The 141,989-nt window shown below is 48.1% G+C and overlaps 3 protein-coding genes across 5 annotated transcripts; 2 read left to right on the top strand and 1 right to left on the bottom strand.

Moving 5' to 3' along the window:
* Window positions 1-65,116: 65,116 nt before the first annotated feature.
* ADAMTS15 (ADAM metallopeptidase with thrombospondin type 1 motif 15) lies at window positions 65,117-77,381 on the bottom strand. 2 transcript variants are annotated; one of them, XM_027747428.2, is made up of 8 exons: window positions 76,269-77,381; window positions 71,959-72,091; window positions 71,249-71,416; window positions 70,540-70,823; window positions 69,579-69,756; window positions 69,300-69,481; window positions 68,547-68,722; window positions 65,117-68,116 (listed from the first exon to the last, which is right to left on the bottom strand). In XM_027747428.2, exons 1-8 carry the CDS (start codon window positions 77,181-77,183, stop codon window positions 67,336-67,338), a joined length of 2,817 nt encoding a protein of 938 aa, XP_027603229.1. In that variant the 5' UTR covers window positions 77,184-77,381; the 3' UTR covers window positions 65,117-67,335. The 2 variants fall into 2 exon arrangements, with proteins under 2 accessions (XP_027603229.1, XP_027603228.1); XM_027747427.2 differs by lacking the exon at window positions 71,249-71,416.
* Window positions 77,382-86,020: 8,639 nt separating this feature from the next.
* Window positions 86,021-102,723, top strand: ADAMTS8 (ADAM metallopeptidase with thrombospondin type 1 motif 8). The gene is given in 10 exon segments (XM_027747426.2): window positions 86,021-86,079; window positions 86,081-86,720; window positions 93,788-94,027; window positions 94,271-94,403; window positions 95,283-95,450; window positions 95,646-95,944; window positions 96,429-96,612; window positions 96,932-97,104; window positions 97,793-97,968; window positions 99,320-102,723. Coding segments are annotated over 10 exon segments (2,805 nt in total). The 3' UTR covers window positions 100,053-102,723.
* Window positions 102,724-108,302: 5,579 nt separating this feature from the next.
* ZBTB44 (zinc finger and BTB domain containing 44) lies at window positions 108,303-140,471 on the top strand. 2 transcript variants are annotated; one of them, XM_027747424.2, is made up of 6 exons: window positions 108,303-108,467; window positions 125,721-126,790; window positions 130,608-130,692; window positions 135,189-135,352; window positions 137,650-137,950; window positions 140,004-140,471. In XM_027747424.2, exons 2-6 carry the CDS (start codon window positions 125,740-125,742, stop codon window positions 140,284-140,286), a joined length of 1,884 nt encoding a protein of 627 aa, XP_027603225.1. In that variant the 5' UTR covers window positions 108,303-108,467; window positions 125,721-125,739; the 3' UTR covers window positions 140,287-140,471. The 2 variants fall into 2 exon arrangements, with proteins under 2 accessions (XP_027603225.1, XP_027603226.1); XM_027747425.2 differs by having other exon boundaries at window positions 137,650-137,733; window positions 140,004-140,096.
* Window positions 140,472-141,989: the final 1,518 nt, after the last annotated feature.

The following is a 141,989-nucleotide window of genomic DNA, read 5'->3' as shown; positions in this document are numbered from 1 at the left end:
TCCAGGGCTCCAGCAACTTTATTTAGATTAGGAGAGTGTCTGCAAGGGATTTGGAGAGCCCATAACCCGCCGTCTCTAGGCTGATGTTCTCCAGCCAGGATTGCAGCAGTTTGCCTTGTACCTTGTTGGATCTCCTGGGATGGAGGATTGGGTGAGGTTGATGCCCTGCAGGAGGTGGGGTGCTCCTGTTGGAACCCCAAGCCTTTGGAGAGGAGAACTGAGGCTGGGTGGGCAGAGGGCCACTGTGGGTGCCAGGGCCTCCTGAATCCTAATCCTGGCTTTGGTATAAACTTACTCCATGACTCTGTGTCCTGCTTTTTTCATCTGCAAACACCCATCTCACAGGGATGCTGGATGGATTAAGGAGCTGCTGGATTCCTTACTGGTGGAAGGATGGTCCTGCACCTGCAGGTCCCTCCTCCAGCCCTCCAGCCCTGCTTTGCTCATGCCAAAATGAGACGCTCCCCCACCAATCCTACCCAGATTTCCCTTGTGCTGTTTTTCCTGTGAAATAGGGGAAGGAAAGGGAGAAGAAAGATGTTTTTATTGCCTTTTTCCTCAATACCCCCAAACCAGTGATCAGGATTTTCCAGTTGACTCTCAACTAAAAAATGTCCTCAAATTGAAGCTGTTTCTGCTCAAAGACATTGACTGAAAATGTCGACCTCATCCCACAGATTTTTCTGCTGCAGCAGACACCCCAGAAAAGGGGGAAAGGGAACGAGCAACAAGGAGGAGAAGGGAAAACAATAAGAATGAAAGAGAAAAATGGGATTTAAACATTTCTGATTCAGCTTGTTGAGGGGGGAACACAACCAACCTCTTTGATCTCTTCTGGTGCTGATGTTCTTATCTCCAGAAAAGATATTCCTGTTTCCTGCCTTGTTACGTACTTGGAAAGTCCATCCCTGTCTGAAGTGGTCTCCAGCTTGGGCTGCTGTGTTTTGCCTTGTTGCTAAGCTTGTCTCATGCTTGGTTAATGCCTGATGAGATCATGGTGCCATTTAGCATTTCATGGCTAATTCAGGATTATTCATTAGAAAAATCAAAAACAAGCAGGTGTATTCAGAGCCTGCCTCCATGGAAAGAAGAAAAACAACAACTCTGAGAAACGCCATGAATTATTCAGGGGAGACCAGAGGGCTGCTTGAGCTGGGAGAGGTGGAAATTTCTTTTCAGAACAGCTGAATCTAAAGCTTTTCATGCCATTAACCCTGCAAATGTGGGTGGTTGAGTCAGTCTTAGTGAAGATAGACTTCTGTTCTTGAACAGAGCACCGGGAAGGGGGATTTGGAGGAAGGATGTGTGTGTTTATATTATATGGTGGGTTAGTGGAGGCAAGAGCAGAAGAGTTGGAGAGCAGTGTGGGGTCTGTGCCCACCTCTGTAGGCACAGAGGCCTTGTCCTTCTTCCTTTGCGAGGAACTGAGCTGTTTTCTGTCTGATCTGAGGCAGAAAATGTGGGATAAACCCAACGAAACTTTAAAGAGCTACCTGTTTCGGGGTAGATGTTGATGTCACCCCACATGGTTGTGGGAGTCCCTCTTGTTGCTGCCTTCAACAACACAACTGCTGGAATGTTCTGGAGCGGATCTGTGGAGTCTAACTGTCCTTGTGACACATTCTGGTGGTCTCATGAACATGACCATACTCAAGAATTGCATTTGAATCCTTGTCCAAGCAGATTAAAACCATAATCTTATATGTCTCTGCTCTTACGGAGATGCCTGAATGCAAAGTTAAGGTGCTGCCTGTCCCGGGAAGATGTTCTTTTCTTATGTGAATGTCCATACTTAAAAGGGAAATGTTGACTCTTGACAGGAAAAAAAAAATAGGTATTTGAGACCAAAACTTGATCAAAATGATATTTTTCAATTTTCAGGGTTTGATCTTTTCGTTTTCCTATGAAACAAATCCAACACTTTCAAGGAAATCAAATGCTCTTGGGGAAATTTCTTCAGTTAAATAAAAAGCACAATCTTCCCTTGGAAAAATGGTTTAATCGACATTTTTTAAGACGTCCTAGCAGGGATTTTTGCAGTTCAGCCTAAAGGGAGGAAGTTCTGTAGAAGAAACGTGGAGCAAAGGAGATCTTGGGAACTCCAGGACAGTGGAACATTATCAGACTGTACTTACAGCTCTTGCATTTAGTGTTGAATTCTCCCGGTCATTTTCTTTCTGGAGGGTTCAGACTGGTGCCTGTAAATCCCAGGGGGTAAATCCCAGCCTGGGGAACTGGAAACTTTGCCACATTCATCCCATGAGACTTAGGGCTGGTTTAAAGGGGTGGATTATTCCTGGGGGGTGAATGGGAGCAGAGTCTCCCCAGAAATGCTGTGCAGTGGGATGGGAGTACAGGGAATAGGAATGGAGCAGGATTTTACACACTGGAGTGTGGATCTGCAGCTCTCCTGTGCACAGGAGCATGGGCCGATCTCATCCCCTGCAGCTGCTCAGAGTCATTCAAGGATGACAAGCGTGAAAATTTGTGGTTTATTAACTCTACAGGCTGGAGATGGCTTAAATTTTCCACACTGTTCGTTGGACCCTTGTTGTTGTTTTCACTATAAACCGCTTTCACCCCAGTGGAGGGACTGAGGTGTGGCACTTTGCAGCTAACCTGGAAGGACTTGCTGTGTGTCTTCTTTTAATTTAGATTTAATCACAGAATCCCAGAATGGTTTGGGTTGGAAGGAACCTTAAAGTTCATCCAGCCCCACCCCTTGCCATGGGCAGGGACACCTTCTGCTAGACCAGGTTGCTCCAACCTGGCCTTGGACACTTCCAGGGATGGAGCAGCCCCAGCTTCTCTGGGCAACCTGTGCTGGTTTTATTGAAGTCTTGAAAATCATTTAAAGGGAGGAGAAAGATTCCCCAAAATAGAAGGACCTCAGAGCAATGTGAAGGAAAGGAGAGAAAAAAATACAGATTAAGATCCTGCTCATGGGTGGAAGAGAGACACCAGCACTACTAGTGCCTTTTCTTCCTGAACAATCTCATCCACTGTGCCTCACTCTAAAGTTCAGATGGACCTAAAAGCATATTTCTTGGCTTATATAACTTAAATCACTTTGCTCCATGGGATTGCTTTGTGGTTCTCCGGGTCTTGATGCAGAAATATGTGTAGGAAGGGAAAAGGGGGGGGTGAGTATGTCTGGATTTTATCTCTGCACCTCTATTTTACACCCAATTTGTGCAGGGACAGATGCAGAAATAAATGCACAGTAAGTGGAAGGTCTTTCCAATCCCTTTTCTTCTTCCTAAATATATTTATATGAACCCAACATATACATGCTCTTATTAGGGGAAGGTTTAACCTTGCTTTTTTCTTTCTGACAAATAGTAAATTCACTAAAAAATGTGGTGGAGAAATGACTCACAAATTCCAGTCTCATTTGGCAAGTACATTTTGGCCAGAAAGGGGTCTTTTTTTTTTTTTTTTTAAATGTAGAAATATTTTGCTTTGACATTTTCAAAATAAACCCTTTTGACCTTTCTCTTTGTACAGGGGATTTTCAAGAATTGAGCAAATTAAGAGAATAAAATGTTCTACTAAATTAAAAGAATAAACTACCAAATTAAGAGAATGAATCAAAGTGAAACAAAATGCTGGTTTAAATCAGTGAAAATATTAAGTTGACCCAGTTTTATTTATATTTGGCTTTTTCTCCTGAAAACTCTCCCAAGAGTCAGTTATTTTTGACCCAAACTGCAAGTTTCTCCTGCTTTATTTGTTTTCCTTCCCCATCTTTAACCACCGAGGTCACAAACCTCTTATGTTCAGCAGAAAAGCTGCTCTCAAATTATAGTCATGAACTCTTCCCTTTCTTACTTCTGCAAGAAAATCCAGCTTGGTCACAATTCCATGTTTTAACTTCTTTTCTGACTGGGCAAACCCCCTTTAGGGGCAATAATGGTTAAAAAAATTAATAGTAGTTAAAAATTACTCCTGGTTATAGATGCTACCTTTAAATTAGTGGATATTTCTGGATATTTCCCAAATATTTTGGATGAGACTTGGAGCAACGTGGGCTGATGGTAGGTGTTCCAAGGGGTTTGACTAGATGAGCTTTAAGGTCACTTCCAACCATTTTGGGATTCTAGGATTTACCTCCTGGGTCTCTGCTTGTTCCAGGGCTGGTTTGGAGGCTGTTGGAACATTTCATCCCCAATCCATGGGGTGTAATTCCAGTCAGGTTTCCTCTGGGCAGCATCCCCTGACTTAGCCCCTAGGCCAACCCATCCCCACGCCTGCTTTAAATCAGCCCAGCCCAGGGAAGTGGGGTGATGTCAATCCTGTTGAGCTGCCAATCCACCTTTGGAGTCCACCCAAATTCTCCCGCTCCACCTCCTTCCCTGCCAATTCCCACACCCCAGGTTTGGATGCAAAGGGCAAGTGACACCCATGTCCAAGTCATGCGTCGCAGGGATGAGCAAAGCTCAGTCTCCAGCCCATCTGTGCTTCCCACATTCCCAAACTTTACGTGAAGAGAGATTAAAAATTGTATTATAAACTGGAGCTGATGCTGCCATCTCATTAAAGCTCAGCCTCTGCTCAGAGTGAGCTCCAGACCAATCCCCCCTGTGGCATCTGCACCTCTTTAAGGGAGGCTAAAGCTCTCTTCCCAAGTGCCTGCTGACTCCAAGGACCCACTGGAAAACCTTGGCTTGACAGAATTTTCAGGAAGTCTTAAATTCTGCCTTCTGCGAGGTTTCCCAGGTCAGGTACACAAGTCTGACCTGTGTGAATAATGGTTTCTGTGGTTTGCAGGCAGCTCCTAAAAGCTTAATAATTAAGAAAGTGCTTGTGGCTCAGTCCAAATAATTCTGTTGATTTTTCTCAGCTAGTAAAAAATCTGAAGGGTTTCTTATCGAATCAAGACTTGCTTTGGTCCATAGGGGATTTTTTGTTTCTATTCCCATTCTTTCAACTAAATTTAAAAGGTGAAGATCTCAAAGTGGCAATCTCCTTGGAACTGGAAAACCATGGAGGAACCAACTCTGTGCCTGACTTGGCTGAAAAAATTCAAGGGGACTATTTTTACTTCCTCCAAATTGTTTCCTTTTGGAACGGTTTGCAAAACCAGTCTGAAGTTGTGCTATTTATGGATCTTTGAGAATTCAGGGGAAAATGGCATACAGGTGTACCCAGGATAGGTGCAGCCTGACTTTATTTCTCATTGTCAGTCTCCTGATATCAGCGATATTCTGGAGGTGCAGCAAACCCTGTGTGTGCTGCTGGAGGGGTGGCCGTAAGTGCTGTGCCACCCATATTTTGGGTGATTTTCCTGGCCTTTCCTGTTTTTCTGTCTATGCTGGCAGGAGAAGAGCATTCTGCTGTGGCTGGGAGCTGCTAGGAAGATGAAAACAAGGGAAACTTTTACTGGTGACTCGAGGCATCCAAAAAAAATATCATTTGCGTAGTGATTTGGAGACAGAGGTGTGTTCGGTACCAGGCAGCTCAATGGTGCCATTCATGTGGAAGCCCTTTTCAGGGAAGGGCTCTGTGCTTCCAGATGGGAAAGAAGAGGTGGCACAGCTGAGGAACAGCCCTGGTCTCACCCCTGCTTTATCCTTGTCCTCTCTGCTCAGATGCTGGAGCAGCCTGGAAGGAGGTAAATGGAGCCAGACCCTGCCAGGTGTCCAGGGAAGGGAGCACATGAATCCCTGGGCTATGGAAGCAAAGCAAGAACCAGAGAAGGTGTTTCACCTCTCCAGCCCTGCCTGTGTGGATTAAACCCTTGCAGGCACTATGATACCTTTTACAAGGTTATATAGTGACAGGACAAGGGGGAAAGACTTCCCAATGCCAGAGGGCAGGGTTAGATGGAATACTGGGGATAAATTCTTCCCTGTGAGGGAGGTAAGGCCCTGGCACAGACTGCCCAGAGAAGCTGTGGCTGCCCCATCCCTGGAAGTGTCCACGGCCAGGTTGGACGGGGTTTGGAGCAAGCTGGTCTAGTGGAAGGTGTCTCTGCCTGTGGCAGGGGGTGGAATGAGATGGGCTTTCAGTTCCTTCCCAACCCAAACCATTCTGGGTTAATAAAGCCAAGATCTGAATTTGGGTTCCACAGGACAATAGAGATGAAACAATGCTTAGTTGTTAGAAGTCAAACAGGCAGCTGGAGAGAGGTCCTGCACAGAGCAGCCTCCAGGTGAGATTATCTGCAAGGCAAAATCCTTCGAATATTCGGATCCTTGGCTGGAGTCAGGTGGAAAGGGAGCTGGACAGACTATTTTGCACCCAACCTCCTGAGTGGAGCAGCAGATTCATTTTAGCTGAACTTAAACTGTGAATTACCACCTCCCTGCCAGCTGGCATCCAACAACGTATGCCAGCCAGCGCCACGTTAACCCTCGCTCAGAACCACGTTCTATCAGTCCTGACCCTATCCCAGAATGTGCCACCCTCAGTGTATAATTATCTGTGTATTTTATCAGCCTACAAAAAAGAGGGAGGTGACTTTGGAAAGCAACAGGTACCTTTGGCAGTGATTAGAATCATGAAACATTTTTCAGTGGGATCTTCCTTTAGATCCAGAAGCTTCTGCAACAGAGCTAAAGCTGCACCTGGCAGGAATGAAGGAATTAATCTGGACTGGAATTAATCTGGAGATGGAAACAATTTGCCTTTCAAGCAGAGGGAGGAGGAGGACAAGATGAGAGGGATCCTAAGGGGGTGGAGGGGTGGGGGAGGAGGAGGAAATACTATTTTCAAATGGAAGTTTTCTGTTAAAAATGCCCAAACTGGATATTTCTCCTGTTGCAAGGTTCTGGCAGATTCTTTTCAAAGGAAGTCTGAAATCTTTTAAAAAGAAATATCAAAGGAAACATTTTTTTTCTTTCTCTGACGTTTTTCACAAAACCAAAATATATTTCTCGACAGACTGCAAAGTGACCCAGCTCCTCAATCCAAATGTAAATGGACGTTTAGGAGCACTTACCAACACATCAAAGAACTCTAGGCCAGGCTTTTCTTTTCCACCTCTGCAGCCACTGCTGTTCCCGATAAGACATGTGAAAATAGAGGAGGGAAAATTACTCCTTGTGTGGGGTTTTTTTGGTACTATTGCTGTTCTACATCCCTTTTTCTGAGTATTTTTGCTGGCTGAAATGGCAGGGTTTATGATGGTGAAGATTTTGGCTGTGATTTGGGTGGGTTTGCTTTTAGGAGCCTTTGAAAAATTCTCTTTGAGAGTGTTGAGGAAGATGGAGTGGGAAGCCCTGTCACATTTGCATTGCACCATTGGCAACCTTTCCCATATCCCAGGAAAAGCAAGACCGGAGCAGGATGCAAAAGGACAAGCACGAAGTGTCTCCAAAATGTCCTAGTGCTGCCAAATTGCTGGGAGAGGGGATGTCTGCATTAATTTTGCACTGGAGGGGGAGATGGAGAAGACCCATCATGTATTGCTGGAGATTGGAAACACTTGCCGGGCAGGCAGGAAAAATGGGCAGCAACATGAACATTTGATCATGTTTCATGAAAATTCATGGGAATACTATGCTCTGGGACAATTTTTTTTCCTCTCAACCCCCACCTTTTGTCAGAGGGATGCTATGACTTGGAAATAACTGGAGCAGTTTTAAATCACAGTGTGGGGAGTTTATTTTGAGTCGCTCCAAGTGCACTGGGAGGGTTTGTGCTCCTTGGTACTGGAATGGGAGCAGCCTGTAAACCCACATTCCACAACTCCTGTAGAGGAACCATCATCATTAAAACATCCCTCTCTCCTTCGCAGGGATAGTCTTCTGCAACTCCTTATCAGCCATTCCAGTTAAGCTGAACTCCAAGCTCATGCCAAAGGACCTTTGCTGTGTCTGGCAGGGATTAGGCAGAGGCTGTCCCTAAAAATCATGGAGATTTCAAAGTACCCATTTTTTGTTATTTTTTTTCCTCTTCACACCAATGATATTAGAAAGACCAGAAAATAGGTCTCTTTTAAGGGGGAAAAAAGCCAGTCAGGAGTTTGTGTGAAGTCCTATTTGCTCTAATTTGCCTGACCTTGTGCCTGATGTTTTTACCAAGTGCTGAAAGGAGAGTTGGACTTACTGAGCACTTTTTCCAGAGTATGGAATCTCCTTTGTTTCGTGTGTGTGTGTGTGTGTGTGTGTGTGTGTGTGTGTGTGTGTGTTTGTGTGTGTGTTTGTGTGTGTGTGTGTGTGTGTGTGTATGCATATGTATGGATATATATATAGTTTTTATAGCATTACATGCAGCACAGGACATCAAACCCCACGTCATTTGTTTCCCTTCCTAATGCCTTATCTCTTGAACTATTCAAAAAATGCAGTTGCTGTCTGTGCTGTGGATGGATGGAAAGCTTCTCCTGTCCAGCTCCTCTGTGGTAGCTGTAACATTTTCATATCCATTAGCTACTAATATCAAAGAGGGGCCAGGAGCTCTGGGACCATCTAAGGAAGATCCAGCTCATACCTGTGAGCAACCATGTGAAATAATTCTTGCAGGAGGGAGGGTGATGGTCCCTAAATCCACACTAGTCCACACAAAAAGCCTTGCAGTGATATCTGAAAATCATTCCTGGGACAAGTTTCCAAATTGCTAAGCCCTAAATCCCACTAGGATTAAAGGCTCTGAGGCATTTGGGAAAATCTTACCCTTCAGGAGCCAGAGAGCCACGATTTTAGATTGCATCCTCAAGCCTTAGCAAAGGATTCCCTTCATCATCATTCTGGCCAAACCCCATCTACTCCAGGCACTGCAGTGCTTGGCCTGGTCCATTTGTCTCTGTCTAAAGCAACAATCCATTACACGGGAATTTGCTTCCCAAGATGAGTTCTGTTGCCAGAACAAAATATTTTTGGTTTTTCTCTGTTCATTTTTTCAACAAAGGGCTGAAAAACTTGAAGGAAAGGGGAAAAAATGTTAATCGAACTTTGCCGTGAGAAGAAGATGTAATTTCCTGAGCAGGCTAGAGATGTTGGATGGATCCAGGCAGTTTTCCAAGTTGTTGAGGACTAGACTAGGACATAGTCATGTCACTAACTATATATAGGACATATATATGAATAACCAGGTCTAGTGGAAGGTTCCCTGCTCATGGCAGAGGGTTGGAACTGGATGATCTTTAAGGTCCCTTCCAACCCAAATCATCGTATGATTCCATGATTATATGGCATTGTTTTGGTATAAAAATTAGGTTTTCACAGCTGCCTGGTCTTCAGGCTTTGGTTTGGGACAGAGAGTGCAGCTCATACTCCTCAAGGATCCCCCCTAGACATCATTCCTGATATCCCCTCATGGAAGGGCCAGGAGATGTGCCTGCCCCAGAAACCTACCCAGGGATACACAGAAATGTGACCAGCAGACTGGGAAGTCCTTTTTCCCAGCCCCGTCAAGCTCTGATGGTACCAAGGATCTGCTTTTATCTCTGTGGGTATTAACGCCACTATAAACTCGGTAATGCCGCAGTTCCCATAAAATCTGAGAGGTGGGACTCCCAGGGAACAGACACTTCCCAGCCTGGTGCCGCATATGGAAATAGTACAGAGAGGGTTTTTTTGTAGCGGCCACAACTGCAATTTAAAGAGAGAAAGAGAGGTATTCCAACTATTTTGTCTTTAAAAGGAAATACTGAATAACTTATGGGTAAGACATTAACCTGGGCCTCAACCACTGTGGTTGTTAAAGAGCCCTTGGCACTACTTGCAAGAGGGGAGGTGGAGGGTGTTAGTCTTGGATTCCTGCCTAGATTCCAGTTTAAGGAAATGCATCCCAAGTACCTGAAGTTCCACCTGCATTTTAACTGGGTCTGTGTTGCCAACCGTGGATCCATAGGGATGAATTTCTCTGCCCTTCCCCAGTGCTACCAGTGAGAAAATAGGAACCACTTTATCATGATCAGCTGGGAATCAGACATTCCTCCTGTTGGGAGAAGCAAACTGCTTGCTTTTGGGGTAGAGTTTATGGTTTGGATCTCAAGCCTTTATCTTTAGGCTGATTGAGAGGTGGAACAGGTCTTGTGGTGGAAACCTGGGATGCTTAGTTATCACAAATAGAGGGAGAAAGGGACTAGCAGGGCTGGGAGGACCCAGCATCCCCACTGCAGTCACATCCCTATTTTCTAATGTAGGAGATGCTCTTGGACCTTCATATCTACTCCAGGCTGCCAAAACAGTGTTTAATTACCCTTCCAGAGGTTGTTATCACTAACAACTGATCATTTAAATGGGATAAATACCCATTCCCTCCTACAGCAGGATCCTGCTGCTGCTGCATTCCAGCCCTAAGGAGGCCATGTTGAATCCATAGAAAAGAATGATCCCTGTAAAACAAGTTAAAAACAATCCTCCTGGGTGGAAAATGAGGATATTTTAAGTTATTTTATTTTTGGGGGTTTTAAAGATAACATGCTACCAGCGTGTGAAAGAGCATCATTTTTCCTCTCTGGGAGTTAGTTATGATCCTAATCCTGCTCCACCCAGCATGTTACAGATTGTGAGGCTTTTCAGTGAAGCTATTATTGCTTTAAAAAGCAGATCAAATCCCATTTCCCCACCCTTTTTTTTCACTTCATCTACTCTGCAGCCCAGCACTGGTATATTTTAATGGCAGGAATTGCTTTACCTTCATTCCATTCCCACAAATCCAGCTCAGGTTCTGGAGCATGCAGGGAACTGTAAATTTGAGAGACACTTTATATTTGGATATAAATATTTTTCACACTTTGGCAAAGCGTATTACACCTTGTCTTCATAAGCAATGATCTGCTGTCCTCTGTTATCCCAGTTTTGCATTTCAAAGCCACCCCCAAAGGAAGTTTCCAGATGCTCAGGGGAGTGGTGATGCTGCTGTCCTAGTTTGGCAAATGACAATTTCAACATTAAATGAGGCTATTGAATATCAGGGGGTGCAGAGATGGATATGGCTATGTCCCCGGAACAGGGAATGGTGGGTTTTAACAGGCACATCCTTTGTTTGATGGGGCAAATTTACTGTGAGGGTGTTGAGGCCCTGGCACAGGTTGCCCAGAGACGCTTTGGATGCCCCATCCCTGGAAGTGTTCAAGGCCAGGCTGGATGGGGTTTGGAGCAACCTGGTCTAGTGGAAGGTGTCCCTGCCCATGGCAGGGGGGTGGAATGAGATGAGCTTTGAGGTCCCTTCCAACCCAAACCATTCTGGGATTCTGTGATATGACAGACGAAGAATTTTATTGAAAGAGATGCTTGTGAGACTGGAAGCAAGGGGGTATTTCTTGTCTCTGCTGAGACCTGTGGCAAAACCTGTGCCGCTTTTGAGGAAGCCAAAATTTAAAGGTTTTTTATGGCATTTCAGACAAAAGACTTAGTGGCTGAGTTGAAGGAATGGCTCCCCAAGAGCCTCCAGCCTTCACTGAAGCTCAGCTGTAGCAGAGTAGTGAATGGTAGTGAATGGAATTTAGTTCTTATTGCTCCACCATGATGGCAGCCCCTGAATCCCTGTCCCTGACCAGTCCATCCTCCTCCTCACTTACGGTAGGAAAGTGTCTCCCATCCTCCTGACACCCCTGCAGAAGGATATCTCCAACTCATGAACTATTTAGCAGCTGGACATCACAAGGTTGTGGCAGTGCCTGCCCAGGCTTTCCCATTCCCATGTCACAGAATTCCTGCTGAATTAGAGCTGTATGGCTGCGCAGAAAAGAAATAGGGCTTCGTGGACCCAGCCCTGGCTGGTAGACTGTGAAAGTCTGGAGGGAAGCCAGTTTCACCCATGACATGCACAAGTGTCCCTCTTCATCCATCTGTTTTCCTTGTTTTGGGGCCCTCTTGTTATTTGTAATAAGTTGTATATGTTTTAATCCATCAGGCACATGCTGCAGGATTCCTGTCCATTGAGGGGACTCATGGATTGACTACAGATGGAAAACGTCAGAGTTAAGGAGCAATAACCACAGCTTACAACAGAGTTTGTAGGGAAGTGGAGACTGGTGCCAGGATGGAGGAGAGGGAATTGGGCTTGTCATTGTGTTCTTTTGCAGCCAAGACAAGTGGGGAGTTTGTGAGACCCAGTGTTTTTGTTGCTTGTGAGTCAAGCAGGTCCTTGGGGTGTAGGGTTGGAGAGGGAAAAACACTAATAATGCAGATGGAACTCCCAGTATGGGGATTAATTCAGCACAAGGAGAAGGGAGAAAAACCTCTGGCAGTAGAGATGCTGCTCCAAAGAGGAGTTGTGCAGGTGAAGGGGATGGTGGGGATGGCTGTGGGAGATCTCTATGCATATCCCTGTGTTGTTGCAGGGCAGCCTGATCCCAGCTGGATGCAAAGGGCACCATGGGCTACAAAGAGTGATGCTGTGCAGAGGAATGGGAACTCAGAGAAGGATTTAAAGCTGGTATGAGATACCATACGGCTCAGGTACTCTGCTTTGAGCTCCTGCTGATCTTCCATGCACACACAAGCCCTGAGATGTAGGATCTTTCCAAAGACCGAGCATAGCGTGGATGGGGCATGGCACCCATGGATGGTGTCCCTGCCGATCTGAATAAAGTCCTGGTCCAGATGAGACTGGAAGCATGTTTACGTCTTAAACAGGAGCTCATAAATGAACCTGGGCTCCTGGAAGACAGAGGAATAACCAGTCTGTGTGTGCAAGAGAGAAAACACCTTTGGGCAAAGCACATCTTTTGGTGAATCTGCCTGTCCTGAGCCATCCCATGGGATAAGGGAGCAGGGATGTCTGGGGATGGATCCCCATAAGAGGAGATTAATTTATGCTCATGTAGGAGGTGGCACATTTAGGAGCAGGTTGGGCTGTGTCTGGTCCAAGCTGACATTGCTTTAAGACTAGAATAGGTTTACATTTTCCACCTTCCAGGCAATCACAGAGGAAAGAGATTGTCTCATTTTTTCATGAACATATATCTCGTCTCCGAGTTGCCGAGGCAACACTGTATATGTTTGCAGGCTGGAAGGATCTGGGAATGGAAAATGAAGCCAGGGAGTGGACTGAGGAGAGAAGTCCAGCAGGAATTTTCCCCCGGTCTTTTGCGGCTGATTGGTTCACACTAATTTACACTGCTCTCCTGGGATTAGTCATCAAACCTGAGATTTTAATTTTTATTATTTTAAATCAACTGCAGTTGCTCCTAGGAGGCCGTTTTTCATGTTGAAATTAACCTCATGGAGATGTAGCTCCAGGATGGGAGCCAGCAGGGAGGGTAATTCTATAGAAACACAAACAAGGTACAACATCTTGCTCTGCCAGCTGGTGGAAAGCTGAGCCTCCAGGGAGCTCTGTGGAAGTGCAGCCTGACCCTTCCAGCCTGATAGGAGGCACCAGCATACCTGGATTTTCCCCATGGCCACTCAGTGCATGATAGTGGCTTGTGTGTTGCTCCTGATTGCAGCCCTGAGAATCCTGTGGCACCAGGGAAGGTTCTTTCCTCCCAGATCTGGGGTCGTAATTTCCCAAGGGATCTTGCTGACTCTGTGAGTTTGCAAGCACATGCAGAGAGATGGATACTGCCCCAGACGTGCAGCGTCCTTTTGGCAGAAGAGGGGAGTGAGCTCTGGAGGACATGGAAGCGGTTTCGTGGATGCCTTAAAGAGCTGAAGAAGGACATTAATGAGAATAATTAGTATCTCCATGTTCAGACACACTGCATCACTCAGAAAGTCCATGGCAGCTTTCCGTCTGCTCTAGAGAGGTGGTTTTTTTGATTGCAGCTTTTAAATTCTTAATGATTTTAAGATTTATTCTTTATTACTGTGAGGGTGGCGAGGCTCTGGCACAGGTTCCCAGAGAGGCTGTGGCTGCCCCATCCCTGGATGTGTTCAAGGCCAGGTTGGAGCAAGCTGGTCTAGTGGAAGGTGTCCCTGCCCATGGCAGGGGGTGGAATGAGATGAGCTTTTAAGGGTCCTTTCCAACCCAATCCGTTCTGGCATTGTATCTTGCAGACTCTATTGTTCTGGCAGGGACAGAGCTAGAGCCATAACCACACAAACACCTCCTATCCATCCTTCCCATCACTTTTTCCCTAAATCCACCCAGCACTTTGCCCCTCCATGGACTGTGTGTACAATGAAAAGCCCCTTCATCTCTTCAAAGCATTTTTGGGGTTTCCTCCAGCAGAACTGACCTTTTCTCTACCTCTTCCCCTAGGCACCTCTGCATGTAAAAGGCAATTTGTACTGGAACTTCAAAACACTTGGCAGGGGGTTGGGATTTCTAGCTTCCCCCAGCTTTTTTCATTTTGAGCAAATAAATAAAGCAAGAACTTCACAAGGAAAAGGAAAGCAGCAGAGGTGGCGGTGCCATTCCTGTTGGAAAGCTGACATTGCCCACTTCTGCCAAACAAGGTTCAGAGGGACCATGTGGGACATATATTTCTAATCTCATCATTTTATTTCACTGCACTGAGGTTGTTTTTTTCATCCTTTTTTGTTAGCCACTTGAGAACAGGCTTATAAATAGATAAACTGTCCAACATGCCAGGAATTGGTGTTCAAAAATCCTTCCTGTGTGTAATATAGAATTTGATAAGTGCGGGGAAGGAGTTGCTGGTGCTGAAGCCACTCTGGGATATTTCTCCAGCCTCTCCCTGTCCTGTCTCTGGTCTCTAAGTCCCTGCAGGTGGCACTTGGCTTTGCATGGGGACATGGAGGGATCCATCCATTCATCCATAGGGAGAGCAGGCATAGCTGGGTGCGGATGTCTTGGAGCAGCATCTGGAGCATGGTTACAGCCAGAGTGTTTTCAGCTGTTGGGAAAAAGGCTGTAAAATCTGATTCCCACCATAAGGAGCCCTCTGGGTTCGGAGTACATCAAATTGGGTATTTTGTCTCTGGCACAAACCAAAACCTGATGTGCCAGAGGGTGGTCAAGCCCTCACCTAATCCCTTTAATTGCTGAATACCATAGCCAGCAAGGAAATGTCCCAGAGCCCAAAAACACAGCTTTCCCTTGCCATTGCCCCAGGCACGGCCTGTAACAGCACCTTCAGCAGGTTAACGGGAGAGGGGGGAAAATGCTGATTTCAGCCTTTAAACCCCCCAAAAATACAAAAGAGGTGAAGCACGAGGCCAGCTGAGGTCCAGCACAGCTGGAAGTGGGAGCAGGATGATGATGGGCAAAGGGAAGGGGCTGCACCCCAATCCAGGGGATGCTCCAGGGAGCTGCTTGGCTCCCTGCCAAGGTTTTTAGGCTGAGCACCAAACTTCATCCAAAGAGGACAAGAGGAAAAGATGGGAGGGAAGGGAGAGAGGGTGTTTCTGGTATTGAGCAGCAGTGCAGGGCTGTTTCTCTCGGCAGCTGACAATGTAAATGCATTTCCTGGCAGGCAGCTCACCCTGTATTAAAAGTCTTGATGAAGATTATGAAACTGTGTTTATGAAAAGCCTGTGAGTGCTTCTTGGAATCCAACCTGCTTTTTCAAAATGAGATGTTTGGGTGCAGGCTGAGCAAAATGAGACTTTGGGGGTTATTAAAACCGGCCTGGCCAATCCCACCCACTCCAGTGGCATCTGTAGGAACCTGAACTGTCCCAGCTTTGTTAAACAGAGAACAAGTGTGGGCTTTCTGCGGCCTGTGCAACCCCTTACCCTTCCCCAAAACCTTGCTCGAAATATATTTTAGTGATTATATATGTATTTGAGTGATATATATATATATATATATATTTGAATGAGATATATATACATATATTTGAGTGATATATATATATATGCATGAGTTAAGGATGTGCCTGTGTCCCCCTCAGGCTAGGTTGGGTGCTTGGGAGAGGTGCAGAGGGGTGATGAGGGGCACAGTGCTGTGTTAAAATCCAATTTTCACCCCTGATGGTGTTTGCGGGGGACAGCTGAAGTCACCACTCCTCCATTTGTACTATTAAACCTTTTAGGAGACATTCTGTGCTGGAGACAGACCCCTCAAATGCTACACACACCTCCTCTGCTGGCACCTGGAGGTTCCTGTCACCTTGTCACCCTTGGCCCCAATTCCTTTTTCTCTGTGTTTTTCCCTTTCCAGCCTGAGGTAGTCTCTTTTTAACGTGGGAGACCAGGTTTTATATCTAAATATATGTTTCCAAGAACAATGATGGAAACAGCCCAAAAATGTGCTAAGAAGGACGAATGCATTAGGATTGAAATCCAAGGAAAATATCAGAAGGGTGAATCAGAAGGAAGGAAAGGAAGGGGAAAGAAATAGAAACGTATGAAGTTCTTAAAAAGCCATTTTTTTCCTTTTAATGTTAATGGAAGCTTTTCAATTTGAGCTTTGAGTGCTGGAGAAATGTGTCAACTACTCCTGCCCCGGATCTGTGCTCTGGGGGGATGCAAAGACATTGTTGCAGTGACACGTTCAAGCTGCTTTTAATGCAGCCCCATTCAGAAATATAGAATAGGTTGGGTTGGAAAGGACCTTTTAAGGGTTGCATTCTTTGAGGAACACCCTTAATTCCTATGAGGTGTTTCACTGGGGTTTCCCTATTGGCTCCTGCTACTTCAGGAGCCTCTGGCCTCATCTCTGCAAGACTTTAAGTGTGTTGTGGTGTACCCAGAATGTTCTTCTAACCTTGTCATGCTGTCCCACAGCTTGCCATGGGTAAGCCTGATATCCCTTTCCTCCTTCAAGTCTAATTTAAAGCTCTTCCCTCTGGAGAAAGGTGAATCCCAAGTGATGCCAGGTGCTGTGTCAACCATCCCATTAGTGCCAGGACAAAGGGGAATGGCTTCCCACTGCCAGAGGGCAGGGTTAGATGGGATATTAGAAAAAAATTCTGTGAGGGTGGAGAGACCCTGGCACAGGTTGCCCAGAGAAGTTGTGGCTTCCTCATCCCTGAAAGTGTTCAAGGCCAGGTTGGACAGGGCTTGGAGCAACATGGGACAGTGGAAGGTGTCCCTGCCCATGGCAGGGGGTGGCACGGGATGATCTTTCAGTTCCTTCCAACCCAAACCACTCTGTGATTCTGTGTCTTGGTTGAGCAGGTCAGTGGCTCAGCAGGAAAAAAATATGTTGGGGATACTGAAGGTGTAAAGTAGCCTTTTCTGGGGCAGGGACAGCCCTGTGACCTCTGGAAGTGCCATCTGAGCATCACACCGGTTTTAGGCTGGGTTTTTATATCTGGTTATAGTGCCTGGTGGTTGCTGCATTTCTTGAGCATCACCATGTGTGTCCTGTCAGATCTCTGTCCCCTAATTCAGTAGCATGTTTTGGGCAGGCCAAACCCAAACTGTCACCTCGCTTATCTCTCTTTATTTGTTGTTTGATCTGTCCCTTCACTTCTCCTGAAGCTCAGACCCCCTTCCCATGTTATCAGAGATTTCAACCTCAGGAGGGCTGATTGTTGAGGGCAGATGAAGAGGACAGAAAACAAATATTGTAGTAAAATCTTGGGTTTGATTGCACAAAACAGGAAGAAAAAACTGTTCTCCAGGTCAATGAGGGTGGAGTGGTGGCTGCAGACAGAGCTGGGAGGAGAAAGTGGAACATCCAGCCCAAATTCATACCCCTGGTGACTGCAACGTCCAGCAGGGTTAAAGACAATCTGTGTCTCATTAATCATCTGATATAAACAGAGGGAGACTCACTTGAAGAGAGCAGTGTCATTGGATGAATGGCCTGGAGTTGGAAAATAAACATTTCAACCTCTTGTCTCAGCGTTTATTTTTGCTAAATGCCTTCTCTGTGTCGGAGTGTTCTGCTCACAGCAGGTACCACTGCCACAGATCCATCCCTGGGAGCATGACTGGGGTGGGAACTTGTGGTGTTGGGTGAGGAACACACCACATAAACGTGCAGGAAGAATTCTGGAGTAGCCACAGTAGACTGTCCTGGGTACTTTTATGCTTTAACTCCAAACTAAAGGGCTTCTGTCTTGGCATCACCTGGATTTTAGCAGGTGGAAAATGCAGAATTGGGCAGGATTCTCTCCTTGGAACCACAACCTGTGGTCATCTGTGATCCAGGGAAATGGTACTTCCTGACATAATCCCTGTGTCTCCATCAGATGCTCTCCATGTTCCCACACCCTTGGATTTCCACAAACAGCAGTTGTTTTTCCTTCAGATCTCTTACTCCTTCTGCATTTTTTCCCTCTCCACTCTGCACAAACCCACCAGGTGCAGTCTGGAATCCACGCTCACCCCAATATGCCTTTAATTCTGCTTTATTAACATGGTTATTGTGTAGATGATTAGAAACATATTTGGGGAGGTTTAAGCACCTCAGAGCAGACTAGCTGTTACAGAGCTGTTAATGCTTTATAAATATGTTTTTAATCATGTCAGTATTTAACACAAGATAACTGTCCTGTTAAATATAATGTATAACTGGCAACCATGTTATCAAGAATTTCAAGCTGTTTTTTTTCCCACAGGCTCATTAACTTCTGCTGCTCAGGAGATATCAGCAAACCCACCGGTGGATCGCTCAGCTTGGATATCCGATCTTTCCCCATGCCATGAGGATCCCAACTGGTGCATTTGCTGTAAAGGACCTTCCACAGGAGAGGGGTTTGCTGGGCCCTGAGCAGGTGAGTGGCTTTTGTTAAGTCCAGGGACCTGTTACCTGATTATCTTTAGCATTTCTCACCTTGTTCTACCTTTGCCATGCTACCTGTTGGGGTTCTAGGAAGCTGGAAATACATGTCCCCCCTCTTGTGTATCTTCTCTGACATCCAGAATAATAAATTCCATTAGCAATGACATTTTGGGCTTCTGTTTCTGGTGGAGAGAAGAAAACACACAGCCCCCCCAGCTATGCTTGTTAGGAAAATAAATGACATAAAGGCTGTTTTTTCACATGCCTCTTGACCTGCCATCCAGCTTAGTTCCCATCCAGTTGATCATTCCCAAGGATGGGCTGGTTACAGGAGAAGACAGTTTGAGAAAAGAAAAAAATTTCCACTGAATTAAATTATTTGAACTGGAAAAATAAACTCTTGACACAGCTTGAAGCCAGGGCCTGCCTGGTGCCTGCCCAGCTTAGCAGAAGATGTTGCCCTGCAGTGGGAGGACTGATCCCATCCAAGCTGCTCCATGAGGAACCGAGGAAAGGCAGATGTGGCAGACCCCCTGGCACACCCTTGGCACTGTCCCCAATGTGCCTCTTGTGCCATGTGTTCCTCAGTGCTGACCAACAGGGAAGGGGAGCAGCCCTTTGCCTTTTGGAGTTTCCTGGCATGGAGCCATCGCTCTGGTCCCTCTCTGACCCCCCTTTTGTGGCTCTTTTGTGTCTGGATCCCCAAACTGATGGGTTTTGTCCCTGACACCACCCTGCCCTGCTCCCCCCAGGCCAAGGGGGCTGGCAGGGCAGGACAAGGGGATATTCTTCGTGGAGAACAGTGGGGGATCTCATAACAAGGCAGCTGGCCCTCAGCCATCGCCCACCAGTGCCCTCCACACCTGGGTCATGGCTGGGCCCTGGCATTTGTCAGGACTGTCTGGGGCACCAAGAGTGAGTTGTGCACAGAGGGAGGATGGGGAGAGGGGTCAGTGCTCAGGGATCATGGGAAGCAGCCAGGGAGACAGGACATCCTGCTGGACTCTTCTCCAGCAGCACTGAGATCAGAGGAGCAGCCAGGGCAGGGAGAGTTAAGGGCCTGAGTTATCATGGCAGGTTTATGTTGGATCTTAGAAAAAGGTTCTTCTCCCAGAGGGTGGTTGGGCACTGAACAGGCTCCCCAGGGCAGTGGGCACAGCACCAAGGCTGACAGAGCTCAAGAAGTTTGGATGATCCTCTGGGACACAAGATGTGACTCTTGGGGATGGGTCTGTGCAGGGCTGAGGGTTGGACTGGATGATCCTTGTGGGTCCCTTCCAACCCAGCATATTCTGTGGTTCTGTGATTTTGTGATTCACAGCTCCTGTATTTCCCTGGCACCCCTAGGTGTCTGGGAGCCCCCCAGCCCCATGTGTTGGGGATTGGAGTGGGTGCTGGTTTTTTTGGAAGGAGGAAGGCTTTGTCTGCAGAGCCAGTTTCCCAAAGCCCACCTTATAAAATTCCCCAGTCCCAGCCTTCATTGCACCCAGCAGTTCCCTGGGCTGAGGCACAGCCAAATATCCTCCTAGCCATGTGCTGTTTCCATGCCTGACCTCCCTGCAGTGGCTGATGTTGGTGTGGGACTGGGATATTTGGAGGGATCTTCTCCCTGTAATCCCATCCAACCTGGCTGTTTCCACTTCCTTGGTTCTCCTTTTCCATTTTATTTTCCCCTGCATTGCTTCATGGATCTTCTGCAAGGTGATGAGCTCTGAAATGCTCTGTAATCATCATGGCATAGAATGTGATGGGTACCAGGAGCCTGGGGAGGATGCAAGTGGTTTCAGGAGTGATTGAGGATGCCCAAGAGTGGCAACATGGAAAGAAAAGGGGGGGGGAAGTCATTAAACACAGCCAAGGATTTAGTTCTTTCCATCCATGCAGACCTTTTCCTCTGTGAGATGATTTCTTTACTATTAAAAAAATGAAAATGTGCATTTTGTGTGGCTCAAATCCCAGAAGGAACAAGATTTGGGTGAAAGGGGGAGCTGAGTGAAGCAGGGCCGGCGGGGGTGGCAGGGAGGGATTAATGGCCCTCTAGTTGCCTGGGGCTGCCTTTGGGCTTGTGCTGGTCTCTGCTGCAGGACAGAGGGTGTGTGGGAGGACCTGGGTCAGGCCTAGGAGGACCAAGAGCAGCTGATATACAGCCTTAACAAATCTCTGGGGGGGGTTTCTTTTTTTCCTCTTAGAAAACCTCATCTTGAGAGTTTCCCCTGCCAGGTTCCTCTGCACCGCAAGGAAGAACCTTCCCCGAGGGTGGCCGACTTTCCATCGCTGCTTTCCAGGGGATTTCTCCCCCATGTTTCCAAAGCTTTTTTCCCTGCCTGAGCATCTGTGGAGCAGGGATGGTGCAGGGCCAGGTCTCCCCACAGCCCTCTCCAGCAGCAATGAAGCTGTCGGCAGCAGGCCCAGGCGGCCAAAGGTGCAATCTGGGAGGCAGAGCTGACGGCTCACCCCAGCTTCCCTTGGATCCCTCCATCCCCGCTGCCGGCAAGTGCCAGGAGACGAGGCTGGAGCAAGAGCCATCAGCCAAGATGTCTGGTGAGGAGGAAGAGGCTGTCTGTGAACACCAAGGGAAGTCCTCCGCTGACCCTCTCTGCTTCATCCAGCTTTCCGACAGTATTCCCAAAGCCAGGAGCAAGCAGCCGGAGGCTCCGTTTGGATCTCTGTGGCCATCTGGAAGGGAACGCTAAGGATCATCATCTCTGCTGCAATGCACATGCCAGAGACAAATTTGCCTCTTCCCTCGTGAGGGGCAGAGGAGAGGCAGGCACTGAGCTCTGCTGTGTGTGACCAGGGACAGGACCCCAGGGAATGGCCTGGAGCTTTGTCAGGGCAGGCTTAGGTTGGATCTTAGAAAAAGGTTCTTCTCCCAGAGGGTGGTTGGGCACTGAATGGGCTCCCCAGGGCAGTGGGCACAGCACCAAGGCTGCCAGAGCTCCAGGAGGGTTTGGATGATCCTCTGGGGCACAGGGTGGGACTCTTGGGGATGGGTCTGTGCAGGGCTGAGGGCTGGACTTGATGATCCTTGTGGGTCCCTTCCAACCCAGCATATTCTGTGATTTTGTGATCCTCATCCTTGTGTTGTGCATGGGGAAAATGAGGCAGGAGATTCCCACACAAGATGCTTCACAATCCTTCAGTCCCCACCAAGGGCCTCCCAGCAGCAGAATACAAAGGGTGTTAAAGAAATAAGGAATTTCCATTCTGTCAGAAATTCAAACATTTCTGACCATCAGGATCATCTTTAAATATAGAAATTTGGAATTTCACCTGAAAAAAAATATTTCCTTTTGTCTTTACAACTAAGACTGAATAGGAGACAGGATTTAGGCACAGCTCAAGGCATTAACCCTCCTGACACGCAACCTTTCAGAACTCTGAATAAGTGTGTTCATTCAGTTGAAACGCGCCTGCAAAATGCTGTCTGGCAAAACTCTATTCAGCTGGAAAAACCCTGTCTGGCTTTTTCCCTTCAAGTTATCTCTCTAGACCTCATACGGAGTCTTATTTATTCACTCCCTTTTCAGATGGGCTCCACTTCTCCATCTCTAGGCACCCACAAATCATGATTTGCCTCTTCAGCATCAGGTTCTTAAAACCTGGAGGACTCTCTTTTTAATTTCACTTTTGTTGTTTCTGTCACTGCTGTGGTTTGATTCACTCTTGGGTGTCTCTGAGCTTCTCACTGAGTTTCAGAGCTAGAAATGTGTTTACTTCTTTAGCACTGAAGATGCTGCTGAAATGGTTCAGTGCCAGCACATGAAATCAAGCAACCATTAGGTATCTTTGAAAATTCAAAGAGACAGAAAACTGTGATAGGGATGTGATGGTCAGGGAAATGTGTGAAGGGATGAAGACAGCTCCTACTTCGTGTCCTGGTACACAAGGGTGTCACTTGGTACCTTTCTGCATCAGTCCCCATCTCTCAGGTGGGATTCTTGGAGTTGTCCTGTGCAGGGCCAGGAGTCGGACTGGATGATCCTCGAGGGTCCCTTCCAACTCAGGATATTCTGTGATTCTGTTCTGTGTCTCCTGTGTTATTTCGGTTCATCCTGGTACCCAGGGATCATACCCAGGGATCAGAAGGAGTTCTGTCCCTTTCCAGTGTTATCAGGGGGTTGCAGAAGGGATTTCTGGATCCACTGGACTCACTGGAAACTCCAGTCTGATTTTCTCATGGGAAGGACAGACTTGGAGGCTCCAAATCATCCCCTGCCTATGTGTATTTGCGCATCCACAATCTTTTGACATCTCTGCCCCCTTGGCAAACACACGCCCTGGCCAAGCCCCCGCTATCCATCCCCATGGCCTTGGGTGTGAGCCCTCCAAGGTGGGTTATGAGGAAGAGGGGTCCAGTGGTGCACTGAAGGCTGTGTGATTTCACATTTCCCTTTGCAGGCTGAGAATGCTGAAGGATGGTGAACCCACCAGCCCCCAGGCCAGCTGACAGCTCTGCTGGAAAGAGATCTGCTCCCATCCCACCCTCATGTTGTTGTTGGCAGGAGGGCCCAGAGGCCTCCAGGTTGGGCCTGTTGAGAGCACAAGTGAAGGAAAATTGTTCTCATCTGAATAAACACAATCTGCCAGCAGCTCCAGTGCCCCAGCAGAGGATTCACACGGCCTTTTTCCCCAATCTGGTTACTGGTTTGACTGGCAGGTCAGAAGGACTTGTTCCTCTTTAGTGGATTTTTTCAGGGGGTGTTGCATTGCTTGTCCTCCCTCCAGCTCCCATCCAGGTGATGGAATGGGGTCAGTGAGGGCACCCTGAGCACTGCCCTTCTCCACTGCTCCCCTGTGACAGAGGGAAGGTTTCTGTGGTGGGGTTGTGGTTTCCCAAAGGATGAGAAAACAGGAGCTCAGAGGAGGGGGAGGTGACATGTCAGAGTGAAAACAGTGCAATCAGCACCAGCTTTGCCTTTTAGACCCATTTGCAGTAATTTTCAGTGTTGGCTTCACATCTGATTACCCAGTGTCTGTCTCTTCAGGCTCATGAGTGGCTGCTGACTCTATCAGAGGGGTGTTGACTCTAGCACAGGAGGGTTGCTGATGGTCAGAGCCAACCCCCCCCCCCCCCCCCCCCAAGCTCACACCAGGTAATACCCTCTGATATCTGCCACTCCCCAAACACGGTCATTTTTGTCCCTTCTCTATGTTTCTCACCAAAACCCAGCTCACCTCCTGCCTTTGGGACCTGTCCTGTAGAGCCTGAAGTGGGAGTTGCAATACAGCAAGTGTCATCTTTACAAGTTGCCTGAAACCATCAGCTAAAATAACTCACACAAATAAGTCCACGGCTTCCCTGCTCCCTTAGAGCTCTCTCTGCAGAGAGGATGTGGATTTCCCAGGGCTGCAGAGCGTGACCATGCTGTGAACTTGGCCGTGCTGGAAGATGTGCTGTCCCCGTGTCCCTCAGTCAACCCAAACAGTACCGAGTGACCCAGTACCATATTTTATATTGTATTATAATATAACGTTCTGTTCATAAGTGCTGCTGCCTGCTGAGTGTCTGCTGCAGAGGAATTTCTGTGCCCTGAGAAGAGGGTGGCTCCGGAGCCTGGAGGATCTGCCTGGTTGTCTGGGGAGGAAAATATCCTCTGTCTTGGCCAGAGTTGTGCTCTGATAACAGACTTGTGCTTCTCCATGTGCAATGGGAACATCAGCAGTGTGGGGTGGGATTGTCTCCATCCTGTGCTCAGCCCTGCTGTGGTTTTTATGGGAAGCCTTCCCTAGAAAACACTGCCTGGCTGTGGCTCAAACCAGGCCTGGTCTCACATAGCTTCGATCTGTTCCTAATTGCCATAAAAAAGACAAACCCCACCTGCTTCCTACCACTCACAGGCCTGCTTCTCCATTTTTCCAGGTTTAAACTCAGTCTCTTATTGCCACGCTCTCCTGGAGAACAATTCCAAAGGGTCTGACAAAAATCCACTCAAAAACCTCCCTGAAGTGGGAGGTTTGAATGCTCAGGGCATGAAGGATATGTGTTGTTTTAGAGCATCTCCACCTTTTTGGGTACTTCCTGGCACCAAGGGATGGAGGGGGCAAGAAAGGCCACAAAGCTACTTAAATTGTGAGTAATTTTTCCTTTTTTAAACCCCAATGTGGGTGCCCCATCAGTACAAAGAAAGGCATATAGGTTCCTCTTATACTGTTTGGTGATTAAGAAAACAGGGGAGCTAGGGGCACTCAATTCTGACCTTGAGGAAAGCAGCAGACTTACAAAACTCTTTGGTGCCACAGGAATTATGAGGTAATTAGAGAAAATCAGGCCAGAGCTGGGACCGTGTCAATAAAACTGGAAGGAACTGATGTCAGCTCTGCACAGGACATGGGGACTCATCCTCTGCCCTCTGCTCCTGGAGCTGAGCCCCTGGGGTTGGTGGTGCTGAGGCCTCATGCTTCCCACTGCCATGGACTTGGGAATTCAGGAGGCAGAAGAGGTTTTTGGGCTGGGAGGGCTCTTATTTCCTTGGTGCATTCAACTGACTTGAATCCCTCCCTCACAAATGGCAAGTCCTATGCGAGCCTCAGCTGTGGGTGTTCTATCAATGCAAGATGAATAGACACCAAGAAAGCAAAAATTAATAATAAAAGGATTGAAGAAGGGCCCCAAATCACCACTTTGGGGTGTAAGAGGCCTGGCTTTAAGTAGGGGAGCATATTTCACTTGCCACAGGGTCATAAGGATTAAACTAGGGTAGTTGATTTTTATTTATCTAGAATTTATCAAGACTTAGCTTGGATTTCCTGGCCTGGTAAGAGCAAGGAGAGAGAAATCAGCTGGGGCCAGCAGGAATTGATATGCAGTGGCTTTCCATTTCTCATTGCAATGAGCCAGGTCTTTCAAAAGTGGGGACTAACATCCTCAGGTAGGGTTGTGGCTCAGGACTGCCAGGCTGGGGTTTGAATGTTCCTCTTAGGTGTAAGTGATTTCTCATGCAAACCACTTGAGTTAAAGTGTGTGGTGACAGGGAGTGAAGCCTATTCTCTACTTCCTCTTAGGAAAGTCCCAGAGAACCATTGTTGGGCTCTTAGACCATGGTGAGAGCATTTGCCAACACCCAGCAATCAGTTTTAATACAGGAGAAGGCAAAAAAAAGTCTAGTTTTGTGTCTGTGTTAACTAAGATCTGTTCAGCAGCTTTACTTAGCATTGGTCATTTATTTACCTGTCTGCACTGGAGTGCTGGCTGAAGTGGAGTGATCCAAGCTGCTTCTTTAGGTCTTGGAATAAAACCTGGAGCTGTCCCAAATGTCCAAAGTGTCCTGGGGTGCTGTGTGAGCTCCTGTGGATTTGGGCTCAGTTTGGCCTCCTGACTTTTTGTCTCTTCCTCCAGAGAGAAGGAAGTGGAGGTACTTCACAGAAAGTGAAGTTACATAAACCATGGGGGATAATTTGGAAATAAATTGGTCAGTTGGGTTGGCAGCTGGGTGGGGTTCAACTCATACTTTGGAACTGGGATGTCTTGGAAGCCAGACGTCATCAGTGCCTACTAATGGGATAAAACCACATCCGCTGGTAGTGAGAGCAGAGCTTTGGTGTTTGAAAGCAAGGTGACCAAAATAGATCGTGAAGCTGAGAACAATCACAGCTTGGTGCCACCCAGTGCTCCCAGTTTCCAGGCATCCAGAAGGAGAGGGTTTGACATGTGCAGTGTGTGTATGTCACTGTGGGGCCAGGCTGGTCTCCATGCAGCTGGGTCAAAATTTTGTAAAACTGCATATTTTGTGTGGTTTTGGCATTTTAGCCAAAAGCATTTGACTGGCTTGGGCTAACTCCATCCCTGGAAGTGTCCAAGGCTGGGTTGGATGGGGCTTGGAGCAACTTGGGATAGTGGAAGGTGTCCCTGCACGTGGCAGGAGGTTGGAACTGGATGAGCTTTAAGGTCCCTCCCAACTCAAACCATTCTGGGATTCTGATAAGTATTTGGAGCTGGAGGTGGAAATTCAGGTGACAGCTGACAGGGGGAAGATGTTGGGAAGTGCCTCAACCTCCCAGCTCAGTCCTTACTGTTTTTAGGGTCAAGTCCTGTGAAACAGCACCCTGATGCTCAGGGCTTAAAGAGATGAATGTGCAACACCCTGCCAGTGTTATAGAAATGCTGAAGATTTGTGTAGAAATAGCTGTAGTTACCCAGAAGAAAGTGAGTGATGAGGACACTGTCACCTCCCTGGCTCTGCCAGCCTGGCTGCAATTTAAAGGTCTTGTTGCAGGTTGATGGTTGGGATGGAGGTTGGGCACAGCACAGCCTCTGAGCCTGAAAGCACACAACCAGCCCAAGATGGGACCAATTAGACTCTTTTTAGGTATAAAAGTGCCCTGCGTGCGGGATCTGGCATGTCCTGAGCTCAGCACGGTAGCCCTGGCTGGCAGCCCCTCGCTCTGCAGGGGCCATACGTGCACTGGTCCCTTGCCCCAGGCCAGCTCTGCCTTTTGCAGCTCCATTTGTACAGGAGAGCAGCTCGTTCCCTTCCCTGCTTGTTCTGGTTATATTTGCAGGCTTTTCCCTCCCTATAAAACAGGAATGCACAAACACAGGCTGGTGCTAAGGGGTCAAATTTGGGAGCTGGAGGAGAGTGACCCTCATAGGGAGACTTTGCTGCCCCTGATGCAGAGAGAAAACCTTTCCCTGCCCTCGTCAGCTCTTCATGAGACCCCCACCATAGGAAAAAGGGAGCTTGCACAGGGTCCCAGCAAGTAGGGGGACAGGTCAGAGAGCAGAAGGCTCTTTCCCTGGGTTTTCCCTCGTTGCACACCAAGTGTCTGGTTTAACCACATATCCAGACAGACTGTTGTTTTTGAGAAAAACCTCCAAAGTCCTTTCGCAGCAGGATTTGCTCCATCCATTTTCAGAGATGGGGCAATTAAAGCACAAGGCACAAATAGGGAAATTGAGATGGGCATTGTCTAAGGCACGGGGAGGAGGAGAGAAGAGTGTATCCTATGCCCTTTATATCCCAGAGCCTTTCCCGTTTGTCTGTGATGCTCTCCCTTCCTGGCTGGAGATGACGGCCCCGGAACACAGCACTCAACTCTTATCTGCCCTCCCTGTCTGGTTCCCCCCGTGCCAGCTCCAGATCAGACACTAGCAAGCCAAAGATCTGGGCTCTCACCACTCCCATGGGAAGCAGAGAGCAAATATCTGCCAATGGATAGGCAGCAGATGTGGTGGGGAGAAAGGATGTGGCTTCCTGGGGACAGCCCTCCCTTCTCTCCCTCTCTTCCAGATGGGCAGGTGCTCCCCATCCCTGTTGGGTTCAGATTTGGGATAGCCCACAGGTAGGATGTCCCCTCAAAGCTGAGTCGTTTCTGCTTTCTCAGTTTTGGGAAGAAGCACTGCTAAAAGCTCCCAGGTAACTACCCCAGACTGGGACTTGGCTGCCAAAAACTGGTGCAGCAAGTCCCAGGAGCCCTCCCAAAGAGCAGCTGCCTCCTCCAAGAGAAGGTTTTCTGGAGGGATCTGCTGCAACCCTCATCCATCCCCATCCCACAGCAGTGTTCCTTCAGTATGGACAGAGATGTTGGGTATTAAATGCCAGGAGCTGTGCCCAGCTGTTCTCCCAGGCTTTGGCCCCGGTAGGAATTAAAGCCCTGCCTTTAACAGCCCTACCAGACACATTCCCATCCCCATATAACTCATGTATCCCCGTAAGCCACTTCCCAGCACAACACTATTTGGGCAGCCAGCAGGGAAAGGAAGGTTTCTCCTGTCAGTGCTCCCATAATAATTTCTGGCTTCATTACCACATTTTACCTGTTTGGAATCCATCTGAAAACCAAGCTGTGACTTTGCCCTTGAGGAAATCTCACATTTTTGCCTGTTTCCAGGGACTTATTCAAATATAAGGCCCTGATGAGAATGATACAGTGAAGAAATCCAACCTCACTGCTTTGTTTCCTGAATATTTTCATCCCAGCTGATGGGATCAGGTTGGAGGGTGGGTTTTTTCACCCCTTTTATGAATTAATATAATCCTTTGGCAGACGGGGAGGTGTGAGCTTAGATGCTTTCATCCTCAGATTTTAGTGCTCATTAATAAGTCCTGCAGTGCTTTCTGTAAGTATGAGTCAAAGGTTGGGATGTAACAACCTCCTAGTGGAAAAAGGGAGGTTTTTCCAAATCAAAAGGCTTTGCAAAAATAGCACCTTGTTTCTTTTCACTTTATATCTAGCATTTTGTCTTGATCTTGTAAAAAACTTGCCAGGTAAAGGATTGTTGCAGGTCATTTGCCTTGGTTTAGGTGAGACTTTATATTTAGATATTTCTTTATAATAGAGATGCCTGCTTTTAATAAATTATTAGTTAATGAAAGGAAGTATTTCTGCCTGGTTAAGAGGGAACAACTACGGAAAGGGAGGATGCTGTGAGCTTGTCTTAGAGCCAGGTGTGACCAACCCAGGAGAGCATCCCTGAGATTTGCCACACCCTTCTGGTCACCCCAAGCCTGGGAAGTGCAGGAGATGGGGGTACCCAGGGATGGGGCAGGAGCTGGCTTTTGCCTCCTGTCAATGGGAGTAACACTTCTGTCCCTGAACCTGGTGCAGCTGCTCATCTCTACCTTGTGATGAATCCCAGATGATTCCTCAGCCACTCATGTTGGATTATAAACTGGAACTTTTACAGGCTGTATGTGGGGTCTGTGGCTTCCTTTCTCTCTCTCTGTCTCCAAAGTCCATGGTTCTTAATAAATCATCCTCTAGCCCAAGCTGAGTCTTGCTGTTTTAAGTTTAACTAGCTTTATTTTTTTGCTGATAACCCAGACTTTGAATTCTTCCCAAGATCGCGGATTGAGGCCAGTAATATCACGGAGAAGAGACTGTTCAGCGTGATCCATCACATGCAATGGGAACAGCATCAAGCACTCGTGGTTCCCTTAGATCAGCCAGGCAGAGCACAGGAGCTGGTGGGAGGGAAGAGTCAGGGCTCCCACTAGATAAATGGAAAATGGACAGGGAGGGCAGGAAAACATATTATGCACCTATTTCTTGCACTGTTTCAGTGCTAACAGCTTCTAAGGCTTTGATCCTGACTTCAGTCCCAGTTCTACTCTTGCACCATCCTCCATCCAAAGAGATCCAGATCTACCCAAGGGTGGGACTGGAGTGGAGCAAAGCATAGAGAGAACCTGCTACACACTCTTGTTCCTCTTCTTCTTTGCCATCACCCTGACACCACATAAATCTCTTTTCCTTGGCAGCTCCAGGCAAATGCCGCACATTTTCAGATCCGTCATGATCTGATCTTTGTTCTCCCAGCTAGTGCCTGAGCTCCTCTCCCAGTATCTCTGTTGACTTTGGCCAAGTGCTGAGCCCTCCTCCTCCTCAGAGCCTAACTCAGCTCCCATCACATCCCAAGCTCTGTTCCTGTAGAATTAACCCTGCAAAGACCAATGTAGCACAAGGCATAGGTCACCCTTAGCAGGAGAGGGACCTTCTCAGCTCTGGGTAGAGCAGCTCCCTGAGGGGCTTCAGTGGTATGAAGTAGGAGGTGGAGGAGTCCTCCCTGAGGCATGTCACATGCTAACAGCCTGTGGAAAGAATGGATTAATCAAGATTGAAGGTAATGAGAGCAGCTGGGAGGAACCGTCAGGATCCATGAGACTCGTGTGTGGTTGTGGTTTCCAGCCCCATTCTCTCTCTGCTAATGCCTGGTACTGGGTAGCCCAGCCCCTTCCACCCCTTGGGCTGAATGTGACCCTCCAGCCTGACTCAACTTCCTAGTTTAGACAAAAAAATCCCCCCATTCCTTCAGTCCCAGCATACACCTGGTGCCAGATGGGCACAGCACATCTTTTATCTCACTTGGCCCAGCAGGCCACAAATTCCAGTGGGATGGGTGAGTGAAGGAGGGTCTTGCCCTGTGTCCCTCTGCCCAGGAGGCAGTGCCCAGTGTCACACAAGTCAGTTTGCTGTGTTGGAAAGTCTTTACTGCTGCCCAGCTGGGGGCTGGAGATCAGCCAGGGGCCATCCATGCCTCCGTGGGAAGGCAGGATGGGAAGTCACATTGAAGCTGTGTCTTCATGGGAATTTGTCTTGCTTTCCCTCTTATTTTTTTTCCTTTTGGGGGGATATTTTAAACCACAAAGATGCCATTTTTGTTTTTCTACAGCTCAGGAAGGCCAATGAGCTGGTGGCATCTGTGCTGTCCTTGCTGCCTTCCTTCCAAATCCACCAGCACAGGCGGCAGCAACATCTTTCCCCTGGAGACTTTTGCAGGATATCGGTTTGGCTGGAAAAGGCTGGGACCACGTCAGAGGTGGGCTGTGCTCCTCCCCAGTGAACTATGTTGGCAGGGACAACGGCAGAATCCTCTGTGGGATTTGCAGGGCTTGGTGAGTGCTGCCTTCCCTCCCACCTTGCCTGGCTGCAGGCACCACTTCATGATGGAGCTCCCAGCAGTGAGTCCGGGGTGAATCCCTGGGAGAGGGGGAGAGCTTCATCATGCCTCTGCTGATGGATGGATGTGTGTTTTCATTGGCCTTCCCCACCTCGTGGCTGCTGGATAGTTATCTGAGTGATGAATTCATCTGTGCAGAGACTCCCGAATCATGCGGGCAGAAGGGGAAGCATCTATTTACAGCAGCTTGGCATGAAGGAGAAGGAATAACAGAGAGGATAGGGGTGCTGGTTGCACATCAAAACCATATCTCTGCTTTCCAAGACTATTTTTTCCTTGCCTATCTCCCAGATTTCATCTGGCTGTGGTGAAAACAGACAAAAGCCAGAGGTCTGGTGTGTTAGAGGCTCATGGCTCTGTGGGGAGAGAAGGCAATTTCTGAATTCCAGTTATGCTGGACACGTTACTTTTCTCATGCCTACTCTGCCAGGGATGATGTTTTCATAGGGTGAAGAGTACTGCTACTCCATGGAAATGCTTCAGCTCCAGGCCGCTGTGCTGCCACAGGGAAATGTGACAGGGAATGTCACTGTCACAGCTCGGATCAAACATTGTGCCAGGATGGGGCTCCTCCACATCCCATGTGGAGCCAGCAGCTTCCACCTTGCTGAGTTTGCAGATTCCAGCAGTGGGAAGAAGGGGAGAGCTGAGCCCTCACCCGTGGCACCTTCTTGTTCCTGTGCCTCTGTTGGTGTGGGATGCCCTTGGGGGCTTGCACGGATTAGGGTCCTTCTTCCCCTAAACCACCTGGGACATGGCCACCCACTGGATCTGGGAGCCCTTCCACAGGATCAAGTGGCCCATCAGGAACCTGGATGTTCACAGAGTGGGACCACTTTATAGGCTTTACATCCCCTGTAAGGAGGCACAGGCACTGATTTCTCTGGTACCCGAAACCCAAATCCCCCTTAGAAACAGCAGGACAGGTTAGAGATGGATTTGTTTCAGGAAACATGTCTCTGATGGAAAACTGGGTGGAGTGAGACCAGGACAGGGATGCAGGGCCAAGCACTCTTGGTGGGTTAGGAAGATGCAGGTAGTTATGTAGAGCCCTTTGCAAAGAAATCTGGCCCCTATTTCTGTGCTATATTGCTCTGTAAACAAGCCCTTTTTTTGTCTCTAAATCCAGGATCCCAAAATGAAAACAGTATCCCAAGTGGTCTGACAGAGGAGTTGTGGGGAACAGCCTCTTGCCTTGGATTCTCCTGAGCTGTGTCCCCAAGGCAGCTTGTGTGACAGCCAGGCCTGGCAGAGAAAGCAAACCCCTCCACCACCTCATCCCTTTGGACTTCCAAATCACAGGGCTGCCATTGGAAAGCTCAGCAGATCCACCTGGACTTTTTGGAGATCATCCGGGTGACATGGCAGTAGGGAAAAAAAGCAGGAAAAGGGGTTACATGTCTTCTTCCCCACATCCTAAAAGTGTTCTCTGTTACAGGGGACCTTTTTCCAGCATTGTGCAATCCTGGCTCACATTTTCCTTGAACTTTATTCCTCCTTTAATCCGTGCCACAGTAACCGCCAGGGGAAAGAATGTTGTTGGTTCCTGATATAAGCTGAGATCAAAATCTTTCAGCCATTGTTCTGTATCCTGTGACCAGCGTTGTCCCCAGGGCAAGGGCTGTGTACCTGGATCAGGAGTGTTCCTCCATCTATCCAACACTTGCATCTCCATTGCTGCAAAGCGATCATGCAGATGGGTTGGATAATCATTGTCCCTGTGACTTCTAGTCCTCCCAAAACTGTGCTGAACTCTCAGATGTTTGTTTGTTTGCTTGTTTTGGCAAGAGGAAAAAGGGCCAAATTTAAGTTGAGGGAAATGTATCATGCATCCTTCATTTGGGATTGTGGCTCCGGCTGGAAAAGCTGTTCTCCACTTCCCTCCCTTATCGGTTAATGAGGTGGTTAATGCGGGAAAGGCACTTGGACAGCAAAAGGCACCAGACACGTGTTAAACATTATTGTTGCAGTTATTAATAGCCTGACTCGTGGGCAATGTTTCTGGGCAATGCTGGCTCCAGGAATCATGGATTTTAGGAGGATGAATGTGCTCACCCGGATGATCCAGGCGGGGGGTGCGAGGTCTGTTTTTGGGGGGCTCTTCCAGGTATTTTGTCTATGACTGTTCCCACAGGATGATGAGCTGTAGGACAGTGTAAACCCACAGGCACCGAAGCAGGCAGGGGTGGAAACTTTCCACTTTGGAAGGTTTAGAGCAGGAGAGGAGAAAGCCAAGGGGTTCACACAGGCAAGGATGTTGTCCAGATTACAGCCATCCAAATTACAGATTGGATTTATAGCCATCCACATTACACCCCTCTTTCCCTAGAAGCCTGTCTCTCATCCCAGCCTCCCAAGACCACTTTTTGTTGGAAACGATGACAAGCTGAGTGTAACAATCTCAGCTGGCTCTTTCCTGGAAGGAGCCTTTGCTTTCCCACCCTCCTGCCACCCTTCTCCACCCCAGAGCGCTTCTTACAGGGATATTTCCAGCCCTGCCAGTTCTTCCAGAACCTCTCAAGATCATCTGTTTCACATGGATCCAGTTCCCTGCAGCCCAGTGTCCATCCCAACTTGAGCTGACGGTTTTTAGCAGCAGGAGATGCAATTCCAGGCATTGGGATCGGACTCTGGTTGGGAGTTTTTCCCCTTAATTGTTTTTTTGTTGTTCAAATCCAATGTATTAACACTGCAGGGTCAAGTCATCTTTATGCGTTCATGGGAGGCAGTAAAGCTGGGTTTGCATTCAAGCCAAAGGGCTTGAAAGGGGAAAAAGGGGACAAATGCTGTATTAGGGACCTTAATTTAACTGCCTGGATAGTTCCGGATGTGGATGCCGAATCCCTGCTCCAAGATAATTCTTGAGGGGTTAAAGCATTTACTGCTCTGTCTCCAAACCCACAATTTTTAAGGTTCTTTAAGGCATCTGCAGATAAGGAAAAGTCATTTAAGTGATGCAAAATTATGTAAAGACACTTCCCAAACTTGCCTTCAGTTGGAGAAATCCGGATTTATATGGTCTTGAATCCTGTAGGTGTCCTTCAATAAAATGGAAGAGGAATTTGATCTAATAAATCTCCAAAGACTAAGTTTTGGTGGATTTATTTATCTGATTCTGTGCGTGTGTGTTGTAGGTTAAACTAGGGTGTCCATGTTCTGCAGACCTGACTGGAAAAGTGGGAATTCAGCCCGGAGGAAAGAATCAACACAAATAAAAGCAGAAAATACCACATTCCTACAAACCACTCTCTGTATTTAAGGCGTGTATCCCCTTCCTCCCCGACAAGGAGTGACCACAGTGCATCCCTTGTGCCTCTCCCACTCCCTCTCACACCAGAGCAGTGGTACCACTGTCCTGCCCAAGGCTGGAAGTGGCCATTGTGGTCCAGACAATGGTGACTGGGGCATGAATGGAAAATGACCTCCTGTGTTGGGCTGACAACCAGTTCTCTGTTCCCCAGGCTTCTGGGTGAAGGGAGCATTCCCACCCCAGGCAATCCCCGCTTTGATCTTCCTGCTGGTTGTGCTGCTGCTCCTTACTGCTCATGGATAATTCAGGGCATTAAAAAAAAACCAGAGAGGGGAAATATTCTTTTACAGACTTATTTACTGGTGGGTCTTGAGGAGTCTCCCAAAAAGCCTGCTTATAGGAGCATGGCAAGGGAATAGAGAGGAGGGAAAGCCCTGTGGAATACCCAGACTCTTGGAAGATGCTCACACAAGGCTCATGTTTCCCTTAAACCATCTCAGCCAGCTCTGACAGTGGTGATGGCACAAATTCACCCTGAATGTGTAGAGGACACTGGGGTTTAGCGTTTTCCGTGTCAGCTTTTGCATGTTCACAGAAACAGAGAATCCCAGTATGGTTGGGGTTGTAAGAGGACCTCAAGGCCCATTTCATTCCACCCCTTGCCATGGGCAGGGACACCTTCTCCTAGACCAGGTTGCTCTAAGCCTCCAACTGGTCTTGAACACTTCAAGAAGCAGGATATTAGTTGGGGAATGTGTTTTGGGGTCTATATATGACCATGGGAGTTCAGGATGAGGTTTTTCCTAGCTGATGCCATCCCAGCATTGTTGTAGACTCCATCTTCTCCTCACCCAGCCTGCCTAGTATCCCATAGTGGCATGGAGCAAGGAACAACTGTAAGAAAGGAGCTGTAAAGAAAATAATCTTGCCTATTTCTCTGCAAAAGTGCAGGAGGAAGGGGCTGGGATTTACTGGGATGAAGGAGATCCGAGTACTCCTCCACCCAGCCCTTCTGAGGGTCTCATGGCCTCACCAACCATATTCCAGTTTCCATACTGTGCAGTCTGGCTGAGCAGTGGGGGGGGACTGGTTTGGGGAAAGCGAAGGCAGGACAGGATTTTTGTATGACAAAATATGGCAATTACTAAACCCCTTCTCTCAAGTTTTCTTTTTTTTTTTTCTAAATGTACTTTTGAGGAATGTTCAAACACAGAAACTTCAACCCAAAAGGAATTTTATCCAAAGAATTTATGAGCAACTTAAAAAGAGATGACAGTGAGGAGAAACTGAAAGCCAGATGTAACTGCAGCTTTAAATAGCTTTTAGTTTAGTTTCAGATTTTTTAGGGCTCTGACAGGCAACCATCGGATTTTTGCAACGTCTGTAATCGGGTATTGAGGCAACTGTGAACTTTTGATCACTTATATCTTGGTCTTCTGCCCACATCCAAAAGGGATTATCTGACCATCTCCTTAACCTCTTGCTTTTAGATGCTGACATGGGGAAAGAGCAGCAGGAATCAGCAGAAATGCTGTGAAAACATGGATTCAGAGCTCTGAAACACTCTAAGCAGCACAGAGACCTGCTCCTCTTGAAGGTGCAACCTGGGCAAGGGGCTTCAGGCAAGAAACTGCTCAAAATCAAAAGGTAAGCAAGGCCTCATGTGTTTCACTTAATTACACACTCTGGCATGAAGGGTCTGGAAACACCAGTAAACCTCGGCTTTGCTAAGGAGGGGAAGATCAGGATAGTGATGGGTTGGAGAGGGAATGTGCAAAGCTCACGGTGGGGACAAGTGGCTTTGAGGAGGACAAAGCAAAAAACAACCTATTAGAAACTGGAGTGAGCTCCTGCAACACCAACAAGCTGTCTCTGCTCCTTCAGGGAGGCCATCCTTGGGTAAACCTCTGTCAACCAGGACAGGGTAAGGGATGAGGTTGAGAGATGCTCTAGACACAGGATTTTCCCTTTGCAAATAAGGGCTCAGATTTTCTTTACCTGGTGGAGAGAAAGCAGCAACAGCACTACAATGGGGTGCATGGATTAAATAGAAAACCTTGGCTAAATCAGGGTAGAGGAGACTTGCACAGCTTCCCTGTGAAATGATAAGAGATAATTAAGACAGGGCAAGGACATCACCATCCTCTGCTGCTCCTTCTCCTTTGCTTTGAAAAATAGTAGGATCACAGAATCCCAGACTGGTTTGGGTTGGAAGGAACAAAAAGCTCATCTCATTCCACCCCCTGCCACGGCAGGCACACCTTCCACTATCCCAGGTTGTTCCAAGCCCCGTCCAACCTGGCCTTGGACACTTCCAGGGATGGGTCAGCCACAGCTTGTCTGGGCAACCTGTGCCAGGGCGTCACCACCCTCACAGGAAAGAATTACTTCCCAATATCCCATCTAACCCTACTCTCTTTCAGTTTAAAGCCATTCCCCCTTGTCCTGTCACTTCATGACCTTGGAGACTGACACCTTGGCAGCACCCTTGGCTAATGTGGGGGTGTTGGTGACCAAGTTGGGGAGAGCAGCCCGCTCCTCCTCCCTCCCCTGCCCTGTCCCGCAACAGCACCCTGGCCTCGTGCTCTCCAGTGCGTTTAATTCCGCTCTGTGTTTTGCCAGAGCCTGTTATTAAGAAATAAGGCTCTGCCTTTTCATCATTACTCCGAGTGTCTGTCTGATGTCATTCTGTCTGGCAACCCAGCGATCAAAAAGGGGCTCCCTGGGGAGACATTTCTCAAACAAACAGCCAGCAAGAAAAAAATAATAACCCATTAAACGTAATAAAATGTAAAACCCCACAGCGTCTCCCTGATAAATGAGAAGGCAGAGAAACTCTCCTCCATGGCCCAGAGCAGGGGTGGGGGTGCCTGTGCTTACCTGGGTGGTTATCCTTAATTGAGACACTTTCAGAGGCTGAGATCACGAGGCTCCAGTCCAGCGTCACCCTTTGCCATCACTCCCTCCTGCACAGAGCCTTCGTGTGTCTCACCGGCACACAGCAGATCAAGCAGGTTTAGCTCTTCATGTTTTTAAGCAGTTGGGTTTTTTTCCCTTTGTTTTTCCTCTGAAAAACAAATACTGGCTCAGATCCTCCATATCCATTATTTCGTGCAGGTTGCAGGGGTGACAAAACCCCCGTTGCCAGCTGGGAGCCCCTGGAATGTGTGTAGGCTTCTAATCTTTGGCAGCTCTGGTTTTGATGCTGGTTTTGGGACCTGCTCACCAAAATGGCTAAGACCAAAGGAAGTTCATGCAACCTGACGCAGAACGTCACCTCCCCCCGCAAACTGGGGAGAAGACCCCTAAATGCCACATTTTCAAAATGAAATAGCCAAACAGTCACTTGACTGTGGACTTGGATGACAGAAGTAGAAGGAATGAGGTTTAATCAGGTTTGGGTTGGACCTTAAGGCTCATCTAGTCCAACTCCCTGCCATGGGCAGGGACACTTTAATGTGTGGGAACAGAGTGTTTGAAGAGGGGCTGCCATGGAAGGGAGCGTGTTGCACATCACGTGTTGCGTGATGAAAAGCCGTCCACTTGAGCTGGATCCCAGCTGAATTATCTTGGACCATCCCTCACACATCTGTAGCTGGGATCCTCCTTTCCAAGCTGCTTCTCTTCTGAGCACTTTGCAGAGGTCATTCGCCTCTGCAAGCCTCGCTCCCTCTTGCCTTACAAATCTCTCTTCCATTTTCTTCTCTCCTGCTGTGAGGTTTTCAGGCCTTCAGAAGAGCCCCTTTTCCTTTTTTCCTGATCAAACCACCTGCTCTTCACTCAGCTTTCCTGGGAAACTTCCCACCAGCAGCAGCTCTGCTGTATAAAACAGGTCCATTTTCATCATCAGGACCTGGAGCAGGGAGCAGAGCTCGCTCTTGCTGACAGCCTGAGGCTAGGGTGAGCATCCCACAGCCCCAGAATGAGGTGTCCGTGGTTTCTTTGTAGTTTCATGGGGTCACTGCTGCAAGACTGAGGTGAAATCCAGCGCAGGATCTTCCCAAGGAGCAGCTCCAGCAAATCTGTGAGAGGGTGTCAAGAAGTACATCTAACTCAATGAAATCCAGCAGGATTGTTCCCGAAGCATTCCTGCTCCTGCAGGATCTCAGCCCTGGTCTGGGCTGTCACAATGGGGTCTCACGGGTTAGGCCAGTGCAGCAATCACAGGGATCACATCCACTGTTTCTGTGTTTTCCCAGGGTGGGAAAATGTTTGCAAATTCATGGGAAATGTCCCTTTTTTTCCTGCTGCTTAAGACCAGTTTCCTTCCTTGCAGATTGCAGGATCCCAGGCAATAAAAATAGCAACGTGCCAGTTAGAACAAAACAGCCCCTCCAGCTCTTCCAGACATTCCACAGGGAAGGGTCACTGGATTCCCAGCTCCCGAGGCAGTGCTGTGTGTTCCTGGCCACCACCTCTTTCCTTTGCATCAAGAGGGGAAACTGAGGCAAATACTCCCATGTACCAGACAGGTTTTTGGCTTCACTTACATGCCTCAGTTGTCCCTTGAATAGAAATTTTCTCCACACTTGGATCCTACACAAATCTCCCTTTCCAGCCCTTTTGAGCATGAACCTCACCCCCAAGCTTTCCAAACCCCCAAAACCCAACTTTTTGGGTCTCAGAGGGGCTGGTACCTCTCCCACTTGGCCGGGGGAGCTGCAAGGTTTTTCAGTCATCTGTTAATGATAGGAAAGCAGCTTTTATTCCCTCTCTCTCCTGGTCTTGGCAGAGAAGATGGAATGTGGATCGTGGAGACGTGCAGCCACCTTTCAGGCCAACAGCTGCTTTGGGGAATGGGTTGGATAAATGTGCAGGATTTCTAATCAGCCCTGCACATCCCAGCCAGGAGACTCACGGGAGCAGGGCTGCGGGGGAAGCACTGACTGGGATAAAGTCACGTCCATCCGGGGCGATCCTGCTCTGCAGCTGAGGAGATGTCAGCTTGCTTTGGGAAGAGCTGAAGCACAGAGGGATCTCCTCCAAGACATCTTTTGGATGCTCAGACTGTCCCAGCGGGAGGAACCAACCTTGCTTTAAAGCACTCTAAAGATCAAGGTGTGGTTTTCCCCCCTGCCCTGTGAAAGGGGAAGAGGGATGTGGCAGGGCTGTGGCCCCAGCATATGTGGGGAATGCTGTCCTGAGGAATGTCCCCAGCAGGCTCAGTAATGAAACTTTCCAGGTGTTTTCCCATCAACCTGTTCCCCACTTGGCCGGCCACCCACTTTCTGTGGTGGCAATGGGATGCCTGGACAATGGACAGGGGATGGCACCCAGGGAAGGAGGATTCAGAGCCATGGGTGGGATGGAGAAGAGCCACATCTTTGGACAGATGGATGGACTCTGGACAGATGGACTCTGCTTCCCACCAGAACCATCTCCAAATGACTTTCCAGCCACAAACCGTGTCACCAGAGCACCTCAAGGTGTCATCACTTCGTGGGTCGATAACAACACACATCAAAAGATCTCGTGGGAAGTTTGGATTTCTTCTTCTTCTCCCTCTCTCCTCTCCCCTCCAGGCACCCCCTTCCTGCTTCCCACCCTCCCACCCTGTGCAGTGGGAAAGAGCCCCAGGGAAACACACTGCTCTGAATTTCCATCCGGGCACAGTGTAAGGCAGCCCTGGGAATGGCCAGGCATGCTGTGATCTCCCACTCTCCAAAATTAAAGCAAACAAAGGATGTCTCTCCTTTTTCCCCTTTGCCAAAGACTAGAAATCCCGTCAAGATCCAAAGCTTATCATTCCAGTGGGACATTTATACTGGGAGAAGGGACAGGATTGATTATTTGATGATTGTGTTGGTGGGGTTTTTTTTAAAGTCCCTAATATTGCCCATCCCTCTTTCACTGTGCTGTACAAATCCCCTTTCCAACACATGCACGAGAGCAGAGCTGAACCATCCACACAGAAAACAGGTGATAAATCACAGGGCCCTTGATTCAAACCATTCCAGGGAATGGGAAACACATGGACGGGCTTTCTAATTAACTGTTTGATATGGCTGCAGTGAGTTTGGGTGTAGTTTCCAATGTTTTGCATTTGGCTTGGCTCAGCCTCTCCATGGAAACTTCAGTTTACCAGGAAGTGAGAGAATCCTGTGTTCAAGGGAGCTGAAGTGACTCGTTGCAGTTCAGCTCAATCACAAGGAAAAAAGCACCCCCTCAAAAAAAAAAAAAAAAAAAAAAGGTGTTTGCTGCATGGGAATGTTCCCTTTCTCTTTCTCCTTCCAGCTGGAAAAACCAAACAAACTACAGCATCCTTTTTTTATCTGTAAATCTGCACTTTCTGGTGGGTTATGGACCCGTTGCCCTCTCCCACAGGCTGGTGGAGCAGGACAAGGAGCCTGGTCCTCCCTCCCTGTCCCTCTGCCACCCAAACAACCCTTTTATCACCTCTTCCCACTCAAACCACTCACGACAAACCCCTAGAAGTGTCAGGTAATGGATGTGCCAGGACCACTTCCACCCATAGAGCTCAGCGTGTCTGTTTGTCCATCCTCATGCAGGACACATCCATGGGTTGCTTTTTACTCCCAGTGTGGCACCTCTCACTGGGTGTCACCTTGTGGGTCTGGGCTGGCAGATTCCTGTCCCATCAGGGTGGAGGGGCTCAGGGAACGCATTGCACCCTTTTAGCCCTGATTTTATGCTGTTGAAGTAACCAAATCTTATAATTCATGGATAATTCACAACAATTCTTCAACTCAAGAAGCTCTGCTGAGGACACTGAATGAAAGAGGAGCAAGCCCAGCCTTCCAGGATGTGGTTCTCCCATAGAAAATAGGTACCCATGGGATAAACCCCGGGAGACATCCAACCACCTGGAAGGGCACCTGCTTTGGTGACCACCCCAGCACCGAAATCAGGATGGAGCTGACCTGGAGGAGTCAGAGGTGACACAGGGCACAAGGATGGGGGACGGGGAAGGGTGGGTTTGAGGGACAGAGATCTGCCAGGGCCACCTGAGTCACTAAGGACTGGGTTTAACAGATTCCCTGGTGATACTCACCCCAAACCTACTCAAGCTCAGCAAGTCCCGCCAACACCTCCAGAGTAGCCAGTGTGTTAAAATGTAATTTAAAAAGGAATAAAGGCTTAATCCATCTGTGTTTAAAAGCCGCCTTTCCCCATATCCTGCTTTTGGCACGTCCTCCCAGCTGGGGCATTGCACCTCTCCCTGTAACATGGGCACAGCTGCTGCAGGCGGAGGTGGGGATGTTAATATTTTATACTTTATTGGCTTTTCTTTTCCTCCCTCCCCCCCCATTTTACCCTTTCTTCACCACAGGTCCAGTGGGGCCTCAGTGGAACATCTGGCCAAGCCACTTAATGGCTCCATTTATTGGCAGGTAATTTATTTGGGGATCAGCAGGGAAAAGTGACCCAACAATATACAGGATATCTATTAGCTGACCCTTTGGTGATGTTTGAACACGGGTTTTTTAGGTATTTGCAGCCTGATCCACACTTCCAAGGAAGTCAGATCTTCCTGTTAAGATGCAGGGCCATTAGATCTCCATCCAAAAACTGGGGGAAATTAGTCAAATAAATACCCTGTGAATATTATTAAATATTATTCATTCTCTGGGAATATTTGAAATCATTATTCACTCCTTGTGCATATTTTTAAAGCAGCTCCCACTCAAAGGAGGAAATTAAATTGTAAAAATCAGTGGATTTCTCTGTCCTTTTACCTTTTATGCTCTTTTTCCCCACCATTGCTTTCTTCCAACCTCTTTTTTTTGGATAAGGGAGAAGCACCTCAGATACCGGCAAGGATTTGCCTGTCATCCTCCCCACTGTGTATTTGTGTTGTAGCAGGAATTGCATTGCATCTGAAAGGTGTCAACAGGCCAATACTCCCTTGTCAGCAAACTCTTCCAAACCCTCTAAAGCCTTTCCAATAGCCATGGATCCTGTTCAAATTCCATTCCCCATGTTTGGCTAAAATTATCCAGCTTTCAAAAATATAAATTATTTTTTTTATTATTTCTTTTTTTCACTTGCACAATTAAAAACATGGGGGCTTATTTTCCCTTTGAACCAAAATGCTGAGGAGACACTTTGGGAATAAAAAAGAACAAAAATTTTGCAAATTTTTCAGCCAAAACAATTGACCCTTTTCCCCAGGGAAGGGTTTCTTTTACTTCTGGCCTTGCCACACATAGCAGTGGTCAACTACATCATACGCAGCGGTAATCCCAGCGTGAAAACTGAAATATCAGTGCAAAAACCCCTTCTTAAATGCACAGCAACAAATCCTGCTGGTTTTCCAGTGCCATGGACCTGGGAACCAGCAGCTGATCCCACCTTGATGGCTGAGAAGCTTTCAAAACACTCCAAAAAAAGCAATTTTCCCAGTTCCTGGGTAGCACCTGGGGACTGATCTGTGTTTTTACAGACAACCTGTGTGCCAGCCCCCTCTGCATGTTTTTAGTTAACACCCTTCCCTGCTCTTGGGAATGTGTTCCCAGTGATGGCTGGAGCAGCATCCTTTGCTGCATCAGTGATGGAAATGCTCTTCCAAACAGGCCCCATGCAGATGGGACTGTAGTGGGGAGACAAATCTCCTCCCAGGGGTTGTTTGGGCTGAAAAATCTCCTCCCAGGGGCTGGTTGATGTCAATTAAGGCCCTACAGAAACACACAGATGGATTTTAATCCACCTGGGATAGGTGAGAAGGACCTTGGCTTGTGCCCAGGAGATGATGGAGGTCAGCAGGAGCTGCCCATGTTTTTGGGCTCATGCAGGAGGTTTCCTTTCTACCTGCCCGACATCAGATCTCGCAGCAGATTTTCAGCTGTAATAAGAGTAGCTTTTCCTGCTTATTATGACCAAATCCAAACAATTAAAAAAAAAATAAGGGAAAAGAAGGAATACAAGCCAGGAATGAAATCACCACATCTCAGTGCTCAGTAGGACTTCAGGATGAGTTTCAGCCTTGCCTTTTACTTTCAACCGGGGAGGATCCAGTGGGACTGTGGGATGAAGAGCCTGTTTACAGAAACAACTTCCCTGTCAGACATCTCCCCTTCCTGATGGATATTTGTTTGGAAAGAGAGTTAGCTCTCAATGAGGCTGGATGTTGACTTCTACAATTCCTTTGAACTTTTTGGCTTACTGACCCTGTTAAGGACTTAGCCATTGCTGGTGAAACAGTTGGGAATTGAAAAATCTACATCCCTCCTGTAGTCCAGAGGGGTGACTGGCTGCTGCTTCCCACTTCAGCACTGATTTACTGTGTGACCTTGGTCATGTTGTCTCATCTCCCTTGTCTCTTCCATAAGAGATGGCCTCTGGTGCTCATGGATGTGCTGCCATTTCCAGCTGGTCAGCCTGTGGAAAGCCAGGGATTGGTATTTTTAAGACAGGAGCCACAGTGATGTTTTCATCACAGGCTTTTTCTGCGTTCCTGTTTCTAAATTTCTTGGGAAAGCATCTGGTTTTCAACTCTGGGTCTCTCCAATCTATCATTTTACATAAATATACAAACATCCCTTTTTTTTGGATGATGGATTGGGGCTGCACTTTGGCTTGGATCACATAGCCAAGACTGGAAGAAGGGCTTTGAAGCCATGAAAATTTCGCATTCCTGTACTGCAGAACAGTGCACAGGAGAGATATCCATGCTGGGAATCACAGACCCTGGTTCCTACACTGCTCCAGCATCACATCATCACTATCCTACACTGCTCATAACATCACACACTGTTAATTCACCTAAAGGGCATCATTACTCTCTGCTTCCTCTGCAATAAGAGGGAGAAAATTGGATTGCAGATGGATTTACACTGAAGAAGGAGCTCCTGGTTGTGAGAGTGCCCTTGGCACCACCACTGACATGGACCCTGTGCTTAAATCCCACTCCTAAATTTCACAAGTTTGTGGTGCACTGTTGGGAACTAGGCGAACTCCCATCAGACCTTCGTAATGCAGTCATCATCACCTTGTATAAGAAGAAAGGTATTAAATCAGACTGCTCAAATTACCGTGGTATTATTCTGCTCTCCATTGCTGGCAAAATCCTGGCAAAAATACTTTTGAACAGACTAGTACCCGCTAGAGCAGAAGGAATTCTACCTGAAAGCCAAGGTGGTTTCAGAGCCAACAGGAGCACCACAGACATGGTATTTGTTCTCAGACAACTGCAAGAGAAGTGAATTGAACAGAACAAAGGTCTCTATGTAACCTTTGTCGATCTTACCAAGGCTTTCCATACTGTGAGCAGAAAAGGTCTATGGCAGATTTTGGAACGTTTAGGTTGTCCCCGCAAGTTCCTTAAAATGATCATCTCACTCCATGAGGATCAGCATGGCCAAGTCAGATATGCAAGGCGATGCACTTTCTGAGCCCTTTCTAATAACCAACGGTGTAAAATAAGGCTGCGTTCTTCCACCAACCTTATTCACAATCTTTTTCAGCAGGATGCTCCAAAGGGCCACGGCAGACCTCGATGATCAGGACGGTATCTACATTTGATATTGTGCTGATGGAAGCCTATTCAACCTAAGGCAACTGAAGGCCCATACTGAAACCTTAAATTATCTTGTCCGGGAGCTGCTTTACGCTGTTGATGCCGCCCTTGTTGCCCACACGAAGCAGCTCTGCAGTGTTTAACATCCTGCTTTGCGGACACTGCTGAGCTCTTTGGGCTGGAAGTCAGCTTAAAGAAGACTGAAGTTCTCTATCAGCGTGCACCTCAGGAAGTCTTCCATCATCCCCATATCACCACTGGCGAATCAGAGCTCAAATCAGTCCAGCAGTTTAATTACCTAGGCAGCCTCGCCTCCTCGGATGGTAAGATTGACAGAGAGATAGACAACAGGTTAGCAAAGGCATATAGTGCCTTCGGAAAGCTTCATAAAAGAGTTTGGTGTAATAAACACTTGAAGAAAAGTACAAAGATCAGTTTTTTCAGAGCCATAGTGCTGTCAACTCTTTTATATGGGTCTGAATCATGGGTCATCTACCGCCACCACCTGCGACTCCTAGAACGCTTCCATCAACGCTGCCTCCGTACAAGCCTAAACATCCCCTGGTCAGATTATGTGGCTAATATGTCTGTTCTAGAACAAGCAGCAGTCACAAGCATTGAGGCCATGTTGCTGAGAACACAGCTGCGTCGGGCAGGGCACGTCTCAAGGATGAAGGATCACCACCTCCCTAAGATCTTGCTTTATGGTGAACTTGCCACTGGCTGCCGCAAGAGAGGAGCCCTGAAGAGAAGATACAAGGACTCCCTGAAACAACATCTCAGCCTTGGCCATATTGATCATCATAACTGGTCTACTCTGCCCTCCAATTGGGAGGCCTGGAGACACACTATCTATAACGTGGCTGTCTCTTTGAGAGCGCACGCAGGATCTCTCTCGAGGAGAAAAGACAACGCAGAAAGAACCGTGTCTTGCTGAGCATATCACCTAAGGAGTCTTTCTGCTGTGCCTTTTGCAGTCGGACGTGTCTATCTCGTATTGGTCTTTTTAGCCACCAGCGTGCTTGTAACAAACGTGGGTAGAGCCCTCCCCAAATCTTCGTTCGTGAAGCCGAGCCATGATGATGAGAATGGTGCAATGCCAACGTAATGTGGGCACAAGCTGCCACCATAGCAGAAAACACCCTTATATTCCATTCCCAGCACCTCCATTCCTCCGCACCACAGGGATTTAGTTGGGACACCCCTCTTTGTGGTGACACTGGGCAGTGGCAGTTGTGTCTGCAGGACTTGGGATATGGCTGACAACAGCCTGGAGTTTGTCTCCCAAAATAAGCATGAGGGCTGCTGTGCTGGGTTCCAGGACCTTTCGCGTTCCCTGTGAGAAGGCTCTGCTTGGAAAAATGCCAGCAGTGATTTTTGTGCTGATTTCCTCGCCCTAAATCAGCACTTGTCAGAGGCTTGAGCTCCATGCCTGTGCCGGGGATTGATGGAGCCAGCTGCCAGCAGGAATTACCAAGCAGCAAACTCAAGTCTGAAATCATTGGTTTAGGCCTCAGAGCGAGCTGAAATATTCAGGTGATTTATACAGGAGGAAACGGCTTTGTGTCCTTTGCAGCAAGAGTCCTGGATCCTGCCAAGAGACCTGCAAAATCTCGTGGTCTCAATCTTATGTTTGGTAAGGACAGCGCCAGTTTAATGAATTTAAGCTCTGAATTCACCACTTTGATCGGTTTCATGGGTGAAATTCTGCCCTTGGTGGCAGATTTTGCCTAAATCTTTTTCTCAGCAATACTTTACCCAGCCCATCCTTTTTTTATTCCAGTTTTTACATCTATTTTAGATATTGTCTTTGTGTCACACCCACAAAAAGCCTCTGCAGTGCCTGGATGAGGAGCAGGACCAGATGGAAAGGGGCTGTTTGGCTGTTCAGTAAAGCAGAGCTGGCTCCATTTGGAAAAGGACATCATGTGTCGCACACAAATAAATCCAGTTAATAAATCAGATGCCAGCAGATGATGCTCGGTAATTTGCAGCATCCTGGCTGGGATGAACTGGTCCATCTCTGGAAAAAGGAGGATTAAAAACCATTTGTTGCACCAAAAGAACCACTGCAAGCTGAGTTCCCGTCTATTGCTTTGTACTGACTTTATTTTTAACACATTTTGATATTTAACAAGAAAATCACCTTTTTATTGCCCCTGGTGCAACAAAACCCCAAGGTTTTGTTTGGTCAGAAAATATATGGAGGGGGAAAAATAACATGAAAAAAAGACATTGCAGTTCAGTTTCAAAAGAATCCCTCAGTGCCCTGGGAAGATCAAACTCCCACTCATGCCATCAGGTTTATCTCCCTTGGATGTTCCACTTCCATCTGTTCCAGCATTGCTTTGACGTTTCTCATGTTCAAATGGAAAAGGATGAAATGCAATTATTTGGATGAGCAGGTGGCCTCGGAGTCAGGAGTTGAGGGGTTTCCTTTTTTCTCTTTCCATGGCTTAAAAGCTGGTGCTTTCCTTCTCAAGGCCAGCTTGGACGTGCTTGGAGCAACCTGGGATAGTGGAAGGTGTCCCTGCCCATGGCAGAGGGTAGAACTGGAAGAGTTTTAAGATCCCTTCCAACCCAAGCTATTCTGGGATTCTATGATTACTGGATGTCCCTTTGCTTGGGACACCTGCGTGCCTGTCCCTGTCCCTGCTTTCATAACCTTGTCCTTGCCCACCTCCTCCTGGATTGCCCCAAGGTCACACAGGAGCCACCTGTGACACTGAATTTCTTCCCTGCTCCAGCCTCAAGCATTTCACAACCCACAGATATTTCAGGAAGAGAAAGACACTAACAAATCCATCTCCCAAAAATCCCAGACCTCCTCTGGGTTCTGGGCATAGAGACCAGGTACCACGAGGGCACCATCCAAGAATGCTCCAGCCTGTGAAGCATCACATGATAAAAAAACTATGCAAACAACTTTGAGCAGAAATGTACTTTTTGGACAGGGCTGGTGCCCAACCTGCAAGGAAAAATGGTGTTATCCCAAGGGAACAGTGTCATTAGCTCATTTCCATCAGCACAGGGAGCAGGCAGTTCCAATGCAAGTGAGATCAGTCAGTGTGGGGCACCCCATGGGCATCCCATCTCTTTGGATGGACCAGCATCCCAGCTGGCAGCACAGCAGGGGCATCAGGTGCAGGGATTTAGGCAGGAAACTCTTTCTTAAGCTTAGGAAAAGCTGAGGTTTCTGGCAGGTTCCCGAGACATTCGGTTTGGCCCACAGCTCTCCACTGTATAAATTGTGGAATTAGTCAAACAGAGCAATAGGCCAAAGGCAGAGCTGGCAGCTGGGAGGTCGAGTTTAACTCCTTGCAAGCTTATCCAAGCCAGGCCTTCTGAGGAGAGAAAGGTGGGGAAGGGGGAAACAAAAGAGAGGGGAGCCCAGGGAAGTGAGGATGGAAATAACCCCCAAAGGAATAGGGATGGAGCAGCAAGAAAATGAAGAATTTGGTCCAGAGACTGAATAGTGGGAAGCATCTGCGAAGCAAGACAGTCTGAGGAATGTGGGAAGCCAACATCTCTCTGGGAATCGTTTCCAGGTGGGTGCCACCAGACCTGGCACTGCTCCTTGGTGATACTGGGTGCTGTCCCACCCACTCCCAGGGCCTCAGCTCTGCTGCCTGGCCAGGGGGAGGGTGTTTCTGTATCGAAGTCCGATATCATTGCTGGAGATGCAGTTGTGCTTTTCATGATCAGGACCATGCACTGGGTTGACCTCCAGTGTTTTCCTGCCATGTGGTTTGTATTAGCTGACTCATTGTTTATGGCCAGGTTTCAGGGCCCTTTGGTGGGGCCAAGATGTACAAAAAAAAATCATCTGTGCTGGGCACAGAGGGTGATTGTCTGCAGAGCATTAGGGTGATGTGAGATAGGCAGGAAAGCACATTTTTCCTGGGAGTCTTGGAGAAACCTGTAATTTTTCATAGAGAATTTCTTATGTACTGCAGGTAGCCCCTGGGACTGAGGGGATAAACAGATTCTCAGCACTGGAAACCTTATCTCCATCCTCCCAACTCTTGTTTTCTCTCACCAGTCATCCAGACGTGCTGGGGATAGAAGTCAGATGTGGTCTGAGCAGACATGAGGAATTCAAGTGGGGAAAATCATACCACGTGGATGAAGCAGGAATTTGGGAACAGAGACACTCTGTACTGGCATTGCCACTGCCTCCTCCACCTCAGGGTTATCTAGTAAGGGAGGGCCCCGTCCTTTAATCAGATGCCCCCCAAGCTCAGCAGTGAGGAATCTGGGGTTTCCTCAGCAACCCAGGATTTCTCCTTTTGGCCGCACAAAGCATCAAGTCACAGTTCTTGGTGGTGCAATCTTCCCAACAACAGACACACTCCTGGTGGTCATTCCCTGGAGCCTGGTGGGATTCTAGGTAGGGTTTTGCTGAACAAGCCCACTCCTGTCTGTAGCAGCTGGAGGCTTATTCCTCCTGGAGTGAGTGACCTCAGCTGTGGCTGAGGGCTATAGAGGACGTCAGGTCCATGTCCAGATGTCTACAGGGTCTGTGGGTGTTTAGATTGAAGATTCCTTCCGGCCCAAATCCTGTTCCCATTAAAATTTGCAGGAGGTTTCTGTTGACTTCACCATGCACCAAACACCAAAAATTCAACAAATGCAGCTGCTGTCACTGATTGCCCCACAACCTGCTGGCATGAGGCTCCTAAATAACCAGGGAGGCTGAGGCTGTCACCCTCTAAAACTGCTGTACCCTGTGGAAGGGCCTTGCCTTCACTCCTGTCCTCGGTGTACAAACGTGCACTACCAAACCTGAGCATCACCGATAAGTTAGTACTGGCTGACTCAGACCCAGTTTGGGTTTGGCTTATGACAGAAACAAGGGCAAAGTAGCAAAATTCAGATCAGACCCATATTTCGGCTCTGAACTACAACATGGAGTTGTTCCCAGTAATGTGCCTTCTTGCAAATCATCCATAAGTCCTGGTCCAGAGCAAAGGGCTTGGCAGCACTGCCAGAGTCCTTGAGCATCATGTTGTGTCTTCCACTGTGCTCATCCCTTCCTGATGGAGCAGCAGTGTGAGCTCCCTGTGCCTCTGCTGCCCTTTGCCACCCCAGAGAGATCTATTCCTGTTCTGGAAGATGTCTCGAGTACATTGAGCTCTTTCGTTTCACAGAAGTTTCACAGAATATTCTGAGTTTGGAAGGGACCCACAAGGATCATGAAGTCCAACTCTTAACTGAATCATAGAATCATAGAATCAGACGGGTTGGAAAGGACCTCTGAGATCATCAAGTCCAACCCTTGATTCACTACCACCACAGTTGCTAGACCACGGCACTAAGTGCCACGTCCAGCCTCATCTTAAAAACCTCCAAGGACAGAGAATCCACCACTTCCCTGGGCAGCCCATTCCAATGGCTGATTACCCTCTCTGTAAAGAATTTCTTTCTAATATCTAACCTAAACCTCCCCTGGCACAGCTTAAGGCCATGCCCTCTTGTCCTACTGCTGATTGCCTGGGAGAAGAGACCAACCCCCACCTGCCTACAACCTCCTCTCAGGTAGTTGTAGAGAGCCATGAGGTCTCCCCTGAGCCTTCTCGAGGCTAAACAACCCCAGCTCCCTCAGCCTCTCCTCATAGGACTTTTGTTCAAGTCCCTTCACCAGCCTCGTTGCCCTTCTCTGCACCTGCTCCAGCACCTCAATATCTTTCCTGAACTGAGGGGCCCAGAATTGGACACAGCACTCCAGGTGAGGCCTCACCAGCGCTGAGTACAGGGGAAGAATCACTTCCCTGGTCCTGCTGCCACACTGTTCCTGATACAGGCCAGGATGCCATTGGCCTTCTTGGCCACCTGGGCACACTGCTGGCTCATGTTCAGCCTCCTGTCAATCAGCACTCCCAGGTCCCTTTCTGCCTGGCTGCTCTCCAGCCACTCTGTCCCCAGCCTGTAGCGATGCAGTGGGTTGTTGTGGCCAAAGTGCAGGACCCGGCACTTGGCCTGGTTGAACCTCATCCCGTTGGAATCAGCCCAACTCTCCAGCCTATCCAGGTCCCTCTGCAGAGCCCTCCTGCCTTCCAGCAGGTTGACACTCCCTCCCAACTTGGTGTCATCTGAGAATTTGCTAATGATGGACTCAATCCCCTCATCTAAATCATCAGTAAAGATATTAAACAGAACTGGGCCCAACACTGATCCCTGGGGGACACCACTGGTGACTGGCTGCCAGATGGATGCAGCCCCGTTCACCAGCACTCTCTGGGCCCGGCCCTCCAGCCAGTTCCTAACGCAGCGCAGAGTGCCCCTGTCCAAGCCATGGGCTGCCAGTTTTTTCAGGAGTATATTATGGGAGACAGTGTCAAAGGCTTTGCTGAAGTCCAGATAGACCACATCCACAGCCTTCCCCTCATCCACCAGGCGGGTCACCTGATCGTAGAAGGAGATCAGATTGGTCAGACAGGTCACTGTGCCCCAGACGGCCTCCGACCACCACATCTCCCACCAGCCCCTCTCTGTTTGTGAACAGCAGGTCTAGCAGGGCCCCATCCCTGGTAGGCTCATTTACCAGCTGGAGCAGGAAATTGTCTTCTATACACTCTAGGAATCTCCTAGACCCTCTGCCATGTGGAGTTCCCAGCAGACATCCGGCAGGTTAAAGTCACCCACAAGAACAAGGGCTGGCGATTTTGAGACATCTGTCAGCTGCTTGTAGAATAATTCATCATCCTCATCATCCTGGTTGGGTGGTCTGTAACAGACTCCCACCAGGATGTCAGCCTTGTTGGCCTTCCCCCTGATTTTGATCCACAGGCACTCAACCTTATTGTTACTAACTTCAAGTTCTAAAGAGTCAAGAGACTCTCTAACATACAGAGCCACCCCTCCACCTCTCCTACCTTGCCTGTCCCTTCTGAAGAGCTTGTAGCCATCCATGGCAGCACTCCAGTCATGTGAGTCATCCCACCATGTTTCTGTGATGGCAACTACATCATAGCTTTCCTGCTGCACGATGGCTTCCAGCTCCTCTTGTTTGTTGCCCATGCTGCATGCATTGGTGTACATGCACTTCAGCTGGGCTGCTGATTTCGTTCTTAACTCAGGTTTTCTGTCCTTAGGCTGATCACTGGAGAGCCTGGTTTCAATCCCTTCCCCCTTCAAACCTAGTTTAAAGCCCTCCTGATCAGCCTTGCCAACTTATACGCTACAGTCCTCTTGCTCTTCCTAGAAAGATGAATCCCATCTGATTTTAGGAGACTAGGTACCATGGAGTTTGCCCCATGGTCAAAAAAGCCAAAATTCTGACGGTGGCACCAGTCCTTTAGCCATCTGTTGATGAGTTGGGCTTTTCCACTCCTCTCTTTATTTAACTCCTCATCCACCCCAGATAGTACAGGAACTGAGGCAAATATCACGTGTGTTCCTGTCCCATGAACTGACCGACCCAGTGCTTTAAAGTCTTTTTTAATTGTCCTGACACTTCTTCCATTAATGTCCTCACTGCCAGCCTGGACTACCACCAGCAGATAATAGTCTGAGGGCTGAATTAGCTCAGGAAGTCTCCTACTAATATCCCTCACCCTGGCCCCAGTATGCCCCCAGCATACTTCTCTCTGAGATGGGTCTGGGTGACATATAGGACCCTCAGTTCCCCTCAGAAGGGAGTCACCGACTACAACCACCCTTCTTTTTTTTCTTGTAGCTGTGGTTGTAATCCGTCTTGTAGACAGGGTCCAACCAAGAGGCTCTCCAGGCAGATCTTCTTGGTAGTCCTCTACCTGGTTCTCTGGGTCCAGGGCCTCATACCTATTCTTCAAGGGTACCTGGAGAGATGATGGGGGTCGAGAGAGGATTCTTTTACCTCTCCCATTAGGGACCTGTTTCCATTCCCCCCCATCAATTTGGTCTGCTCCATCTGCCTTATGGCAGGAGGGGCAGGGCTTCACTGTCTCCGGTTGGACTTCCTTAGGGGGCGAAAGGGTTTGACTCCACCAGTCAATTTCCATTTCACTCTCTCTAATGCACCTTAACCTCTCTACCTCTTCCTTAAGTTCTGCCACTAGGCACAGCAAGTCACTCACCTGCTCGCATCGTACACAGGTGCCTCCCACACCATCCTCTGGTACCAATGACAGGCTCTGGCACTCTGCACAGCCGGAGGCCTGGGTGGATGCATCCTTCTTGGAGGGGAGTCTCTGTGTAGACACACTCCTTGTATTAACAGCAACAATGGCTTTTGTTTTTCTGGAGACCATTTCTAGCTTTAAAAAGCATGCTCACCTACGAGAAGTGGGAGCTGTTTGTGCCCTGCCTGCTTGCCCTGCCTGCACAAAATGCCGTGCAAATTGCTGTGCCACACCCCTGTTTGTCCGCTCCTGTTGGGTGCGGGAGCCACCTTGGAGGCTCTTATATAGCCTCCTGTAGCACCTGCTAACGAGCTTGACCCACCCCTCACTCACCTAAATGGGTTCCAAGGAGGAGCCAAGCCTGGGCAGCAAATAGCTGAATGGTCTTATCAAGTTTTAATATTCAATATTGGTGCTTGGCAGCTAAAAAACACAAGGTGTGCTGGAATGGGATGAAGATGGAGAGGGTTAAAAACCACAAGTGAAGTACTTTTGGGTCATCTTTATGTCCTTGACTCCCCTGCCACCGCTCTACGCTGCTCTGTGCCACCCGGAGCTCAGAGCTGACAATGTCCCATTGAGTGTCCGAGGAGCTCATGCCAAAGGGAGAGGGTCATGCTGACATTCCACAGTGTCACCAGGCCCTGATCCACCCTTGAAAATGTCTCACACAATGCCCAGACTGTGCCTGCCGGCACATCATCGCACCGATACGGCATCGTCAGACCATCAGCAGCACAAAAAGGGGTTTATGGTGGTGGGGCACAGGCGTTTCTTTCTCGGGGCCATGGACATCATTGATTTATTCCCTTTTCTCACTGGAAACAAAATGCCCTTTAAAAATAAAGCAAAAGAGTGGAACTGGCTCTGCCTTGGGTCTGAATACCACCCGGCCCCCCTCATGTGGCCTCTCTGGAGGGTGCTCTGCCTGTGCTGATAACCCTGGCTCACGCTGGCCCAGCCCCCGGGGAGAAGGGAATTAGCACTTCATATTTCTTTGGGAGCAGAATTCCAGCCAGACACATCCAGGCTACTGCTGTCCCATGCCGAAATTCCTCCTGCTCCTCTCAAGCAGCCCTTGGGTTTTGTCTGAACCCTTTTCCCTTCCAACATCGGCATCATCCTGAAAATCTCCCTCCTCCTGGGAGCTCGTTAGCAGAATGGGAGGAGTTGGGACAAGGTAAAATACTGAGGAGAGCTTAGATCACAACATAAACCCTCCTGGCCATGAAATTTGGGCGAAGTTTCCAAAGAGCTGGCTCCTGCTGGGGTCTCCATCCTCCAGCATCATCCTTGGGGTCATTCAGGGGCTTTGTCCTGGGTTGTTGTTTGGTTGTGCTTGTTTTTTGGAACTTGAATACCACATTATTTTTATACAAGCCTGTTTCCTAAGCATGCCCTTTAAAATCTTCAAGTGATGTCTCCTCTCCCTGCCCCTTCTTCCCCAAGTAAATATTTTTAGGTCTCATAAACACAAGCCATTAAGCACTTGAGAGTGAAAAGCAAAGCTCTGGGGAGGCACTGCTATAGGGGCAAACCTTCTTTGTTAAAGCACAATCCAAAATTATCCCCTTATGAGGGGGTTCCTGCACTTCCAGAGGCTCAGCACCTCCAGAGGTTCAGCCCTTCTGGCTGGACTCTGTGGTATGGGTTTGGGACCCACCAAATGCTCAACTTGGTCCCTTCTCCCCTCCATGGGGAGCTGGGAGAAGGCAAAGCTCTACAAAGAAGATGCTAAACTGGGATTTTTCAAAGGAAACCTAAAGGAATGAGCCAGCCAGAGGTCAGGAGGTTGAAGCAATCCCCAAAATCTCACAGAACACGGAAGACTCTCATCCCTAGCCTTAATTCTCCTAAGCCTTTGATGGATACTCTGCAAGGATGCTTTGCTGCCACTTGACCTTGGATCATGTGCTTTGATCACAGAATCCCTACATCCCTCACCAAATGTTCCTAAACTTAGTGGAAAATTCAACCTTTCCCACTCCCCCCCTGCCCCCCCAAGTCAAAATGTCCAAATCTGGGGAAATATGAGCAGCCCCATCCTTTCTGTGTGTCATGCTGGAGGCCAGCACCCTGATTTTATACAAATTGCACAAGGGACCACAAAGGACATAAATAAATTCCCTGAAATAATTGCTCAGAGCAATCGAGGGAGAAACGCTATCCAGTTCCCAGGTCTCAGCATTTGACCCGGGTTGTGCAATGAACTGGGATTGTACTGATGAGTGCAAGATATCCCCAGTAAAGGGGCATCCAGAAGAGGCTGGAGTGAGCTAGCAGTGCCAGGAAACGACAATGGGAAAGCCTTTGATGGGAGCAGAGATGACGTTGGCTTGGATGCAAGAGTCCTTGGAAGAAGGAAGGGGGTGAGGACGTGGGTTTGGGACAAAAGTAGCTTTCTCTGGATTGTTGGGGTCTGCTCTGTGGGACTCAGGGGGGTTGTGCAGAGCTGGACTCACCAAGGCAAGGGTTAGTGTCCCAGGCTGGAAGGGGCTTAGTGGCACAGCTTAAATGGAGCAGGATTGGAACTGGGCTCTGGTGCAAGGTCCAGGGCAAGGCAGGACTCCTGAGTTTCCCAAGCTGCCCAAATCTCCTGGGTTCGCAGCTTTGCAGCCTCCCGAGATCACATTCCCATGATGGATTCCCAGCTTCCCCAAAGGGCCCAAAGCCCATCTGCTGCACAGCCTCCTTCTCAGGCTATTTGTGATATTTGGATTTCTGAAGAACAAGGAGGAATTTCTCCCTACTTTGAGGCTTCTGTTTCCTTCCTCCATGGGGAACCTCCATCAATCTCACCTCCCACAATCCACTGCCCACAAAAGCCTCCTGCTGGGAAACCGCCCTGGTGCCATCAGGTGGAATCAGACCTGCTTTCCTCCTCCACCAGGCATTTATAGGATTTGTTGGGATGTGATTTACACAATTTAGGAAAACATGCATTTTCTGAGCTCCTCTAATCTCTTAAGCAGGAGCACCCCAATTTGTGGTTGCATGTCTAGACTTTTTCCATTAATATTCCTTTCCCTCCTGCTTTTCTCCTACACCAGGACTTCCACCTTTACAGGGGGAATAGTGTCATCTAGGAAGATTTGTGAGCTTTGCTTTCCAAAGGGAAAGGGATGCTGAGCACCTTTTCTAACCCAATAGCTGAGCCCTCAAACGTAACTTTCCCTCTCTTCCAACCCTGAGATGGGATAGGTCTCATTGCCAGCTGGTGTAAATGGGGGGTGACATCAACTGGGAAGGATATTCCTCTCCCTCCTGCATGATAAAATCCATATATCATCCTCCTGCACCATTCATTTACCTTTCTGTTTTATGTGACACATAGATTCATGAGTTCCAGGCTGCGGATTGGGTTTGCTGTCCCTGCTCTGAAGTGACGTCAGACTTGAGAGGAGGGGATTTTAGCTTGTCCTGAGTCATAACTAACCCACACACATCCATTCTTCTGTCAAGTGGGTTTTAAACAAGCCCGATGTGAGTAAACATGGAAGTGCAGACTGGGGAGCTGATACAAACACTCCCAGCTACCCGGATTATCCCAGGCAGATGTACCTGTTTCGCAGGCAGGGATCACAGAATCACAGAAACACAGAATATGCTCAGTTGGAAGGGACCCACAAGGGTCATCAAGTCCAACTCCTGGCCATCCCCAAGAGTCACACCCTGTGCCCCAGAGGATCATCCAAACCCTCCTGGAGCTCTGGCAGCCTTGGGGCTGTGCCCACTGCCCTGGGGAGCCTGGTCAGTGCCCAACCACCCTCTGGGGGAAGAACCTTTCCCTGAGATCCAGCCTGACCCTGCCCTGACACAGTTCCAGCCATTCCATGGGGTCCTGTCCCTTGTCCCCCCAGAGCAGAGCTCAGTGCCTTCCCCTCCTCTGCCCCTCCCCAGGAAGTTGTAACTGCAATGAGGTCTCCCCTCAGTCTCCTCCAAGACGATGAAGTAAAAGGCGAGCAAGGAGGGAAAGGTGATGTGGCCTCTCGAGCTGGTCCTTCTCAGTGGGTAAGACACAGGTTTTGGGATGCAGGAGGAGCAGTGCAGCTGGAGCATCCTCAGACCCACTCCCGTGTGCCTGTACCTTGTTTGGCTCCAATTCAGCATGGAGCTAAAAGCTGGTCTGTAGCTGCCCATCAGGAGCTGAGGGAAAAGGGCATTCAGCACCTCTAGAGCTGTAAGAGCCAGGTCATAAACATTTTCCAATGTGCTGGGGAGGGGGAGGGAGCCGTGGGACTGGGATCTGTACTCTGGCCCATGACTGCAACAAAGAATGAGTATGAGAGATTTGACTATATGAGGAGAATGGAGGAAAAAAATCTAGTGAGATTAGGGATTGCAGGAAGAGGTGGCAGCTGTGTCTGATTCTGTCAGTTCATGTACATTCATGACAGCCTTGTCCCGCTGCTGATTTGAGGAATCCATGAAATCTGACAGGTGCTTTTTTCTGTTCTCAGCAGCACTGAAGGACTCTTACCTGAATATTGCTACTATGAACCCCAAAGTAGGGCCTGTGGAAAGTCACAAAGATGATTTGGGGTCTGAAGCATCTCTCTTATGAGGAGAGACTATGAGATCTGGGCCTGTTTAGTCTGGAGAAGACTGAGAGGGGATCCCATCAATCCATATAAATATCTCAAAGGTGGGTGCCAAGAGGATGGTATCAGACTCTTTTCAATGGTGCCCAGCAACAGGACAAGGAGCAATGGCCATAAACTAAATCACAAGAAGTTCCGCCTCAACCTGAGGCAGAACTTCTTTAAGCTGGCGGTGGCAGAGCACTGGAACAGCTGCCCAGGGAAGGCGTGGAGTCTCCCTCTGGAGACATTCCAAACCCACTTGGATGTATTCCTGTGTCACCTGCTCTGGGTGACACTGCCTTTGCAGGGGGGTCATCTCCAGAGGTCCCTTCCAACCCCAACCATTCTGTGATTTCGTGTGATTCTAATCACCCATGGGATGTGCTGGGATGGAAATCACCTTTGCAGGGAATGCTGCAGGGTTTTGGGCGGGGCTGTTTATTATCCGTAGGAGCTGTGGCACATGTAGGAAAGCAGCCACGATCCTGAAATAATGTTATCTTAGCAAATGGCTTTGTTATGGTTGTTGGCTTCCTCCAGGAGCCTTTTTGATCTGGGAAAGCAACAGGCCCAAGGAGGCGGGAAGTTTTTCATTATTGGCTCCGAGGAGTTCGGAGATGAGAGATGAGGGGGAAAGGCACAAATCCACTGCTCCGGGAAAGAAAAATATGGGATTGCTCTTTGGTGGGATGGGAAGATGCCTTGGAAATAGTGGCTGCATCCAAAGCAAGATATTGGCTCTATTTGCATTGTATTATTATATATCATTGTATATTATTGTTATATATTGTATATACTATACATTGTATACTGTATCTATTATGTATAATACATTATATATTATTATTATTTAAAATAATAAAGTTGTTATTGTTGGAGTTGTTGTTATGATTATTATTGTTGTTATTATTATTATTTGGACTTGTGGGTCTTTTGGTTCCCTTCCAACACAGAAAATTCAGTGATGCTATGATTATGATTCTATTATCATTGCATTGCATTATTAAATATTATTACAAATATTACATAGCGCCTTTATATATATTATATAGTATCTATAACATGGTATTTTCAGCCTCCACGCCACAGACACAATCAGGACCTGCAGCCTGGACATGACAACAGGGTGCATCAGGAATTTCTCAGTGTCTTGAGGTGCACCCACCAACTTGATATTTTTTTTCCCATTTGTGGAAGAACAAAAGTGTAAATTCTTTTGTGATATTTGTGCACTTTTTTTTAATGTCTTTTTTATTTGTGATTTTGCTTTTTTGCTGCAGGATCTCTTTTTTTAAAAGGCACCCACTTAAATGACTTGAAAGAGGAGTTTTTGTGCATCCCTTGCAGCTGGACCATCTCTGATACAGCCAAGCAATGTGATTTCTTGTAAATAGACATTTGCTCACAGTGCAAACCCGAGCCCTAAAACAACTCCAATGGGTTTGGAGTCTTTCCAGCAGGAGCAACCATGGCTTGAACAGGGATTGAGACTCTGCAGCCTGGATTTGAGCAAGAGCTAAGGTTTGATTCTGGGTTTAGAGGTTTTTTGGCACAACAACCTACAGCCAGGGGAGAAGAAAAGGTATATATCTATGTATTTATATATCTATATATGTAGATGAACCAATCTGAGGGAGAAAAAGCCAGTGGAAAAGACTAAAAGGTGACTAAAAGGGATGGAAATAGCAGCACATGGGATGCAGAACGAGAAGGTCCCATCCCACGGGGGTCTCGCCCTCATCCAAGCAAATTGAAACATCTCACTGCTGCTCCATGAGGGATTTACCCCCAAAGATTTGGGCTCTCTACCCACAATAAGGAGAATTTAAAGCCTTGTCCTAGATGTCTGTGCTCACATCTCTCCCAGCTGGCAGTGCACTGCTGGCATCCATCAGTGGAGCCCCATATCCCCCCATCCATCTGTCCCTCCTTTCCAGCCTCTCCACACCACAAGGGGAATGTTGTCAGGGGTTTTTTTATCTTATTCCTACTCCAGCTTTATCAGTTGGTTATTTATCTGGGTTTATTGCTTTCCTTGTTCGTTCTGTCGTTTCATTTACTCAGTCCCCCAGGCTGCTGAAGTGAGGCACTGAAAAAGAAAATATAGGACAAATAATGATTATTTGCATGTTCTCTGGAACAAGCCAAGAAAGCGTCTCCAGGGAGAGGGTGGGATTCGCCTCTGTTTGTTTCTTCAGAGGCAATATTAAATGGAAAAATGTGGAAAGACGGCTGGAAGAGTTAACCCTTGGATGGAGCCACGTCTCCATACCATGGAGGAGGCTGAGAGCCCCCAGCAGCTGAGAGGAGACAGAGGATAGATCAGAAACAGGTTCCCTAGAGCTTTTGGCTCCTCATCAGCAGAAACAATGGAAAAATAAAAGGCAAGAGGAATCCCTGGCAGCGAGAAGAGCAAAGCCCTGCAATCTGGGCAAAGCCAAGGGTAGGGTGATTCCTTTCCCGTATAAATTCACCTCTCCCAAGAAAAATATATATCCCTCCAATGGTATTGTTAGGAGTGAATCCCAGATGGATTTGGTCAGTAATTTCCAGGGCTGGGCGTGGAGGAGTGTGGCACGTGCCGGGGCTGGGTGGGATGCTCAGCTCAGCATCACCCTGGGGACCAAGGACCGCCCCATGTGCCTTCCCCAGGGGCAGCTCCAAGGAAAATATTTGGATATCCCTCACTTTGTACCAGGCTTCAGTTTTTCTTTACTAGAAGGAAACAAAGCATTGACTCCTGCACATGCGACGCACTGCTTAAGGCAAACTTTGCTTTTTCAGGTCCAAATAGGAAACATGGGCTGTGACTGGAAAACCAACACTTCCATCAACCATTTGGATGCATTAAGAACCAAAATCCCTAAAGCTTTTCTAACAGCATGTAACTGGAAATGTGAGGAAGGAGGGAATGATGGAGGGAGAGAGAAGAAGGAAGGAAGGAAGAAAGGAAGGAAGGAATTATGCAGATTCATTTATACTGGAAACAGACTTTTTTAAATGCTTTATAATTATGTGCTTCATCTTTCATTCAAGGCGTCATGTCCTTGCTCTTGAGGAGATGGTCCTAAGGACAGAAGGTCCTAAGGAAGAAGCAGATATGTCCTCTCTTCCTCAAAAGCAGAAAAAAATAAGCTTAGAAGGGACTGAGCTACAGGTCTCCTTTCAAAAAACCACACTTTTCAAACTGTTTTATACACCTCAAAAATGTACACTGGGAACAACACAAAAGGGATTTTCCTTTCCTCCCCATCCCATTTTGGCAGCCCCTCAGGAGACGGTGTAGCTACGCAGGCAGCGACTCATGGAGGGGCTCTGACTGTTCTGAGATGCTCCAGGGATGTGGAAAAAGCTTAAAAACCCAGGATTCAGGTGGAATAACATCTGCTTTGCCTTAGCATCTCCTTCTTGAGGTTTCCCTTGTTTTCCTTCTTTCTCCTCGTTTCCTTTTCTCTCCACTCTCTCCTTTTTCTCCTGCCTTTGGGAGAGAACAGCCCAGCCCAGGTTCTCCCTGTCTTTCAGTGTCCATCCTCCTCCATGTTTGTTTTTCTGCCCAGTATATCCTCACCCTGAGGGTAAGTGCTGAAGGCTGGGGGGTTAATGGGCAACTTGGGAAAACTGTGATCAAGGCCATCCCTTGCCCTGGTAACCCCAAGTAAGACACTGAACCTCAGATCCCGCTTCTCCCTAAATCCTGGAGGCATCTGAAGATGGATGAAGACTTGGCCTTTAGTCTCCCTAATTTCACTTCACATCTAGTGTGGGGATATTGCCTTTTCCCCCAGATTCCCTGGGGTTTATTTAAGATTTCTGGATAGACCAGTTTTAAGTAAACTCAGTCTATTCCTTACTCATCATCCTGCTGCTCCTTCCCCTCCATCCCTGGTGCAGATGTCCTTCTCTACCTCTCACGCCTGGGTTTCTATAGGATATGGGGCTGCTTCTGGAAAACATATGTCATGGAAAACACAGTGATAATTAACTATCTCTGTCGTGGTGATTCCCTGTAGTGACCAGAATTTAGGGAAGATGTTTTTATACTCTCCAGAGCCTGGATGCCGTGCTTTGGAAACATTCTGAATGATACAGAGCTGCAGAAAAGGCTGACAGAGAATATTAGTAAGAGAAAACCTTCTTCTATGAGGTGGGGAGGGATATTTTTAGGATATTTTCTCCTTTCTGTGCACCTCAAAGGCTGTTCAGCCTCGATGTAAACTTGCAGCTTTGCTTACAGGCTGTATCAAGCAGGGAGGTGCTGAGGTCCTGGCTCAACATGAAGACCATGCTTAAGGGCTGAGAAAAAATGTGCAGCATTTAAATAAAAATATCAATTAAACACTAAAATGTGGCCCTGAGTGCCTCAGTGGCTCAGAGGCAGTGTTGCTTATCCAGCTCTGGCCGCGCCCAGTGCTTGGGCCACCTGAAAGTGTCTCAGATGTTCTGGTGAATCCCCATGGTCTCTACTTTTTAATTTAGAGCAAAAAGCAGCTGTTACTGCAAATAATTACCCTTACATCTGTATTACACACAGTGTTGTTCCCTTACAACTCCAAAACACAGTTCCTTGAGGACTTATATTTCCAGGGTTGTCAATCCAACACCTTTCACCAGCGCTAAATTCATTTACAAGTGGGGGGAAAATAAAAATGTTTAAAATATAATCAAGCCACATTAAATAACCATTTGGGAGCCCAGGCTTGCTTGGCTGAACTTGATATTAATTAGGTTAAATCCAAAGGCAGCACCTTCCCCAAGAGTCAGCTGGAAAGCTTCAATTTCCAAGGGTTTTACCTAGTTAAGGATTATAATCTTTAACAGCTGCCTGATTTACTCAGCTCATTCCCTGGGAGATGCTGACACCATCAAACACCGTCTTGCTCCTTCTGCCATCACTTCTCCAAGGATTATGCATTTATGGGAGTGAGAATATTTGAGGGAGACCTCTAAAAAAATAAAATCCTGCCCCTGCCGCTGGTCAATAAGGAGGTGGGAGCTTTCTTGCCATAAATCCATGAGCTTTGCTTGCCAGATTAGTGTTGGCCAGATAAATTTGGCACTGAGAGTCCTGTATAATTAGGAAAAAAAAACCCAACAAAGCAAACAACAAACCAACAACAAAAAACCAAAAATAACCCAAACCAGCAGAAATGCTTGTGGGAACGTGTCAGTTTGCTGGCTGGGAGGACAACAGGGGAAGTTTAGTCTGCTGCAAAGGGTCAGCATTGCCAGGGGTTCAGCATTGCCGGGGCTTGGCATCCCTTCCCAGCCTGTCCCGTGCTGGAGCTGGGCTCCATCCCCATCAGAAAAGCTGCTCAAGCCTTCCCTGAGTGCCTGACCCAGAGTTCAGATCATTCTCAGAGGTGCCAGAGTGGGAAAAAGGCCTTTTCTGCTTGGAGAGCAGGATTTTTCCTGCCAAACTCAGGAAGAACCGTGGTTATCGCAGTGTCGGCGCCGGGAGAGGTGTTGGAGAAAAGCAGGGAGAGGGTCTGGGGTCTCCCACTCCTGCTTCATGTCAGCATCTTGTTTTACATCCCCCAGCCCAAGTGAACGTTCCCATTTTCCCAGGCACAGCAGAGCCCTTCCCAGTTTATTTCTCCTCCTGGTAGAGGTTTCCTGCAGGACATGTGTTATCAATTAGGTCCATTCAATGTACGTCTGGTTTTGCTTTTGTCTCCTGGCAAAGGCCAGTAATTAGAATTATTATTAACAGTAATGGCAATTATATATATATACATATATATATATAAAGCAAGGCAGTATCCCAATCTTAGGGAGCTGATCCGCAGCCATGTCAAAGCCCTGGACCAGATCAAAAAATGAGGCAGGAGCATTTCCCTCACCTTTGATAGTTTCTCGCCATTATTACACTCCAGGTAATCCTTATTTTTAATCTTTTTTTTTTTTTTCCCAAACTTCTTGATTTTCAGCATAGAGCAAATGAAAACAAGCAGATTTGCAGCCAGTCCCAGAGGCAGGATTGAGGGTGATCTGCCCGAGCCATCTGCAGTCCTCCAGCTCAGCTAGGGATGGGTTTGGACCACAATGGAGACTCCTGGGCATGACTTCTTGGCCTGAGGGGATGAATGTTATGCTCATTGCTCTATTAGACCATTCTCCACCTTCATTTCCCTTGTTGTTTTTAACCCCAGTTTAACAGCAGCAAAGCTGAGGTTTTGAAGTTCCAGATTTTCTCCACATTTAGGATGGATGAAGGATTCAGGTGAAGATTCAGTGTTCCCCAAAGAGAAAAGCAAGCAGCTCAGCCTTTTATTAGATATCGGAGAATCCAAAGAAGTTGAATTCTGCCACAGTGAAGATTCCCCTCCCCACAGTGAAGGGAAGCAACACCCAAAAACTTTCAGTGCTGGAAAACAAGGAACTCTTTGAGAACCACCAATGGGAGCATCTCATGACGCTGGGAAAAGCCACCCCTTCCCCAATGACACAGCATATGATGCTCCATGTCATTCTTCTTGTACCAGGAGCCTATTCCTGTGGTTTCAGGCCTAATATGGATGCAGAACATCACCTGTGTCATCTACTTGCTGCCAGGTGTCAGTGTTTGTCTCAGCCCCATTAAGTCACCATCAGCTTTCCCTGTTTAAACCAGCCTTCCCTTTGAGTAGGTGTTTCTGGCACCAGGGTTGAGGACTTTTCCTTTCTTTTCGGGTAAATACTTGGGGCTTGGCATTTTTTTGTCTCTCTGAGTGATTTTTTGAAGGGCATCTGGTTAAAAATGTGGCTGTCGCCTGGTGCTGGAGGAGCCAAGGTGATGGTTTTAACTTGGTTTTCTGCTCCTGAATAGATACATGAGGGGAAAGCTATGGCTGTGCTGGGTGGAAATCTCCCTCTCTGTTCCCAGTAAAGCTGTTTGCCGTATGGGATATATTGGGGCTGAAAGTGAGCTTTATTGTGGGGGGAGGCACATGCAATGAATCCCTGAAGGAGCTGGTGAGGGGGAAGGTGCTCAGACGTGTCTGTTGTGTTTGCCTCTTTATAATGAGATATTAGGGAGAAATTCTTCCTTGTGAGTGTGGGGAGGCCCTGGCACAGGTTGCCCAGAGAAGCTGTGGCTGCCCCATCCCTGGAAGTGTCCAAGGCCAGGACGGGGCTTGGAACAATCTGGTCTAGTGGAAGGTGCCCCTGCCCATGGCAGTGGGTGGAACGAGATGATCTTTTAGTTCACTCTGTGATAATGGAAAGCAAAGTGAGCTTGCCCCCCAATAAAACACACGAAATTTGCCAAATCAGTACAACATAACAGAGAAATAAGTTGCATTTGCTGGAGGAAAATAAAATCTCAGGCAATCTGCTGAGAGCTGGAGGGGGTGACATCAGGCAGCCCTGAGCTGATGTGTCCCAGTAAAAGGAAGGGCCCCAGGGGAACAGGGAAAGAGGGCTCTGACTCAGGGAGGGTGTGCTGGGAATTTCAAGAGGAACACACAGCCGTGGTTGTTCCAGGATGTGAGAGTGCTGTTTCAGTTTACATCAATCCTTTTAACTCTGTATTCTCTGACAAAAGAACAGCCTGATTTCAGCAAACCAGCCTTGTTCATTTAACATTCTGCTGGTGGTGACCCTTGGGGCTCACAGGGACTGATCCACCTCTGGGATCCTTCATCTCGGGTTTCTTTTCTACCAACAACAAATCCTATAGCAGAACCAAGTCAGAATAAACCTGTTGGGCTTTCAAAGGTGTTGTTTTGTTCTTCAATTAATGAGCCAAGGCTTTAAAAGGTTGGGTTCACAATAAGACTTGAAATGCCCTGCAGCCACCAAATAATAACTTTGGCAGGACCATGTGCCACTGGGAAGCAGGTGTAATTTTAAATACAGTTTTATTTTAGGTTGCTATTGATGCACAAACAGCAGAGATCAAGGTTCAGTATACATGGTATACACAAAGCAGCCAGTTCCATTGGCATCTCCGTCCTTTTGCTGCACTCTCAGCAAAAGAACCTCACACAAGGAATCCCTGCCCTCCCTGGGATCAAGGGTGACAATTGCTTGGTGGCTTGGAAACCAGCTGTGGGATGGCAAGACACTAAAGTGCAGCTCCTCAGAGCTCTGTCCCCAAAGGAAAGCACGGCAGGCTCGGCGGGAAAACTCTCCAAAAATGGACGGTATGTTCACAGGAATGGAGACCTGGGAGGGATTTCCTAAGAATGTTAAATCCTCTTCCCTGCTGTGCAGAGCAACCACAACATCTGCTCCTGGCTCTGTGGAGCAGTGTGGAGACGCAAAATATTATTGTGTTGAAAAAGGAATTACATCAATCCAGGGAGGATGGGCCCACAAACATAGTCATATGCAGTTTGTGAAGCCAGTGGAAAGATCTAGCAAGGGAACCCTCATGCCACCACTGTCCTGACTGTAGTCATCCTTCCTATCTTGCCCACAGCTGGAGACCTTTGGGAGCCAACCAAGGGGCATTTCCACGCTGTACCTCCATGGGACTGAGCAAGCAAGGTAAGCTCCAAGCCTTTACCTGCTGAGACAGCATCTTCTGCCTACCCAAAATCTGTGTCTCATCCATAAAATCCCTTTCTGATGATCCCAAAACTGTGTAGGTCAACCCAGATGCTCTGGCTTGCTCCCAGTCACAGCTAATTTAATTAAGAAGCACCTTCATCAGTGATGAAGCAAAAAATTAAATGGTCCCTGCTTGTTTCATCTTAGCAAGAGACCTAAACAATGGTTAAATCGTTTTTGGAGGGAGGTAAAACAGCCTCTGACCACAATGGGCACAACCACCAGAGTTACAGAATAACCACTTGCACAAGACTCTGGAGTGAGAAAGTGGTTGTAGATGCTCTGCAGCAGCAAGAGGCTCAACATTCCCTCTTTTCCTGCACTACTGAACTCTACTGAGTCTCTTTGCTCCCAGGAGGGCCTGAAACCCAAATTAAACTTCCCTTTCTGCAGCTCAAAAGCAATGCCAGGCAGTTACCCCAGCTCTGCTAGAGCTCAGGATATCTCAGGGGGGCTTAACACAGAGGAAAAACATCCCAACCGGGCCAAAGGTCAGAGGGCAGTGGGATGTCTGGGCATGGCATACTGGTCTCATTAAGCATCAAGCACCATTTCCAGAGTGGAATGAAGCACCAGTGACTGCTGGGGCTGTGTCTGACCCTGTGGTACTACAGTACAGTTGCTTGTTGCTTTTTTACAATGACAGCTCAAACCTCACGTCCACAGTGATTCCTTTTAACCCTGAAAGCCTTCAGGTGGGCAGGTTACAAACTGCCCTGGACTGGGGTGTCAAGGAGCATCCGGATGCTCACAGAGCCCCATCCCAAAGCACCTTAGAAAACCCTCAGGTAGGTGAGATCCCACTGGGAATAACACCGGCCCTGCTACGCAAGGTTTACATCCATCAGGAGAGGAGGAAGGAGGTTAAAGAAATACAGAGTTAAGCACCATAAAATTTACACTGGTCAGGTCATAAACATGACGAGAGAACGAAAATAAAGCCACCACCTTCCAGCCTGGCCTGGGGACGCTGCTGGGACCACAAAGTCACCACCAGCGAGCCCTGGAGGCCTCAGTCCCAGCACCTTGTCAGTCATTGCATTGGTAAAATCCTTTTGATCCCGCTTAGCACGAGTGTTGGGGGAGTCAGGGGAGAGAGGAGGTAGGCTTGGCCCTGGGAAGGTGGGGAAGGGCTTCAACTGTGCAATTTAGGGGCATCTCCCTGCCTGTACATAGATCCATCTCTGGCAGTGATGATGTTCCTCGTTTCCATCTGTCCCCCCCAACTCCCATTGCCTCCACTGGTGGTTTCCGTGTCAATCAGTGGCTTCGAGGTAGATGTTCATTCCCGCTCTGTCTCTGAGAGACTTGGTCGGCAAAAGCCCTCTCTCCCAGGTGCGTGGGGTGTCCCAACACCCAGCTCCCTTTTTTGTCCCTGTTTTTTCTTACTTTTCCCCCATTTGCTATGTGCTATGGACATCTCCCCATCTCCCAACCCCTGGCTGCTGCTCAGCTGCACCCAGCTAGAGGAACACCACGCCCTTCCTCGCAGACACCCCTTGACCTGCTCAGCACGGCCTCAAGGTGCAGAAATCCAGCTCCTGCGGCTTCCTCCGAAAATTGCAACTCTCCCGGGGTAGGAGGCGCCCGGTCGGGACCAAACATTTCAACGCCCGTCTCTTGAAGCCCCGTCCGCAGCTCTTGGAGCAGGGAGACCAAGGTCCAGCTTCCCAGGCCGGGCAGGGCTCCCCACAGAGCCGGACGTCAGGGGGTCTCTGCGCTGCGTCGCACTCAGCAGCCGGTTGCCCGTAGGAATCGCGACAGGCCACCGAGCGCTTCTGCAGCCCATCGCCGCAGGTGACGGAACAGGCCTCCCAACCACCCGCTGCCCACTTGTAGGAGGGACGTTTGTAGCTTGGTCTCCCGCCATCCAGGCGGTTGGACAGGCTGAGCACACTGTTGTTGAGGTCTGGTGGGGTCTTGCCCTCCTTCTTGTAGGAGGCCTTGTCCTCCTTGCTCTCCTTGGGGAGGTAGAAGGAGTAGCGTACCCGAGGAGGGGTCATCTTCCCCACGGAGAGCACCTCCAGAGTCAGGGGTTCCTGGATGGGCTTGAAGGCTTGGAGGCTCTCGACGGCGGTGCCGGTGCCGCTGTAGCGCAGGACGCTGCCCTTCACCATCAGGTCCCTCTCCACGGCCGAGACGATGAAGTGGCCATTCAGGAGGTACTTGCCCTGTGCATTCTTCAGAGCCAGGTAGTTGTCATCGCTGATCAGCCCTTTGTAACCCCGCTGCCGGATGTCGATGTTGGAGGCACCTGCAGGGATGACCACCACGAAGTTGTAGCCGTGCCTGGAAGAGAAGAGCAGTCAGGGCAGGACATCAGGGACATCATGCTACACATGACCTCAGCCCCCTGCAGCTACAGCCCTGAGATCCTCTCACCCCTACAGTTGTCTCCTCCTTCCCATGAAGGCCATTTTGGATCTCCTCCCTACACTGAGTTTTGTCAAGGCTGATGTTGCACAGATACAAGTAAGATGCTTCAGCTCAACAGTTCCAGGGATTAACTCCATCATCAGGAGCCAGTAGCACATTTAATGTGTCCTGCTTCTCCTTCAGAGCCAGCCCAGGTCTCCATGTAGTGATGTACACGAGCATCAGCAGATTTTACTTGGGATGGACTTATCCCCTATCATCCTCTTCATGACCTTCCTGCATCCCCCACCCCTAAAAGCACAGCTGGGTGTAGGGCAAGCACATGTGGTCACCAAACACTCACATGGGTTTGGTGAACAAGCCCGAGACTTTCTTGCAGCTCTTGTTGTCTCCTCCACAGACACTGCACTTGTCAAACTTCTTCTTGGAGCCCAACTTCCCGTCACAGCCCGCCTTGATGCATTTGCCCTGGACACAGACCGAGGTGGAGTCCGGGGAGCAAGGGGTACCATCCACAACCTGCACCAGGGTGAGCAAATCAAGCTGCTTCATTTCCCTCTGACACTCCCGAAACTCTCCCAGAGGTGGCTGTCCAACCCCAACCCATCCAACAGGTCTGAGGAGATGCCAGCAGGCACTATGTCGCCCTTTGCTCAGGCTCTGTTTTTCAGTCAGGATTTTTGGGGGTCTCTGAGAAGAGATGGATGAGGCTACATCCCTTTTCTGCTCTGTCTACAGAATTTCCTGTCCTTTCCGTTGCAGGGACACCATAACATCACCCCGCTCAGACCCATGTCCGGATGCCCACCCTGTCCTGCACATCACTTCCCCAGCACCATAATTATCATCCTCTATTCCAGGACTGTGGGAATATCCCAGAGGCACCTTTACAAACCCAGAGGAAGACCTCTGGATCAACTCTAGCCCTGAGGTAAAGCAGACACATACAGTTGATTCATAGCAGCCTGGTGGATTCCCCTCCTCTACCACCTCATCTAACACCATCCACCCAGCAGACAAAGAAAATTCATTCTTTTCCAGACTCACTGGAGTTATCCCACAGCCCAGGTGCTGACTCTGGGGGTCTCTCACCTACCTTGGGTGCCAGCACGTAGAAGTAGCCGGTGCCATTAGCCCGGCAGATGAGCTTGCACTTATCCCGGGGTGAGACTCCGGAGTATTTGGGGACCCAGGAGACAGAGGCAGTGAGACGGTTGGTGCTGTGACTGTAGCCATTGAAAGCCTCACATTGCTCCTCACGGAAGCTCTTCCCTGGCACTGGAAGAAATAGGGATGTGGGGCTGAGTACCAACCTGGACCTCCAGCTCTGGTTTTATGGGGTTGTCACAGCTCAAGCTGAGCTCCAGCCCCTTACCTGCAGCAGGGCAGGGCTCCAGGTTGCAGGAGCGGTACTTGACGCGGATTCCCTCGCAGTAGGAGCCCCCATTGGCCGGCACCGGGTCAGTGCATTCCCGCTTTGCCAGCTGCACCCCACCGCCGCACGTCCGGGAGCACTGCCCGTAGGGAGCCCACTTGGCCCAGCCACCGTCCACCTGAGGGGATACAGGGGATGAGATGCTGCATCCCCTTCACTATCTCCATCCCTTCACCAGCAAAACCTCCAGCTGCCCCCAAACCTGCCCAGGGCTGACCAGAGCAGAGCAGCATCATCACTCTTTGAGAAATACCACAGAATCACAGAATGTGCTGAGTTGGAAGGGCCCCACAAGGATCATTGAGTCCAACCCTCAGCCCTGCACAGGCCCGTCCCCAAGAGTTACACCCTGTGCCCCAGAGGATCATCCAAACCCTCCTGGAGCTCTGGCAGCCTTGGGGCCATGCCCACTGCCCTGGGGAGCCTGTTCAGTGCCCGACCACCCTCTGGGGGAAGAACCTTTTTCTAAGATCCAACCTAAGCCTGCCCTGACACAACTCCAGGCCAATTCCTTGGGGTCCTGTCACTGGTCGCGCAGAGCAGAGCTCAGGGCCTGCCCCTCCTCCGCCCCTCCCAAGGAAGTTGGAACTGCAATGAGGTCTCCCCTCAGTCTCCTCCAGCTGAACAGACCAAGTGCCCTCAGCTGCTCCTCACACGGCTTCCCCTCGTGGCCCATCTCCATCTTTGGACACTCTATAATGGCTTAATATCTTTCTTATATTCCCGTGCCCAAAACTGCCATAATATTCAAGGTGAGGCCGCACAGAGGATGTCCAGTTCATCCCACATCAGTCACCTCACGCTGGGTTCCCAGCACCAGGAGGTGGAGGAGTTGCTCAGCCAGCACCCACTCGGAGCGACCCCATGGGATGTTTTTGGGGCTCCTAGCACAGGTACTCACCCTGTACTTGCTGATGTTGTGCCTCTCCACGCAGGCTCCCTTCAGGCAGAAGCGCCCATCACCACAGCCAGTGCCATCGGCCCAGGGGAAGTGCCGAGTCTGGCACACGATCTGCCCACGTGCCTTACCCGTGCACCAGAGCTTGGCACAGTACTGCATGTAGGGGCAGGGCTTGGAGCCCACCCCGAAGGCCAGCTCACACTGCTGGTTCAGGCTGTAGCTTGTCCCCGGCAGGTCTTCGGGCAGTGGGATGGGTTTGGTGGGCTGGTCCAGCAAGCAGTCCCCTGCAGGAACGGAGAGGGAGAGAGGGTCTACCAGGTCCTGGGGGAGTTGTATGGACCAGTGTGGGAAGGGAGAGTGAGGGATGGCTGCTGGAAATTCGGCCAAAGCTATCCAGGTGCTACCCCAGGGATACCCTTGAGGTCAGCTGCATCCCAGACCCATGTGACTTCATCTCCTGGTGATGCTGTAGAGCTGTGCCAGCAGCCTCAGCACAGATGTCACTGCTGAAGGCACCCCAGCACCTAGGAAGCCTGGATGGTACAGAAATGCTGCCAAACTCCCCCTTTCCTTCTGAATTTGTTTGCAGAGCCAGGAGAAGAACTGCTCTACAGCCCCCCATGTCTCCCAGTAAACACGCCCAGGGATGGACTCTGCTCCCACAGGGCAGAGACACAGGTAAGAGGACGAGGGGCACAGGAGGGCTCACCGTGGCCACTGTCGAGGAAGTCAGTGATGATGGCAGCGCTGCAGGCTGACCAGGGTTTGGCCCGGTCGATCTGGATGAGGGTGGGGGACATCATGTGGTTGGTCTTCAGCTGGCCGAAGACCTCCTCACAGGCCTTCACATTGTCATGGGGCATGTTGAAGACGTGGCCTGGGGTTGCACAAAGGGGGCAGCGTGAATAACCGTGCAGGCCAGGCAGAGCAGGGCCCCCACAGCTTCCTGCAACAGGGGAAACTGAGGCACGGAGCGGTGCAGGCCCTTGCAAGGATTACAATGGCTGTGGGCAGCCCAGGAGAGCCAGTGAGCTTTCCAGTTCTTTCCCAGGTGCTTTGTGCATGAGGAAAGCACTCAGGAAAGGAAGGACAAGGGAAATTGCAAAAAGAAGGTGACTTCAGCACTCTCCCCCCCCCTTCCTCCTCCTCCTCCTCCCAGCTGTGCCCTCTGCCTGTTATTTCAGGACTCCTGAATCCTGGAAACCCACTGTGGTAGCAACCACAACAGCAAAGCCTTTTGCTTCCTCAGCTACCCTTTTCCACCTGGCTTGGGCGCAGTCTCGTGCCCCGAGGTGGAGTTTTCCGATCACCCAACACCGGTCATTGTCTCATCTTCCAGAAGACGAAACCAGGGTTATTTTGAGCCCTGCCAGCTCCTGTAATTCCTCCCAAGAAGGAGAGGAGAGCAGGGAGCCTTACCCAGCTCATGGGCGGTGGTGAAAGCTGAGGGCAGCCCATCGTCCTCGATGACGGAGCAGCTGCGCTTGGGGTCACACATGGTGCCCACATCTGCCATCCCCAGAGTGTCACAGGTGGTGGCACCACATAGGTCCTGCCAGGCACAAAGGGTAGAGGTTAGTTCTGAGGACGGCACAGGTACTACAGTTCCCCATCCGCACCCCGTACCTGGTACCCCAAGGGGCGCTGCTGAGGGGGAGAAAGCACAAAGGGATGGAAATCAGAGGCAGGAAATTTGAATCCTGACCCAGACCAGGCTGCAACGGTATGTTTGTATTTAACCCTGGCACCAGGGGTGTGTCTAGCATCCTACTGTGCCTTCAGCAACAGCTTTTCCCACCCAAACAGTTCCTCCAGCCAGGGCGGAGCTGGTTTCAGCGTGGAGAAGCCAGTCCGGCTCCCATCTTCTTAAATGTGAGCTCAAGGACCAGACCCAGGTGAGCGGATGGGAATACGTCTGGCCTTGGACCCACAGCTGACCCACTTCCCAACCTCATTTCTCAACTTTTTCCTAGGAAGAAGAAGCCACTGGTCCAGGGCCAGAGGTTTCCAAGGCTAAAGGAAGTGCTCCTGCCTCTCCAAGACACTCCGCAGCCATCCCTCAAGGAGCGAGCAAGAGGAATTAGCCCAGCCTTCCACCCCCAAACTGAGGACAGCCTGACCCCACACAGATGCTGCCAGGGGAGAGGATGGAAAAGATCTTCTTGTAGGTGAATCTACCCTTCTCCAGGATCCAAAGGTGCTTGTGCAAATAAAAAGTCCATTTAAGACACACCGTTGCTGCAGCTTGGTAATAACCTTGCCCTCAGGCGCTCCCTTCCCCTGCTGGGGTGCATCAGTGTTTTGAGAGGGCTAGAGCACCATCCCCATCCCTCGGTCCTGTCCCAAAGTTGCTGGGGAGGCTACACGGGGTGCAGGGAGCTGCTTTCCACATGAAAAGAAAACGTAAGGGACTCAAGGGGCGCTTCCATGCTATAAATAAGTGTGATTCATGCTCAACGCTCGCCCAGCCAAAGAGCCTGGGCTGCTCAAAATCCTGCAGGAGCTGCTCTGCCAACATTTCCAGCAAGGTTTCCAAGCTGAAAGGCATTCCCGTGCAGGCAGGTTCAGCTGCGGGTAAATAACAGTCCTGATGACTTCAGAGAGCCCTGGCCAGGGCTGAGATGGCTTTAGCAGGAGACCTGAGGCACAGGCAAGACCGTGATCTTCAGAGAGGTGAAGAAATGTCTGGGTCTGGGCTGGTGGTGGAACACCCCGTCATACAAGTGGGTTCAGCACTTTGCTCTGCAACACTTTCCCCATCAGCTGGGACCCTGCTGCATCCCTGATCCCACCCCCTGCCTCAATGCTGGCAGGGACAAGCAGGTCCAAACCCACAGCCCCATACAGGGCCACCACCAGTGGGCATGGGGTGATTAAGGGTGCTGACAAGCCCAAGCACAGGGTCCCCAGTCCCAAAACACCACCAAGAGCCAGTGCCATCACCATGCTGAGCTAACCCAGGGATGCAGCTGGCCCAGGGCCCCCCGCCCATGCTCTCCCCAGCGCTGGGTGTTTGGGGGTAAGGAAGGTGCATGGGGAGGGATGACAGAGCATCACGGGGACAAGGTGGCCGCTCTTTGAAGAGTTCCCTCACAGGCGCAGCGAGATTTTGGCTCCCGGTCTAACACCTGCACTGACACACTGACCCACTTCTGGCTCTGAACCTCGCCAGCTGGGATACACGACAAGCAGCTCGTCACTGGGTATGCCCTGATTCCCCCACCACGACCTCCTTGGGGCGGCCAAGGGACACCAGGCAGCATCTCTGGGCTTTAATGAGGGGTGCTGAGCCCCATAAAACACCTCCTCCAGCCTTGCTGGGCATAAGCCTGCTCAGGAGGAGAGGCAATGCAAGGATGGAGCTACAGAAGGGAGGAGAGAGAACTGGAAGAGGTTTAAGGCAGGAAAGTGTGCAGAGTGCCGGCTCTGCCTTTGCTCACCATCCCTGATATCCTCTGCTGACAGCACAGACACGGGGAGGATGCTCAGTGCCCCAAAGGGCTGCAGAAAACCTGCTGAATGCACCATTGGCACTCTCCCGACAGCTTGACTCTTCCTCTGTGGGACCTTCCTCATCCCTTTTCCTCATCCCTTGTGAACTTCAAGATGTTCTCCAAGTCAGCTGGGAGGATCCTTGTGGCTTGTGCATTAATTCACCTACTCAGAGACCAGCTCATAAGCTCTCTCTCCCTTCCATGGAGGCTTCCTGTGGGCATCCAAAGCAACTCCAAAAAGCTGAGCCTTGAGCTACAGCATTTCCAAACTCCCCTGCAGCATCTGCTACACTGCAGTTCCTTCATGCAGCACCCCTTTGGTTTTACAGCACAGCAAAGATGTTCAGCAAACATCTGTTGGTCCAGGATGGGTGGGAAGAATGGCTGAGCTCTCTGCTGTGCTGTGCAAGAATATTTCCAAGAGGCAGGAGGGCAGCTGAAGGCTGGATGCTCTGCAGGACCCTCCAACAGCACCAGCTCGGGTGGCTCAGGACTGAGCTCCCCAAAGGCAAATCCACCATCCAGCACGACTGATGTTGGGAGGGAGCAAAGCCAAGCAGGAAAGGACAGCCCCATTCATCAGCAACTCGTTGACATAACTGGAAACTGCCTATCAACTGGGCTGGAGGTGAAATTTGAGTCAGGGGCTTATGTAACAGCTTTTTGGCAGGGAGATAAGCTTCAAGGTTTCAGGGGACCACAGATGGATGCACTCAAGAAAGGCAGATGTCTCATCGATCGTGTGCCTGTGCACGGAGCTTGCTTTGGGATTTCAAGAATGGCTGGTTTAGCAATGTGTAAAAAATGCAGCCCAGCCATGATCGACAGCTTTTGGATCCCTGGGACCGGCTCTGTCCCACCTGCGGCTCTGGTGACCTCACCAGGTTCCCACCAGAGATGGAGCTGGCTCATCCCTGCAGGGCTGTTAGCAGTGTCCACTTCTTCAAGCCTCCCCATGTAGGCAGGAGCTGCTCCAGCAGCCGGGGCTTCAATCCTGCCTGTGCTCCTGCAGGATTCACAGCTGGCCCGGGGCAGGGGGACAAGAAGAGGGGAAGGACAAGGTCTTGCACGTCCTGTACAGCATCACTCCTGCTCCAGGGCCATTGTCAGCCTACGCTGACCTCAGCCTAGGGACAGCTGAACTGAGCGGGATGTTATATCCTTCCCACTCAAAAGTGTTTGACTTGCAGAGATGTTTTGGGAATGGTCTCCCTGCCATTGAGAGGAGTGCCTGACCTGTCCCTAATCAAAAACATCTCGGCAGGGCTAGCGAAAGGAGAAGAAGCCTTTGCTGCCAAAGCCTGCTGCAGCCAGGGTAGGATGTTACTGTACTCTCCAAGCTGGGCTCATCCTCCTCCCATCCCATCAGTGATTTCGGGATGCAGGCACTGAATTGATGTCCACACTGGAACAGGACCACAAGGAAGGAGGAGCATTGGAAGTAGGTTGTTGGAGCAGTATCACCCAGTTTGTGGGGGTGGGAGGAGGCAGAGTTCATCCCACACCCCACATTGCCTGCAGAGCCTGTGCCAAAGGAAGCTCAAAGCCCCTCTCCCTCCACAGGGATGTGTCCAGCCCACAGCAGACGTGGGGGACGCTTTCCCCTGTCCCCCCTCCCCTGTAGCGCGTGGCTGTAGCACTGGCTGAATCTCTGGTGCTTCACTTCCAGCCCTGAACCGGGTCCATGCAGCGCAGCCAGCGTGGAGGAGAGCTCCAGGTTCTCAGGAGGACCTCATGCATGAGTCAGAGGAAGCAGGGAGAGGTATTTTTCTTGGCAGGTGGCACCAGAAGCTCTTCCCAACTGGGGAGGGGGAAGCGGGGCCATGTTCCTCCTCTTCTGGGTTCAGCCCCCTCATTTCAGAGTGGTGGCTGCTGGAAGCCAGAGCCGCAGGGCATTGGCTGCCAGGAGACAGGGGATGAAGCAGAAGGTTTCTCCCCGTGGGGCAACCTGTCTTTGGGCGCCTCCTGGCCTCATTCACCCCCTGGCAGGGATTGTTCCAGACTGCTGGCCAAAACCTGCCCAGGGGACAGCAAGGGCTGGCTCCATGCCTCTGCTCCACCCCACCACAGCATCTGAGAGTGGGGGTTCCCTTGGAAAGGGGAATCGGCCAGAAGCACAACCTCCTCCCTCGTGCAGCACCACAGAGGTAGGGTGCAGATGGCAGAACGCCTTAGCACAGTGCAGAGCTCCTTGAAATGGGGGACAGTTCCTCCGGACCACCCCCCTGCACCCACCTGCTTGGTGAAGAGGATGGCGGTGTCCCAGTACTCGGGGTGCTTGTCACTGACTTTGTTCCACTTCTTCTGCCAGGCGCAGAAGTTGCGGAGGGTAAGGGCAGCGTTGCTGGTGACCTTGGGCCCCTTGTCATCCTGCCCAATGAGGAGGAACTTGACCACGGAGATCTGAATGGGGTTACGGATGCTGGGGTGCTTGTAGAGGCGGGCGGCTGTGGCCATGAGGGTGAGCAGGTAGTGCTGGAGGTCATCCCCGTGGAACTTCACCATCGACTCGTCAGCCACCACCAACGTCTCCACGTAACGTGGCACCGAGGCAAAGCGCTTGGCCCGACCCCCTTTCCCCCCCGCACGCCCCCGGTACTTGTCGAGCGCCTGCAGCACGCCAGGTGTGAGCCCGGAGCCCACGGCGCACCGGGATGCTCCAGACCCGACGGGGCGGCCGGGGCTGCGGCGCTGCAGGTGATGGACTCCTCCGGCCGCCCCCCCCGCCAGCGGGCTGATGAGGTACTCGGCTCCCCGGTAGCCGAAGGCCCCCCGGAGCCCCCCGCAAAGGCTGAGGGCGGCGAAGGACTCGCGGTCGGCGTTGACATCCCCTGAATAGAAGCAGTGGCGGAGAGCGGGGAGGGGCCGGCCGGCCGCCCCCAAGTAGTGAGCGGCGAAGGAGGGCGCGATGAAACGGGCGTCGGGGGAGAGGTGGAGGTAGAAATCCTCCCCGAAAGCCGAGAGCTGGATCACCACTGCCTGCCCTCCCCGGGGGGGCTCGGCCGGCCCCCCCCTGAAATAAGCCGGCCCGTTGATGTCGGGGTCCAGGCGGAGAGGGGTGACCAGCGCAGTGTCGGGGTCTGGGGGTCCCCCCGAGGGCAGGCTCAGCCCCGGGGCGCCCAACAGCAGCAGTGGCAGCAGCGGCAGCATCGTCCCGGCGGGCTCAGGCCGGCGGCATCGGGGTTCGGGGGAGGCGCGGGGGGAGAAAGCAGGACCCGGCCCCCCCCTTCCTCCCTCCTCTTCCTCCTGGACCCGCGGAAGCTGGAGGGAGCGGAGCGACCCCGCCAGTACCTGCCTTGCGGGGCGCGCCGGGGTTTTATAGTGAGGGAGCGGGGGGAGCGGGGCGCGGCTTGGCCCCGCCGCAGCCACTCCGGGGCGGGGGGCTGGGAGCGGGGCCGAGCGGGGCCGCCGGAGCAGCCGAGCGGGGCCGGGACTGGACCGCGCTCCGCCCGGGGCTGCCACCACCTCCCTGGGGCGGAGCGGCGGGGGGGCGGCACCGCCGGGGGGGTGTGGAATGGTGGGAGAGGGTGGGGTGGGGATGGGGTGGGATGGCATGGGGGCTCGAGATGGGGTGGGATAGGGGGTGTGATGGGATGGGGGGAGATAGCGTGGGTGGTGGGATGGGATGGGATGGAATGGAATGGAATTAGGTGGGATGGGGGGCGCGGATGGGGTGAAATGCGATGGGGGGCTGGGGTGAGATGGGACGGGGGGTGGGATGGAATAGGTTGGAACGGAGTGGAATGGGATGGGGTTGGGTGGAACGCTATGGGGGCTCGAGATGGTGTGGGGTAGGGGTGGGATGAGGTGGGGTGGGTGGTGGGATGGAATAGAATGAGGTGGGATGGGGGGGTGGAATGTGGGAGGGTGGGAATGAGATAGGATTGGGGGAGGTGGGAGCAGGAGGGCTGGGCAATAGGATGGGATGGAGGGAGACCCTCTTCACTTTTATTCCTGCAGCTTAGAGGAGAACTCTGCAGCTCCCCAGGGATACTCCCATCTGCCACTCTCCCTCCTGCCTCTCTGGTTGTTCTGGGTCCTGCTCTAAGCGATGGGAGAGGATGGAGCTCTGTGACCCCACGGGGGGAGGGGGAGGCAGGAGGGGTACTCTGGTTGCAACGGGGGTGTGCAGGGAAGATGAAATGTCAGAGAATCATTGAATCATGGAATAGTTTGGGTTGGAAAAGGACCTTTAAAGGTCAGCTAGTCCAGCCCCCCATCCTCTGCTCCGTACTGGTATTTGGGACGGTTCAGTGTAGTGGGGGACCTGCTGTTTGGACGCAGAGGGCTTAGTTCCCAGATTTATTTGGGAAGATATTGACATATGTTTTTCACAGCCTGGGTGATTTAGCAGTGAGGGCTGGGCTGTGTCCCTCCATGCACCTCCAGACTTGCCAGCCCAGCTAAATGGTCCCTGTCTACAGATCAGGGGGATCCCAGAACTCTTCTTCCCAGAGAACCAGCTTTCATTGCATCCCTTGCTACTCCACCCCAGTCCCATTCAGTGGCTCCAGCTGAGGGGCAAAGGTTATTTCCATTTCTGAGGAAGAGCTCAGCCTCTCTTCATCCCCAGGGTCACCAAAGGGAGCACTCCAGAAGTGTTAACACCTGCAATATCCTCTCCTCTGAGACACCCAATGGAATACATGGGAATTTCCCTACGCCCACCAGAGTGATCACCAGAACAGTGTCTGGAGGATGCTGGGGCAGCTGATGCTCTTGGGAGGTACAAAGATGTCACCATGGGTAGGATTTCTGGAAGCAGGACAGTTAAAAGAAGAGCAATGAAGAGTCCTCAGCAACCATCTATGGCTGAGGAACAGATTTATCGGCACCAATAACCCCCACAAGTTGGTTTAATGATAAAAGTAAGGCCTTTCATGGATAGGCTGGCTTTGATGTGATTTCAAGCCCCAGCAAAGGCTGCAGGCACAGCTTAGGAATGTGTGCATGTATGAAATAAAAGCCAAGGCTGTTGCCTAAGAGGCAGAGCCCACAGCCTGGCTCGTTTTGATGCCAACGCGTCCCTGTGCTGTGGTTTGCTTGGTCGTGTGCCTTGCAGCTGAACTTGTGACCCCAAATAACCAGCTGACTGCACTGGGTTGAGGGAATCAGGGATTTTGTCTGCTGGCCAAAGTGCAACATGGTCAGGGATGTGGATAAGATCACAGAGAGAAAATGGGCAGCACAGGGAGCAGAGGGGAAAGGGGAAAGGGACACAACCTTGAGCGTCCTGAGGTGCCAGGAGGGAACTTCTTCCCATGGCATTGCCCTGTTCAACAGCATGAGTTTATCCAGAGACAACAGCAGCATACAGGATGGCACATGGTCCCAGAGGTGCCACCAGGTACCTCAGCCGAGTTAGTCATTGCTGCCCTGGAGCTCCAGCCCCTCCATCTGGGACATCTCCAGCAGCAGAGGATGAGTCAAAGTGAACTGGCAGGACTTCATCTCCAACCTGGAGAACATCTGATTGCCTCCTGATGGGGAAAGACAGGCAGAAAATGCAACTGTTTTGGCTGTGCCTGAGCTTAGACCCATTCCATCCTATCAGGCACAGGACTCACTGTGTCCCATGACACTGACGCTGTGCCAACATCCTTGGGGTGGAAGTGTAGGGATGGATCAGCTGCTCCATCACAGCCTCCCCAGTCCTCACTGTCTCTCTCTGAGCAGCTGGGAATCACCTACCCCAAGGCAGGTTGCTTTGTTTCCAAACCAAACCATCTGGTGCTTCATTTTTCTGCCCATGGCGAGTAGAAAAGCTGAGGAGTACGTGCAGAAATATTGCTCACCCTCGACGAGGCAGCTCCAGGGGGTACAGGAATGTCTCAGAGCACTCCAGACCAGAAGGGAGGCACATTTTTCTTTTATTTTTTCTCTAGCTCAAGGATGTGATGTGATTTTTTTTTTTTTCTTTGAGGACCAACCAGCAGTTGTTTGCACCCCACAGCCCTTTACACCTTCAGGAAGGAGCTGGTCCAAGGTGGCACCTTGGTGTCACTCCATGTGGCTTTCCAGGTGCTCGGGGCTGCTCCTCACTCCTGTAGTTTGTCTGAATTTCATGGAAATGGGATGGATATAGGTGATCGGAAGGAGAGCACAGCCTAAGCAGGGAATGGAGAAGGAAGATGCCTTTGAACCTCAGGGCAGCTACAGATAACAAGGTATATTAAGGTATATAAGGTAAATTTGGCTCCTACTTCGATTTTTGCCTAGAAACCACTTTAAGGTAAAACTTATCTCACCCAGACCTACTCCATCACTCACCCTCATCTTGAAATATCAGTGCGAGATGGTTTACAGTGTGGATTCTCCTTCTCCCACCTTCCTCCTGCTTCATCCCAAGCATCTCCAGGAAACAGTGACAAGTTATTTTCTTTCTTTTATTCACCATTGGGATACCAAGAGTATGAGTTTAAAAATACAAGAAAAGAAACACACCTCCTCCTCCCCCAGACCTCACATACCTACTGGATGTTCCAGTTCACCAAAGAAATAGTTTTAAATAGACCATCTGAAAATTTTAGGCCAAAGATTGAGTGCAAAGGTGGTTAAGGCAGGGAACAGCTGGAGTTTAGGCCCTTCACTTGACTTTGGCTGAAAGGTTGGCAGATCTAAAGCCTGGGCTCCCTCCCAAAAGTTCAGGCTGTGCTCTCCCTACTCCCCACCACATGGGCACGAAGGAGGATCCTCTCCGGGGATTGAGGATGAGTCAAAGTGCATTGTTAGGCAGTTTTCCAGGAAAGAAAGGCTTGGAGAGAGAAATCTGGCTGTGTCTAGGTGAGGTTATTGAAGGTGAGATAGGCAAGAAACCTGAGCACATGGAGGACTTTGTAAGCTAAAACCTGCACCATCTTTGGTCCAGGAAGATGCTGGATTTAATTAGATTTGTTCTGGCTGGATGATGGGATGGGAGATGGGCAAGATGCTCCTCCTGGGGTTTCCCATGTGGTTATTCTATGCAACAGGGATGGCAGCAGCACTTTCAACCTTGTGGTAGAAAAGGATGTATGATTTAAACATCTTCAAGCACCTGTCTATGTGTCCCACCACAAAAATCAAACCAGCTTGCTCCCCACATGCAGAGGTGACACAGGAGAAGGACCCCTGTGCTTTGTGCATCTCTGCTGCCTTCTCACATGGTCCCAATACATACTGTCTCCACTAGAATCTCGCAGGGATTCCATATGGGAATAGCATGGTATGCTGATAAAACCATAAAGCTTGATTTTGCCCAATTTCCATTCAGTATTGCAGGTCCTGAGGATGCTGATTGTTCCTTTACCCTGAAAGCATCCAAAATTCCCCTCTCTCTTCACTCCTCTTGGTATTTAAGGCTCTCTCCTGTTTTTTTTTCAGTAGTTTTTTCCAGGATGTTTTAAGGCAGCACGAGAAAATTTAGAGGAGCTTGATGATGGTCCCACATATCCCAAGAAACAATATCACGGGATTCTGATCACCTTCAGCCTGGAGATTTATGACCCAGGACTCATAGCTCTGTATTGTTCCCACCTGAGACAGGATCCACCCGTGATTAATTCCCTTTATGGGATGATCATGGTGGGAATACAGGCAACAAAGGCATATAAATTCACTGAGGGGGAAGCTACAGGTCTGGGTAAGCCTGAAAGTTTGTTTAAATGATGCACATCTGGAATAAACCTGGGAAGATGGAGACTCCCCAAGCCAGCTGCTGAGGATGCTCATCACTCAGGCAAACCATTATGAAGTTCATTCATGTTCATCAGCCCATAAACCATATGAGAGTGCAAAATGGAGGAGGGGAGATTTTTTCTTCCAAAACCCACTATTTTCAGTATAACTTGCCCTATTTTTTTAGAGCTGTTTATGGGTTGGTCCATAGGAAAAGCAGCTCTAGGGCAGGTCTGGAGATCTTTGTCAAATTCAGAGGGATTTAACGCCAGATCAGACACAGGTTTGGGGCTTGAGGAAGGACCAGGTGATCTTAGGAGGATCTTTTCGTTGATGTGCTGGTCTCAGGATACTTTGGAAGCTTCAAGGCCCATCTTAGAAGCACAGAAGCAGCTCCCCAGGGAGGAGATTGCGGTGCTGGAATTAGGACTTGGCCCTTGACTTTGGAAAGCCATAAACCTGCTTCCCTTACAACCACATCTGGACACAACTGGAGCTACAAACCCACCCTGAAGCAAGGTTGCCCTCTGGTGCCACCTCCTTGCTCTGTAAATCCAGGTATGAAACAGAATTAAATCCAGGTATGAAATGGAATTGAAGATATTACAAATGATGGTGTTACAAATCAAAATGCAATTAAAAACAGATAACAAGTATGGGAAAAAGAGAAAAAACCTAAAGATGGTTTAGAAATCAGAGATGGAATCCTTTCAAATAATATAAAATCAAATTAATTAATCAAATTAATGGCCATGGCTCTCGATGTTTCCAGCATCAAGGGCACCAAGTGTTTCATCAACATCTCATAAACCGAGACCCAGCCTGGATGTCCCTGCCTCCTAAAAATCTGCTTTTCCCATGTTTCAGGGATCCAGGAGAATCAGTGTTTGCCCAGCACCATTCTCACAGCTGCCAAACCTCCTGTGCTGTTGATGCACCATCTCCAGGGATGAGCTCCTGCCCGGGGCGGGGGGGGAGGGGGGGGAGGGTTAGGGTTAGGTGAGGTTCCAAATATTGCCCTGAAGGGGAAGAAAACCCCGGGTTCTATGGGGTACTTAGGGTTTGGAGGCACCAAACCCTAAATCACCACCACTTTTAAGGCAGGGAGGCCCTCTCGTGGCTGTGACCATGCAGTGGGAAGGGGCTAGGCAGCGATTACTGATTCATACTGACACATTTGCTGTTTAATTCACTCACTGGCTCCAAATCAAGCCTAAATCTCCCCTTTCCCTGGAAACCTCAGGCCAGCAACCATTTTCCTGACTCCCACTTGTCAACCTTTGCAGGTAGGATGGTTTCACTGAACATAATTTGGCTGGACACTGATTTAAAACCCAGCTGCTTTGCTGGGAGAGATTTCCTCCCACCTCCTTACTTTAAAAGGAAAACTAGTGGAACTGCTTGTTTTAACATCAGGTGGTGTTTAAGGTGGCTGCAGAACCACTTCGCTCTCCCAGAAAATTTCCAGGGATAGACTTAGGGTTTCCCACAGCAGCGTAGGGCGGCACTGACATCTAGTGGTCTCATTTTTGGGAATTACAGTTGCTTCAGTGATAGCTCAAATAATTCTCCCAAGTGTTTTCTCTGGGCTGAGGGCAAGCGGGAATACCTAAAACTCAGCCTGACACTCAAAATTTGGACGTGAACCCGTTTTCAGAGCAAGGAGGTGACAACAAAACACTCCAGAGACCCCCGAAATGGGGCAATCCTCCCTGCTGCTGAGCGGGAACAGCAAATGCAACGTAGGGCTCATCCTGGCAGCCCAAAGTCCCTTGGGAAACGGGTGTTCGGCGGCGGGAACCCTTCGGGAAGGGTGCAGGAGGGACGTGCCCTCTGCCTGGCTTTGCAGAGCTGGGGACACAGAGGGGAGCAGGGCAGACGTTTTCAAGCTGTTTGATCAAAAGGGTCTTTAAATCACACTGATTGGGGAGTTAATGGCTTTCACATGCTCAGACGGCCCCTAGAAAAGAGAGTTTGGTGACAGCGCGTCCTGCAAGGGGTTAAGAAGCAGGAACCCCAACAAGCCTTGGGGTGCCTCGTCCTCTGTAGGGAGGAGATGCAGAGGTGCAGCCAGGTGAGGTTTTACTCCCTCCCAGCGTGTCTTCGAGCTGGTTTGTAACGAGCCGACGAGGCTGCAAGAAATTCCAGCTACTGTTAGCAGAACGAGCTGCTAATGAAAACCAGCGGTGCCTCCAAGCTAGGATGCAAGCACGTCCTCCCAGATCAAAGATGCAGCTCCGGGAGCGGAAAGCCAAGAATAAATTACATCCTGTCGCCCGCAGCCTTACCTGTCCTAGTTCAGAGCAGGGGCACCTCCTCCCTGACTCCCCTCCTGTGGGAAGGCAAAGCCCGAGGGCATTCTGGCACCTTCAGTGGGGTGTGGGGTTGGAGGAAGGCAGAGTCAGGGCTCACTATTGGGTTCTGCACTTTCTTTCTGGTATTAAAACACGAAGTATGTTTTCTCCCCGGCCCCGTGAAGCTGCAGAGGGAGGAAAATCCACGCTTGGCAACGGGAAGAAGCGGTTCCAGCTGCAGGAGAGGAGGGGGCTGTACACATTGGATACACGTTGGATACACAGCCGTGGGGAGATATCCTATACCAAACTACACCGTGCCGGGGGGTGCTTTCCCCTCTCCCTGCAGTGTTCTGGCCACCCAACATCTGAATTGGAAGTGTCCCCCTCCACATCTGTATTACTGTCTCCCACAAGCATCCGAAACTACTTTTAATTATTATTTCCTCCCCTCCTCCGGGCACAAAACCCACACATTAAAAAAGGAGTAACCAGAGCCTTGGCCCCAGGGCAGCTTCTACTTAGAGCCAAGGCTGTGTGTTTACTATATAGGTAGGGACTGGCTTTTAAGTGGAGATAATAATAGAGAGAAAGATGTAAATACATCCTGGAGTAAAGGGAGAGCAGCCTTTAACCCTGTGCCTCGTTACTCAGCCCTGGCCAGACTTTGGTTTCCCAGGAATCCTGAGGTACCAAATGCTGGATCTTTTCAGGATTAGGCTGAGGGGAAAAAAACCTCAGTGTGGAGGAGCAGGTCCTTGGGTTGCATCCACAGCAGGGTTAAAGGAGCACAAGCCTGGTCCTGTGTGCTATTCCCTGTAAAATGTTTCAAAAATCAGAGTATGGAGCAGGATAGGACCCACAACCCCCAGTCTGCAGCAAACACATCCTGAGATATTCCAGTGCTGCACAAAGGGTACTCCAGAGGCCAGGAATCTCATGAACTAATGGGGAAGGAGGGCTTAAGAGGAAAGAAGGAGTAATATATACGTAGTGATTTCCCTGTAAGTGATTTCCCTTTCTCTGTGACAGCCAGTTGTTCCCTGGGGCTGAGCGAGTTCCCAGCCAGGGACAGAGTGTTTCCACCCTTCTTATGGTGTTTGCCACGCTGAGCACACAGTAGCTACCTGGATTTACAGCCTGAGACTTTGATATTCCTGTAGGATTTTCCCTCACTGCAAGGGAACACGAATGGGAATTCAAACTCAGTCTGAAAGGGGGTGAATGAAGCCTTTGTAAATGAAGTCGCACAACACACACTGAGAAACAAAACCAACAGAAACAAGGCAACATGAGAGCTGGCTGCGTTATTTTAATCTCATAGGTATTTTGCAGAAGTCTTATTTAGCCCATTGCCTTGTTCCAGCTGGAGGAAACCCCATGTGGATCCAGCTGTTGGTTCAAGGCATGGAAACTCCTTGTACATGTGTCCCTGTTGGAGTTTTCCCCGAGGGCCCAAAGCCCTCTCTGTCCCTGGCTATGGGAAGGACATGGGAACCTCCGGAGGCACCTTCTGAAACAAGATGTTCTCCAGCTGGCAAGGGCCGGGTGCTTTCCAACTGGGAAGGGATGCTGAGGGAAACGGGAGAGGAATTAGCCCCCAGGTTCCCCCCCCCCCCCCCCCGCCCCCCCCGAGCCTGGGCAGGATCAGACCCGGGCGGGAAGAGCTGGGTCTGCAGAAGGGGTTAATGCTGGAAGAGCAACAGGCTGGAGTTGACACTCGGAGGCAGGCGGGGCTGCCTGCGTCTGATTGGCCTCAAATCGCATCCAAAAGTGGGTTGTTGGGGTTTTTTTTCTTCTTTCCCCCCCCCCCCCCCCCCCCCCCCCCCGCTTCGTCGTCGTCTTTTCTTTTCCTTGTTTTTTTTTTTTTGTGTGTGTGTGTGTTTTCTCTGCTTCTTCTTCTTTTCTTCTTTTTTTTTTGTTTTTTTCCTTTTCGCCGCTTTTTTTTTTTCTCTTTCACTTCTCCTCCTCCCCCAGGCTCCGGCTGGCAGGGGAGGGGAGTGGGGAGAACAGCGAGAGATCAAAAATAAACCTCTTATGTCAAAGCCGGGGGGAGAAAGTATAAATACAGCGGGCTCGGCGGCCGGCGCGGAGGCTGCGGGGGAGAGCCCGGGGGGTTCGGGGCCTTGCGGGAATGGGGCGGCGGGCACTGCTGGGGGGCCGGGCCCCTCTCCACCTGCTGCTGCTGTGCCACGCGTGGGCGCTGCCGCCGCCGCCCCCGCGGGACGCGCAGCCAGTGCTGCCCGCCCGCCTGCCCGCGCCGTCGGGGCAGCTGGCCCTGCGCCTGGCCGCCTTCGGCCGCGCTGTCGTCCTCCGCCTCCGCCCCGACAACGCGTTCCTGGCCCCCCGCCTCCGCCTCCAGCGCCTGGGGGCCCGCCGCCCGCCGCCGCCCCCGCCGCGCCGGGGCTGCTTCTACGCGGGCGCCGTCGAGGGGAGCCCCGAGGCGCCCGCCGTGCTCAGCCGCTGCGGCGGGAGCGGCCTCCGCGCCGCTTTCCTTCTCGACGGGGCGGCCTACGAGCTGCAGCCGCTCGGGCACTCCCAGCCCGGGCCGCCCTGGACGCGCCCGCACCGGCTGCGGCGCCGCGCGGCCCCGCCGGGAGCGCGTCCCGCCGGGAGCGGCCGCGGGGCTGGGGAGCCGCGCCGCAGGGCCAGGCGGTTCGTGTCCCAGGCGCGCTACGTGGAGACGCTGTTGGTGGCTGATGCCTCCATGGTGCGGTTCTACGGGGAGGACGTGGAGGTAAGGGCTGGCGGTGTCCTCTGTCCCCCTGCCCTGTATCCCGCCGTCCCCTCCTGTCCCCGTCCCCACCACTCCTCCATCCTCATTCATCCCTCCATCTTCTGATCTCGCTGCCCCTCCTTCCCCTCCATCCCTCTGTCTTCCATCCCTCCCGCCCCGCATCCTGTGTCCCTTCTTGCCCCCATCCCAGCGTCCTCTCTGCCTTCTGCCATCTACATTCCTGTAGCCCCCGCTGCCTCTCTGTCCCCTCCATCCCCTTCAGTGCTCCATCCCCCCTGCACACACATCCCTTCATCCCCTTCATCTCTCTGTCCCCTCCTGTTCCTATACCCCTTGCCTCTCCGCCTCCTCCATCCCCACAACCTCTCCATCCCCTTCCTATCCCCCCCTTGCTTGCCCTCTACCGGGTTCTCCCTCGTCCTCCCGATCCCCCCAACCCTGGGACACCAGGGATCACCTTGGGTGAGAGGGACAGGGTGCGGGGACCTTGGCTTTGTTCCCACCTTCCTTTGCTGTGTAGGGACTGTAAATCCCCGAGGCAAAGGCTGCAGGGTTGATCTATGGGGTTCAGTCAACGTTTGGGGACCTTTTCCCAGACCCAGCGAGCCTGTGTGTGCACAGGCTGGGCACCGTCGTCATGTCCTGTCAGTCTGGTGCCCCCAAAGAGGAGAGACAGAGGGAGTTAACGCCTGTCCTGCTACAAGGAAAGAGTGGCGCTGCAAAGCGATGGGTTTCACTCTCTTCTGGATGGGAGCCGGGGCCAAATAGTAAATAACCCAAGGGCTGAGTAATGCACAGTCCTGCTCCTGAGCCACCTGTTAACACCGAGCAGATGGAGGAACAGCTCTTTGCCTCAGCCACCAGTGCCAAGAATTCCCCCTCTCCTTAAAAGTTCTCTCTGTAGAGACCCCAGGAGCAGAGACTGTGGTGCCTCAGCCCCCCACACCCACCTCCAGGGCTGCTGATGAGCCTTCTTCATCAGCACCAGGTTGTTTTCCATGCCTTTGGCAAAGTCAGCTCCCCACCCCAACCCTACAGGGATGGGTTGTTTGGGTCCAAATTCAGGTTTGTTCGGTCTGAAACGTTCTGGGGTCTTTGCAGGGGATAATTGTGCACCGAAACTGCTCGTCCTCTGCAGTGGGCTGGCAGAGGAGGCCAGGAAGCTGGAGGTCAGCAGGAGCGGTCAGGCAGCTGAAACCAGGGGCTCTGCCACTTCTGCTGGCTTTATCCTTCCCCTGGGGGCTTCTCTGCTCCTAACAAAGCAGTGTTTTAATTCCAGCCCTGCTCAGGCCAGGCTGGACCTTGAGAAGTGCTAAATCTTAGGGCTCCAGCTGATTTCAGCTGCTCAGCATCACTCAGGTTTCAGTGCATCTACTGCAGCTAGCTGGGCACCTAATAGTTTTTAAGCAACACCCGAGGGTGTGACTCCTGTTACAAATAAAGTAATACATTTGGGGTGGGGGAAATCCTGATGATGCCCAGCTTGAACTCAGGGAAAAAGTAACAACCCTCTGGGTAAATCTGGGAAGGCAGAAGGAGGATGAGCTGCACGTGAACATAACAGAGGAGCTGCAAGGCTAGTACCCTGCCCTAGTTTGGCTGCTCCAGCCCTGGGCTGGGTGCTGCTGCCTCCCAGCTCCCTCCTTAGTCATCAGAGAGCCTCCAGCGTGCTTGACTCCCGTTTCCCCATCATTTCTTTGCCCCCAGGAGCAATATTTTTGCATCATCTCTCAAGAATGGGAAGAAAACCTTTGCAGGTCTTGTCTTGGATGAACAGAGAAATGTTTAATATTTTGGAGAAAACTTCTACCAGCTCTCATGTAGCAGTTAAAAAAAAAAGCCACCTGCTATGTTTCTGTGTCTTTCGTTCTCAAGAACAAAAATGCACAGTCACTGCTAAGTCAGGAGACCAAATAGCCATCTCAACTTCTCCCTAAATACCTACGGTTTTGGGGCCAAAAAAAGCAATGGCATATGCTGGTGAGATCTTAGAGAGCTGACTAGGAGATGCCCAGGGAGCAGAAATGGTGAGTCAGAAGAAACCATATTTATATAATGAGTTTTCTTCCCGTAACCACACTTCAGTTACCAAATATTTATTAAACGTCACCAGCATCGTTTGTATTCCCAGTTATTTTCTTACATAAGCTGTAACAGCTCGAGCAGAAGAGCCAACATAACATGCACTCAAGCATTGCAAGTTACAATCAATATGCTGTTGTTGGGGAAATGCTGTTAATGGTTTATTTCTAATCAATTTGAGCCTTATAGCTCAGCTGTTAACCTAATTTAGATAATAAGAGCTTAATGCTACCTCCGTCAATACTTGTGTGTAAACCAGGAGGGGATGGTGAAGTGAGAGCAGAACTAGACTTGAAATTTAGGGGTTTAGTCATTCTTTTGGCTTGATGATTTGCAGGGGATGGGGTATTTTAGGGGGCATTAACAGCAGGACAGTGCTAAGCACTAAATCTTGTGAGGATGTGGCAGGATGTAGCCTGCAGTGATTGGGAAGAACCCACTTATATAGGTATGGGAGTGAGGCTCCAGGCTGGACACATGAGTTATCCTTCTTGTTTTTCCTGCAGAGAACCCAAAATGCTTGGAAAAGGACTGTGAGCATCACTACCAGAATTAAGTGGGGGTTTTGGCAGGGGAAGCTGAGGCTAGAGACATGCAGAAGGGGTGAGCACCTGCAGCTGGGCTGTTCTCTGTGGCTCAGGGACGTTCTGCCTAGACACCTCAAACACCAGGCAGTTCCAAAAACCAGCCACAACATCCCCAGCCAATTGGCAACCAGATGGGATTCCTGTGGTGGGATTTCTCCAGTCTCTTGGGTGCAGATGGGACGCATTTCCAAGCTTTCTTCTGCAAACACGATGGCTGCAATCCCCTTTCCTTTCCCGTCTTGCAAGTGAGGAATCTGCCATCCCTGACTCCAAGGGTTGGTAGTGACTGAGGACCGGGGCAGAATCAGATCACTCTGGCTAAGCCAGGGTTCCTCGCTGACTCCTGTGTTTTTTCCAGGCAGATTTACGAGGTTTTAGGGGTGCTGTTGCAATCCCTTCCCTCTCAGAGCAGATGGATGCTGGAGTGCATGGCATGGGGCACTGCCAGGGTCCTGCTGCTGGCTCTCCCACTGTCAAAGTGATCCTGGAGGTAAATCCAAAGCTACCCCAGAGCCTCAGGACACCCCTCCTGTCTAGCTCCTCCACTTGCTTTGGGATATTTTGCAGCTTGAGTGGGTAAATTCACTTAATCCCTTGACAAAAGCAGCCAGCCCCTCCTGAGGCCGTCCCAAAGGCAACCTGGGTGGGATTAAAGGGGATCTTTGCAAAGGGGGACCTGTGCTGGTAATGCCATCAGCCAGCTTTTCCTCTGGGATTCGTCCCCTGGGTGTGACCCCGAGCCTGCACCCACTTTGGTGCCAGGGGTTGAAGGACCAGGCAGCTTCCCTAAATATTGCTCTGGCTGATGCACTCACGTCACACTGGGATGTTGAACAGCTGCTGTGTTACAGGGGTTTGGAATGAAATATGCAGCATGAAAGGAGCTGGCTCCCACTGGAGCAACCCAAACTGCAGTGTTCCTGCCCTGGACTGCTCTCTGGATGGGGTTTTACTCTGTCCGTGCCTCTGGAGAGGTGCTGAAAGTCTGCATGTGCCTCAGTTTCCCCTGCCCCAAACAGGGATAATGGCTGCTTTTGCAGTCCAGCAAAGAGGGAAAGGAAGGTGGGAAAAAAAACCCTATGGCAAAGAGAACAGGGATGGGCAGGGAGCTAGGAAGGCAGGAGGGCAGCCAGGCACATGGGCAGGCTGGCAAGGTGGCCCTGTCTCCCCTTTTCCCATTCCCTTTGGCTTCCTTCCACATTTTTGCAAGGGAATTCTTGGCCTCCAACCACAGGAGAAGGCTGGAAGGGCAGCTGGCAGCCCCTGGGTACCCGAGCCAGGGGGTGGCACACAGACAGTGCTTTGGGGAGAGGGACAGCCTGGAATGTTTTTACCAGTAGTTTTTTAAAAACTGGGCAGCATCTGACCATTGGTTTGCTTCCTTCCATCTGTCCGCGCTCCGGAAATTGCGGCATTTCTTTCCTCTTTTCCCTCTCTGCAGAAATTCTGGCTTCTAGGGAGAAAAAGGAGGGGAAAAACCAAACCAAATCCAACCAACAAACAATCCTGCAGCCCCAGGTTGGGTTGAACATTGATCCCCTCACACTGTTGGAGGGAGGTTGTGCTGGGGTGTTCCACGGGTGCTCCCTGCCATCCTGTTCTGGGATCCAGTGATATTACATCGTTTTGTGCATACCACAGTAATACTGTCTGTGTAGGAGCAGTTTCACCCACCAAAGTAATGATAATAATTAAAAATAAACCCCACAGTTTGGGGATCTCTGTAGACTTGAGCTTCTGAGTGGTTCCCACAAAGGGGAATGTAAGCAGAGGTTTTGCAAGACCCTATATGAGAAAGTGAAATCCTTCAGTGTTCTGAGGTTAAAAGCAACCACTTCAGTTCCCCTCGCTCTGATTTGTATTTATTTTTCCCTTCACTATCCCTCTGCCTGTGCTGTTTGCTGCTGGAAGGCTCCTGTAGGGCAGTACCTCACTCAGGGCTCTCCCAGACCCAGCAGCGCTGTGGTAGGAGAGATTTCGGAGCTGCTGTGGTGCAGGTGTGTCAGAAAAAAGGCATCCCTCCTCATTTTTGGGCAGGGGGTGGGTGGTGGAATGGGTGGAATTTGATCTTCTCGAGAGCAGTAGGAACCAAGGATTGCAGCTGGGGAGAAGCAAGGTAGGAGCTTTTGTGGGAACATCACCCTGCATAGTGCCTGGACACCTGGGACAGAGGAGGGATGCTCCATGACCCTCTCTGGCTCACACTGGTGTCCTCTCCCCCCAGAGCAGGTAAGAGGCTGATTTTCCATCTGTGTTTACCAGCTGGACAGAAATCCTGCCAAGATCTCCCTGGATTCTGGTTGGAAATGGCAGGGAAGCTCCTTGTGCCTGTGGGGCTGCAGTGCCTTGCAAGGAGGCAGAAACCAGTCTGTTTGCAGCTCTGGGCTCCCCAAACCTGACCCAAAATGCTGCCCCCTGAATCTGATCCCAACACCCGCATCCACAGCCTCCGTGGTGGGAAGGAAACGTTGGAGAGGGCACATTCCCTCCTAGGTGGCTTATCAAGCCAGAGCCTGTTTGCAGAGGCACAGGGAGGTTGGGATGAGTGGGATTCAGCTCATCCACAGCATTTGTTGGCCGAAAGTGCTCAGTTGGCCTCTCCCGAGCCCTGGGGATCCCATAATTTGCTTTTGGCCATGACTCCAAACCCTTGGTCGAGCAGCCGTGCAGGTGGATTGCTGCTCTCCCTGGAGCAGTCGGGGTCCATCTGAAACCCAACCAATGCCTGCACAGGCCAGGGATGGGTATAAATAGACACCAGATGGTGGAACAAGTGAATTTGACCTTTTAATCTGCACTAAAGAGCTGTTTGTTCAGTTCGCTTTCCATCTTCCCTTTCCAGACACAGGGAAGATGGATGGATGTTTTCCAAGTCCCTCTGTTCCTACTGCCAGAAGAGTTTCTTGTACCTCTGAGAATGTACCTCTGAGGATGTGAGGGTCAGTGTCCCAGGGGATTTGTGATAGGGACTGAGAGCTCCCGGGTAGAAACTGGGAAAACCTGTAATAGGTTAGAAAAAGATACAGCTGGATTTATTCCCTTGGAAATGAGTGATGATCCCATGATGCACAGCTCCAGCACAGCATCCTTTTAGATCTTCAGGGGCTTAATTTTAGGAAGGGTTTGTGATATTTTTAGGAAGGATCCCAATGGATTTCCCCTAGAGGGTAAACAGTTCCCCCAGCTCATGGAGCAGCCACTTGTGGGGATCTCGCCTGGGTTTCTTGCCTTGGCGGTGACTTTTCCGTGACATTTGTTGCATGTTTGGGGCTGGGATGTGAGTCATGTCAGGGAGATCTGGCCAGTCTAAATAAACCAGTCTATTCCCTGCTCCCATCAGCCTCCCTGGGGCCTGCCCTTGGATAATGAGCTGGAGAGTACTTGGGATACATCTTGCTGAAATGAAACATCTGTTTACGTGGAGCTGCCAGTGATGGGATAAAATGTGGCAGAATAATTTAAAATAGCCACAGGTGCCCTGGGGAAGAAGCAAATATGCTGTATCTCCCTCAACATCTCCCTCATTTACTAAGAAAATGGCATTTTGTGTCCAAGAAAGTGGCATTGTCCTGGCAGTATTGTGATGGATGAGCACACAGAGCACTCTGCTCAGGGAATGGTGAATTTTGGGTGAAACTTGGCCATCAGAGAGGGCTCCCATTGAGTCCTTCAAGTTTAATTAGGCTCCGAATTGAGACTGCAGGGTGTAATCTGTCTGGGGAGGAGAGAAGCCACTTTCTCTTTCCCAACACTATGTTGTGTAATAGGTGCATTTTTTTCTCCTGACTCGGGGCTGTGAGCAGTGCCAAGCAGCGGAGGAATTTCGATGCTCCGATAAGATGTTTACATCAGCGTAAACATCACTGGCGCGGTTGACATATGAAGTAATCCCTGGTCACCCCAGTCTGCAAGCAGGGGATGCTGCGGGGCAAAGACTTGGCTGCCAGAGTGTTTTGGGCCCAGTTTGTCACCAAGGATGTCGGGTTCAAACCCTGTGACCAGCACAGGTGGTTTTGCAACAGTGAAATGTTATCTGTGAAGTATTTCCCACCCCGAGGCGGCGAGGGCAGGGTTAATGCTTTGGGGAATATGCAGGGAACTCTCCAGAACCCAGGTTTTCCATAAGAAAATTCCTCCCTAGGGATTTCTGGGTGCAAAGGGCACGGCAGGTAAGACGCAGTAGCTGGAGAAGGGGATGCAGGGATGGGCTTGTGCTGCCTATCCCTTCTGCTATTAGAGGGTAACATCACTTTAGAAAGGCAGCACTGAGTCCATCAACTTGTGCTCTGGATGTGGTGGGCTTCATAAATGAGGCTGATTTCTCCTTTCTGAGCAAAAAAAAGAGCCTCAAAACAAAGGTTTTATCCAGGCTCTGCCTGCCCCTCTCCTTCCCTGCAGAACCACGTCCTGACCCTGATGTCCATGGCTGCTCACATCTACAAGCACCCTAGCCTGAAAAACTCCATCAACCTGGTGGTGGTGAAGGTGCTGGTGGTGGAGGAGGCGGCAGCGGGGCCAGAGGTGTCGGACAATGGAGGGCTTACCCTGAGGAACTTCTGCAGTTGGCAGCAAAGGTTCAACCCGCTGAGCGACCGGCACCCAGAGCACTATGACACGGCCATCCTGCTCACCAGACAGGTCAGCATTCCTGGGGAGTGCTCTGGGCGGTAGAGGGGTCAAGGTGTCCATGGAGGGAGAGAAGAGGGTTGACCGTGGAGGTTGATGCCCCACCATGCAAAAAATGGAGATTGCAGCAAAGTAGTTGCAGGGGGATGGTTTCATTTGGGGTGCAGACCACCAGTGGGTTGCCCACAGAGATGTTGGAGCTGAACATGGGACTCCTTCACCCTGCCTGACCCCCTCGGTGCTGCTCACAAACAGGACTTCTGTGGACACCAAAGCTGCGACACGCTGGGAGTGGCAGATATTGGCACCATGTGCGACCGCAACAAGAGCTGCTCGGTGATCGAGGACGAGGGCCTGCAGGCAGCCTACACCCTGGCTCATGAACTGGGTAACACATCCCTTCCCGAGGGGGAGTGATTTTTCCAGCCCTGCTGCTGGGAGGGGTTATAACACAGCACAGCCCAGCACCACCATCTCCCAGCTGGGGACCACCTGCCAGACCTTGGGCAGTGTGGGGAGCTTCTGGCACTGGTAAAAGCTGGTTTGCAGCAGCAAAGGCTGTTAGAAGTACCCAAATTGTTGTAAATTGGTGCATTTACACTGGTTCTGGAAGAGTTTCTGCACTGAAAGGGTTGTCAAGCATTGGAAGGGGCTGCCCTGGGAGGTGGTGGAGTCCCCATCCCTGGAGATCTTCAAGGAACAACTGGATGTGGCACTCAGTGCTTTGGTCTAGTGACAAGGTGGTGATCAGTCAAAGGTTGGACTTGTTGATCTTGAAGGTCTTTTCCAACGTTAATGATTTCATGATTTTACCTGTTGTGATGAGCTCAGATGTGGAATCAAGCACATATCTCCCTTGGTTTGTCATTCCTGCACTGACTAATTTTTTCCTAGAGAAGCTGTGGCTGCCCCATCCCTGAAAGTGCTCAAGGCCAGGCTGGACAGGGCTTGGACCAACCTGGTCTAGTGAAAGGTGTCCCTGCCCATGGCAGGGGGTGGAACAAGATGAGCTTTAAGTTTTTTCTAACCCAAACCATTTGGGGGTTGTATGAATTTGTGCTGCTTTGGCCAGCATACAATGGGCCATACCACTGAGATGGAGCAAGCAGGTTTTTATTCGTTTTGATTTATGGAGGCAAATGGCTTTTGCAGCAGTAGAAGCTGTTTGGTACCTTATTGACGCTCCCAGCTGCCCAGGAGTTGGGCTGGGGGGGCTGCAGCTCTCTGATGCTGGGGGGCTGCACTCACAGTGCCCTCTGTTCCCCAGGCCATGTGCTCAGCATGCCCCATGATGACTCCAAGAACTGCGAGCGGCTCTTTGGACCTCTTGGCGAGCACCATATGATGGCTGCTCTCTTCATCCACTTGAACAAGACCCAGCCCTGGTCTCCCTGCAGCGCCATGTACCTCACCGAGTTCCTGGATGGAGGGCATGGTAAGCCTCAGCTCAGCAGCCTCAGCACTCAAACCCACCTTTTCATTAATTGTTCAGGCTCTCTGCAACAGCTGGAGGGGCATGTGGGGTGAAGGAAGAGTCAAACCAGACCTCAGAGGAGGCTGGGGGTGCCCTGCTTGGTGCAATCCAAGCCCTGATGGTCCAACTCCAGCCTAATTCCTGAACTTTTCCCAGGTGACTGCCTGCTGGACGCCCCAGCTGAGGCCCTGTCCCTGCCTGCCGAGCTGCCCGGTCAAAGAGCCCTGTACAGCCTGGACCAGCAATGCCAGCAGATCTTCGGGAAGGACTTCCAGCACTGCCCCAACACCACAGAGCAGGACATCTGTGCCCAGCTCTGGTGCAGGACGGGCAGTGGGGAGCCCCTCTGCCACACCAAGAACGGCAGCTTGCCCTGGGCCGACGGGACGCCCTGCAAAGCCGACGGGCTGTGCTGGGACGGGCGCTGTGTGCCACAGGATGCCCTGAAACCCCAGGTAATGGGGGATTGGGGAATGATTGCCTGGGGCTTACCCTTTGGGATTCCCAAACCTCTGACCCCAGCCCTGCCATCTCCTTGACTGGCTTTGGATTTGGCTGCTTTATTTCTGGATGTCTCTCCTTCATTAATTTTTATTACCGGCAAGTCCGGGTCATAAAGTCTGCTGCCGAGGTACGGACGAGTCTGACCCAGAACAAGCAGTGCAGATCTGCAATTAAATCATCACTTTTTGCCCTGCTGGGGAAATTAGCAGCGGTTTCAGAGTCGGTCAGCAAAAGACTTAAAGCCCAGCTTAACTTTAAGCACATGAACAGACTGATGGAAGTCAGTATTAGCTTCGTATGTGCCAAAGTACTTTTCTGGATCAGGGCTGGGCGGAGATTTTAGCGTTGCTCCAGACCTTTGCTCACCCTGGGACTGAGCAACCGGGCATGGACAAGCTCAGAGTGGATCAATAACTTTCTCGTGGCCTCTTGCAGCCGGCGGTGGATGGCAGCTGGGGCCCCTGGAGCCCCTGGGGCTCCTGCTCGCGGAGCTGCGGTGGAGGCGTCCAGTTCTCCCACCGGCACTGCGACAGCCCCAAGCCCCAGCATGGTGGGAGCTACTGCGAGGGCCAGAGGACCAAGTACCAGTCCTGCCACACTGAGGAGTGCCCACCAGATGGTAAGGAGTGCCCACCAAATGCACACTCACCTCCCACTCCTGCTCCTCCAGAATACATCACCAAGGATTGCTCTGCTCTTCCTTGAATATTCATATTTGGGGGGGCAACAGCCTTCTGCTAGGGGCTGTGACCCTCTCTGGCTGGGTGGAGAGTGTGTGGGACCTCTTCTCTGTGATAACCCTCCTCTGCATGCTCACCACGTGCTCCTCAGCTCACTCCTCCTCTCCTCAGCTCGCTTCCACATCTCTCTGATGGCCAAGGACAGTGGTTCCTGCTGGCTTCCCACAGTTTTGAGTCGTGTTTCTCCTTCCCTTTCAGGGAAGAGCTTTCGGGAGCAGCAGTGTGAGAAGTACAACAGCTACAATTTCACGGATCTGGAAGGGAATCGCCTGGAGTGGGTTCCCAAGTATGCAGGAGTGTCCCCTCGGGACCGGTGCAAGCTCTTCTGCAGAGCCCGAGGGAGGAGCGAGTTCAAAGTCTTTGAGGCCAAAGTAAGATACCTGGTGATTGGAATCACCCCTATGTGCCTGATGCCTTAAGGCCCTAATGTTTTTTTTATTTTTTTAATATTTGTAAGACTTGTAAGTTTTATAAGTAGTGGAAGTAGATTTTAAAAGCAGCAACCTCCCCCCCCCCCTTTTTGTCCCTTGTCCCTTTCCCTTTCTCTAGCACCCTTGTTTATACATTCCTTAACCCTCTTACCCCATTCTATCCTCCCTATATCACTCATAGCCCCAAATCTAATAGAAATGTTTAGTCTTTTGTCAAGGCAAGGCCTAGATTGTTGGCAGAACAGCATATCAAGGCCTAAACCGCAGAATACGGTCAAGAATTAGGTAACTGTGTACCCTTTGTGCTCTGATGATGGTGAAGATGGGATGAATGAGGGGTCCCGAAATACACCCCAGACTCATTTTAAGGGGGCGGACCCGGGGCGGACCAGAGTAAAGGCCACAGGGTGGACACATCTGGGATTGGATGGATGGTATTATAAAATGTAACCTCTCAGGCACGGCCTGCGCGCGCATCCTGTAACATCTTGCCTTGGCAGAATAAACCTTTTCTTATCTCACCCCTAATTAACTGCTCTGGAGAATTTTTCAGCACCAAAATACAGCAGCAACATACCCCATTTCAGAACTCATCCACTAATTGCTGCTCTGCATCCTGCTTTCTCAGGTGATTGATGGGACGCTGTGTGGCCCGGAGACCCTCTCCATCTGTGTCCACGGGCAGTGCATCAAGGCTGGTTGTGATCACATCGTTGGGTCCTCCAAGAAGCTGGACAAGTGTGGGGTGTGTGGTGGTAATGGCTCCACGTGCAGGAAAATATCTGGCTCGCTCAACAGATCCAGGTAAGGCACCAGGGAGAAGGATTCTGCAGGGATAGGTTGGGGAAGAAAAAACAGCATCCCCTCTCATTCTCCTCTTTTATGGCTGAAGTGCTAGACTAGGAATATTAGGACTCTGTGGCAGCACTCTCAGCCAGGTGGCATTGCAAGAGCCTGGGCTCCTCCCCAGACTCCAGGGCTTACACTCAGTTTGTTTCAGGGCAGCTTTACACAAGCCAAGTTGAGTTTATTTCCTAAAGTAATAACTAATACGATGGGCTCAGAAGACCACTGCGCATAAATGTGCTGCCCAGAGGAGTTTACAATGCACATTTCACCCCTGTGCAGGGAGTTGGACACATCTTTGAGGGCTGACATGTGATATAAATAGTTCAAAACTTTCCCCTGGGTTTGGGGGTGAATTGGAATCCTGGGTCATGGACATTGAGGACACTTCCCTCATCCAACGTCCCTGTCGCTTTGCCAAAGAGCAGAAGTTAAGGCTTTTGTTGGAAGGATTGTAACAAAAGGCCAACGCATCCAATTCCATGTGGAGAGTTGACTCACGCAGGCAAATTAGATTTCCTAAATGGTTTCCTTCCAGGGAACTAGTGAAATGGGGCTTCCACCCTCCTATGAATTGTTTGCGGTTGACTAAAGGGAGATTAGTGCAGGAGCTACAGCCAAGAAGAGATCCCATTAAGATCAGGGTGAGGGAGGCCAGGATGACGGAGAGCAGAGTTTGACTCAAAAGCTTTTTTCCAAAATACTCTGAACCTAATTACTGACCGCAGCATCCACCATAGGGACACATGGAAAGCTGTCCTGGGGCCCCACGGCGTGAGTCACAGTGCTGAGGGCACCAGTGCTGAAGCCTTGCGGGTGCTATCTCCGGAGCTCCAGGGATAGGGTCTGGCTGGCTTTGCAGGGAAATGCTTCCCTGGCATGGGAATGCCCTCTGTGTTCTCCAGTGGGGTTGCTTCCGCAATGTAGTGGTGGCTGCAAAAGCCTTCCAAAGATGCTGAGGGTGCAGATGCTCTCTCCTATTCTGCTGTTCTATATCTATGCCTTCAGCATCACCAGTGACACGCTTTCACAAATACTTCACCCATTTCCAAAGGAAAGGAGCAAGGGGAATTTTCCACTAAGGCTGGTTGCCATGTGGCTGTTCATTTGATTTCATTGCTCATTTTCCCATCTAATTCAGTGAAATCTCCCAGCTGAGCTCACATCTGGCACATCCGCAATACCTCTGGCTCTGGAGTGCTCGGGGTTATGGAGAGATGGGTTCAGAGCCATGATCTCAAGTGCTATTCACTACGTGGGTCTTCTCTTTATAAGTCTTGGAAAATAAGTGTCCCTTTGCTCCGTGCAGATATGGCTACAACGACATCGTCACCATCCCAGCCGGAGCCACCAACATTGACATCAAGCAGCGCAGCCACCGCGGGGTCCGGCACGATGGGAATTACCTGGCCCTGAGGACCCTTGAGGGCAAGTACCTGCTGAACGGAGACTTTGCCATCTCAGCCATGGAGCAGGACATCCTCATTAAGGGAACCATCCTGAAATACAGCGGCTCCATGACAACCCTGGAGAGGCTGCAGAGCTTCCGACAGCTCCCGGAGCCCTTGACTGTGCAGCTGCTGACCATCGCCAGCGAGGTCTTCCCACCAAAAGTCAAGTACACCTTCTTCATCCCCAAGGACATCCCATTCAGCAAGCAAAAGGGCAAAGAGAAGAAGTCGCCCAATGTCATCCGCCCAATGCTGAACTCCCAGTGGGTCCTGGGTGACTGGTCCGAGTGCTCCAAGACGTGCGGCTCCGGCTGGCAGCGGCGGACAGTGGATTGCCGGGATGTGGAGGGTCAAACCTCCTCCACCTGTGACAAATCCCTCAAACCTGAGGACATAAAGCCCTGTGGAGACATGCCGTGCCCTCTCTGGCGCCTGGGCCCCTGGTCTCCCTGCTCCCAAACTTGTGGTGAGGGCGTGCGGACGCGCAATGCCTCTTGCATCGATTACACCGGGAAAATCACTGCCCCGGAGAAATGCAGCTCTCCAGGGCCACCACCAGCCACAGCCGCCTGTGTCCTGCAGCAGTGCTGAGCCACGCCAGAATTTGCGGAGCCAAGGATGCTGTGGGATCCCACCATGCCAGGGCAGGACAGCAAGGGTGCCGTAGGCTTGCTTGCCAGACAACCAACCACTCTCCAGTGGTTCATCCTCACCCCATTGATGTCTACCTCAGAGTGAGGAATAATGGTGGCAAAATGAGGAGGAATCACTTTCTTTTTCTTTCTTTTTTCCTTTCTCTCTGGCTGGCTGCTCACAGGCAAGTTGTAATTTAAAGGGAAAAATAAGCATAGGGTGTTTCCGAAGAGCTGTGGCTGAACGTGGTTGCAGATTCCTTTTGGGAGGTTCACTGGGAGAAAATGTGGAGCCCGGATTTGCCATCACCCTGTCCCAGCTGCAGGTCAAGGAGGTCCAGGGTGGGTGGCTTTGCTGATAAAATTGGGATCCCTGTGCAAAAGATGTGGAATGGGTTGCTGTCCCCTCCCTGCAGTAGCCTGGGTGTCCTTGAGCATGAGAAGTGTTTTATCAGCTGTGGGTTAACTTGGGAGATAAATTGCTTGTTTGGATGGGAGCAGGAATAAGCTGAGGACAAGATCCTGGCATGAGTTAGGCAGGAGAACAGGTGAGGTGTTCGTGGTGGTTTCTGCTAAATTTATAATCCACAAACTGACAAACCTCTTCTCCGAACACCCCCAACACAACATCTGCAGAGTTATTCCTAGAGCTGCTACCCCACCCATGTCCCCATTTCCCCAGCTTTAAAACCAAGGCTTAATTACACCTGATCTGGCTTACAGGGCTGCTGCGAGGATTAATTAATTGCTAATTCTGAAGTGCTCTGACTGTGAAATGCCCATTGCAATATCCCACTCCTTCTCTGGAGCGGACACTCTGGTGTGCCAGCCTTTCCTCTCCCATCCTTTGCTTTCAGGCCCCTGCAGGCTCATTTTTTTTCATCTCTGCTTGAATTTTGGAGTTAATTTGCTAACCTGGCTTGCAGCAGGATAAGCCCAGGACCTGTAGAGGTCCTTGCCCAGGACCTTGCCAGAGGTCACTGATGCCACTCTCCACCTCTGCTTTCCCGGGATATTGAAGTTGCTCAGATCTGACGCCAGCTCCAGCCTTCCTTGAGCAATTCTCAGTCCAAAACCGAGCCTGGCGAGGCTGGAGCTCTTCTTTCGCTGCAGGAAGCAACCAGATGCCTGGTTGCTGCCTGGCCCCAGCACGGAGGCTGCTCAGCCCCTGAACTTTGCCCTTTCCAAAGTGATCTATGTTCTGGCAGCAGCCAGTGCCTGGGGAGCGGGGATGGAATTTGGGAAGGTTTTGATATCACAAGCAATTTGGTGTCTCCAGGCTCCTCTCTCGTACCCTTCCTTGGCTTCCCTTTTGGCAGCAAAATGTTGAATTTCCAGCGGGATCTGCCTTTTTCTCATAGGAAGGGGAGGAGGGCTGGAATTTTTGATGTCTGAGCTTCCCCATTTATAATTACAGAGCGAACCTTTTTGCCTGAGCTAAGCTCATGTGAGACCCTTTCCTCACTGTCCAGGCAGGAATGGGATGGGATGGGATCCCCTAAAGCCATGCCTGAAAATATGAAATACTCCTGTTTTATCTCCCATAGATGATTCCTGTCAAAACCAAGAGAGCTACAGCCCAGGATTGAGGGTACTGAGGGCTTGGCTCTGTTTCTTTAGGGAAGGAAGGAAAACTAAAGGCCAGATGCAGAGTTTGGATGCAGAGCTGTTTGGGCTGTGGTTCAGATCTACCTTCGGGCAGTGTTCTGTGTCTGCTAATTAATCTCCAGGAATTTAAGCTCTAACAAATAGCTGGATGTTAAAGTCATGTAGCCTTGCAGGGTTATTTTCTTTTCCCCCTTTGAGTCTATGAGGCTTCTAACTCCAAGCCAGCATGTGTCTCCTCTCCAGTGTAACAACCAGCATTTAGGACAGGGCAGGAATATCAGCCTGAGCCAGTGCCAAGGAAATTGTATTTATCACACAGGAGTCATGCATGCCGAGGGGCTCTTCCAGTTTTTTTATAATCCCTGAGCTTCCTAAGAACTCCCTGTTGTGGGCAAATCCTGCTGTTTTTCCAGTGAGGAGGAGGAGGATGGGGACCCTGCTCGGTTGAGGTGTGGGGTCTGGGTGATGGTAAGTGGGATTCTTGCCTTAGGCTTCCGTAGAAACACGAACCTTTATGCTGATTTAAGTCAAAGAAGTTATATACTAGGATATATATATATGTATATATATGTTTCCCTTCAGTGAAGGATTGTAGCAATGTACTGAGCCTCTTGGGTTAGGTATTTATTATAAATTTCTGTTTGGTTTTGTACAGTAGCTGTCTGGAAAGGAGGAAAAAAAAAAAAAAACACGAAAAAAGAAAAAATAAAAAGACCGTGTTTTAACATGCTGCTCCTACATCCCCTCTCCAAAAGCTGCAGTGGGGTAGAGAAGGGATGTCTTTGCTCATCGTTTAACCTCTCTGGTCTTTGGTGTCTCCCTCCTCCCTGGAGCACCAACCGAACTGTGTGAGCATAACAAATCCAACCAAAATTAAGCTTGGGACTTGCATTTTAAGGGGAGGGGGAAAAAATGATAATTTTTCAGGTTTTAGCCTCCTGTTTGTATTTGTTTTTAATTTTGAAAACAGTCTGTTTGTGGTTCTGCCTTTTCCCTTTCAATAAAGGATTTCCTGCCTTTTACCTCTTCGCATTTGTCTCTATTTGCACTTTTCTCAGGATATAGTATTTTTATCTCTATCCCAGAAGCAATAACTTAAATATCCTTTTTCCTTGTCTTATTGAGCCTTAAATAAATGGTTCATTCAGTTTTAAGATGCTGAATGAAAATACATGAGCAAATAGACAAAACCCACAAGCAAAAATTATTCCACTGAAATTGTGAATCATCTGTTTTGTAGTTGCCTTGTGAGTACCTCCCTCCTCTCTATACATGTACAGTGTATCTCTAAATACATATTATAGAATTCTGTTATGTATTATATTCTTTTATTATATCATACTGTTTTATAATAATGCATTCTATTATATATTCTATGTTATATATTTTATTCTATATATTCTATTATTCTGTATATTCTATAAATTCTATTAGATATGAATTCTGTGGTTCTATGCTAATATTATATCTATATATACATGATGTAATAGGTACATGATACATCATATATTTTATAGATACATAACATATAGAAAGTATATCGCTTTATGCATATAGATAATTCTTGTACTTACTAGGAGGACATACAGCCTAACAGGGCTATATTTATATATAAATCATATATATTATAGATACATATGCATACTATATTTACCTATATATATATATATGACAGAAATCATACAGGTTATTTATACACAGAGATAATTCTTGTACTTTGTAGGAGGAAATATAGCCTAAACAGGGCTAAACCAGAGGGGATGTTGACTCCTTGGCTTAACTATGTAACAGCTATAGGCAGTGGGAATTTGGTGCTGTCTCTCTATAGGTTGACTTCGGAAACAACAGGAGGGCTGGAATTTGGGATTTGGCAATGGAGATTTTGGAGCCATTTCATTGGAATAAGCATGAGCTTGTTACAGGGTAATTTGGATGCCTGTAACCCTGTCCTAGGAGAAAGCCCAGCCTAACATTGAATAGCATCTGTGGTTTATTTTCTGTACATTGGGGATTTCCATGTACTGATGGAGCAGGAAAAGGATGCTGCAGAGGCTGCCTGTGTTCACCCCTGTGGGAGGGCAAGGGAAAGGGTTAAGGGCCGTGTCCCCATGTCCATGGGCACAGTGACTCCTGCCACCCTATTTATAACCAGGTGTGACATTCATTTCACATGACTTCCCCTGGCGCCCGGACAGCTCCTGGGGTTCAGCTCATTAAGGTGACAGCCTGCCCGGCTTTTCCCCCACATTTCAACTCTGTTGTTTTGTTGGGTTGGAGTTGAATAATTGGAATTTCAAACAATGCCAAAGGCTTCAGGATATTACCAGGCTGGGGGAAAAGCCCTTAATTAATTATAGCAACGTAACCATCATCATTTAACATTTTAGAAAAGAATAGAGGGATAAGAAAGCAAACTGTGGGACAAGAAGTTAATCTTACGGGAAGTTCTTTGTCACCATATTCACAGTTGTACCCCAGAGGCAATGGAAACCAGAGGGCAGAAATGCATCTCTGTAGTTCCATCAGGGGGAAATTATTTACAGACTGGATCCTCCCAGCCTTTGCTGCACATAATGCTGCTCCCCAGTTGGGGGTAATTATATTTTATGGGCATATTTCCTCTTATAAGGCACTTTCAGAGGATGTAGGATGCCCGAGGCTGCTCCCCCAGGCATGAGCATCACCAGGTATGTGTTGAAAGGGTGGTTTCATACCCTCTTCCAGCCTTATTTTGCTAGAGTTTGCAAAGCTCACCTCATAAAACACCCTCCTCAGCTCTGGGCTGGATTTATTATCCTTGGACTGAAGTGACCACAGTCTCCCAGCAAGGTCACACCAGCACCTGGTGCTCCAGCCACAAATCCATCCTTATTTCTGTCGGGAACATCCTTCCTGACATGTCCTAGAACCATGATGTCCCTTTTCTGCCATTATCCCATGCTCAGCTCATCCATCTTGGTCTTACAACTCCTCTGCTCTGGTAGATCACTCTTTTTCCATACAGACACCTGTCAAATTTATCTTCAGGTGACCAAGCAACTAGTCTGGTTCCTTGGCATTTTAAAGGGTCTAAATTGCTGTTGCAATTCAAAGCATTTTAGAAAACAGGTTTCTCTCCTAAACTCCTGCTTCAGCTTCCTCCCCTACCGACCAGCATGCTTCAACCCACAGGACTACGCTCATTGAGGGCCAGGCAAAGCATTCACAGGCCTGGAGAGGACATAAATCCTCCCAATGCCAGGAGAAAATCAGGAGTTTCTGAAGAGAGGAGTCAGCAGGATTGAGCTAAAGCTGATTAACTGAGCCCTGGAGCAACAGGCATGAGGATGCAAAAGAGACAGTTCCTGCTCTCCAGTGGTAACTCAGGAGTAGGCAGCAAGCCCTCGAGGGTGGGAGCAAAGAGGTTTTCCCTCTGGAGCTGATGGGGTCAGGGAGGGAATGCTGTGCAGGGAAGGTGTCATTTGGTTTGGGTGTTAATGGATGCATCCTGCCAGGAGCCGGCTCCCAGCAGCTAAGGATTTGCTCCATGAGCAACTGAAGAACAGGAAAACACACCCTACAGGCTGCAAAAAGAGGATAAACCAGCTTCCAGCCAGGAGTTGCACCTTCTGGTTCCTTGAATGGGGATAACAAGGGAGAGATTCAAGGGTTAAAGCAAGGGACCACCCCCTAGGGATGGATGGGAGAAGTCTTGGGTGGATGGGAAATCAGGATTTGTTTAGACAGACAAAGGAGACTTTAAGGGGATGGCACAGCCTCCACTCATGTTGCAGATGGGAACCCCTTTGAAAGCTTTCTCCCGTGATTTATATCCATCAAATTCCAGGTAGTTCAGGAAGGAACTCCTGAGCTCCCTCTCTGTTCCAACAAATGGGTGGCAGATGCACAAACCAGCTCTACCACTGAATTACTCAGGGTTTATGTTGGTGTTGCTCCACCTATGTCCACAAATCAATCCCAGGATGTTCTAAAATGTGTGTAAGAGCAAAACCCATCACCGGGAAAATACCAGGAGTCTGTATTTTGGCATTTCCTTGCAACACCTCTCACTGAGGAACTGCAACTCCACAGAAAAAGCAGAGTAATAAAGGACAACCCAGTAGCTTGGGAAACCTGAGCATGTGGAAATCAATACAGCTCCTTCCCTGGTTTATTCCAGCAAATGCCATGGATCTGGGAATTACTGGAGAACCTCTCCAGGTATCGAGGGCTAATAAACTGTTATTAGTAAACAGCCTTTCCTGCTGCAGGGAGAGGAAACTGAGATTGGAGCCAGGCTGGGGAGGCTGATGTGCCCCTCCATGGTGATGATATATAGAGTGCTCTGATCCCAAACCTACCATCTTTCCTGCATCCAGGAATGATCAGTTTATTAATGAATTAATTCCTTAAAAAGAAAGTCAGTGGTCCTTCATTTTGAAGTTTTATGGTTTATTTCCAGGCCTCACGGAGCAGGTTTAAAGGCTGGTGGTATGAATGCCTTACTTGGAGGATGTGAGGGCACAGGCCACGCTGAATTTCATGTCTTCCAGACATGAATTTGGGTAGTTTGGACCTGATTTCCCTTGTGTCCTGCTCAGAGCAAGTCTCGAGCTGGATACAAGCACGTGTAACAACCCACAGCACTGACCAAGGTCTCTGCTGCTCCCACCTGATGCTTTATTCCTGAAATGGTTACAAATCATCATTTTGAAACCATTTTAAAGATGCAACAACCACATCTACAGAGCCAGTGAGAAAAGGCAAATCTGATTCTGCATCTACAGGAACCAGCATTGGTTCTTGGCTGATTTAGATCACTCCATCTACAACAGTTTCACCATCAAACACTCCTTGATCGAGACTTTTCGGAGCATTTTGAAGGTGAGGGATGGCAGCCTTAGGTTGTTGTATTAATTCTCTGTGATTCAGGAGTTACCATGGATAGCCAGGAGCGGATTTCCCTGAAAATTATGTCTTATGAAAGTGGAAACAACCCCTGCACACGTATAATAGGCTGAAATCAGCTCTGTTTTACTCCTGCTTTACACAGGAGTTGCAACAGGAGGCTGCTGTGTATCAGGGTTGCAATACAGATCCCTGGGAATATAAAGCCAAGATAAGAGGAAGTGAAAGGGAATTAAGCAGAGTCCAACTCTCTGCTCTGATTCTCCTCCCAGTTTTGCAAGGAATCATCTAAATGAATCCCAGAGTTTTCACAACAGTGCAAGGGAAGTTTGGCCTCTTCTTTTCTTTTTGTCATGGCTGTTCCAGGGACTGGTTTTAGATTTTTTCCTGCTGATTAACATTTTTGGACCATGGCTGTTCAGTCTCTTTCCTGCTTCAATTCACTGAGTGCTCACCACAAAAAACCCCAAACACAACAAAAAACCCACTGCAAAACAAGGCTTCAAGGAAGGGGTTCTGTTAATCCCATCAGATTAAACCGATTTTAGCCTGAGTTAGTGCAGATTTGGGCCAAATTATCGGGGGGGGATTAATGAGAGACTCATTAACTGTAAAGTTCATTGGGAGGGATGCAAACTGGAGGTGGTTTGCATGGTTTTGGGACTCTTGTTTTCCCACTATTTGGGTGCACTGGGACCCCATTACCCCCATGCTGGTACACCCACAGGACCCTGTTACCCCATTATGTGGCACTAGGCCCCGTCCCACCCACTCCCGGTTCCCATTCAAAGTCCCCATCCCCCCCATTCCCATTCCCAGTTCCCATTTTGGTCCCTATTCCCGGTCCCCGTCCCCCCATTCTCAGTCCCCGTTCCCAGTTCCCATCCCCCCATTCCCGGTTCCTGGTCCCGGTCCCCGTTCCCATTCCCGGTCCTCACTGTCCCATTCCCGGTCCCCATCCCCCCATTCCCGGTTCCCATTCCCGGTTCCCGTTCCCCGTTCCCATTCCTGGGTCCCGGTCCCCATCCCCCCGTTCCCGTTCCTGGCTTCCGTTCCCGGTTCCCATCCCCCTATTCCCCTTCCCGGACTCCGTCCCTGGTTCCCATCCCCTGTTCTCGGTTCTCGTTCCCGGTTCCCATCCCCCCGGTCCCGGTTCCCGTTCCCATCCCCCCATTCCCGGTTCCTGGTCCCGGTCCCCGTTCCCGTTCCCCCATTCCCAGTCCTCACTGTCCCATTCCCGGTCCCCATCCCCCCATTCCCGGTCCCCATTCCCGGTTCCCGTTCCCCCATTCCCAGTCCCCATTGTCCCATTCCCGGTCCCCATCCCCCCATTCCCGGTTCCCGTTCCCCGTTCCCATTCCTGGGTCCCGGTCCCGGTCCCCATCCCGCCGTTCCCGTTCCTGGGTCCCGGTCCCGGTCCCCATCCCCCCGTTCCCGTTCCCGGACTCCGTCCCTGGTTCCCATCCCCTGTTCTCGGTTCTCGTTCCCGGTTCCCATCCCCCCGGTCCCGGTTCCCGTTCCCATCCCCCCATTCCTGGTGCCCCCGCCGGCCGATGCCGCTCCGTGCGCACGCGCGAGGCCCCGCCCCCGGCGGCGCGGTGCATTGTGGGACACAAACAAAGTGCCCGGGCGGGCGCGCGCGGGAGCTCTGCCGGCGGCGCGCGCTCCCCCCGCCCCCCGTGCACGCGCAGCGCGCGCGCCCCTCACGCCCCTCGCGCGGGGGGGTCGCGCGCCCCCCCCCGCCCCCCGCGCGCCGCCCGAGGGGGAGGCGGAGGCCTCCGCCCCCCCCCAAATCCCAAATATCCCGGTCGTCCCGCCGCCTCCCGGTCCCGCCGTCATGGCCCCCAGATAGTGGCCCGGCCTCACAGACCGCCCGCAGGTAACCGGGAAGCGCGGCCAGGCCTGGGGCGGGAGGGGGGCGGTCGGTGGCGCGGCGGCCGCAGGTTCCCCTCAGGGCCGGGGGGCGGGAGGGCTCCGGCCCCGGCCCCTCTCCCCCCTCATTCTCGTCCCCTGCCGGTGTTTCCCGGCCGTGCCCCGCGACCCCGGGGCTGCGCTCGCCCCCCGGGGAATCCCGTTGCGCGCTGCACAGCCCGGGTGTCCCCCTCCCGCGGGGCCGTGTCACCCTCGCGCCGCACCGCAGGGTTCCCGCGGCGAGGGTGTCCCCTCCCTCCGGGGGTGTCCCCTGTGCCAGTGTTTGGGGGTGTCACCTTCCTCCGAGGGTGTTCTCTGCCCCTTGTGCAAGTGTTTGCCCCTCCGGGGGTATGCCGTGCCCTTGTGCCGGTGTTTAGGGGTGTCCCCTGCCCCGTGTCCCACTGTTTGGGGGTGTCACCTCCCTCCGGGGATGTTCCCTGCCTCTGTGTCTGTGTTTGGGGGTGTCCCCTGTCCCCTGTCCCGGTGTCACCCCTCCTTGGGTGTCCCCTGCCCTGAGGGGTGACTGCCCAGGCCCGTGGGTGCACATCAAACCTGTAGTTCCAGGGGGTGTGAGGGGCAGTTGTGTTGTTTCCTGCATCCCAACGGGATACCTGCTGCCTCCACTGCAGCTTATGGGAGGAATTAGAGGGATTCCCACGAGTTGTTGGGCAGAGCCTGCTGTTCTTGTGTTGTTGTTTGGTTTTTTCCTACAACAGCCCCTTCTGCACATTCTTTAGTGCCCATCTGCTGGGGTCTGCTGTGCTGCCTCTGTGGCCATGCACCTGCCCAGACCTGCTCTGTGTTTTTCTGCTCTCCTTCCATCTATCCAGAATTACATTGCTATAGAGACATAAACATTGGCAGGTTTTGGGAGGGTATAATCTGCTTCTTGCTTGCCCAGAGCCTGTTGCCTCTCTTCCCCACACAGTACCTCACAAAATCTGCTATCCCCATTTCCATGTAAAGGTGAAATCAACTCCATGCTTGACCTCCAGAGCCTGTTAAATCCTCCACTCCATGAGGCTCCTACCTGTCTACAAAAAGCTGCTAAGTTTTTCCCCACCCAAGTAGATGTATCCTCCTCCAGAGCTCGAGGGATGACTCCTCCAGCCCATCTCCTGTGCTGTGGAGCCTGTTCTGCCCACTGATGAAGGATGTGTGTCTCCTCCACACACACACGAGGGTTATCCCACTGATTTCCTGCCAAAAGCTGGTGCATCCCATGTTGTGTATGTTTGTACACCTCAGGAAGGTGCAGCCAGTGTTTCACCAGTAGCCTTTGGGACAGGCAGACGTTTCTCCTGCATGCTTCCAGGGAGAAGGTTCCCACTTTGTCCTTTCATGTCTCAGATGTTCCCAGAGATGCCCTGTGGCAGCTGTTCCAGGTCCTGCCCCCAGCTCTTCCCTGCTGCATGTGCCAGGGAGGTCAGCCCTGTACCCACCGCTTGTCTCTTCTTGGCTGCCTGTTCCACCTTTCATGGCTGAGATTCCCACTTTTTGCCTTCCTGGTCCCTGTTGATCCTGCACTGTGATATTATCAGGTTAAGCCTACCTTGGTTTTTCACTTTGGCTTTGAGGTTTTCTTTGCTGAACAGTCCACCAGAGTAAAATCAAGTAGCCTTTGTACTGCCTGGGTATCTGCAGGTCCCACAGGTCTAAAATACCATCACTTTCTCTTTTTCTGGTCATATACATAATTTGTCCATTCCAGGATCTTTTCTGAGACCTCCGAGCCCCTTCCAGTGCCTAAAGGAGGCACTCCAGGCACTCCAGCTCCAAGAGAGAGAGGGACTTTGGACAAGGCCATGGAGTGACAGTTCAAGGGGGAATGGTTTCCCACTGCCAGAAGGCAGGGTTAGATGGGATATTGGGAAGGAATTGTTCCCTGGGAGGGTGGGGAGGCCCTGGCACAGGTTGCCCAGACAAGCTGTGGCTGCCCCATCCCTGGAAGTGTCCATGGACAGGTTGGACAGGGCTTGGAGCATCGTGGGCTAGTGGAAGGTGTCCCTGCCCACGGCGGGGGAGTTGGACAAGATAATCTTTAAGGCCTCTTCCAACCCAAACCATCCTGGGACGTTTCTAGAAGTCTTCTGCTTTCATAGTTTTCCTCAGCTGAGGCCCTTGGTTTGCTGTACCCACATGGGGAGTTTCTCAGGTTTCCTAGTTACATGTTTGCCCCTGCTTTCCTTCTGTGCTTTTGCTTGGCACGAGGCTCTTCCTTTTCCCTTTCAAAATTTTTATTTTATTTTCCTTGGGGTGTATCCCCCAGGTAGCCACCTGGCAGCTCTTCCTGAGGTGCGGGTCTCCCAGTTCCTGTCCTGAGCTGATCCCTGGCTCCCAGCTGAGTATTTCTATAGACAAGGTGATGTGTTGTTTTTCACATGTGGGACACACCTATGGCACTGCTCTGTGGACCCTGCAAGATGATGCTGAGTGGGAATGACTCCTGTGCAGGCAGGTCACAGACCAGCATCCAGGAGCCTTTGGCGTATTTTGAGTGCAAAGTGTTTTTCTTCTGCCATGGAGGTCTCTTACTTGATGTCTACACATGACTCAGGTCTGAGTTGTGATGCACCTGAGGACCTTGCCTGGGTTTAAGTACAGCTATTTAAGGAGGTGGAACTGAACCTGAGAACTCAGACACGGCTCTCCCAGTGTAAATGCTGCCACTGATATCAAACTGTTTATTCCAGAAACCAGTTACAATGCTCTAAGTGTCTCTCCCTCGAGACTACTTGTATTTAAACAGCTGGTTTTAATCCGAAGCTTTAATTGGTGCAAACACTCCAAGCAGTCCCTTTCCAGGGGGAGGGAATTTCCAGCCCTACTTTAGTCTCCCCAGGTGGGTGTTGCAGGGATGCTGACTTGTCAGGAGGGAGGATCACACTGGATTTGTTTACGGGGTGAGAGAATTCCTGTTTCTGTGACTGAGGCTTGGAGGGGGGAGAGTGTCCTTATGTATTCCTTGCGCAGTGCGTAAGAGGAGTAGTGAGCGAGTGAAACTGAATCCTTGCCATGTTTGTTGCAACAGGAGGTTAATCATAAACTCTGGCACTTTCTAAAGGGGTGGTTTCATTCTGTGGTGTCTGTAGGGAATTGTGCTGTTCAGAGGGTCTGGTCAGCTGTTTGCCAAGAGGATCAAAAGCAAATACAGCTTCCCCCTGACTGAGGTTGAACAAGCACCCAAACATTGGTTTTGGTTGTATCCCATGACTTGCTGAAAGTATTTTTAAGTCCTTGTGAATGAATGTGTGGTGCCTGTGGTGTGTGAGGTGTTTGTGTAACCAGGACCAGGTCTTGGGTCCTTCACACCTGTGTGAGTTATTTCACAACTTATTTCACCGGCCTTGGCCATTACATCTGGTAAACTTCTTTTTCAGTGGGCTCAGAGAATGTCTGAGTGTATGGGAGAACATCTGGTGGTATATCTCCAGATATATCACTTCTTTCAGCATTGTAATCCACTAGTTTAAACAAGAAGAAAGTCAAACTGTGACAAAGCAGTGATGCTTCTGCTGGCACGTGACAAGGAAGGAGATGTCCCCTGACGTAGAAGGGGTTGTCTGTTGACATTTTTCTCCCTCTCCCAGTTATAAGTAGGTTATCCCTGCTCAAATTATGCAACTGTGCAGACAGCCAGACTTCAGGAATTCCAAATGCTTCAATGTGTCAAGTACTGCCTTCTAAATGAAATGCCACAGTTGCAGAGCCTGTTCACAGTCTGTCACTTCAAATACAACATCGATCTTGGAATCGCGTGTGGCTGAGAAGGGGCAGCAGCTTAATTGCTCCTTCCCTTGGGGAAGTATTGTGTGAGATTGCAGGAGCCAAACCGGTTGGGAGAGGTGCCTCTACCTGTGACAGCGTTTCCATATGGAAGTCAGTAGTTATAAGCAGAAAAAAAATCCTAAAAACATTGATTTCTGTAACAGATTGAAACTCCTCACTCTTTGTGACTGCGGCTGTTGCCTTCAAGATGCAGTTTCCAGCATCCAGATCTAATTAAATAGTTGTGTGCTTACTGCTAAGTAAACATTGGAGTCCATTACTCTTAGCTTGCCTTGGAGATCAAATTGATTCTTCTAATGGTTTCACTGGATGAAAGCAAATGTACTGGGATTTGTGCAAGGTGCCTAAATGAAATGGTGGTGGTAGGAGAAGAGCTGCAAACCTGATAAAATGGGATGACAGGAACCGTAAACGCTCAGCTTTTAATTTAATTCTTACATTCCAATTAATCAAGTTAAGGAAGGGACTTAAACTGTGCATTATTTGTTGATAGCGTGTTTTTAATGCATTCCAATTCAGGGCTGGTGAAATACTTATTTCACATGAACCGGTTTATCAGAGCACGGGAACGATGGGATAATAAGGACTGCAAAAAGTGTGTTGGGCTCAGCATGTGGTGTGTGACAGTGGCCGGGAGTAAATCATTAGGGGAAGAGTGGAGGAGCAAACACAGACAGCTCAGTCATGTCCCCTGTGCATCTACTGCACTTTGGGGTTTATTATTTGGGGTGATTTGACCACAATATTTGTTTGCCTGCTCTACACAAGAAGGCTGAATAAAAGCATTTCAGAGCATGAAGAGATGCTTTCTAAAAGGACACTTTGTACTTCATCTGTGATAACATTATAAACATTTACTGTGTGTAATGTTTTATATTCAGAAGTACAAGTGAACATAGTAATTGTAGTGAGAGATATTTTAGTGGAAATATAGTTAGAGCTACTGAAGAAGATCTGAGTTTATAAATACAGCTACAGATGGTGCTTGATAAAGCATTTTGTGTTTGGATATTACCAAGAGTGTGTTATGGAAAAACTACAATTTCAGTGATACTTACCAGAGTTAAATCTGCTGGAAGGTGTTGGAAGCATGAAGATGCCATGTCCTGTGGAGACCTAAGAATCCTGGAAATTACTAGTACATTTGGGAATAACTGCTGAGTTAAGGGAAAGTTGGTCCCATGTTAGGGACAGATATTGGCAATGTTGGAGCTCTGTGAGCTGACAGTTTCTGCAGTCTTCTGTCTTTCTTTTGGGGTTTTTAAGTGGATAAATGCCCCTGTTATGAAATACCTACTGTGAGAAGTTTCTGTGAAATGTTACATTTAAAAAACCCCACAAAACTCTCCTTGGATATGGTTCTGCCAGCCCAGCATTGGCCATACAAGGGCAGGCAGCTGCAGCCTGTGGAGTCGCTGCTCACCTGATAACGTGATTTGTAGATAAATACAAGGATTTTTAGTTTGGGGGCCAAGAAGAGCTCCTTTTAGGCATTTATCTGCATAAATGAGTCATTAGGAAAATAAAGGGTACACGTAGTGCTGAAAGGGTGATGACACAACCACATTCCTGCCTTGCTTGAGCTTGTTCAGGATTCTTTATAGCTGCTTCCGTTGGGAAGGTGGCTGTTGTTTATATGTCTGTGACACCTTGACTAGCTGGCAGCAGTCCATGCCGTCTGGATTATCCCTGCCTTTTCTCCTCTGCAGATTGCATGGGATGGGAGGCTTTGCCGTGATCTCTCCCCTCTGCTCTTCACTCAGGTTTTTCCTCGGTGTTGCTTCCAGCACTTGAAGTGTTAATGGGGCTGGGGTGCTGCGGGGAGAGTTGAGATTTGCATTGCACTGCACAAAAATTCATTATTTATAGTTAACGTGGATTTCATTGCAGTATAACACTTCCTCGTTAATCTGGAATAAAAGTGAGAGAGAAACTGCCATTTTTTGTAACCCTACAAGAACGTTTTGGTGTGAGTTACAAAACCCATGCCATTTTGCCTGATATTTCTTCCACATTCTAGCACCAAAAAGGGCTTGGAAATTTTTACTTTCATGACTAATTTAGGAGGCTGACTTGAGTAGTCTTTCATGTATATTTTTCCCGAGTTTATATCGATATGCTTTTCTGAGAGTGAAGACTGAAATGCAGTGGGTAGCCATGGTAAAACAAGAAAAAATAGCTTTCTGGAATTAGTTTAAACCAGCAGGTTGCTGCCACGTGACAAATGAAAGTACTTTATGGATATTTTTTGGCAATTTGCAGTACTTAAAAGAATTTAATTTTCGATTGTATTTTTTTTTTGCTGCTTTTAAAGACCAAGGATTATAAAACTGAAGCCTTGTTTTTTATTACACAGAGTGGGAAGCAGTCACGAAACAGCTTTTCTACACTGAGAAATTTGGGGAAAATTTAACCTGAGTTTGCACAGAGTGAACGTGTAAAGAAGTTACTGAGATCACGTAAAAATGATGCATGAAAACTGCCATTGTTAAATTTGAATGTGTGCCTCAGGGATGTAACACATCAGTCCTATAATCTGATTACATTCTGAGGCACTTCCACGTGTAAGGATACAGTGACAACTATGAATTCACTTGTTGCTTTTATTCTAGTAAAAAAAGCCTTAAATGGAGATTTGTTTCATATGTTGATGACACAAACATCTTACTTTCAGGACAGATCTGGTAGTTTGATCATGTGCTTTCTTGGAGAGCTGATGAAAAACAAAGTACAGGGCAGTGAATCTGCTGTGAAATATCCCAAAACACTCTGTCCAGTGAAGTTCATACATTAATTTTTATTATGAGAATAAAGGTAATTCAGTGTGGAACAAGACCTTTTAGCAGCTACTGCTCATGTTGTTAAATGAGCCTCAGTTTTAAGTACTGTCAGAAAATTTGCTTTTATGTGTTACATGGAGCACTAATGTGAGATTCCTACAATGCAATGTTGAAAGTGCTGGAGGCTGGGGAAGGTGGCATTTATCTGGTTTGCTTATTCAACCATGTGAAAGCTATATTAGGCACATAAACTTTATGCCCTGCACTGCAGCTTCAGAAAGGCAACAAGTTAAATCTGAATCCTTTGAAACAGTGAATGGTAATACTCTGTTCTCCCAAAGAGCCGACTTCAAATGATCACACCAAAACTCCAACAACTCTGTCAAGGCTGGGGAAAACAAGACAATTCTCCACAGATAAAGTTTTCTTCAGAGTCTGGCTGTTGCATGAAACACGGATTTTGTTGGAGCCAGCAAATTTGAGTTATGTAGGAAGGTACAGAGCCTTAAAAAATGACATTTATCTTAATTATGTATCTGTAAATGGTCTCAAAGAACATCTTGTGTTGCATAAAAGTGGCCAGTGGCGTCAGATCAATTTACATACAGCACTACTGTCCTGCCCTGATTATTGTAATCTCTGCTTTTAATTAGATCCTGAGATTAAGAGCTGTCATGCTGATCAGTGAACTTAATGTATACTCTCTCAGTTCTGGCTGGAACATGGTTGGTAAAGTCAGATGCTCTGAAAGATCTATGTTTACTTTGCAGAGACGTTAAGGGGGAGCTGCCCAGAGAAGGAAAATAAACCAAAAACCCCCTCTTGAGAATCTTTCAGGAGGTGAAAATACATGTTGACAAATACCTGACCAAAAATGAGGCATTGCAATAGGCTGGTGGTTCTGGGGGTCTTTTGGTTGGCTGTAATTGAATAGTGTGGAGATCTTGCTCCCAAGTTACTTTTAACTCATTGGCTTCCAGTTTACAGCTCAAGTCCATTATTAGCTCCTTAATATATCATGTCAAATGTTAATTTCAAACTGATGGATTTCCCATGAAGTTCCTTCTGTTCCCAGGATGCCAGTTCTCAGTCATTTGTTTTTATGCCTTGTGCTTAACCTTTTCATCAGCATTTTTTGAGCCAGTGTCTTTGCTATAACAAGTCCTTATGGCACTTCCCAGGTGAACTCTTTAACCTGTTATTTCAGGTACATGAGTTACTTTATTTCAGCCAGCTCCTTAGCTTCAGTTTGTCTCTTCATCTCCTTGTTCTCACTAATAGCTCTAGATCATGTTATTAAAACATTTTAATTAAGGTCTCATCATAGCTGGCATTTCCTCTTTTTCTGAAAAATACATTATCAAGTTTGAGATGAAGACTTTAACTTCAGTAAACACAGGTGGTGTCCCATTTTCTGTTTGTTTTCTTATTCTTAAGTCTTTTTTTCTTCAGATTGTTTTTATTTCACCACATTTCTGCAGTTGTATGCAAACAACTATAATCATATATCTTTGAGAGATGAAAACATCTCTATATTTTTAAATAATCAGACCTTGTACACTAAATATTTGAGAGAAGAAATTATCGCAGTGTTAATGTTGCCAAGGTTTTTTGCAGGTGTGTATTAAAAAATGAGACAGTCTTTGAACAACCCTGCATCTTGTGTTGCACTGACACCTTTTCCCTGAGAATTCAAATACCAGTGTTTAATCACAGCAGTGTCTAATGGAAACACTTTTAGATTGACTTCTAATGAAAGGAGTGGTAGCATGTTTTACACACCTACAGCGTGATCTTTAATCTGCAAGTTTTATCTGGGCCAGGAGTTGTAGCTGTGCTTTAATCTTCCTGCTGTGTTAATCCAGCATACTCAGTGTCATGTACAGAGCTCCAGGTTGTCTGAAATTCCAGCTCTGTGACACTTCCACAGTTAAGAATGTCCTGGTTTATCTGTGTATTGGTTATCAGCTGCAGATACCACAACTCTCATTTGCCTGAGACATAAGTGATGTGCAGTTCCTGACATAAAAATTAAAAAGAGAGGTTTGCAGTAGGATTAAATTCTCCTACCAGTTTGAGATCAGTCAGGAGAAAGTCTTGCAGGCCCCTTCCTGTAGGCAATATATGCAGGATGATGAGGGACAAGAATAAATCTGGAAGCATCACTTGCACGAGGAAATGACAAGCCAGACACGTTGCACATCATGTTTGATGTAGAAACAGCAATTCCTGAAAAATAGTGATAGTTTGACAAATGGTTTTCAACTTTTCCTTTGCTATGACATCCCAGTACCAGAACAACAGCTCTGTGATGTTTTATGTTGGATTTAATATTCTAAAATAAAAGTAGTAGACATGTACACCTCTTTCTCATTACATGAGAAACATGTTTTGGGTTTTTTTCCACTTTTATATGCTGAGGCAGCATATAAAAGACAGCATGAGGATGACTTTGGTCATCTCGGTCTGGAAACTACTCTTTTTATTGGAGCTTTATAGTTTAGACAACTGAGATATTTTGAACTGAACAAGTAGTTCTGATTTGTTCTTGGGCTGCATTGCTTTAACAGTGCTTAATATCCATGGTGTAAAAATACTGAAGTTCTGCAAAAACAAGGAGGAAGTAGAAGCACATGCTAAAGGTGCTGTTGGCTTTCTGGCAAGGAGAAGTTGAAATAAAGTGCCAGAAAGGTGCAGAACTGGATTTCAAGAACGGTGCCATTCCCTGTCCTGCCAGGCAGCACAGATTCGTGGAATCATAGAATCCCAGGATGGTTTGGGTTGGAAGGGGCCTTAAAGCCCATCTCATTCCATCCCACTGCCATGGGCAGGGACACCTTCCACTAGCCCAGGTTGCTCCAAGCCCTGTCCAACCTGACTGTGGACACTTCCAGGGATGGGGCAGCCACAGCTTGTCTGGGCAACCTGTGCCAGGGCCTCACCACCCTCACAGAGAGGAATTTTTTTCCTAATATCCAAATCTGACCCTACTCTCTGTCAGTCTGAAGCCACTCCCTCTTGTCCTGTCACTCCAGATCCCTGTAAATAGTCTCTCTCCATCTTTCTTGTCAGCCCCTTCAGGCACTGGCAGGGCACAGTTAGGTCACCCTGAAGCCTTCCCTTCTTCAGGCTGAACGATCCCAATTCTCTCAGCCTTTCAGACTGAAAAGGTCTTTTCCAACCTAAATATTGTATGATTTTGCAGGACAAGGTTAGTGTTGAGTCACCACAGGGTCTCAGTCTCTAAGGGTACTTTGACTTCCCCACAGGCCCCTTCTATTCTGCTCAGATGAGCTGAGTCCAGACAGCCAAGCTCAGGGGACGTGTCCTGAGGGCAGTGGCAGGTGAGGGATGAGCTACTGAAGTTCTGAATCACTGTGCATTCCAAGCCTTGGAACCCACTGTAAGTGATGGATGAGCATGACAAAATTGCTAAGCAGGCCCTGGACTCATCATGACAAAATGAGAATTTTTGTATCTATTTTTAGGAATGGGAGCTCTTTCCTTACCCTCACACCTGGTGCATATCTGTTCCCCTGCCACTGAGTAAATCACACGTTGAGGCACATGGAGAGCTTGAGTTGGGTGTGTGCAGCAGCACTGTTGTTTTCTGACCAAATCTCACACTTTACTGTTGGTAAGAGTTAAAACAGAAAGCCAGAGTAGGTGAATTTTTTACTCTCTCTTGTATAGGAATATACTATATAGAAAGTTAACTATATTAAGCTTCTTCCAAAAAACCAAGAGTGAATAAGGCCCAGTTGCCAAAACCAGTGACTGTGTTTAGAGTGATAAATTGCAGTGATGACAAGTGGCTGGGAGCCTCAGCATCTCAGGGAGAAGGGGGGTCAGCTCCTGGATTCAACACTCAGCTGAAGTTCCAGTCACAAAAACCAGTCTAAGATAATCTGTGCTCCTCTGTGCAGGGAAAGTCTGTTGGTGCTGTTCCCCTAAAATGTGCATGTAAATGTTTTCTAATTTTATCCTCTCAGGAGTGTTCTGTTGCAGCTGACCTACCATCTCAACTGACAATAAAACCATTTTGTAGAATTAATTGCTGGGTTTGGCACCCCACTACTTGTCTCAATGTTTTCACCAGCCCTGGGAATTAAAACGCACCTACTAGATTTGCACCGTGCAAATTCACGTTTCCATGATCCGAGTCATTCTCTTCCTATCCTTGTGAAATATGAATGTTTTCAATAGCAGTGACAATGTGAGTCAGTGCTGTGACTGTGAGCTGGGACCTTGCCATGGCCACACACATCTGCTTTCTTCTCATGGCATGGTACAGTTAAAGCTTTTGTTTTCTGTTATTATAGGGTTTCATTTTGGGGAAACTGAAGAGATCTGTTAGGAGTAGGAAACACGTATTTCATGGACACCCTGGGTCTGCCTTGTTCCTGCATAATTATATTGGAAGGGAAGCTGTTGGATGCTTTTTCTCCTTGTCCTTTGCAGATAAATACTATTCCTAATGGAATAAATACTGTTCCTGATGGTCTGATGGAGAACTTAAAGTAAAGAAATACTGTGTGCTTTTGTACCTGCCTGTTTCCTGCCCTGCAGAGGTTTACCTTGGTTGCTGCCAGAAGTTTTCATGGGTGCTGTTACAGCTCAGGATTTCCAGATGTGCAAATCTTTTCAGCAGTTTTTTGTAAAGAGTTTCAGCCTTGGTGTTTTGACTTTGTAAACCTCAGCTCTTACAGTGCTCATGAGAAACTTTTATCTAGATGCTTACAAATGTATTTAAAATTGGGGAACAGGGAGAGCTTATTGGCACAATGTAGTTTCCATGTGTTAAACACTTAGAGACTCTGAAAATTATATATGTTATTTACACAGACCTGGATCAGTTTGACCCATGGTACTTCCTGATAGTGTTTTATCTGCCTCCACTAAGCTTAACTCTAGTGCTGGAGTACTGCCTGCCACCCTTCTGCAGCAGCCTCTGGTGGACTCTACCTAAAATTTAGGAAGATATAAATTTTAGAATTTGGAAAGTCTCTTTACCAGGAGTTTTTCAAAGGAAGAGGTGGCTGCTTGTGAAGCAGTTTGCATCCTCGGAAAGTATTCTTGCAAATAAAAATAAAAATTAAGTGTTGAACATAGGTACAAGCTTGGGTGTGAGTACAGAGCAGCCAACAAATGCTTTCTGGGGATGACACTAATGGTACATGAAGGCAGTGGCTCAAAATCTCTGGCACGTGAACTTGTCAACAGTGGTGTCCAAAACCCCAGTCTTTACAAAATATATGATCTTGTCAAGTACAGCATTTCTGGAGTACACAGGCAAAGCACAACACACTTTTGTATGCCTTCTGCTGTGAAAGGGAGTGTTAATGCTAACGATAAATGGGTGGCTTGTAGAACTTCAGGCCTTCGGCTTGTTAGGTGAAATTGCTCTTCCATTCCAGCGCCCAAGTGGAGTCCTCTGGAGTTACTTACCTGCCATCAGCCATTCTTTGCTGGGCAGATCTTCCCAGAGGACTGTCCCATGTGCAAAGAACATGCCCAAGAACAAAAGACCTCCAAACTCCTTAAAACAAGAAGTTGTCCTCTTCTGAGGAACTGGGAGGAAAGGGACACAGGAGTGTCCTAGGGTATTTCAGTGGAGTCATTTGGAGAATCAGAGTCTGGTTCCTGAACCGAGAGACCAAGGGCCAGCTCAGCCACTGAGCCACTGAGCTCCCAGTTTTTCACAGGGCATGGCATCACCTCACTCCACGTACAGGCTGGAGCTCAGCATCTATTTCAGGTTTAACAGAACGGTGTTTATGCCTCAACACTGGTTCCTTTGTGCACTCAGGGTTTTAAATCTGCTGTCCTAGAGGAAATGGAAGTTCTGAAGCCCTGCATACTTCCCAGGATGGTTCATTTCCCTGGTCCTCTCACCCACTGCAGCCAAAGGTTACAGGTTTGCATTCCACAGATTCCAGAGCACCAAAGTGGATGCTGCACACTGATGTGATTCTGAGCACAGAAGCCTCCTGTTTGCCTCGTCTTTTTCATGAATACCATCAGGCTTGGCTGTGTTGGGCTGAGTTCTAACTAGGTTTACTGACCTGGGTTAAAATACGGTTTTAAATAAAGTTTAGAAAGTGCTGTTGATTTGTTTGAAACAAGAACAGTGTGGCAGCTCCAGCCAGCAGTTTGTGAAGTGAAGCAGGGCCAGATCTATAGAGGAGATAGTACCTTTTATTAGGCCAGCTGCTGTTGGGGAAACAGATGCGTGTTTAGATACACAAGTATTGCAAGGCTGAAATAGAAGTAGCCAACTTGAAGTTAAATACGCACTAAGAGCAGTTATTCTGATTCAATCGTGAACTTAATTATACAAACCAGTTAATTTGAGAGAGGGGGGTGCTGGTACCTGTGTACTGCAGTGACAGAGATAAAGTGATCCAGGTCACATGTTTATCCATGTGGAACATTCGTCTGTGTCTGTCTGCTGCTGTTGATGGGATGGTGCTGCCAGTGCCCAAGGAGTGATCTGCATTAAATATAAATAAATAAAAATAATTAGTGACCTGATTTCCACCATGGGCTCACACACAGGTAAGTAAGTGTATCTAAGGGATTGCTGAGAATTCCCATGGGGTGGGAATTTCCTGAGCTTTTTGAGTACCAAAGCCAACATGGCATTTATGTATCTGAAGTCTGTTGATTTCAGTATTCAGAAAAATTTAGTGTTTTCATGCTCTTAAGTTGCCACAGGTCAGGATATGGAGGTTAAAGGTGGGGTGGTAGTTTTGTGGTGCTAAAAATTACTTCTGTTGTAAAATGATGTGACTTAAGTGAGAAACTGAATGTGAGCAGCTCTGTGAGTTTCGTTCAGTGACTCTTCCAAAAGATTATTGTAGGTACCATGTTTCAAACCCAATGATTTGAGGCGCAGCAGAAGGTGAATAAGGAGCTAAACTTGGTGTACAAGAAGTAGGCAGGTCATGTGAGGAATATTTTTCAGTTCTGTTCTAGTTTCTTTTCAATTTACAGTTTAGATACATTACAACATTATAACATTATTATTTACATTATAACATTACATTTATAGAGTACAGTTTCTTCTTTATGGTTTCTAAGCACAGAAACTTGACACATGTTTAATGCCAAAATAGTGAATGTGACTTGGTAACTTGCTAAAACTTGTTTTTCGGTAGCCTTGAAACAGTCGGAATGAGCTGAGTTACCCTGAACTACTTAAAGGTCAGGTCTCTGTTAGTACTCCTGGGAGTAAAAAAAAACCAACTAATTTTCAACTAAATTGTACAAAGTCTGGTACAATAGCACTTCCCTTCACACTGCTTTTGGCTAATAGTGGACAAAATTCCCCTTGCTCTGGAAGTCCTGTAGTGCTCATGTTTGAATTCTCACCTTCTCCAAGGATCTGTGCTTTGGTGGTGAGTCCCCACACATCTCCAGGGCAGGAATGGACTCTGGAAAAAACATTCTCTTAAACTGCAAATGTCTGTTCAATACAGCCCATTAAATATGGGCTGAAGTGTCCCACTGGGAATATCTTTTAAAACTTGTGAAAGTGTCTTTAAATTTCATCGTGTTTTCCTAGAGCTTAGAAATACTCCATGAGTTGTGGGCAAGGTGTGTGTACCTTGGGATTGTGGGGAGGAGGAGGAAAAGCTTCTGTCTCTGTGATACCATCCCTGATCCCTGCTTGGAGAATCCCTAATGGTTTGTGGCTCAAAGATGAACAACTTTGCCAGCTCCAACCCACTTATCACTTAGTTTAGGTTGTGCACTTTGCTCTCCCCATGCCAGCACTTGCAAGGGAACAGGTATATTTAGTTCTGGATTTTGGTTCTGTAATCACTCCTGGATCTGCCACCCTCCACTTTATGGTCCAACAGCTCCGTCAGGGACTGGCTGATAATGGGAAATCAGACGTGCCAAAATGTCATTTCAAAATGGTGATGGGACGGAAATGTTGGACTTGGGGTGAAACTGTAACGCTGCAGCCCTTTCCCCTCTTTGGTCACTGGGAGTGCAGCTGTAAAAATACCCTGTGCCACCGAGAGATTGCCAGAGAGAGTTGATCCATTTTATAACTTGGCTGCTCTAGCATGCTCAGCTTTTCATGTGGAGAATATTTTCAAATTGTTTAAATTATCTACTAGAACTATTTGATGTTTGTACTTCCTCATTAACTGTAAGGAACTGATATTGTTTTGCCCTCCTCAGCCCACCCCTTTGGATTTTCCCAAAAATGCTCCTTGTCCACACTGAGGCCTGGATAGGAGCCACTTGTTTAAATGGTGGTGTCAATGCAATGAGGGGGAAAGTCATTTTACAGAAGTGATTTGACAGAGCAATATCCCACATTCATGGCAGGAACGCTGCTCCTTAATAAATTTAAATCAGTTTATTGCACATCACTGACTTCCACTATTTTATTTTGAATTCTGTAACCAGATCAAGGTCAAGGAAGCAAAAGATGAAAGGAGAAGAGGAAAGGAAGCCGGAGGAGGGGAGAGGCTGCAGGAGGGGGGAAGCAAGACAAGGAATGGTTCAGAGCAGGGCAACAGAGTCGAGCTCTCACTTAGGGACTGAGGGATGAGCATTTCTCACTCAGCTGAACAGAAAAATGGGTTATTCTGAGCCTACAGGAACTGGGAGGATTGCTCTTGATTTTCTCCTTGTTCGTAATGATGTATTGGTACTGTTTCTAAATACCAGATTGTTCTGTGGATAGTCCTTGTGAATGTTTTATTCCTTTTGTAGCCAGTTGCTGAACAGAAGCACTTCTGGACTTCTGATGTGCCAAGGAACTGCGGCAGCGCCTGGGATTTCAGAAGAAAGGGTATCCCAAGGCCATTTTAGAATATGCTGTTACAAGCTTTTACTGTAGTGTTTTGGTCTGAGATCAATGGAATATGCTTTTCATTTGATTCATGCTGGAGAACAAACAGTTTGGATGTTCAGATGCCTCTTGAGGTCGATCCATTTTCTTTCAGTGAAGGGAGTGTTTTGGTTGTGCTTAACTTCTTCCTCTGCACTAGTGTGAAATCTCATTTTAAACTCAAATGGCCCTTACGGTTTCTCCCAGACTTTATATTGCCAAGTGTTAGTTAATCTATTCTCTCGAATAGTTCTTTTTCCTCTGTCTGAAAGGGTTTGAGTATCAAAAGTGAAACCCCAGCTACAAGAAGCAGCCAAGTGTAAATGTGTGTAGAACAAGGTAGGCTCTGACAGCTGCCATTTCAATATGTGACATTTGGAGCAAATTGTTCCAAACTTGCTCTTTGTAGCTGAAAATCTCCAAATGAGCAACTTGTAAGTGTGGTATGCTTTTGTGTATGTGGAAGGGAAAGAAGGATGATGTGAAGAAGCTGCTGACTCCAGGAACTAATCAGATCCAATTATGTTGTTGATGTTTAACCCAATGATATTTCTATATTGTGGTAATTGTGTGAGGCATGTGGAACACAGAAAGCCTTGGGGGGTTGGGGGGTGGGGAACTTAAGAAGGTGAAACACGGTGGGTTGTGTTTCGTTTACAGTTAAATAATTCAGAAGAGTTTGGGGAAAACCCAGGAACTGATTTTCTTGGTGGCCACAGCAGTTCCAGTTCCATCCCAGGGGATGTCTGGGCATGTGGCATCTTGCTTGGCACTGTCTTTCCCCTGTGTACTGCAGAGGGAGTGAGTGGTGGATCAGCTTCACCCTCCTCAAATCAGAGTAATTTATTTTTTAGAGGCTGCTGCAGCCCTAAAATTTGCAGCCAGTGTGGGTCACACCTCCCATTCTTGCACAAAACACAAACATTTGCTCCCACATGGAGAGAACCCAAAGAAGAGAGGTTTTTATTGTCAGAAGAAAAAAGTTGCCCTCCTTGTATTATTTATCACACATATAAAATCAATATGTATGTATTTGATTGAGACTTAAACTTTCCTTTGAGGTTTCTAATGCATTGTGTTTCTGAAGGAATTTTCAATAACTCCTCACCTTAGTCCAAAACTGTTTATTAAAAGCAGCTTTAGGCAATCGGTACCTGCACTGCAGCAGGAAAACAGAGCTGTTGGCAGCTGTTGTTTTATGTTTACCAGCTTGAACTCTGGCCTCTGGAAATTCACACTGTAGTTTCTCTAAGGCTTTTCTGGAATTAAATACGATCTCTGGGAGATTTACTTGCTCCTGCACACTTGTAAGTTGACCCAAGCTGACGTCTTTTCCACTTAAAAGAAACATTCAACACTCTGTCAGGTTTAAGAACTGTGAGCAAGAGTTTCCTGGGCCCAGAAGATAAAAATACAGGTTTCTACTCACTGTTAGTTAAAGAAAATGCTTTTGTTTTAATATTGCAAACATTTCTTTGAAGTGTGTTGGGTATTTGGTTTTGAATGGGCAGTAGGAAGAAATACAGGCGTTAGTTATTATATACGTATAGAGAGATAGATATAGGGAGATATATATAGATATATATATATAAGGATAGACTGCAAATAATTTGATCCATGTTTATGAAAATTGCAAGTAAGTAATTGCATTTCTGTAGAATTACTCACTTGCACAATCTGGATCCTAGAAAAAACTGATCTGAAAGAATTTGGTTGAATTTTCTTCTTACGGTGTCTTAGAAAGCCACTTGACTTCCACTTTCTGACATGAAAATGACAGTTTTCCTCTTTGTTCCAGGACACCTGTGATCTCTTGTATGTGGGAAGAACGCTGGGAGAACCATCTAAAAATGGGTGTTAAAACATTCACTCATAACTCCCCTGCTCACAGTCAGGAGATGCTGGGGAAGCTGAACATGCTCCGCAACGATGGGCACTTCTGTGATATCACCATCCGTGTCCAGGACAAGATCTTCAGGGCGCACAAGGTGGTCCTGGCGGCCTGCAGCGACTTCTTCCGCTCCAAACTTGTGGGCCAAGCAGAGGACGAGAGCAAGAGCGTGTTGGACCTGCACCATGTGACTGTGACCGGGTTCATCCCACTACTGGAATACGCTTACACGGCAACGCTGTCCATCAACACGGAGAACATCATTGACGTGCTGGCTGCAGCCAGCTACATGCAGATGTTCAGCGTGGCCAGCACATGCTCCGAGTTCATGAAGTCCAGCATTTTGTGGAACACGCCCAACAGCCAGCAGGAGAAGGTGCTGGATGCAGGGCAGGAGAACAGTGCAAACTGCAATTTCACCTCCCGCGACGGCAGCCTTTCCCCCGTCTCCTCTGAGTGCAGCGTGGTGGAGAGAACCATCCCTGTGTGCCGGGAGTCGCGGAGGAAGCGCAAAAGCTACATCGTTATGTCTCCTGAGAGCCCCCTCAAATGCAACACACAAACCAGCTCCCCCCAAGTGCTCAATCCCTCAACTTCCTACCCGGAGTCCAGAAACCAGCCCGTAGACTCGTCCTTAGCTTTTCCCTGGACTTTTCCTTTTGGAATCGATCGAAGACTTCAGTCGGAAAAGGTGAAGCAGGCGGAGAACTCACGGACTTTGGAAATGCCTGGGCCCTCCGAGTCCAACCGGAGAATGGCGGATTACGTGACTTGTGAGAGCACCAAAGCCAGTTCTCCCCTGGTGATCGAGGAGGACGTGCGAGTCAAGGTGGAAAGGCTGAGCGACGAGGAGGTGCACGAGGAGGTGTCACAGCCCGTGAGCGCTTCCCAGAGCTCCCTGAGCGATCAGCAGACAGTCCCAGGGAGTGAGCAAGTGCAGGAGGATCTCCTGATCAGCCCACAGTCTTCATCCATAGGTACGACCATTTCTGGCCTTAGGTATGAGTATGTACAGAAAAGCCTCTAATAGGCACATGTGCACCTGGGATTTTACTGGAGGAAACCTACCTTGTGAGTTTTTATGCTTTAATTCAGTGAAATGGCCTTTTTTCCCTGTTTCATGAAATGTTACTTATAAACTTGGAGTTCTTTAAATAACTTTGCAGAAGGCAACTGAGAAAGGTAAGCCCTCCTCATTCAGCAGAGGTCGATAACTCCATTTTACCTCTAGTTGCCTAATTGAGGGAACTAATTCTGCTTTCATTAGTGTCAAAAAGACACTGATCTCAGCTGAGCCACAACACCAGATCTGAAAGGCTTGTGCCTGTAGCCATAAAGGGTTACCACAGGACTTTGCATCAGGCATCAAATCGTGTATAATTGTGACAGAGAGTCTTTGTAAGAGGATTTGCAAAATAAGTGGTGAAACACTGTCGTCTTAATGCCCCAGACAAAAATAAATCGTCACAATCATAATATTGAGAATCTTTCCATTTTGGGGGGATTTGATTCTCAAGTTGCTTCTTCAAATGCTGCCAGTTGCTGAGAGAATCCTTTTTTTTCCATGAAAGATAATTTGAAGCCAGTTTTGGGTTCTTCTAGCAGGCTGTTTTTTATTAGTAGCTAATACTTAAAGGTTACTGGAACAATCCCTTTTTTCCTCTGCTCCAGAATGCATTTAATAGCTTTTAGGAAGTCAGAAGGTAAGAGGGTTTGCAATGTTTCTAGTTTAATTACCAAAATTTTACCTAAGTCAGCTATTTTATTCTCAGTTATGTGGCTTGACCTGTGCTTGGTAGAGTTTTTTTGCTGAAGTATCTTTAATAAAGCCTGTGTTATTTGCAGACTGCTCTGCTTCATTCAAATAATATATACATGAAAGGCTGCTCCAGTTAATTCAATAAATAAACTACAGGAAGGTAAATAAATGTAGCCTGGTAGCATTATTTGTTTGGTTTTGGTCAGTGTAACATTTGCCTTCTCTGGAGAAAGTGAGATCAGTCTGACCCTTCCAGGATTGCAATACAGTAAGTGCTGTTGAAATATTCAAGTAATACTAGAAAGAAATGAAAATATTTCCTACTTATGCCATCCTTTGCTGTTGAATTGTTCCCCAGTTCGTGTAGCTCATACGTTGATATTTTAGATTGTAATGCTTTTTCCAACTGAAAATGTTTTATTTACTGGAGACAGGGCTGTTTACCTTTGCTTAGTTTCTATCTTATAGTTTATAAATCTTTAAATGTAGTTTGCCAAAATAGTGGATAAATTAAAAATATATTTTTTAAAAAAGCTTTGTTTGCTGGTAGTTTGCCAGGAAAAGCGGTCCTTGTTCAAGAACAGGTTTTGTTTGATTCAGTTTGTAACTCATTATAGTCAGAACTTCAGAAAGGTCTTGTCGGGGCCATGTGATAAGACATGCAAATTATCTCATCAGCATAATTGTATCAGCAGAGGCAAAATAGAACAAGTAAAAATAATGATTAGGGAAAGTTAAAAATACCATATCGGTGATACTTATTTATACATTTAAGACATATATCATACCCAGACAGCTTAAAAGGACAAATTGGGTGTATACTCAGGATTACAGATGAGTAGTAAATAACCTGTAGAAGTTTTTGGAGGGCATCTCTCAGAGTTAGAAGTGTCAGAAAAATTGTATTTCAAAGGCAGCTTGAATTGGGAAATGGAAGTATGAGACTGGGGCTGAATTGGAGAGAGTTAGGTGCCACTGAATGCTATGAAATCTCAACTTCTAGCACAATCAGTGTTAAACAAAAAATACTTTGAAAAGTAGTAGGTAGGGTAGGGGATCTCAGGCCTTAATGATTATAATATTAAACTTAAATCTGTCACTGGTGTTAGTACAGCATGTTCTGCCTTAAAACAGCTGCAGAGAGAAGAAAAATGTGCCAGGGCAAAATCTTTAAAGTACAAATCTGCTCTTTGAATACGTTCGAATGAATATTTAGTGGCCTTTGCATAATAACCACCCTCAGAATGGTTTTTATTCACGTTTTTGCTCTAAAGAGAAACAGCGCTCTTCCTTTTTAGCACAGTGGACATGTACCTAATATGTGATACAGCACACTTGGTAGCCAGAAGGCACTTTTTACCTCCCAAAGATGTCTTTCTTCATGCAGTAATGTAAGAATAATAAGTGGAGGCAGCAAGATGTGTTAAAGTACAGCTTTCTCTTCCCTGAATGTATTTTCCTGGTATAATTGCATATATTTATCTCAGTGTTTTATAGTGCATTTATAAAAGCATTCCTGCCTCTCTCTCTGATATCGCAAAAAGCTCTTATTCACTCTTTGGGCAATTTCAAGAATTGTTCATTTGCAATTTATTATATTTGGAAGCACTTTATAATATGAAAGGAGACATGGAGCAGGGCCTTGATAAGTAAGTTATTATGGTTACAACAATAGCTGTATCTGAGAAGATGTTTTCATAACTCATTAGCGCTGTTGGCATTTGAGAGGTGAAGGCATAAAATTAAACCTGAGCAGTTGGGCTTATTTTTCAGTAGACTTCAAGTTAAGTATTTCATGAGAAAGAAGGATAAATCAAAATGGGATTAACTTTTGTAACTTTATAGATTGCACAGTTGATGAATTTCCCAAATATGGGTTGTCAGCTCTTAACAAAATTAAAAATTTTGATTCGTAAAACTTCCAGAGATGCCATTTTCCTCCTGTCACTGGCCCCATAACATGGCATCACATTAAGACAGGAATCTTTCACTTCAGGAATGATCTTTCATTCTTTTTGGCAGAATATGCACATTTTCTGCCTCACTTTCCATGTCTTTGTTCCTTCTCTTTGGTTTTCCTTTTGGTCTGACACTTGCATTGTAAACCCAATGCTATTTGATTTTCCTAGTGAGCTTTAGGGTTCCAAAATTCAGATTGCTCACATACCACTCTCTTAGGAAGCAGAATTATTTTTACCACAGCAGCAAGAGCATCTCCCACCACTGTCCTAAACTTTACTTGTTCTTAAGACGGTGGTGTAGGGAGAGAAATCTCCTTTCCCATCTTGTCTCCTATGGATTCAGTGGTAGAGATCCAGGGACCGTTTGGCCAAACTCCTGGTGGTGATGAGGGAGGCCCAGCTGAGCAACAGCCATATGAGATGAATGAAGTTGTGGTTTTGTTTTAGTGCTTCTTTTCCCTTGGATTCTGTTCCCAGACTCATTGAACTCCATTTTCTCAAATGTTGGTGCACTAAACAGAACTCTGGAGTGATTCTGTGTGTACATTTCTCTTACAAACAGGTGTTTGGTCTCTTTTGTGTTGCATTTCTAATTTCTCAGAGGGTTCTTCCTGTCTCAGAGGCTTATCATTAAATAAAGGCATTATCAATTGATATATTTATGGAATATTTGGATCCCAAAAGCCATGTAGTGTAGCAGGTTTGAAGTCTTTATTGCTCAAGAAGTCTTGAATATTGCTGTAGTCCCTTTAGGTGAATGTAACTTTTCTGTTTTACAGTTCTAATACTGGATGGGTTTTGAAAACTGGCTATATTTAACATTTCCATTTTCTAGGTGTGCCAAATATGTGTCCTTTGTTGAGTTGTCAGTTTAGTAGCTAATCTGAGTAGAGGAGAAGCTGACTGGGAACAGGATTCTTCTGAGTGTTCTAAATGACTTTCCCAAGGCAATTTCATTCTGTTATCACCAGTAGCATCTATCAGAGATTGGGAAAGCAAGCTTGCTGTGTATTTCCATGCCCCCCATCCCTTTTTGAACAGGTATTTGCATTAACTTGCCCTTTTCTCTCCTAGGCTCCATAGATGAGGGAGTTACGGAGGGGTTGCCCACACTCCAAAGCAGCTCTGGCACCAACGCTCACGCAGACGATGACGATCGGTATGTACCAACCCAGGGTGCAGAGTGTCCTGCACAAGTGCTAGGCTGTAATTACCCCTCACACCCTTAATTCCACAATGTTTGGTTGTTCCTACATCTAATTCTCTGTGTTGCTCAGAGTACAATCAGCTTCTGGAAGGGTAGATGCTTTAGGAGAATGTAGATGATGAAAGTCAGAGTTTGCTTTTCATTTCCTCTCTATCTCCAGGAAGCACTGGTGAAGAAAGATATTCATGGTTTTGCTGTTTCTTCATCACTGCTCTTTATTAATAAATTCAGAAAAACCCCTTTACTGTGAAACATGCATACTAAAGCTGCCACACAGCCCCAAAAGCAGCAAACTGAAAACAAGGACCTGGTCCTGACTTTACTAGACGTCACTACTGCCATAAACCACATAACAGCCTTAAATCTCCTCTCCCAAACTCTCTGCCTGTAGCTTCTTACCAAAATGCTGTATGTCACTTGCTGTAAATATTTGGCAGCCTTTGCTGTGTTGAGCTGAGTGATTTATTAAGGGAATCCCTTATAAGGAAAGGCTGGCAGAGAAAACCAATCTAAAACAGGTCTGTTTGGTCAAAGATACATCATAATTCTGTTAGAACCAAGTGATGGCATACAGGAGTACACACAACTGCTTTGACTTCTATTTCTTAGTTATGCCCTTCCTAAGCACATTTTTTCAAACTGGCTTTTGCAGTGTTTTGTCAGATAACTGGGTCTGTGGAAGAAGTGTGAACCTTTGGGAGTGTTCCAGAAATTGTGTCAAGTGAAGCTCCCTACAGAGATAACAACCAAGAGCTGCATTTTCATAGCTCATAAAAATCTTTCCTGCCATTTTCATCTAAAACCTGTCCCATTGTAGGATTAAAAAGGGAAAATAACTGCTTAGATAAGAGTTTTTTGTATGGAAGATTTTATCTATCTGGTAACAAACCTCAGTATAAAAATAACACCCAGCACTTAGATTGAATTAATAGTAGGAGCACATGTTGCATTAGAACTAATCGAGGTTTTTAAAGCTGTAATTGTTAAGTCAAGTGGACTCATATATTCAGCACTGGATTATTTCAGAAATTTCCTATAAAATTGCGCAGTTGCAAGCGCAAACTGCCTTGAAAATGCAAAAGATATAAAATTCTTTAAATGCACTGAAAATTCTCGCTAAAAGATCTCTTCCATGCAGAGGAGGAAAGAGTATTTTCCTTCATTTATGCCCAAATTTGAAAATAATTTTTCTCAGAATGACAGAAGCATCAGCAAAATGAACTAGAATTTGCACCTTGTTTATAAAACAATTGAACTGACAGTTATGGGAATTTCAGACTCCATAACAAAGATTTTCTACCAAGTGATTTGTTTTGTAAATTCAAATGAAAGTGCCAAGGCTGTGCTTATTCCAAGATGGAGAAAATCTCCCTCTATTTTGGTTTTGTTGGGTTTTTTTTAATACACCTTTAGTTTAAGTCCAGGTTGTACATTTCTTTACTAATAGAGATTCTCAAAATGTCAAAATCAGTTGTGAGTGGCCAATGCAAATTTATATTGAAAAATATAATTTATATATTTATATTCCTAAAACAAAGCAATAGAGTAGTCCATTTAAAATTCTAAATATTACATCCTTACCACTGTGGAAAGAATCATAAATATTTCAAAATCTAAAATGTCTTATCTCTTGTGTTTCTCCCTTAAATAATTGACATCATTAATTGGGCCTCCTCTATAATCAGTGTTTCATAAACACCAGGTCACATGTAATTGTCAGCTTAATAGACACATACGAATCTGTTAAGTATTAAAATTACTGTTTCACAGTGAAGTCTGATCTATTCTTTCTCTGATATTTCACGTTCGGATTGTAAATCACTTTCTAACATAGATCAGTAATTCAGCTGATTTAACAGTTGGTCTGTGTATCAGTTTGTGGCTGTATTTAAAAGGAGTTGCAAAGGCTCAGTTATGAAAGGTTTCCGATCCAATAAAATGAGAAACCCCCACATTTCTATAATAATTGTTATTTACAAATAGAGAACATTTCTAGGCTCACTGAGCATTTTGGCATTCACGTTTTTCTGAGTTTAGTTCTACATAATTAAATATGTGTGTAATCTCTTGGTGGAAAGAAGAAAAAATTGCAAGCAGAATATTTCAGTGAAAACATTTGAAACCTATGTTTTTCTGTAGCTAATACAGAAATTCTCAGAGATGTCAGACAAATCTCAACTGTTAAATGCCACATCTATGACAAGTCATGAAAAATTGAGTATTTGTGGAAAAGAAGCAGGGGAGAGAAAATCTGGGTGTGTTTCCAATATCATCTCTAAGCTATGTCAGCAGTAGGTATTTCATCTTGCTTGCATTATGAGCATGGGAAAGACAAACCTGTCACTGGTAGCTGGAGAGCCTCATGATTCCCATTGGATCTGCTTTAACCAACCCCCCTCATCAGGTTTTATAGAGAATAAACCCAAACTTTATTTTAAATTTCTTTTAGGCAGTTGGGCCCATTGCGCTTCTCCTTCAATGGCACAGAAGGTGGCACCAGTATAGGCCTTGAGGGTGAGAGAGCCTGACAAAGCTGGAAACAAAAAGAGAGCTGTGGCTCCTCATTTCTGCCCTAGTTTGAGTGTCTCCTGAGAGAACTTGCAGGAGCACAGTGTGCTTTTGCCTCTTCACAGTGCCCTAATGCAGGAATGAGGGAGGAGGGACCTCAGGAACATGTCACAAAACCCAAATATAATTCTTATTTGAGCACACTACCTGTGTGTCTGTTCTTTATCCAGTGATCTGTTCACAAAGAGGAACAGGAGTGCCAGAGTTGGTCAGAAATTCAGTTAGAAAAATCAGAATGTATATTTATATTTATTTCAAAACCCCTCAACTGGCTTTTTTAGCTCCCAAAGTGGCAGTGAGCTACGTTCTGCCAGGCCCAGGACATGAGCTGGTAACTTCCCTCTTGCAAGTATTCCCTTTATCAGAGAGCAACAAGTCTGTCAGCATCTCTTTTTTCCATCAGCTCTCTGTGTATAAAAAGAAGTGAAGAACGATAAAATTTCTTCTACAGAGCAAATATTATTCCAATTCCATATGAGACCAGAAATCCTTATGGGTTTTACAGACTGAGTGATACTAAACTCCTGCAGGAAATTGCTTCATCTTGTGTACCTGGTGTTATAGTCTCCAGATAAATTTTGCTTCTGAGACCCATCACTGCCCTCCAACAGATAGCCCCTGTCCTCACAGTTGAATTGACATCCATTTCCAGAGCAGATAAAGACAATTTAGGTATTGATTTTAAAGAGATGATTCTGGTTCTTGTCTTTCTGTGCTGATCTACTCTGTGAAGGTCTGTGTGATGTGTAGGGAAATGTATTTGTGCAAAGTGCACATTTCATTCCTCTGAATGTTAGAAGTCCACAAATCCAGCCTGACCTGGAAACCAGCCCTCTGGGCTCGAGGTGCAAGGATTCCCTCAGTTAGGGAGACTTTCTAACTGTGACAGGAGACATCATTGTACTCTTTTCTAAGGACGTTTTAGACACTATGGTTTGGTAAAGCTAAAATTGCAGTGCTTTGGCCACAGAATGAATGTTCCGGGTCAGAGCAGTTCCCTGCTGCCAGTGATGTCTGATCTTCCTGTAGGCTCTGAGCAAGCTGAAATATCTATTTTAACAAAAAATATAGACCTTAATGCTCAGGGAATGGAAACCTCAGGTAAGTACAAATTGTCATTGTTCCTCTGTTTGTACCAGCGGATTTGTTTTTATTTCACTGTGCCCTTTAGCAAGTTCCTTGCCAGAGGACTTGGATTAGCAAGGGAATTGTAGTTCTCTTAAACAGTTTGCAGCTAGAGGCTATGTAGGAGCAATTAGTCAGTTTTAAATAAATTACTTTGAAAGTTAAATTGTTCCTATTACAGCCTGTGTGCTGTTTTCTAAACACAGCGCTGGAGCTGTTTGAATCAGACAAGGAGCAAGTATTGATTCATGAGATTAATATTTTAAACTCAGAAATATGTAATTGTAGATACTAATATTTGTTCATGGAACTTGGATTGAAATGAAAAATGAATTGGCTGCAATTTCATTTGTAAATACCACTGAAGCTGCAAAATACTCCTTTGCTTTCAATTTGCTCAGCTCTTTAAACTCTTCCTCAGGGACTGTTTGCTGATTGCAAGTCATCGATACGCCTGAGAAAATGCCCACGCCTGGAAAATAAAGTTCAGTTTGCAGCTGTGCTCAGGCCTGTTACCCAAAGAAAACACAAGTCAGAGGCTGTTCCCTGAGGGTTTGTTCAGATGTGCAGAGTCAGTGACTGTAAGATTTCAGGTGTAGGTCAGACATTGCTGTAGAGACAGAGATTTCCAGCATAAAGAGAGATTTCAAATGTGACGTGCCAGTCTCTTCTCCTCATACAAATGTGCTCAAGGTTCAGATTTCCATGGTTATTTTTCTGGCGTGCCTGTAAATCAGTGCCTTTTTTCTTTGTAGTCTGGAGAACGTTCAGTATCCCTACCAACTCTACATTGCTCCTTCCACCAGCAGCACAGAGAGGCCCAGCCCCAACGGTCCCGACAGACCCTTTCAGTGTCCCACCTGCGGGGTCCGCTTCACTCGCATTCAGAACCTAAAACAACACATGCTTATCCACTCAGGTGAGAAATTCCCAGCAATTCCTCATTTATAGCCTCGCTGTGCAGCAAATGTAATAATGCAGGATTTTTACTCACCTCCTTGAGAGCTGATTTCAGCAAGACTGAGTAGAGATATGTCTAGTTGAATGCTTGTTTTGATCCATGGAGTCTGACTGATAGCTCTGCTCAGGGATGATTAGCATTTGTGTGGATCTGATTGCCTGAAACTCATCAGGATAAGGCATTTTCATGATAAAGATTTGAGATGAAATAAAGTATACTTGGCTTTTTTATTATACAAAAGAAGTGATGTAGGTTGAAATTCTTCCTCTGATGTGTTGTAATTGTCTGCTGTGTTTTAGAGGAGACTTGCAGCCATAAGAAAATATTATCTATCCTTGCATTGAAGAAAGTTAAGTGCCTTTGGATCTCAGGGTTTTTGGAGGGATTGCAGGACAACTGAATTGGTTTCCTAATCAATTTAGCTCCTGCAGATAGTACAGATTTTTGTGTGAATGCCTCCTCTGAGCCTTGATCCCCAAATTGATGCATTCATTTTGATTTGTAACCAAGCTTGAAATCTCAGTCTTTGCTATTGGTGTTTTCAAGACTTGTCAGCATTATCTGACAGTAGCATTGACATTTGAATGAATAAAGGGAATATTGAAGAGTTTTTCCTCTTGGGCACTAAACCTCATGGTTTAGCATCTCCTGCTTTGAGCCTGACTCTTACTTGCACACACAGGATGTACCATTTTGGGGCAGAGCAACAACTGTCAAGGTATAATTTTTTCCCTGTCAGCAATTATTTGTCAAATCCCTTCAAGCAAGATGACCATATATGTGTTTAATATTAAAAAAGCAAACTCTGTGGGCGTATCAAATGTGGAATTATCCAAAGCCTGTTGTTAAAAGTCTGACAGCAAAGCATCTCTGACCAACCTGTCAACTGGGAACCCCTGGGCAAAGTTGGGAGAGATTTTTACTGTTTTAGAGTAATTAACATGCAAAAGAAACTCTCAAAGCTTGTAAATGTTGGAAGTGTTTTCTCATGAGCAAAATGACTGAAGAGATTTTCCTCAAACTACCAGAGGAAATAGATGCCCTTGGACAGTAGGAGAGCGTGAAAAGTTTGAGCTCCACCAGCCCATATTCTGGTGTATTAACTTGTTTTCACATGCTTAACAGGGCATTTCAGTGTAACCTTAACTACAGCTTTCTCTGTCTAAAAGCCCCAATTAAAAGTTCAACTCCTGCTTTGAACATAAGGAAAGCAGAGTGAAAGACCTGGGAAATAACAGCCCAGGCTGATGCACATTGAGCCTTTTGAAAAAACCTTTTTTATTCCTTGACAGCCCTATTATGAATAGAACTCCATATTGCAGATTCTTGGCCTCATGTTTGGATTTCCCCACTTTCTGGAGTTCAGACTTTTTATTAAATCTGAAGTTTTTGGTGGTTCAGACCATTATGTTGTAATACTTCTGTTTGGGTGTGATTGCACACTCAGCCACTGCAGCATGTTGCAGAGCTCGTATGTTTTAGGGTAAGAAATGAAAAATGAACTAGTAACTGAATTTCTAAATTAATACAAGAAAAGAAAAAGAGGGGCATGAAGCTAAATTGTCTTAGAGAGCTGTCTGTCATGCAAAGTTGCTGAAAATGCTTGTATAGCAAGGTTCCCACGCGATATAAAGGCTGTTGCTTCCCCCTTTTATCACCATTCCTGCTGCATTACAGGGGCATCCGTGTGCACACAGTCCCCCTGTCAGAACACTTCTCTGAGACCAAAGGCAGCCAGAGAAAAACATTGCAATTAATTAAGGTTAGGCTGATAATTGCATTGTTGGGAACCAGTCTGGCACAAGAATCTCCTGAGATCAAAGGAGTTCAAAGGTGGTTTGAGATGGCGGCGGCATCAGATCCATGTTGGCTGTGCCTCAGGGTCTTAACCATGTGCTCAGTTTAAACCGTGGGGACGGAGACTATGGAGGTCACAGTTAGGAAATGGAGAAAGTTAGGTTGGAGAACCCTGTAGAGGGTTATCTACTTAAAGATGGTCTGAATTGCCATTTGGAGCCAGTTGCAGCAGTATCTAAACAGAGATTGATGTTGCTCTGGGCTGGGCTCCTTAATTCCTGTTTTTCTAGGTTGTTTCAAGTGCAGCTCCATCCTCATTGTTCCTGCCATTTTCAAGTTAACCAGGGAATCTCCTCCCAAAACAGGGCTTCTCTGAGAGCTGCTGTAGAATTCCTGAAGGATTTTGCCTGTGCCCTGTGGTTCCAAAAGGTGACATGTCTGTGCTCTCTCTCCCACAGGCATTAAACCCTTTCAGTGTGACCGCTGTGGGAAAAAGTTCACCCGCGCTTACTCGCTCAAGATGCATCGCCTGAAGCACGAAGGTAAACGCTGTTTCCGCTGCCAGATATGTAGTGCCACTTTCACTTCCTTCGGGGAATATAAACACCACATGCGGGTTTCCCGGCACATTATCCGCAAGCCTCGGATTTACGAGTGCAAAACATGTGGCGCCATGTTCACCAACTCTGGAAATTTAATCGTTCACCTGAGGAGCTTGAACCATGAAGCATCAGAGCTAGCAAACTACTTCCAGAGCAGGTGAGGTGCACAGCAAAAACCTAACAGGGAAACTTGCTTTTTTTTTTTTTTCCTTTTTTTCTCCTTTATTTCCCCCTCCCCCCCCCAAATCATCATTTCCTGCTTTCAGGGCAGCCTGCTGTGCCTCTCCTCAGGTTGCCAGCTAATTCCAGTCAGATTGATTCCTGTGCCACTCTTGGTTGTGTCTGATCTGTCTTACAGCATGTGAGCTCTATAGGAGGGCACTGAAGAACCCAGGGATATGCAGAGGATGCTTCTGAGCTACTTAATTTCTCTTTTCAATAGTATCTATGGCCAGGCTAATGGTGTGAAGCCATAGTGTTCTATACTACAGCATCCATGGAGTTCTGTAAATAATTTTCTATTTAAAATCTTGTATGTAGCCTGTTCGCTTACATAGGGCACAGATTTATTGCTTCATTGTAAGTACTTGCTTGATATTGTGGAAAGATTGTATGACTCCATACCCTCTTTCATTTTCTAGGTAACATTACTAAATTATTAGACCAATAGCAATGGCAATACTAAGGACCACTTGAACATTTTCTATCAGGGCACAAAAGACTGGACATATCTCACAAATGCACTTTGCTAAAGACTGTGAAAAGGGTTCTGAGGCATCAGACCAGCACTGTATTCTTTTATTGATATAAATATATTAGTTGGGATTTGAGATATAAAATACAAAAGTTGGATGAGGAAAATTGAAGACAAAGGTCTCCCAGCTCTTAAACCTATAGAGAGTTGATCACTTATAGAGTTTCACTCTACAGAGAGAATGCAACTTGGTGTGCGTAAGTCATCTGCCTTCAGCAGCACAAAAGAAGTATATTCTAAAAGTTACAGCATCACAGTCCCACTCTTCCTGATTTCCAGACATTATTCTTTTTCCCCTACAAAACATTTCAGTATTTTGTTCTGTTTGATTAACTTAGAGGTGACATAGGATGAAAACGTTGCAAAAAAACCAGGAAAGCCTGTTACTGTTTTTTCCAGCAGAATATTGTATAAAAGTACAAGTGCTTCATATCTGTGGGTTTACGCAGTTCTTGTTCTTGGCTCTCGGGCCAAAACCAGAGCAAAAACTCTGGTTGTGGTAAGCACTGCATTGTCAAATTAAAGTCAGATTAAAGGGTGTGATTTTAGCTGCCTTATAGCCCTTCCTTCAGTTTGAATTGACAAACACCAGTTTAGCATAGTTGATTGTGAGTTCGAGTTGAAGCAGTGAATGCTGCTGTCATTTAAGGACTGCTTTTAACTCGATTATTGCCAGGAGGAACCAAAGCATACAAATATGCATATATGTAATATATATATATGTTTGTCTCAACTACAGACTTCATGTCTGGTGTTGAAAATGTGCAAAAAAATTTTATTTTTCATATGTCCTCATGCCATGAAAATACTACTGGGGAGTTTGGTAGGCTTTCTTTGGATCCACTCAGCCCTCAGCTGGTAAAAGTACGTTACAGAAGTGTTGTCTTAGGAGTGAAAGGGGAAAGAGAGGCAATTCCGTGCTTTTCCTGGCACTGTGATGTGTTGGCATCACAACCTCCCACTGCAGCTCTATCTTCTGCAGAGCCCTTGCTGCTTCCAGCCTGTCCACTCCAAAGGAAATGATGCTGCTGGTCTAGGGTGGATTTACCTCTGAGGTGGGAAAGGCCCACATTTTCCCACTGCTGAACTCATTTTTGCTTCTATTTTTAAAGGCTGAGTGCTCTGTTTCTTCAGTGAGGTTTTCAGTGCCATGGGATGTTCCAGACATTAACTTTCATTCTCATCAAGTTGATACAGTCTAAGTAACAAGAAGTTGCTGTGTAGGAAATACAGCTGCAAAATAGATGCCATTGAATAAATTCTCTATGTGTAGAAATGAGAAGCAGGTTATAGTGCCTGGGGGAGCGTGTCACTGCCATGTTCTTGCAGCAGTGTGAAATGAACATCTCTGTTCTCAGTGTGTAGCTTGTATGATGTAACTGATACAAAGAAACTGATACTGCTGATGTTTGTGTGAGAAATGACATATCTCTTCTGTCCTTTGCCCCTCTTCTAGTGACTTCCTAGTACCGGACTACTTAAACCAGGAGCAAGAGGAGACCCTCGGGCAGTATGAGCTAGGGGAGCATGGCTTTGAAAGCAACTCTTCTGTCCAAATGCCTGTCATTTCACAGGTGTCGTCAACTCAGAATTGTGAAAGCACTTTCCCCTTGGGGTCTCTGGGTGGGTTGGCAGAAAAGGAAGAAGATGTGCCAGAGCAGCCAAAGACTAACGCCACTGCTGAGGCAGCTGCAGGTGACCCTCCCAAATCGGAGCTGTCATCCATCACTATCGAATAATTCATGGCTTGGTTTCACTTTTGTTCTTTGGAAAGTGCCTGTGTTTGGTCCTGTACATTTTAATTTAATATTTTTAAACAAAAAAAGCGGGGAGATTTTCCCCTTTTTACTTTGTAAGCTACGCTTTAAACAGGAAACTGCAACAGATGTTTCATTATTTTTCATGACTGAATGATCACTTCTGTGAAAATATTTAAGACTGATTGCACAAAAAAAAAAAGATCTTGTCAGAACATCATGGAAGCTGTGATACACTTCTAAAGAAGAACAACTGATTCAGATCACTTTAACTATTCCTTCTTCCACAGTTAGAGCAGCTCATTAAGTTTCTCTTGCTTCTGCAGACCCTCTGGTTAAAGGCAAGAAATCAGAGGAAACCTTTTTCAAATGACAAACAAAAGGATGCATTGGAAATCATGATTGAACAGTTTTGAGTGTATGCTTTAATCTTGTGCATAAAAAAATGACACTTCCTATCTGTGCCTGCTGGTTTTCAAAGCTCTCACTGTGCCCCTGCGCTTGGCAGTGGTGAGTAGTTTTGAGACTTAACAGTCACAGACTTCTTCAAAACACATTATCCCTTCCCATCTTAGATTAATCAGTTTTCACAAACCAAGTGAATCGTGCCAGGTGTCCCTACTTCTTCTATTCCAGTGCTTTTTGAAACTACTTGATCAAATAGCCTGTCCAGATCTGCCCAGCCAAGGTTAGTGGAAAATGGTGCATCAGGAATTGGGGATCATGGAAAAGGTTGTATCCATGCAAGCCTGACAAATATCTCCTGACTGGATCTGTAGATGGGGAACCATGTGGGAAAATGAAGGTTTTCCCAGATTATTTGCAGTTCTGATCACTTCCTCTCCCATATACACTGTATTTTTACTAATCTGAAAGCTAGCTAGAGAGAGTTTACACATGGCAAAAAGTTAACTCTTTTGTGCATTATTGCACATTTTTTCATTTCTACATATGCATGTATAGTTTCAGAGACTTTTATTAGCCTGTTTTGGACAAACCAAGCAATTTAATTCTCTTTAAGGCCAACTTTCTAACCAACAGGGGGTTATTTACAAAAAGCCTATATAGCAATGATGAATTGTTCCTGTTTCAAAACACTTTAAATCCTTGCCAACTCGGTTTATTAAAGGCCATTACTCTAGCTACACACACAGCCCAAGCAAAGCAATAAATTGAAAGATTTGCAATTTCATTTTTCCATATTTAGAAAAAGCTAAAATTCAAGGTGTGGGATTTTCAGAGCAGTGAGTCTTGTTTTGTCAAGGCTGTTTGGACTCCAGTACTGCTTTGAAACCTAAATTAGGAAGTCCATTAGGAGATTTGTGGTTTTTCTTAGAGCTTCTGAAGTTCACTCAGTGTTTGATGCCAAATGCCCATGGCCTACAGATGACATGCTGAGCGAGTAAGTATTGCTTGATCTTAGTATTCCAGAGGCATGAAATACTCCCTTAGTTTTAAGTCTTATTTTTTGGAAATTGTTGTTTTCTGTCCGGATTTGTTTTATGCAAACACAAGGAGGAAATGAAACCAGTAGAGAAAGGTTGCTCCTGAAGAAACACAAGACACAAAAGTCGTATTAATTGCAGATCAATTTGTATTCAGGCAGCTTAGGCAGCTCTGATACTCTCTGGGTCCAAGTTCTTTCTATTAATAGCCAACTTTTGTGAGGAAAAAAGTTTATTGAC

Source organism: Pipra filicauda, unplaced genomic scaffold (genome assembly GCF_003945595.2).
Source record: "Pipra filicauda isolate LSUMZ 115617 unplaced genomic scaffold, ASM394559v2 scaffold564_size293559_pilon, whole genome shotgun sequence".
NCBI classification, from domain to species: domain Eukaryota; kingdom Metazoa; phylum Chordata; class Aves; order Passeriformes; family Pipridae; genus Pipra; species Pipra filicauda.
This window is presented reverse-complemented; position numbering and strand designations above follow the sequence as displayed.

Excerpts from the sequence above, each read along its gene's own strand:
- ADAMTS15 (XM_027747428.2), bottom strand. The coding sequence starts at position 77,183 with ATGCTGCCGCTGCTGCCACTGCTGCTGTTGGGCGCCCCGGGGCTGAGC. Across the intron at positions 72,092-76,268 it reads CCATCCTCTTCACCAAGCAG|GACCTATGTGGTGCCACCAC; the intron begins GTGGGTGCAGGG and ends TGTGCCTGGCAG. Across the intron at positions 69,482-69,578 it reads GGAGCCCTGCCCTGCTGCAG|TGCCAGGGAAGAGCTTCCGT; the intron begins GTAAGGGGCTGG and ends TATTTCTTCCAG.
- ZBTB44 (XM_027747424.2), top strand. The coding sequence starts at position 125,740 with ATGTGGGAAGAACGCTGGGAGAACCATCTAAAAATGGGTGTTAAAACA. Across the intron at positions 126,791-130,607 it reads CCCACAGTCTTCATCCATAG|GCTCCATAGATGAGGGAGTT; the intron begins GTACGACCATTT and ends TTTCTCTCCTAG. Across the intron at positions 135,353-137,649 it reads ACACATGCTTATCCACTCAG|GCATTAAACCCTTTCAGTGT; the intron begins GTGAGAAATTCC and ends TCTCTCCCACAG.